The 121,896-nt window shown below is 57.4% G+C and overlaps 13 protein-coding genes across 37 annotated transcripts; 10 read left to right on the top strand and 3 right to left on the bottom strand.

Annotated features, from left to right (window-relative positions):
* Window positions 1-125: 125 nt before the first annotated feature.
* Myadml2 (myeloid associated differentiation marker like 2) lies at window positions 126-4,182 on the top strand. Its single transcript, XM_004860992.3, has one exon. It carries the CDS (start codon window positions 435-437, stop codon window positions 1,356-1,358), a length of 924 nt encoding a protein of 307 aa, XP_004861049.1. The 5' UTR covers window positions 126-434; the 3' UTR covers window positions 1,359-4,182.
* A 40-nt stretch (window positions 4,183-4,222) lies between these two features.
* On the top strand, window positions 4,223-8,381 carry Pycr1 (pyrroline-5-carboxylate reductase 1). Of its 5 annotated transcripts, XR_015450164.1 has the most exons (9): window positions 4,223-4,294; window positions 4,608-4,719; window positions 4,962-5,032; window positions 5,659-5,838; window positions 6,004-6,225; window positions 6,444-6,536; window positions 6,679-6,842; window positions 7,560-7,858; window positions 8,103-8,381. XR_015450164.1 is itself a non-coding variant. In XM_004860989.4 (8 exons), the coding sequence occupies exons 2-8, from the start codon at window positions 4,653-4,655 to the stop codon at window positions 7,720-7,722; spliced, it is 960 nt and encodes a 319-aa protein (XP_004861046.2). In that variant the 5' UTR covers window positions 4,223-4,294; window positions 4,608-4,652; the 3' UTR covers window positions 7,723-8,381. The 5 variants fall into 5 exon arrangements, 4 of the variants coding, with proteins under 4 accessions (XP_004861046.2, XP_087064412.1, XP_012933696.2 ...); XM_004860989.4 differs by having other exon boundaries at window positions 7,560-8,381; XM_013078242.3 differs by lacking the exon at window positions 4,223-4,294 and adding an exon at window positions 4,358-4,376 and having other exon boundaries at window positions 7,560-8,381.
* Window positions 8,382-16,201: 7,820 nt separating this feature from the next.
* On the top strand, window positions 16,202-25,194 carry Mafg (MAF bZIP transcription factor G). Of its 2 annotated transcripts, XM_004860985.4 has the most exons (4): window positions 16,233-16,401; window positions 19,948-20,079; window positions 20,244-20,306; window positions 20,399-25,194. In XM_004860985.4, exons 3-4 carry the CDS (start codon window positions 20,271-20,273, stop codon window positions 20,849-20,851), a joined length of 489 nt encoding a protein of 162 aa, XP_004861042.1. In that variant the 5' UTR covers window positions 16,233-16,401; window positions 19,948-20,079; window positions 20,244-20,270; the 3' UTR covers window positions 20,852-25,194. The 2 variants fall into 2 exon arrangements, with proteins under 2 accessions (XP_012933695.1, XP_004861042.1); XM_013078241.3 differs by lacking the exon at window positions 19,948-20,079 and having other exon boundaries at window positions 16,202-16,401.
* A 45-nt stretch (window positions 25,195-25,239) lies between these two features.
* Sirt7 (sirtuin 7) lies at window positions 25,240-32,305 on the top strand. Of its 12 annotated transcripts, none has more exons than XR_002388095.2 (11): window positions 25,240-25,443; window positions 25,514-25,651; window positions 25,725-25,829; window positions 28,621-28,691; window positions 28,782-28,857; window positions 29,454-29,552; window positions 29,624-29,894; window positions 30,005-30,085; window positions 30,287-30,393; window positions 30,877-30,962; window positions 31,554-31,743. XR_002388095.2 is itself a non-coding variant. In XM_087208151.1 (10 exons), exons 1-10 carry the CDS (start codon window positions 25,288-25,290, stop codon window positions 30,884-30,886), a joined length of 1,080 nt encoding a protein of 359 aa, XP_087064277.1. In that variant the 5' UTR covers window positions 25,246-25,287; the 3' UTR covers window positions 30,887-31,066.
* A 266-nt stretch (window positions 32,306-32,571) lies between these two features.
* Pcyt2 (phosphate cytidylyltransferase 2, ethanolamine) lies at window positions 32,572-39,238 on the top strand. 3 transcript variants are annotated; one of them, XM_013078210.3, is made up of 14 exons: window positions 32,572-32,729; window positions 34,342-34,430; window positions 34,970-35,131; window positions 35,338-35,404; window positions 36,141-36,228; window positions 36,359-36,403; window positions 36,664-36,717; window positions 36,880-37,018; window positions 37,196-37,278; window positions 37,554-37,631; window positions 37,843-37,908; window positions 38,070-38,135; window positions 38,287-38,375; window positions 38,573-39,238. In XM_013078210.3, the coding sequence occupies exons 1-14, from the start codon at window positions 32,641-32,643 to the stop codon at window positions 38,673-38,675; spliced, it is 1,218 nt and encodes a 405-aa protein (XP_012933664.1). In that variant the 5' UTR covers window positions 32,572-32,640; the 3' UTR covers window positions 38,676-39,238. The 3 variants fall into 3 exon arrangements, with proteins under 3 accessions (XP_012933664.1, XP_087064410.1, XP_012933662.1); XM_087208284.1 differs by having other exon boundaries at window positions 34,970-35,102; window positions 35,327-35,404; XM_013078208.3 differs by lacking the exon at window positions 36,664-36,717.
* Window positions 39,239-40,807: 1,569 nt separating this feature from the next.
* Window positions 40,808-41,459, bottom strand: Npb (neuropeptide B). The gene has a single exon (XM_087208287.1). It carries the CDS (start codon window positions 41,372-41,374, stop codon window positions 40,976-40,978), a length of 399 nt encoding a protein of 132 aa, XP_087064413.1. The 5' UTR covers window positions 41,375-41,459; the 3' UTR covers window positions 40,808-40,975.
* Window positions 41,460-43,376: 1,917 nt separating this feature from the next.
* Window positions 43,377-47,593, bottom strand: Anapc11 (anaphase promoting complex subunit 11). Its single transcript, XM_004860965.4, has 3 exons — window positions 47,239-47,593; window positions 46,350-46,476; window positions 43,377-43,796 (listed from the first exon to the last, which is right to left on the bottom strand). The coding sequence occupies exons 2-3, from the start codon at window positions 46,456-46,458 to the stop codon at window positions 43,651-43,653; spliced, it is 255 nt and encodes an 84-aa protein (XP_004861022.1). The 5' UTR covers window positions 46,459-46,476; window positions 47,239-47,593; the 3' UTR covers window positions 43,377-43,650.
* Window positions 47,594-47,651: 58 nt separating this feature from the next.
* Alyref (Aly/REF export factor) lies at window positions 47,652-51,396 on the top strand. The gene is made up of 6 exons (XM_004860967.3): window positions 47,652-47,977; window positions 48,322-48,453; window positions 49,906-50,053; window positions 50,646-50,709; window positions 50,823-51,000; window positions 51,087-51,396. Exons 1-6 carry the CDS (start codon window positions 47,744-47,746, stop codon window positions 51,099-51,101), a joined length of 771 nt encoding a protein of 256 aa, XP_004861024.1. The 5' UTR covers window positions 47,652-47,743; the 3' UTR covers window positions 51,102-51,396.
* Window positions 51,397-62,304: 10,908 nt separating this feature from the next.
* On the top strand, window positions 62,305-66,873 carry Arhgdia (Rho GDP dissociation inhibitor alpha). 2 transcript variants are annotated; one of them, XM_004860964.4, is made up of 6 exons: window positions 62,305-62,868; window positions 64,630-64,847; window positions 64,972-65,055; window positions 65,265-65,341; window positions 65,413-65,476; window positions 65,564-66,873. In XM_004860964.4, exons 2-6 carry the CDS (start codon window positions 64,658-64,660, stop codon window positions 65,761-65,763), a joined length of 615 nt encoding a protein of 204 aa, XP_004861021.1. In that variant the 5' UTR covers window positions 62,305-62,868; window positions 64,630-64,657; the 3' UTR covers window positions 65,764-66,873. The 2 variants fall into 2 exon arrangements, with proteins under 2 accessions (XP_004861021.1, XP_004861020.3); XM_004860963.4 differs by lacking the exon at window positions 62,305-62,868 and adding an exon at window positions 63,333-63,481.
* Window positions 66,874-72,591: 5,718 nt separating this feature from the next.
* Window positions 72,592-85,618, top strand: P4hb (prolyl 4-hydroxylase subunit beta). The gene is made up of 11 exons (XM_004860962.4): window positions 72,592-73,296; window positions 74,254-74,460; window positions 76,775-76,908; window positions 77,054-77,191; window positions 81,823-81,927; window positions 82,051-82,176; window positions 82,350-82,550; window positions 82,932-83,052; window positions 83,170-83,351; window positions 83,507-83,593; window positions 84,730-85,618. Exons 1-11 carry the CDS (start codon window positions 73,146-73,148, stop codon window positions 84,805-84,807), a joined length of 1,530 nt encoding a protein of 509 aa, XP_004861019.1. The 5' UTR covers window positions 72,592-73,145; the 3' UTR covers window positions 84,808-85,618.
* A 4,395-nt stretch (window positions 85,619-90,013) lies between these two features.
* Ppp1r27 (protein phosphatase 1 regulatory subunit 27) lies at window positions 90,014-91,119 on the top strand. Its single transcript, XM_004860959.3, has 3 exons — window positions 90,014-90,315; window positions 90,402-90,552; window positions 90,857-91,119. Exons 1-3 carry the CDS (start codon window positions 90,126-90,128, stop codon window positions 90,978-90,980), a joined length of 465 nt encoding a protein of 154 aa, XP_004861016.1. The 5' UTR covers window positions 90,014-90,125; the 3' UTR covers window positions 90,981-91,119.
* A 599-nt stretch (window positions 91,120-91,718) lies between these two features.
* Mcrip1 (MAPK regulated corepressor interacting protein 1) lies at window positions 91,719-98,589 on the top strand. 2 transcript variants are annotated; one of them, XM_004860958.4, is made up of 5 exons: window positions 91,719-91,791; window positions 96,717-96,772; window positions 96,866-96,984; window positions 97,459-97,560; window positions 97,694-98,589. In XM_004860958.4, exons 2-5 carry the CDS (start codon window positions 96,765-96,767, stop codon window positions 97,756-97,758), a joined length of 294 nt encoding a protein of 97 aa, XP_004861015.1. In that variant the 5' UTR covers window positions 91,719-91,791; window positions 96,717-96,764; the 3' UTR covers window positions 97,759-98,589. The 2 variants fall into 2 exon arrangements, with proteins under 2 accessions (XP_004861015.1, XP_021096843.1); XM_021241184.2 differs by lacking the exon at window positions 91,719-91,791 and adding an exon at window positions 92,022-92,318.
* A 4,644-nt stretch (window positions 98,590-103,233) lies between these two features.
* Window positions 103,234-110,610, bottom strand: Gcgr (glucagon receptor). Of its 5 annotated transcripts, none has more exons than XM_013078199.3 (14): window positions 110,472-110,610; window positions 106,854-107,049; window positions 106,655-106,757; window positions 105,939-106,046; window positions 105,744-105,865; window positions 105,561-105,667; window positions 105,327-105,483; window positions 105,095-105,254; window positions 104,961-105,021; window positions 104,647-104,716; window positions 104,250-104,338; window positions 103,985-104,123; window positions 103,877-103,918; window positions 103,234-103,723 (listed from the first exon to the last, which is right to left on the bottom strand). In XM_013078199.3, exons 2-14 carry the CDS (start codon window positions 106,911-106,913, stop codon window positions 103,499-103,501), a joined length of 1,443 nt encoding a protein of 480 aa, XP_012933653.1. In that variant the 5' UTR covers window positions 106,914-107,049; window positions 110,472-110,610; the 3' UTR covers window positions 103,234-103,498. The 5 variants fall into 5 exon arrangements, with proteins under 5 accessions (XP_012933653.1, XP_012933654.1, XP_004861006.1 ...); XM_013078200.3 differs by having other exon boundaries at window positions 106,854-107,079; window positions 110,472-110,607; XM_004860949.4 differs by lacking the exon at window positions 110,472-110,610 and adding an exon at window positions 107,147-110,067.
* Between the last annotated feature and the right edge of the window lie 11,286 nt (window positions 110,611-121,896).

Genomic DNA, 121,896 nt, shown 5'->3' on the forward strand with positions numbered 1-121,896 from the left:
AAGAGGCTAGCCCTGCCAGCTGTGGTAGCTGGGGTACCAGCGGGACCCCGTGCTATCTGCTCGCTTCCACCCCTCCCCCACACTGACGGGACTGAAAGACGCAGGTGTTTAGGAGGCCCGGGCGGTGGGCGGAGCCAGCAGCCATGGGCCCTGGCAGGGGTTCTTCTTGGGACGCCGGGGGTCAGATGTCCCTCCAGGATGGGCACAGGCACGTGGGGTGCTATTCCCAGGCTCTGATGGAGGCTGTCTATTTATAGTGCTGGGGGAGGGGGCTCCCCACACAGGCAGCGGAAAGACTGCCTTGCTGCACTGTCACCATCGGCGCCGCTGCTGCAGGCTGCGGGCCCCTGCAGCCACCGCAGAGGACAAAGGGCCCTCAGCGGGGCAGACCCAGGGCCGCCGGGCACTGTGGAGGACAGGAGGTGGCCAGCCAGATGGGCAGCACCGTGGAGCCCCCCGGGGGTGCGTACCTGCACCTGGGTGCCGTGACGTCCCCAGTGGGTACAGCCCGCATGCTGCAGCTGGTCTTTGGCTGCACCACCCTCAGCCTGGTTGCCCACCGGGGCGGGTTCGCTGGCGTCCAAGGTACCTTCTGCATGGCTGCCTGGGGCTTCTGCTTCGCCCTCTCCGTCCTGGTGCTGACCTGTGAGTTTACAAAGCTCCACGGCTGCCTGCGCCTCTCCTGGGGCAACTTCACAGCAGCCTTCGCCATGCTGGCCACGCTGCTGTGCGCCACGGCCGCCGTCATCTACCCGCTCTACTTCACCCAGCTCCAGTGCCTGCCCAAGCCGGCTGGCTGCATGGCCAGGGACTTCCGCCTGGCAGCCAGCATCTTTGCCGGGCTCCTTTTCCTGGCCTACGCCTCTGAAGTGGCCCTGACACGGGCACGGCCTGGCCAGGTAGCTAGCTACATGGCCACAGTGTCGGGGCTTCTCAAAATTGTCCAGGCCTTCGTGGCCTGCATCATATTTGGAGCACTTGTTCATGACAGCCGCTATGGGCGCTATGTGGCCACACAATGGTGCGTAGCTGTCTACAGTCTGTGCTTCCTGGCCACAGTGGCTGTGGTGGCCCTGAGTGTGATGGGCCACACAGGGGGCCTGGGCTGCCCCTTCGACCGCCTGGTGGTCGTGTACACCTTTCTGGCTGTGCTCCTCTACCTCAGCGCTGCCGTGATCTGGCCTGTCTTCTGCTTCGACCCCAAATACGGGGAGCCCAGGCGGCCCCCTGACTGCCCCCAGGGCAGCTGCTCCTGGGACAGCCAGCTGGTGATAGCCATTTTCACGTATGTCAACCTACTCCTCTACGTCGTCGACCTGGCCTACTCGCAGAGGATCCGCTTTGTGCCCACCCTGTAGCCTGGCAGGCGGCTGCCTGCACACCCGCAATCACCAGTGGTGGCTCCAGGCACAGGAAGGTGACCAAGGTCAACTGGGACATCAGGGGCGAGCAGCAGGGAGGCTGAGGGCTCAGGGCAGGCATGGCAGAGGACGCTCCTGGACTTCTGGCAGTGCTCAGAGGCTGGCGTTGGGGAGGGAGGTGGGACAGAGGGTCAGGAGGCGCTCAGCGGCGAAGCTCATGGGCTCTCATTCTTCCCATCTGTGTCCATCTCCATCTCAATCTTTATCTCCCATTTCCAGCCCTCCCTGGGCTCAGTGCTGGTCACTGCAGCACCTGCTGTTGTGACCCATTTTGCAGCAGGGGACACTGAGACTAAATAGTCACTGGTGGTGGCCCAGTATGCCCACCAGTGTCTGGGGATGGAGCACAGGCTGGGTAATATAAGTTGGAAAGGGGAGGTTTCCCGGAGGTGTTGGAAATGAGCCAGGGAGAGCCCCAGAGCCAACCAAGGGAGGGGAGGAGGGGGGCTGGAAGTGCCTCCTCATCTGAAGGGGCAGTCCTGGAACCTGGAGGGGGACTGTGCAAGCTCACAGAGAAGAAGCCAGGAAATCAGGACCAGCCTTACCAGCCCCCACAGGGCCTCCCAATGGCCACACCAAGAACTGGGTTATAGCTCACAGGCTGGAGGTGGTGCTAGGAGCCTGCAATGGCCCACTGAAGCCGGCAGTACTACCAGGAGCAGTGTGGAGAGCAGATGGGTCCCCACCCAGCGATGGAGCCTCACCTGGACACTCACAATGGGCCGTAACCCAGCAGCTGGGGTAGTGCCTGCCGGGCTCCCAGAGGCTGGCTAGTAGGCAGTGTGAACAGATGGTGAGGGCCCAGCCTGGGGCAGACCCTGGGACTTAGCTTCCAGGCTCTCAGCTCCTCCAAGCATCCAGTTGTCCAGCTGCTCTTAACTGCCAAGGCCTGCTGGTACCATCATCCTCCATGTTCCAGCCAGCTTCTTCTGCATGTGAGCCCAGACTGGACCAGCCTCGGGTGGCCCACTAGCCAGCCAGAGCCCAAGCACCACTCACTGGCTCCCAAGGTCCATGAGCAGCAAATAAACGCAGATGTTCACTTGCACCCTGGCTCTGGCCAAGTGGTCTCTGCTGAGGGGCTGTGGCAATTGTGCCTCCTGTGGTACCCTCTCCTGGCATGCTCTGGGAGCAGGGCCTAGCCTGGGGCCTGGCTGAGGGAAGACATGGCCCTGGGGACACCTGGTGTTCTAGGGTGGAGGAAAAACTGGGCCTTGTCCCCTGAGGATCCTCCTGAGGAAGGGACAGACAGGTTCTCCCCTCAGTGGGTGACAGGCCAGGATGGCTCAGATGGGCCAGTGGGAAAAAGGAAGATCAAGTTCAAGCTCACCCTCCTCCTTCCTAGAGGCCCCTGAAACTCACCAGCTCCCCACATCCTGCAGAGGGTCCCCAGAGGCTTCAGGCATGGGGAGACAGGTTGGACCTTCTGGGCAGTGGAACCCAAGCAGTTTTAGGCTGTAAAGACCCAAAGCCAGGTCCTGTGTGAGCCCTCTGACCTTTGCTGGCCAGCTGGAGAGGGGTCTGGATCAATGTCTTTTTTTTTTTGGTACCGGGGATCAAACTCAGGACCTTGCGTTTGCGAAACAGGCGTGGGGCCACTGAGCTAAATCCCCGACCCTGGATCAATGTCTTTTATTAGGAAAGGTGGGTAGTTGGGCTGAACAGCAGATTTCCAAGGGGTCTGGGGCTCATGTTACCAGGTAATAAAGGAGCATGTGGGCCGTGCCATTCCCAACTCACAAGGGAGGCTTGGACACTGGCGGAACCTACTTTCCTCCTTCCTTCTTGTGCTAGCCCAAACTCTAAAACAAATTGTCACCAGCCCCCTATTTTCCACTGTCCAGTGGCCTTCTGCCCACAGGACCCCATCCAGTCTAAATTTCAGAGGTCCCAAGAGAGGGCCAAGGAGGGGAGGGGTCAAGGTACAAGAAGACCATGCTGGAGGGATATGGAAGGGGTGGTTCTGCTGATGTTTACTCCCTGGGCCAGGGCTGTCTTGTTCTGTGTTTAGGAGGAGTATTATTTGTCATTCTCACCAGAAAAAAGCAATCTTTAAAAAAGGGAGCTGTTATTGAAATGTAATGAACTCCTAGGTTTTGTGTCATGAGTTTGAGCTGTCACCGTGGGACACATACTTACTCCAGCAGCTCCCTTGTAGGCTAGGGACCCAACTCCTCCCTCAGTGTGCACGCACCTCCTACTGCTGGTAGTTATCATGGGAAGCTGGTGGATAGAACAACAAACCTAGCAGCCAGCCTGGGAGTAGAAATGTCCTCATTGTTCTGAAATTACGTTCTGAAACTATTTGTCCTCATCTAAGACCCAGAGCGTTAAAAATAAAGCAGGCCCTTGTGGGGGTGGACTGTGGTGGTCATCACTTCTATCCTGCCCCAGTCCTGTTCCTGGGGATCCCCAACTGCCCTGGGGCCTCAAAGCAGGCAGACACACCCTGCGCACGTCCTGGGGACGGAGAGGAGATGACTAGAATCTTATTCTGCCTGACCCAGGACCAAAAAACCCCTAGGGCTCCCTATTTACTAGGTGACCACCACTTGTTTGGAGAAGATTCGGGCCCAGGGGCCAGAGGTCACAGAGGGTCCCCACCTGTGAAAGGGGTGCCCACGGAGTGGAGCGACACAAAGGAGAGACCCATCTCTTTATGGAGGAGCCTCGCTCTCGGGAACCATCCCCGCGAGCAGGTCCTCCAGTCACGCCACCCCCGGTGGGTGATGCAACACCCGGGATGCAGCTGCGGCTCCTGATTGGCCGGTGCGCGGCGGCTGAGGCGTGGATTGGCTGGAGCGGCGGGGGCGGGGCCGGAGGGTGCCGCGTGGCGGGCGCTGCTGCCCGGAGAGCTGCACCTGGCTAGCGAGGTTGGGGTCATGACGACTGGAGGCTCCGGGGTGGAAGTTCTGAGGCTGCGGGGATTCGGACGTGGGGGACTGTGGGCCCTGGGTCTGAGCTAGCTCCTCTCCCATGCCTCGTCGGTTCTACTGCGGGTCCCACCCTGGTCTTTTTCCGAGGGGCGGGACCCTCGGAGCCGGCCAGAGACCCGCTCTTGGCGGGGAACTGGGACGGCTACCAGGCGGGGCGCCCCGGACAGGCAGCAGCGGGGAGGGTTGGGCTGGCTGGGACGGAGGCGCCCACCTAACTTCCTGCTCGCCATCTTGCTGGACTTGCCCGCAGCTGCCCCTTGCCGAGCCGTGCCAGCTGTGAGGGCCTGCAGACATCATGAGCGTGGGCTTCATCGGGGCTGGCCAGCTAGCCTATGCCCTGGCCAAGGGCTTCACCGCGGCAGGTAGACCGTGGGCCGGGAAGGAGGCCAAGTGTGGGAGGCTGGGCCCCTTTACCCTCATGGGGCGCTGCCTCCCGGGTCGGGGTGGGGGTTACATGGACCCCGGAGTGGGAAAAAGCCGTGTCCCTATGTTTGGGGTTGCTGTCTCCCCCCCGGGGGGGGGGCGGTTCCTTTCAGTGACCTTCTTGGGAATATGGGGGAGGGAGGCCAGGCATGGCCTTGAAGGAGGAACTCTATACCCCCAGGTGTCCTGGCTGCTCACAAGGTAATGGCCAGCTCCCCAGACATGGAACTGGCCACAGTTTCTGCCCTCAGGGTAGGTACTGGATGGAGGGTGGACAGGGAGACTGGGACCCTACAGCATGTGTTTGGAGCTAGGGTTGTGACAGCCCTGACAGTGACGGGTCATAAGTGGAGGAGGCTGCGACCCTACCTCTTCACCCTGTCGATGGCTCCCAGTACTGGCCTTGTGTACAGCTGGTGAGAGAGGGTGCTCGAGGGGCATAGGGTTTTCCGGATGGGGTTAAAGATTGAACGGCGTCAGGCCGAGGGGCCGCAGCACCGGGCCAGATAAGACATGCCTGGAGGCTGAGTACATTTAGTTTGCCCTGACTGAGTTAGGGTTTCAGATCCAAGGGTGGGGGGATGCTCTCCACTGGAGGCCACCGGAGCTGGAGGGCTATAGCCTGATGTAAGCTGGGCCAGGGCCGAGGCCTGGACAAAACGTCTCCCTTTCTGTCTGCAAAAGGTACACACTGCAGAGCAGACTGCTTCCTCCATTTCTGTATGGGAAGGGTGGCTGCGGGCCCGCCAAGCCCCATGCCCTTAGCCCACAGTCTAGCAGGCTCTGGCTGTTCTACCTGTGGGACTTGCAGGGGGAAGGCAGGCTCTGTGGGGCAAGCCAGCCCCTGGGGCAGGCTGAGCTGCCTTGCTCCCCTGTAGAAAATAGGGGTGAACCTGACACCCCACAACAAGGAGACGGTGCGGCACAGCGATGTGCTTTTCCTGGCTGTGAAGCCACACATCATCCCCTTCGTCCTGGATGAGGTTGGCGCCGACCTCGAGGACAGGCACCTTGTGGTGTCCTGTGCAGCTGGTGTCACCATCAACTCCATTGAGAAGGTGGGGGCTCCCAGGTGGCTGCAGGAGGGCAGGGCCAGAGCTCTGCTCCCCATCACTGGGTTTTCCACCGAAGGGGATGCAGCAGCCTGGCCCATGGCGGGAACCCTAGATGCTCTGCTGGGGTGTGGTCCACTTCCACACCCACACAGTTGGTTTCTTCTCCAGAAGCTGAGGACATACCGGCCAGGCCCCAAGGTCATCCGCTGCATGACCAACACCCCAGTTGTGGTGCGGGAGGGGGTCACCGTGTATGCCACGGGCACCCATGCCCAGGTGGAGGATGGCAGGCTCCTGGAACAGCTGCTGGGCAGTGTGGGCTTCTGCACAGAGGTTGAGGAGGACCTGATCGATGCTGTCACAGGGCTCAGCGGCAGTGGCCCTGCCTACGTGAGGCTGGGAATGGTGGGCAGCGGGGGGGGGGGGGGGGGGCGGGGCAGGGTCCTGGGACAACTCTGTCCCTGGTCCCCTTCCAGGGCTGGGGTGGGGTCTCTGAGGCTCTAGAAAGTGGTACTTTACCCTGCCCCACTGTACTCCCTGCTCTGGACCCCGGAGGAGAAGGAGGATGAGAAGCCAGGATGGTTGGTCAGGGGGCCTTCTTTTGGCAGGCGTTCACAGCCCTGGATGCCCTGGCTGATGGCGGCGTGAAGATGGGGCTTCCAAGGCGCCTGGCAGTGCGCCTGGGGGCTCAGGCTCTCCTGGTCAGTGCCTCTTGACCCTCTGGTGGGGGCTGCTCCTTGCTGATTGTGGGCTGGGGACTGAAGCCAGCGGTAGGGAGTCAGCAGGAGCATCTACAGAGCCAGCCGGTGCCCCACTGCCCTCAGCCCCTCTCTCTGGTTGCAGGGGGCCGCCAAGATGTTACTGGACTCAGAGCAGCACCCAAGCCAGCTCAAAGACAATGTCTGCTCTCCTGGTGGGGCCACCATCCATGCCTTGCATGTGCTGGAGAGTGGGGGGTTCCGCTCCCTGCTCATCAATGCTGTGGAGGCCTCCTGCACCCGTACACGGTGGGCCCTGCTGCTGCTTCCCTCTATGCTGCACGCCACAGAGTCTGGGCCCCACAGGTGGCAACTCAGATATTCACTGAGCTCTAGCCTGGCCTTGGGCAAGACACAAGGAACCCCAAGCTTCCTGAGGTCACAGTTTCCAACACTCCTCCCGCCTTTCTGTTGCCTTGTGAGGAGGTGGGGTCATGTGTGGCTGGAGGCAATCTCCAGGCCTACACTGCCGCCCGCCATTGTGTCTGGGGACATGGCTGGTCTCTGGCTTCCTCGTGGCCTTGCTAGGGATAAGGGAGTTATTGGCTGGGATCCTGCAGCAGCTCAAAGCCAGACTGGGCCTGGGAGTCGCTTTCCCAAGTGTCAGCCTACAGGGTGCCACCGTGCCTACCCTCTAGTGCAAATACCCACAGACTTCTGAGTGCCACACATGACAGCAAGGCACTGCTGGTAGGGTAACAGAGAGGCAGAGACACCCCTAGTTGGAATAAGAGCTCAGGGTCTGGGGGTGCTGTCGATAGACAGAGTGACCCTGACCCTCTTTGAATGGGGTGAGTGGGAGCCATGCAGCTGTGTGGGGCAGGGTGTGGCTAGCAGAGTGGACTGCAGGTGCAAAGGCCCAGAGGTAGGGGTGACAGCACTGCCCCAGGCTGCCAGGTGTGAGCTCGCACTGTGGGCTCTGGGAGGAGGCAGAGCCCTGGGCCCAACTCCTCGGTGCCTTGGCAGGGAGCTGCAGACCATGGCTGACCAGGAGACGGTCTCACCCGCTGCCATCAAGAAGACTGTCCTGGACAAAGTGAAGCTGGACTCCTCTGCGAGAGCCTCCCTGTCCTCTTCGGACCGTGCCAAGCCATTGGCCCACAGCCTGGCCCCAGCGGGCCAGGACTGACCATCCTGGCCACCTGCCCCCTACCTTTCCTTCTTTTTGTCTTTGTTTTTGGGAGATGGTGTCTTCACCATGTGGCCCACCTTCTGGGCTCAGCGGTCTTCCTGCTCAGCTTCCCAAGTGCTCGCTAGGACTGCAGGTGGGTGCCACCACACCTGACTGTGCTCTGCTTTCTCCTCTCCTGGCTCAAGGCATCTGCCCTGGGGTCTCTAGTCCAAGGCCACACAGTGTGTCCACAGTGGTCAGTTGCCCGTCATGGCCTGGCTCAGCCAGGGCCAGCTGGGGTCACAGTCAGCCAGGGGCTTGTCACTTCCCGGGAAACTTTGTGGTCCCTGAGTGAAAGCCCAATCCAGGGATGGCTTCCCTGGGCTCCTTTCCTCCAGGTTCCTCTGGAGCTGAGGCCTGCAGGCACCTTCCCCACCCCAGCTGGCTTGGGGTCAGTGCCCTCTCGAGAACAAATGTCAAGGGACCCTGCTGCTCCTCCAGAGGCACCAGAGACACCTGCCTGTGTGAGGGCCAATGGGCCCCAGGGAGCCCAGGCCCCATGATCCAGGGCACATTGGGAGAAGGGCTCATGTCCACCACCCGAGTACTCAGGCCAATGCTCCTGTTCCTCTCACTTCTCTCTGGACACTTTAGGTTGAATAAATTGCTCTCTGAAACTCCCAGTGCCCTGACTTCTCACTGGTGGCCTCCAGCTGTTTCAGGGTTAACATGGAAGGAGGGCCTGAGAGAAGGCAGTCTGGCAGTCCTGCAGCAGCTGGGTGGAGCCAGGCACCTTCCTGGCTGTCAACACAGCCCTGGCCAGAAGCTGGGACTGTAGGCAAGGCTGGGCACACCCCACAGGTGCCACCTCTGTGCTCTCCAGGCCTCCTGACTCACCAGGGCTGATGTGTCACCAGCTGCCCAGGACAGGCACAGCCACGGTCCCGAGGAGGAAGGGACCCTTGACTGTTCTCCAGAAAACAGAGGAAGGGAGATGAGGAAGAATGGCCACATGATGATACCAGCTGGCAGGTCCCACTGTGGGCTGGGCCAGCAGGCTGGGGACACTGACCCAAGAGGCAGGGAAAACTAATGCTCCAGCTCAAAGGCCAGAAAGCAGTAAAGTCAATACTGTAGCCAAGGTCTGAAGGTCATGTGTTGAAGAATACACCCCTACTTAGGGGAGGGTTGGATTCTGGGTTCTAGTCTACCCTGTAGCTGATTTGATGAGGCCCAATCATATTAGAGAGGGAAAACTGCTCTACTGATTAAAATGCTGCTTTTAGCAGAGCATGGTGGCGCACACCTATACTCCTAGCACTCTGGGAGGCTGAGGCAAGAGGATCACAAGTTTGAGTCCAGCCTGGGCAACTTAGTGAAACTCTATCTCAAAAAATTTAAAAAGGAGATGTTTTATTGATTGTGTGATTGGTTTTTTGAGGCAGGCTCTCATTATGTTTTATTTTTTTTTTTGGTACCAGGGATCGAACTTGTGACCTTGTACTTGAGAGTCAGGTGCCAGAACCACTGCGCTAAACCCCCAGCCCAGAGTCTCATTATGTAATCCAAGCTGGCCTTGGATTCACTATGTAGCCCAGGCTGGCCTGGAACTCCTGGCAATCCTCCTGCCTCAGCCTCCCAGAGTGCTGGGATTGTGGGGGTATATGCTTCTTGTCTAGCTAGTTGCTTGGAGATGTAACTTAGTGGAAACACCCTCCATTCAATGCTCAGTACCCCCGAAAGTTTTTTTTTAAGTTACTTGTATCTAATCAAGTTTACTGACTTAAGGATTTCTTCCATGCAAAAACACCCTCACAGGTCTGTCTAGACCAGCGCTGGATATCTGGCATCCTTGTAGCCCAGTCAGAGTGACACAAAGACAGCCCTCGCAGGAGGCCCTCACGATCTGGTGGAGAGGCCTCCGTACGAAGGCCAGGAGTGCTCTTGTTTGTCAATCAATAGCGTGGAAACAGGAAGATGGGATCCCTCCCTCTGGAGGTGACATGAGCAGGGGAGCCAGCAAGGCTGCAGGTTGTGTTGGGGAGCACGGTGAGGCAGGCAGACCAGTGGGGCAGGGAGAGGGAGCGACCCCGAGAGCGGAGAGGAGACCACTCAGAATCAAGGCTGGTGAGGCAGGTGGAGGACACTTTAGGGACAAGGGTCCCATCTATGGAATCTAAGGGAAGTCGAAGCAGAAGGAACATGTGGGGAGTAGAGCAGAGCACAGGAGGCTTGGCCACAGTGACCACCAGAGTCCTGGTCCTCCCGTCTACGAGTGTCCCCAGGCCTAAGCCCAGAGTGGTGGTGGTGGAGGACCCTGCTGCTGGGTTGGGATCTTGCATGCCTGCATCCCCTCCGGAGGCCTGGGTCTTGCCACAGGTCCCTCCTGTGTGGGTAGCAGTGAACACCCAGAGCTCCTCCCTTCCCTGACACAAACCCCAGAAAACCGTCCCAGAAGCCACATTCCTGAGATCCCAGGGGTCCTGGAGGAAGGTGGGGGTCCCAGATCCAGACAGGCTTTGCGAAGGCCATGAAGGCACTAGATTGTAGCAGGGAGAGCCTGCAATGCTTCCTACTGTGGGTCCCCGTTAGGGCAAAGGCCATTGCTTCTCGGCCTTTTGGCTAAAATTAAGTGTAGGAAAAGGCCAGAAGTGTGGGCAGAGGTGGGAGTGGAGCCACAGAGAGTCCTCAGTGGGGCAGGCAGAGGGGAGATGGATGCTGGAAGCCACCAAGAGGGTGAGAATCAAGTGGGGACATGTATTTACGTGCATCTGGGTTGAAAGAGGGCTCTGGGGCAAGGGACCCCAGTACTGCCATGCAGAGGACCCATGAAAGGGCCCCTGACCAAGGGTTGACTGGATGGGACCTTCCCAGCTGCCACTGCTGCCAGCTCTGTTACCCCCAGTCCTGGACAGCCCCCATCAGAATGAGGCAGACCTCGGAGTCTCTGCTCCTGGCCCAAAGGCTCGGGGAACTGATGGATGAATCGGCCCCCACTGCTTGGTCCAACTTCTGCCTCAGTTTCCTTATTGGAATTGCCCTGACTCCCATCTGCAGGGTGGGGGATCTTTCTTTTTTTCTTTTTTTTGTACCGGGGATCGAACTTGGGACCTTGTGCTTGTGAGGCAGGCGGCAGAACCACTGAGCTAAATCCCTGGCCCTTCTTTCTTTGTTCTTTCTTGTGCCAGGCTGACCCCTGTGCAGACCAGGCTTCAGAGCAACAGGACAGGCAGGGAAGGGGGACAGCCACCATTCCAGAGAGGGCCTGGAATGACCCAGGAAGCAGGAGGGCCCGTCAGAGGTTGACACCAGCCAAGTCCCACACATCCTGAGCCTCCCAGCAGCACAAAGGGCCTGCTGATTCCAGGAGGTGGCAATGGGGTCCTGAGAGCAGATAGCCCAGGGAGGCCATAGCCTGACCCGAACAGAGACAGGGGCCAGGAGACATTGGGAGGTGTGTGCAGGAGGGCACTGTGCAGTGGCCCATTGCAGCAGGAAACAGTGCTGGAGGAATAAAGAAGGCCTGGGCATCAATTCTTTACTTTTTAATTTTTTTTTTAAGGACTAAAGCCAGTGGCATTCCACCACTGAGCTATATCATCCTCAGCCCTTTATTATTATTATTATTTATTATTATTATTTTTTGTACCAGGGATCGAACTTGGGACCTTGCGCTTGGAAAGCAGGTGGCAGAACCACGGAGCTAAATCCCCAGCCCCTATTATTATTATTTTTTTGAGACAGGGTTTCACTATGTAGTTCAGGCTCTCCTTGAACTATGTAGCCCACGCTGGGGTCAGACTCACAGTGATCCTCCTGCCTCAGCCTCCTGAGTGCTGGAATTACAGATGTGTGCCACTACACCCAGCTTTATTTTGACACAAGGTCATGATAAATTGCCCAGGCAGAACATGAACTTTCAACCCCCCTGCCTCAGCCTCCCTGAGTGCCTAAATTACAAATGTGTGCCACTGTGTCTGGCTAGGTATCAGCTCCTAAGGCTAATCATGCAGATGCCTGCATGGACTGACAGGGAGGCCCTGAAACCTCTCTTCTTGCGGTATCACTTTCATTTATTTTTTTAGTGCTGGAGATTGAACCCAAGATCTTCCCATAGAGGTGTATTTTTATTTCAAGACAAGGTCTCACTAAGTCACAAAATTGCCCCGGGAGACTCAAATTTGTGATCTTTCTATCTTAGCCACCTCTAGAGGCATGCACCACCATGCCCAGCATCCAAATCACTCAATGGAATAGTCCTATAGCTGCCCTGGTGGCCCTACCTGACTGGGCCCAGGTAAAAATGTACCACTCTTTCCAGTGACAGGTATTCTAAACCCTTCATGGGGAGCTGTCCTGGTGCTCAGGGCTGGATTCGATCTGAGGCCTTTAGCTGTTCAGTATACCAACTGCAGACCATCTTGGGCTCTCTGGCTGGACCAGACAGGCTCCTAGGGCATTCGCTGCTTCAGTGCCATCCTCTGCTCCCTCAGTGTCCCCACACACAAACGGACTCCCTAGTGCTGCTGTACAGGTCGTCTGGACCAAGTTCAGCTGAGAAAGATTCTGGAGCTTAGGGTGCCTCCTGGAGTCTTCTGCACAGATCCTGGAGGACAGGGTGGGCAGCACACCTCCCATTACTGACCTCAGGGCCTAGGGCTGTCTCCCTGCAGGGAGCAACCTGCACCCAACCCCCACTGTCTTCCAGGTGAGCTTGGCCTCGAGGATTTCTTGTGGACCTCTCTCTCATGGGTGGGTATACCCCCAAACCTACTTGCCTTTCCCCAGAGACGGAAGAGGTTCCTGTGCCTGTGCCATGCAAGAAGGAGGAGCATGAGTCCTTCCAAATGAAGAAGAGAGCACAGCAGTAAAGATGATTCTTAGCTGGACATGGTAGTACAAACCTGTAATCCAAGCACCGGGAGGCTGAGTCAGGAGCATCATAAGTTTGAGCCCAGTCTGGACAACTTAGTAAGATGATGTCAAATAAAAAACAAAACAAAACATTTTTTTAAAGGACTGGAAGCCGGGCATGATTGTACACACTTGTAATCCCAGCACCTGGGAGGCTAAGGCAGTAGGATCCCAAGTTTGAGGCCAGCCTAGATTTTGAATGGAATTGACCTCCAGATCCTCTGAAATGTCCCTAATAGTCAACTGTCTGTTTGATCCAATCTATTCACTCATTCTTTCAATCTTTTTTGGGGTTTTTGATGTTGAAGGACATTCTTTTTGTCTTCAACTGATTCACAGCCATTATGAAATTGCTCAAACCACTCGAAAATTGTCTCCATGGTCACTGCACCATCACCATACACTAATTTTTTTTTTTGGTACCGGGGATCAAACTCGGGTCCTTGTGCTTTCGAGGCAGCTGGCTGAACCACTGAGCTAAATCCCTGGCCCACCATAAACTAATTTTAACATTTCATCTGTTACTTTAGCAGTTTTTTTGCAGTTTGAAACAAAATTCCATGTTAATGCGTTGTGATCCATTATTTGCAGCAGAGTTGAAAACACACTCCACCATAGTTCACAACCTACTGACACCAAACAAGTTAAAAACTTGTCACACTGTTTCTAAGTTTCCACAATACTTCTTGTATTGAGGATCCCTCCCTTTCCCTTGGCTGGCATTCAGCAGCAGCTTTCACTCTACTTTTGAACATGTCTCCCAGGGGACTGGCCAAATCCAGTGTGGTTCCTCTTTCCTGCCTAAAAAAGTTATCTGGAATCTTCAGTGAATTCAAAGTGAGGAAGAAATGTGAGATAGCCTTTGTCTAAAAGATGGAGCAAGCCCGAAGCAGCCATATTTATACCTTACGAAGGGTCCAGATGTCAAGGCAGCCTGGATTTTGAGAGACTGTCTCAAAAAAAACAACAGAAAAGATGATTCAGACATCAGCTTCACAGTGTCCTCCCATGTGTGAATGAAAGAAAACCAGGCTCCATGCTGTGAGCAGAGATGCGTGAGAGGAACATGTCTGGGGACCAGCCCAGTGACTGTTCACCCCACAGCAGCTGTCTAGCCAAGAACCATTGGTCCATGTTTCCTGATGGCACTGAAGGATGGGAGGAGCAAATGGGTCCTGACGTGACTGTGTGGCCTGCCAGGTCCCTGCTGCACGGACCCAGCCCTCACAGCAGAATGAAGCTCAAACTGCATGGCCCCTCTGAGCAGGATGAGAATGTCTTCAGAGCTCAGGAGATGTAGAACACAGAACTGCACTTGGACTGGGGATCAAACTCGGTTCCTTGCGCTTGCACAGCAGGCAGTGAAACCAGAGCTAAATCCCTGGCCCTTGGCTATTTTTTTTAATCTTTGCTATTTTTTTTTTTTTTTTTGATACCAGGGATGGAACTTGGGACCTTGCACTTGTGGGGCAAGTGGCAGAACCACTGAGTTAGATCCCCGGCCAGCATAATGGCACACTCCTTGATCTTTTGATTCTCCTGCCTCAGCCTCCCAAGTGTTGGGGATTACAGGTGCATGGCAATGTGCTGAGCTTCCCAGATACTCTTGAATCCTGGAGTTGGAGGGCAGCCTGGGCAACTTGGTCAGACTCCATTTCATTGAGAGAGAGAGAGAGAGAGAGAGAGAGAGAGAGAGAGAGAGAGAGAGAGAGAGAAAAGCTGAAATCTTTTTTTTTTTGCCACTGGGGATCGAAGTCGGGAACTTGTGCTTATGAGGCAGGCACCAGAACCAATGAGCTAAATCCCCAGCCCAAAGCTGAAATCTTTAGAAGTCATGCAATGAGCATATTAAACATATTCTGTGAGATCTGGGCTATGGCCAATGTGGGGAACAAAGATAAAGGTTTCTTTCCCTCCCTTAAGAAGAGAACAAGAACCACCCAGTGCCCTTTGTGGCAGCTGGAGACAATGTGCTTAGGGACTCAAAGAGAACTCCCTGGAAGCTGGGCAGACCGATGGATTGGGGACTCCTGGGTTGGGCCCTGTCATACTCTTATTCTTCATTCAGTGGCACCGAATGCCTGCCTCCTCTCTCCTTTGTCACCTTCTTGCCCACTGGCAGAGTGAGTCACCCTTCCTGGCTTTACACCCGGGAAGAGAAGAGGACTGAGTAGAAAGTCCAGAAACTGGGTGGATGTGGTGGTGCCTATTTGTAATCCCAGCACTCTGGGAGGCTAAAGCAGGAAGATTGAAAAGTCACGCCCAGGGCTGGGGATTTAGCTCAGTGGTTTCAACGCCTGCTGCGCAAGCGCAAGGACCCGAGTTCAATCTCCGGTACCCCCAAAAAAAACAAAACAAAAAAACGTCACGCCCAGCTCAGGCAATTTAGTAACTTTGTGAGGCCTGTCTCAAAATAAAAAATAAGAAAAGGACTGGGGATGTACTCAGGCTCAATTCCAAGTGCTGGGGTTTTAAAAAAGCAGGGCTGGGCCGGGGATTTAACTCAGTGGTTTCACTGCCTGCTGCGCAAGCACAAGGACCCGAGTTCGATCCCCAGTACCAAAAAAAAAGGGCTGGGCGTACTGGCACACACTTGTAATCCAGCACTCCAGAGGCTGAGGCAGGAAGATCACTGCGGGTCTGAGGTCAGCCTGGGCTATATAGTGAGTTCAAGGCCAGCCTGAACTACATAGGGAGACCCTGTCTCAAAAAGAGTTTAAAAACTAAAAAGTATTAAATTAATTTTATAGTAATTTTTATAATAAAAAGTGCAGAAACTGGAAGAAATTAGGGTCTCCCAATTTCTCTCTGTTACTTCCTCCTCTGGGAATTTTCAACAGTGCTGGGGTCTGTTTCTGGGGAGAAACAGACAAAGAGTCAAAGCAACGTTCTGGTCAGATGATAGTGTCTCAGGAAAGAAAACATACAATTCGTTGCAGACCGGGGTGTACCTCAGTGGTGGAGTGCCTGCCTAGAAAGCGCGAGGCCATTGGTTCAACTCCCGGGTCGGGGTGGGGCGTTTAATTCTTGTGAGTACTACATACCAGACTCCGTCCGGAACTACCTGAGGCGTCTCTAGCTTGAGGTTTGGGGACCATTGGTGTGTCGAGGCCTGGTGCACCTTATGTAGCTCCGGGGTCTCGGGTGTGCCCCGAAAAGCCGAGTCCCCTCCAGCCTGCTTATTATCTGGGATGCAAAAAGCATCGCAGCCATATGGGGTAACATGGGGTACCAGTGCAAGAGCAGGAAAGCCCCTCTGGGTTCTCCCCGTTAGACCTCGGGCCTAGATCAGCCTAACTGTGGAGGTACGGCCACTGGGACCTGCGGGCGTAAAGGCTGATACCCACTCCAATACAGTTCCAGCCGGGTTTAGGAGCACAGCGCTGGGGCCGTGGTGGAGGCGTGGCCGCCGCGGCGCGCGCCTGGGCCAGTCCCGCGAGACCCCGCCGGGGCGCGGCGCGTGTTGCTCGGGGCGACGGCGCGGGATTACGCAGGCGCAGTGGCATGCGCCCGCCCCGCCGGGCCTTCCCCTTTAAACAGAGCCCGGCCGCGTCGCCGCTTCATGAATGGAGCCCACGTGACCAAACATCATGTGACGTCTGAGGAGCGGCGGCGGCGGCGGCGGCGGCTGCGGCGGTTCCCGAGCCCGGTCCGGCCCGGCCTTCCCAGAGCGCTCGGCGCGGCCCGCGTAGGCGGCCAGCCCCTCACCCCAACCCCGGGCCCGGACCCTTCGCGCCGGTCCCCGCCCCGTGGCCTGCCCCGGCCTGCTGGGCCCGCAGTGTGGTGAGTGCGCGGGGCCGGGCCCCGGGCCGGGCGGGCCGGCGGGCGAGCGATGGGGCCTGGGAAGGGGTCTGTGGCGAACCCTTTCGGCGCCCCGGGCCTCGATTTCTCCACTGGTCAGGAGCTGGTTCTTGACCCTGGCGCCTGGGCGCAGCTGTGCCGGGCAACAGAGAGGACAGGCGCCGGCTCGCGCGCGGCGGACACCGGGCGCCCCGCGGGGGGCGCGGGGACAGGGCGGGGTCGAGTGGGGCGCGCGGGGTCCCGGGGTGCGGGCCCGGCGGGCCACTGACTCATCAGGTGTCGGTCCGCATCTCCCAGCGCGGGGTCCCGGCTGGCAGGGGCGGCGGCGGCGCGGCTCCAGCTCGCCACGCGCGTGCGAGCCCAGCGGAGACGTGCTGAGTCATCAGCATGAGGTCACTCGGTGCTCCTGCAGACGCCGGGCCGGGGCGGGCAAGCGGGTAGCCCCGGGGCGGAAGGCAAGATGCCGGGCGGCGAGGTCGCTGGGCCGCGTCTTAAGTTTGGCCGAGCTGCGAGTTAGAGGCAGGGGCGAGGAGGAGCACGAGGCACGCTTCTAACTTTCTCCCGGGTGGAAGGTGAAGCCTAGGCCTTCGCATCCCTTCCAGGCAGCTGGCCTTGGTCCCACGTCTGGGCCAGTTCCCCAAACTGGGAAACAGTTCTTCGAGTGAGAAGAGGGGAGGAGCTTAGGTGGGCAGAACCAGCCGGGCTGGGAAGCAGGCTTTCCCTGTGGCTGGGCTGGCCGGCCAGGCTGAGCAGAGGGGACCGAGGGGCAGTGGTAGACAGAGGGGTGTGTGGCACGGAGGAAGCAGGAGCAGCCGTACTGGGAAATGGCAGATGGGAAGCAGACCACCGACACAGCAGATGGGAGCTTCGGGTGCAGGCACAGGGTGAAAGGATGCAGTTGCCAGTCACTCCAGTGTTGTCTCCACCTGCGGTGTGCGGTTTCAGTGTTGCAAGAAGTTTGTTGACTTCAGAAGTGTGCCCTGCTGGGTGACCAGGCACGAGGCTCTTGGGAAGTGACAGCCTGCAGGTCCTGCAACCCGAATTAGCTTTCCTTAGAGTGTACAGAGTGTACGGGTGGTTGCTGATCTATTCGGGTTTTAGAGGTAGATAGGTGCTCACCTTCTGTACTGTGGCCCTTGCCCAGCTCCTGTCTACCTTAAACTGACCTTGTGGTTTTGCCCTCAGGATGCCTTCCAAACGTATAACACCCTGTTACTTTCTCCATCTCCTCCCACACAGCCCCACCAAAGTCTCGGGTTTGTAAGTGCCAGATGCTTTCACATTTCAGCTCATCTTTGAGGTGGAATTGTATGGCCTAGAACCATGGTGGTGAACCTGTGGCACTCGTGGTGTAGCCGGCTGTTTGTTATTGAAAGCTCTAAGTTTCTTTTAGACTGACCTAGCGTTCCATGCCAGGTTCCCAGGGGGGTGTTTCTTTAAGTCTTCCAGTTACATATGCGTTGGTGGAAATGACGTTTTAGATTTTTTTGAAGAATGTCTATGGATCACAGAGAGCTTGTAGAGGAAGTGCACCTGGAAGTTTAGGTGCCAGATCATCTGAGCCATACCTCTCTGGGATTTTGGCCACTGAGGTTTTCAGACCAGGGTGGAGTGAGAGCCTCTATCTCACCTGCCTCAGCTTGGGCTGTGTGGGAGGAAATGGAGCTGCCCCTGGTTCTTAGCCTGAGCGGGTGGCCTATAGTCCCTTGGTGGCTTGGGGCCCTTGTGACCATCTGTTCCTACTCTTGTGAGGTAGGCTCAGGCATGGGGGAGTGGAGTGGGAAGGATGCAGCCTTCAGGACCTGGAGGAGGGCTGAGATGGAGCCAGCTTCTTCCTGATCGCCTGGGGTCCCCCTCTGCTGCCCAGTCTTTGTGTTTCCCTGTTGGCAGAGGCTAAGCATGTGGAGCGTGGGATTTGCTGAGGCCTATCTCCCCCTCCACACACAGGAAAGCACACATGTGCACACCTTTGATTAAAGGCGATTGGCTGCACTTGTGCTGAGTTCAGGCCTTCTGCAGAGGGTGAAATCTGTTGAGGAGGCACTTTTTGGCTCCCAGCCGCCACACTTGGCACTTTTCCGTATGATCTCAGGAAGTCACCCTTGTCACTGTGCTCAGCAGTCAGGGTGGGGGAAGAAGGGGGTGGGAAAAGCCCGAACCAGAGCAGTGTCTCTGCACCCTAGTCTGTACTTAGGTCCTGGAGCTCCTCCAGGCTGTATTGAGAGAGGGCTTACCTCCTAGGGTGGGCCTGGGGCCAGCTTATAGGACAGATCCACTGAGGACCTTTGGCTTCCACCTCTGGTTTCCTGTCCCTTGATCTGGAAGGGTTCTTTCCTCTGAGATGCTCTTGTTGGCCTGACTTCTGAGGAGGTATCTCTGGCTTCCCCTGCTTGCTTTTTGCATGCAGCCTCATGTCCTGGTTTAAGCATAGATAAAGGTGGCGTCTCTGCTCTCCTAGGAACATATCCTTCTACCTTCCATGCCTATATTTTAGCTCCCCGGATGAGGGCCAGAAACACCCCCCACATACACACACATACACACTGTCCCCACAGCTCACAGTTGCTTGAGTCTGTGAGGCCTTCTGAGGAGACTCCAGGTTGCCTTATCCTCCAGCCACTTAAAGCTGACCTGCAAGGGGATGGAGTAGGGGGGTGTCCCTGCCCAAAGGTCTGGTGGGGCTGGACTGAATGGAGAGTCTGTGGACTAGGTGTACAACGAAGTCCGTGGCAGGGCTTCAGAGAGCCAAAAGTGAGGTTGGGATATCATGGGCAGCTGAGTTGGGACATCATGGGGAAGGTGGCCCTTTGGCTTTTGTTTCCTGACCTTCTGAGTACCTCAGGCCCCAGGCAGGAGCCAGAGAACATTAGTGTGATCCAGAGAGGCTTACTCCAGGTTGCCTCAAGCTGAGCACCACCCCCAGTGGATAATTGCAGGGGCCCTTGTGAAACAGCCAGGGTGGAGTGGGGCAGGGGCACAGGATGCTGCAACCCAAAGCCACAGAATGGTTACTCCATCGCAGAGGAGGTGGACAGGGAGGTCTGGAGGAGCCTCAGGTCAGCTCCTCGCTGGAATCCCTTCACCTGGAAGGTGGGAACTCCGGACCAGAGTGCAGATGGAGCCAGAGCTTGCTGGATCACCCATTTCGGACCTCAGGAGTCTGGGAAATCAGAACTCCCCAGATCTCCAGGGGACCGGCCCTTAAACCCTAAAACCCTTAAACCCTAGAGGAAGCAGGGGCTTTGTACCAGCCTCTTCGGGAAGGGAGCTATAGGAGGTAGGACTCTGGATACACAGCACAGGGTCATCGGCTGGCCCTCACCTGCAGCTGGCCCACCTCCTGAGGCAGTCGGCTGGCCTCAGGAATGGCTGGGGTGGGAGGGGGGAGGGAGGCGATGTGCTGAGTCAGCGTGACTCGCCAGAACGGTGCGCTCTGGGGCAGCACTGGGGTTATTTTTAAAGCGCGGCTTCCTTCCAAGCTTGCCCCTCCCACGTCTGCTCTAATCGCTTCCCTCCCCCTTTGTCTAGCCCCTGCCTCCCTCACAGCCTTCAGTCCCCCTTCCCCCATCACATCTCCCTGACCTCGAACCTGGCTGTCTAGGGTCAGGGTTGTGGAGGAGCCCGGAGGAGAGGCAAGGCCCAAAGGCTGTCCTCAGTCAGGTATCAGGGGCATGGGCGGGTGATGGCCAAGGCTCTGGGGGGTGGGCAGCTGGGCAGCAGGGTCCCTGGTAGGGTGAGAAGGGAGTGTGTAGGTCCCCACATGACCTGGGGAGGGCAGGGCTGGGACAGTTGCTAGGTCTTGACCACGGCTCTGTGTCTTACAGAGTGCCTGCTCACTGTGCCCCCGGGTTATGACGACCCCCAATAAAGGAAACAAGGCCTTGAAGGTGAGCGGGCAGGGATGGGGAAGCTGGGGCTAGGACAGTGTGGGGATGGGCACCCCAGCTCTCCCATGACCCTGTGCATTATGCCGCCCCAGGTGAAGCGGGAGCCTGGCGAGAATGGCACCAGCTTGACAGATGAGGAGCTGGTGACCATGTCAGTGCGTGAGCTAAATCAGCACCTGCGGGGCCTGTCGAAGGAGGAGATCATCCAGCTGAAGCAGCGCCGGCGCACTCTCAAGAACCGAGGTTACGCAGCCAGCTGCCGTGTTAAGCGGGTGACACAGAAGGAGGAGCTGGAGAAGCAGAAGGCGGAGCTGCAGCAGGAGGTGGAGAAGCTGGCCTCTGAGAATGCCAGCATGAAGCTGGAGCTCGATGCCCTGCGTTCTAAGTATGAGGCCCTGCAGAACTTCGCCAGGACCGTGGCCCGCAGCCCTGTGGCTCCGGCTCGGGGCCCCCTTGCTGCCGGCCTGGGGCCCTTGGTCCCTGGCAAGGTGGCCGCCACGAGTGTCATCACAATAGTAAAGTCCAAGACGGATGCCCGGTCGTAGGGTTGTGTACGATTGCTGGGCAGTTCTTCGAGGGGCCACTGGGCGCATGGCAAAATTGACAGCCCTGTCTCTCTTCCTCTTTTCTTCCTTTCCTCCTCTCTTCCTCTCCCCCATCCTCCCTTCCCTGCAAAGCACAACCTGCACCCCAGGGGCACTGGGCTGAGCCCCTTTGATCTCATCGTTGTTGTGCGTGTGTTTTGTACATTGGGATTGGTCGGTTTGGCAGTGATGTTGGGTTGCCCCAACCCCTTTTGTACCAAGGCCATGCGGGGTTAGGAGTCCAGAGTGGGCACTCTAGGAATGGACAAGGAACAGACCGAGAGAGCAAGTGAGCAAGCTCACTAGGCCTCAGGTCTGCCCTCCTTGCGTGTGTGCCCACAGGCCCCACAGGCTGCTGGGCTGGGATGCGACTGGAGGGGTTCTCTTCAGACCCAGCCAGGCAGCTCAGCTCAGCCCAGCAGGAAGAGATGGGCTCTACTCTGAGAGTGGGATACCCTTGAGGGCCCTGGACAGGTGAGCCACCATCCTGGGCCCTGTGGGTGCTGGGCCAGGGGCCACAGCACTTGGGTCTGATGCGGTGCACTGAACAAGACCAAATCACTGGTTGTGAGTGTGTGTGGAGAGTGTGTCAGTGTGTCCTGCGATGGGTCCTGTGTCACTGTTTACATGACCTATTTGTGTGGTTATATAGCCCTTTATTTAAAAGAGAAGTTCCTTTTACGAAGTTATTAAATTATATGTTTAAGAGCTAAAGAGAAAAAAGCTGCAGAGTATTTATAAAATTGTCTTTAAAAAAAAAACATTTGACCATATAAATGGAAAAGGGAAGAAAGTATAATAGAAACTTTGCTAGTTTAAAAAATGAAAAAAAAAATCTCTTTCTTGTAAACTTATGGACAACTCTTTGTGGCTGTTGGAGTTTAGTTTTTATATACACAGAGTTATCAGACATTATTTATAAAACTTAGTTTAAAAAAGACAAAAAAAAAAAGCCAAGCCGCGAGCCGACCGACCGGAGGCACCCTCTTTGATATCTTTTGCAACTGTACCGAAAGTGACTTACTCTTCTGCCCTTCCTGCTTCCGTCTCTTGCCGGTGCCGTGGTGGTGCCGTGGTGTCGTCCGTGCCTGGTGAGGTTTTGTGCAGCCGTAAAGTGCTGGTGCTTCTGGTGACCTTTGACCTGTGGCTGTCCCTTCTTGTGTGTTCTCCTGTGTTTGTTTTTTGGATTTGGTTGTATTTCTTCTGCTGCTGGCTTGTCAGACCTGAGCTAGGCTGGGGTCTTAGGTAGCACCTGCTCCATCAGACGTGGCGGGGGGTCTCTGCCCAGCAGCCCAGGTTCTTCTGCTTTCAGCACCTGCCCTGTTCCTAGCTGATCTGCTGTGGGTCTCTGCCACTCCCACCCCTGCCTTGCTTTCCCGTGTTTCTGAAGCTTGGGCTGGTCCTGTGCTAGGGTATGGTGAAATTGAGAATCCATTTGGGGTCCCTGCACTGCTTCCACATCCACCACCCCTGGCCCTGGGTGGTGGTGATGCAGGGACCAAGGATTCACTGTGGGTGCCCGCAGGGTCATGGCCTAACTGTCCCTGGCTGTCTTCCTTCTGCCTTGGCTGTGTTTATATTGGCTTCATGAGGCGCCACAGGCAGGACCCCTAGGGCCCATCTTGTGGGTTTCACGTCCTACCATTTTCTTATCCTAAACTGTTTCCATGCTAAAAGGCGTGATGCTTCCCAGGCAGATTGGTCAGGGGCTCTGTTAAGGGCAGCCCCTTCCTCCTCCTCTGCCTCACTGTGAGGCCCCGGGTGGCTTCACCAGTGCCAGACAAGGGCTGTGACTCTAAACCTGGGTCTGTCTCTTCCCCTCTGGTCCATGCTGGCAGCTCTTTGCTCTGGGACCTCTTTCTGCCTCCCTTTGGAATCTGTCTTCCAGGGACCTGCTACTCAACTTGGAGGTGCTTCCTGTGGAATCCCAGCCCACCTCTCCGTTCCAGCTCCCTGGCAAACCCTCCTGGCTTCCAGGCTTGGCACAAGAAGCTCCTCATGGGTGTGTGGCCTGGGTGGGTGTTCATGTGCCCACCTGAAAGAGGCTACAACCTGGTCTCTAGCCACATGGGTCTTGGCCTCTTGCCAGAGTTGCTGGCATCTTCTCTGGGGCCCCTGGAGCCTGAAAAGCACAGAAATATAGGCTGGTGAGAGAAAAGACTATGGCCTGACAGGCCTTTACCTCATAGACAGCGGGATTTTCACTGAGTTTGATCTGCATGCCATGTGGTGGGAGCTGAGCACCTGTTGGCCCTGGTGCCTTGACAGGCACCTTTGGCTCAAGGTGGTCAGACCCTCCCATTGGTACCTGAGGCCGCTGCAAAGGGACAAGTGTCTATTGGCATCATCCCCTCCCTCCATGGGGTTAGCTAACTGGAATGCATACGTGAGTTGCTGGTGTTGGCTGTGTAGCAGTAGAGTGTGGCGCGCTGGATCATGCTAATCCCTAAAGAAGGGAGGGACAGGCACCTCATGTCCTTTGGTCCTGGCCGGGTGGTGGTGCCTCAGTGAGTGTGCCTTCCAGGTGCAGACCAGGGTGTACAGGAGTATGCTAATGACAAAGAGGAGGCTGGGGCTGAGTGGATGTTGACAGAAGTTGCAGGTTTTTGTTAAGTTTATAGAAGCTTCTAGAATTGGTAAGGCCATGCTTCCTTTGATGGTTTTTTGGATTTGGAACAATTGTTCCTTGGGTCGGGGCGTATTCTGGTTCCTTGTCAAGCCAGCCCTGCAGGATCACTCCACACCTTTGCTGCCATCTTGATTTATTGACAGTAGATCCTGTGTCCACTTGTGACTATTAGCTGTCTTTCTGATCCCTGTTAGTTCCGTTTTCCTGCTGTGAGGATGTTGTGGTTTATTTTCATCTCTCACCTTTTCTGACACAGCGAATTGAGAACTTTGGCCAAGGCCAGGTCTCCCAAACTTGTCCGCTAAGTAAATCATAATGTGCGTCTTCCCTGCCACTTTGACTTTGCCCCTTATCCTCCTCTCCTGTCTTGAAATGTATACTCAGATTTCAGAGGAAAAACCAAGCGTGAACAGGTCAGCTCTTGCCAAAGAGTATGGCCCCAGGGCGCACCCTTCCTGTGGTCCCTGGCTGCTGCTCCAGGGTGGCGCTGCCCTCAGTTCAGGTGCTCTGTGGCCACTCTGCGCTGTGTGCAGGGTTTTCTCCTGGCACCAGGCCTCTCTGTAGGCTGCCCTTGGTCCACACTTGAGGTCCGTGTGCCTGCCTATGACTGTCAGCAGCAGCCTCAGTGGTCAGTGCTTGGGCTTAACAGCTTTGATAGGCCACAGCAGGCCACATCCCTGCTGCCTTCCTCTCTGGAGTGGCCACTTGGCCAGAGCTCCCAGCCACAGCTGGGAAGCCTGAGCCACAGCCTGCTGCACCACTTCCGCTCTGGGATCTTGTGAGTTACTTTTTTAGGCTGTGGTTTGGTGAAAGGAACCAACACATTAACGACTTTTTCTCCCCAGAAGCCACGAATAATTCTTGGCATGTTTTTGCTTTCCTGTTGGCTCTTCGGTTTTGGAGCAGTTGTGGAAAGCAGAGGGCATAATCAGTGGCACACAGAGGCGGGGTGTGCCCAAGCTTCCCATGGCCTGCCCTGCTTCTGGCCTGCATGACCTGGGTGTGTACTGTACCTGTTGGGTCAGCCACGTACACTTCTACCCCACCCCTGGAACATCCACGTTGGTATTATGGTTGTGGCCCCAGTCTGAGATGGAGTATAAGTGTTCCCAATGAGCTGTGAGACCTCCCTGTTTTTGGTGACCCTAGTTGGGCTCTCGACCCCACCAGCAGCCTCATGTCCCAGCCCTGCCCTTCCTCCTGTTCCCTCCATCTGCTAGTCCCTGAAGCCTTTAACCAAACGGGAGTGGGTACAGAAAGCCTTCTCCTGGCAACTTAGGGCAACAGGACAAGGGCTATTGTGTCCCACTCTGTTGGTCTCCTTTGAGGTGTGTCCAAGCAGAGTTCAGCTGAGGGCTGAAGCCAGGGAAACCTGGGATCTGCTGGGGGTGGGGGTGGGGATCTCTGAATATCTGAGTGAGGTGTGGTGGGCTCCGGCTGTGAGGGGTGAGGCCTGGAAGCCTGCACCAGTGTAGGGCGGCCAAGGGCCTGGCCTTGGTAGGCAGTCACCTCTGCCCACCTGTGCCCTGCGCAGTATTTATTGCTAAATTATTGTCCAGGAGGGTCGGCGGTCGGCCTGACCCCCCCGGGTATTTATTGCTGTATATAGTGTATGTTTGTGATATATAAGGTTTTCTTTATTTTGTATATGATCAATAAACGCCTTTTAAACAGACCAGCGAGTGCTTCTTTGGAGCAATGCGCGGGGTGAGGGGCCGGAAGCAGCGGAGCTAGGAGCCGGAAGGGGCAGGGTGGCTCTGACACGCGCATGCGCCCACGTTCTTGCCAGGCGAGGCGAGGCGGAAGCCGGAAGCGCGCGGTCCCGGGAGCGATGGCAGCCGGCGGTCTGAGCCGCTCCGAGCGCAAGGCTGCGGAGAGAGTCCGAAGGCTGCGGGAGGAACAACAGCGGGAGCGTCTCCGCCAGGTAGGCTGCCGCTGCCCCCACGCCCACTCGTATCTACACCGTCGCTCACCACCTGCCTGCCCTCCTGCAGGTGTCGCGCATCCTGAGAAAAGCGGCGGCGGAGCGCAGTGCTGAGGAGGGACGGCTGCTGGCCGAGAGTGAGGACCTAGTGACGGAGCTGCAGGGCCGAAGTCGGCGGCGCGAGGGCCTGAAGCGACGGCAGGAAGAGGTAAGTCCTGTCTGGCAGCTCTGGTGGGGCGGAGGGAGGGTTGGACAGGATGACCAGCCCCAGCTCCCTGCAGGTATGTGATGACCCCGAGGAGCTGCGGAAAAAGGTCCAGGAGCTGGCCAGCGCTGTCCGGAATGCCAGATACTTAGTGGTTTACACAGGTGCCGGCATCAGTACGGTAGGTAGGGCGTAGAGCTTCGGACAAGTTGGGGCGGTTGGGGCGGCCGGGCCAGGCCAGGTAGGTGTGGGGCGCCCCCTTCTGGCAGACTGACCTGGGACAGAATTTAGACTCATTCATCTTTTAAAGCAATTCTTCCTCAGTGCTACGCGAAAAGACTCACTTTAAAACTTAGCTAAGGCAAAGACTTTAAAAATGTGTGACCTATATGTGTCAAACAGGTGGAAACAGTGTAGTAACTGCTTGCTGGCCCCTCCTCTTAAAGTTGAGGACAGTTGATTGACCAGGATATGTGGACAGAGCTGACCTTCAGAATTTTCATTTCTCGATTCCCCACTTATTGCGCTTTCCCCACGTTGAAGGAAGGTAAGTAGAAAACAGGACAGAAAGAATCAGGGACGGGGATTTTTAGCTCAGTGGTGCCACGCCAGTCTCCCAAGCACAAAGTCCTGAATTGGATCCCCGGTACCAGAAAAAAAAAAAAAAAAAGAATCAGAATACACCTGGTAAAGAAGAGAAATGCTCTGGGTTTTTCTCTTAAGAAGCTACCGGGCCAGGGATTTAGCTCAGTGGTTTCGCCGCCTGCTGCGCAAGCTCAAGGACCCGAGTTCGATCCCGGGTACCAAAAAAAAAAAAAGAAGCTACCCTGCGTCTGTGGAACATGATTAGCTTTGAAAGTGTGTCTGGTACCTTATCCGTATAATCTGATGGGTGAGTATGGAGTGTTAGGCAGATGTAGGCCCAACAGAGGTAAATACTAAGTGATTTCTGGTCTCAAGAAAGAAGCCCTTGGGGCTGGGGATTTAGCTCAGTGGTTCTGCCGCCTGCTAGGACCTGAGTTCGATCCCCGGTACAAAAAAAAAGAAAAGAAAAGAAAAGAAAGAAGACCTTAGGTAACTGGGCATGATGGTGCACACCTATAATCCCAGCTACTTGGGAAACTGAGGCAAGAGAATCAAAAGGTGGAGGCCTGCCCAGGCAATTTAGCAAGACCCTGTCTCAAATTTTAAAATGTCTAGGGGTGGTATGCATCAGGTCCTGGGTTTGATCCCTGGTACTTGAAAAAAAAAAGCTCTTAGGTGAAAGTAATCTCACATGTAAGCGTAATACAAAGATAACTTTGGGGTTACTGTCACACAAATCCAGATAGACTCTGAAAGGTGGGCATGGTGACTCGTGCCTGTATTCCCAGCTGTTCCAGAGGCTAAAGTGGGAAGATCTCAAATTCAGGCCAGCCTTTGCAATGTGGCAAGACCCTTCTCAAAGCAACCCCAAAACAAAGATGAAAATGACAGACACTGTATTCAAAGCTGGGAAGCCTTTTCCTGTGAGCTTGCTGAGGGAGGTGGCATTGAGTCAGAGCCTCAAGGGGTAAGATTTACAGGTGAAGGTGGGCATGAGGCACTACAAACAACAGAAGCCCAATAGCAAGAATGTGAAAGGTGCCTTCACTGTTCTAACTCAGATACCTGGAGCTGGACATCTCAGGCCCCTCTCTCCACAGCCACATGTAAAATCCAGTCATGTGATTGTTTAATGATAGTAGCTGGGCATGTTGGCACACACCTGTGATCCTGGCACTCTGGAAGGCTGAGGCAGGACGATTGCTGTGAGTTCCAGGCCAGCCTGGGCTGCATAGTGAGTTCAAGGCCAGGATGAACTACATAAAGAGACTCTGTCTCACACACACAAAAAGAGAAAACAAACAGTAACATGGCCTTTTGCAAAGCCTGCAGTGACAACTAAATGCAGAGAGTGGCTAGTCAGTTTGATCTGAGCTTTACTGTTTTGAGGTTCCTCTCTTGAATATGACAGTCTAATTACTGGTAAGGGCGGGTATTTTTCTTTTTCCTTTTTTTTTTTTCATACCAGGGATCCAACTCAGGTCCTTGCATTTTCGAGGCAGGCAGCAGAACCACTGAGCTAAATCCCTGGCCCTCTTTTTCCTTTTTTTGATACCGGAGATTGAACTTTGGTTCTTGCACTTTCGAGGCAGGCAGTGGAACCACTGAGCTAAATCCCTGGCCTGCAGCAGGTATTTTTCTGAGCTTAAGCAACAGTAAGGAGCCAGAAGGGAATGTAGAATGCCTGGGTCCTGGAGACTTTCTGCTTCCTTCTCTTGGGGATTAGTTTGTTTTGCTGGATTAAAAAGTTGGTAAATTAGATAATGTTTACCTTATCTAGAGAGGCTGTCTTATGTGTATTAAGGTAGAACAGGAGCTATGTAGAGCTTCAGGATATAAGAATTTTTGGAGATGGCCTGGTGGCACATACCTGTGATCCTAGCACTTGGGAGTAGAGGCAGGAGGATCACTGAGTTCAAGGCCAGCCTGGGCTACATAGTGAGTTCACGGTCAGTCTGAACTACATAGTGAGACCCTGTCTCAAAAAACAGAACAAACAAAATTTGGACAGAGGAGTACTCCTACCCAGGGGCCCACCATTAGCTAAACATTTTTTGAATGCTGAGCCTGCCCAGTCCACCTCAGTGTGGGGAACAAATGTGGCTGCAGAGCCCAGATCTGTACTAATTGCTAGAGTGGCTGGGCAAGGGGGTGTCGGGGCTCCATGGCACCTGGAATGGTGAGGTGGGCCATGTGGGAGGGAGTTAGGTAGAAAGAAGGGGCCATACTGGGGCACTCTCCGTTTTGGGTCAAGGTAGGTCAGCTGTCGGAGGAATAGGCCAGTTTGTGGGCCAGTGTGGAATGTAGCATGCCCAATTTTAGGGGATTTTTCCAGTCCTTACAGAGATGCCCTTTGACTGGACTTATCTTTTTTTCTGAATGTGCAGGCAGCTTCTATTCCAGATTACCGAGGCCCAAATGGAGTGTGGACACTGCTTCAGAAAGGGAGAAGTGTGAGGTGAGCAGCCCAGCGGCCTTCCCACGTGGTAGAACAGGGTTCGTGTGGGCCTGACTAGCGCTCCCTCACCCTGCTTTCCCGTCTGCCCAGCAGAGCTGCTGACTTGAGTGAGGCCGAGCCCACCCTCACCCACATGAGCATCACGCGCTTGCATGAGCAAAAGCTGGTAAGAACACCGTGGTTGGCATGTCCGCCAGGCCTGGGCCCAGAGCTGCCTCAGTGCTACTCACCTCTGCCACATGACTGCGCTCACTGGGTCAGACTCCTGTTTGATCCTGTGCCTCCCCAAGAAGAAAGGGCAACCCAATCCAGAACCCTTTTCTTTTGAGCCAGCCTCCAGCTCCTCTTGCATTATCCCAGGGGCCTTGGAAACAGCCCTAGCCGCAGGGGAGGCCTCTCAGAAACCTCCAGAGACCTGCTGAGCACCAGGTGGGGAAGGAGTAGACGTGCCTGGCCCCTTGGCAACCTGAAATCCAATGATGCAAGAGGGCATGAATCTGGGGCAGAGTGGCCCTGTCTGCCCACTTCTAAGTGCACAGCTGCTCCCCAGCCTGCTAGGGACAGTGCACACATTTGTTGTCCTGGTCACTCAAAGAGGAAGAACATGGTGCCCATCTGCTCACCACAGGGCTCTCCTGCTTCCCGGGGGATACACCTGCATGTGCTTTACTTTCTGAGGCTCTTTTTGGGGTTATGGTGACCTCTGGGTCTTGGGAGCTCTTGGCCACCCCCCTCCTGACTGCTACCATGTCTGCCTTCCAGGTGCAACACGTGGTATCTCAGAACTGTGACGGGCTCCACCTGCGAAGTGGGCTGCCTCGTACAGCCATCTCGGAGCTCCACGGGAACATGTACATTGAAGTGAGCAGTCCTGAGGGGACAAAGGGTCTGCGCGGCAGGTGGGTCTCACTCACTGTGCCCTTTGTCCTCAGGTCTGCACCTCCTGCATCCCCAACAGGGAGTATGTGCGTGTGTTTGATGTGACAGAACGCACCGCTCTCCACCGACACCAGACAGGCCGGACCTGCCACAAGTGTGGGGCTCAGCTCCGAGACACCATTGTGCACTTTGGGGAGAGGGGGACATTGGGGCAGCCTCTGAACTGGGAGGCAGCGACGGAGGCTGCCAGCAAAGCAGATACGATCCTGTGTTTAGGGTCCAGCTTGAAGGTACGCGCCGATGACACCATGAGCTCCCCAGGAAGTAAGATTGTTACCACCCTGTCTACCCAAACCCATCCAGTTGGCATTTGATTCACTTCTCCAGCCTTGTTTTCTGTGTGTGCTGTGTCTGTCTGTCCATCCATCCTCCAGGTTCTAAAGAAGTATCCTCGACTCTGGTGCATGACCAAGCCCCCCAACCGGCGGCCCAAGCTCTACATTGTGAACTTACAGGTAACTTGGGTGCTGAGATCTGCACACTCATACCCAGGCCTCAGATCAGAAGAATCAGAGAGAGATGTGCGCATTCATGAACCCTGGAAGTCTAGCAGAGGCCTGAGTGGGCCAAGGGGAATGCCGACTGAGCCAGAGACTCAAGGTTTACAGGCCTCTGTAAGGACTAAGGTTGCCCTCACTCACCTTTCCTGTCCTTAGTGGACTCCAAAGGACGACTGGGCTGCCCTGAAGCTTCATGGGAAGTGTGATGATGTCATGCAGCTCCTTATGAATGAACTGGGCTTGGAGATCCCCCTCTACAACAAGTGAGTGGATGTAGCCACATCACCACCACATCCCTGCCCCTCTGTGTGGTGGGCCGTGTCTGTCTGCTCCTGTGAGCCAAGTGTGAGGAAGGCCTTGAGTTGTGAGTGCTGACTGAGGTGTGACTGAAGTGTGATGGCAGCCAGAGGGACTGGCCTCCATGGCTCACTGAGGCGAGACTCCACACACACATACTTCTGCCTGGCTGTGTGCCCAAAGCCCTGCAGCCCTGGAGCGGGGATGGCCACTGTGTTCCTACACGACATTCCCGTTGGCCTGTCAGACAAACCTGGATGGAAAAGGGCCTTGAGGGGACGAGAACTCGGCAACTCTGGTCAGACAGAATCTCAGTGTCCTTGGTTTTGGGAGTTGGCATATTTGGGGGAAGCTTAAACAAAATGTCTTAATTCAGAATTTGTGATAATTTAGACTTGGTTTATGTATTGAGTAAAAAGTTTACACTTTCTTTCTCTGTGAATTTTCAGGGTCTTATAGGGGAAATCAATAACTTCTTTTAATCAAAGGGTTCAAGAAATTAAGGATCCCTTCACCTCTGGGCCTGGCAATTCTTGTATGTTATGTTTGTGGTGTTCTGTGACGTGGGCCTATCGTGTCCTGTATTTTTTTTTTACATTAACTTAGTTCATTTTCTTTATCAGTGCTTATCTGTATCTTACGTTTATAATCTGTGGTTCTACATCTCAGACACATGATTCCTTCACGGTGTAGTCTGTAGGCCACAGCTCCCTAGTCAGCTGGCCTTCCCTCCCTCCATTGCGGCGTCTGGGAAGGGGGAGAGGGTCTGGTTTACCTGCCCCTGGCCATGAGTGAAAGGTGGGGCCCAGGGTTGCTAGTGATTCACCCCTGGAGACGGAGGTGCCCTGGACTGCTGCCACCCTACCCTATGCGTGCACGGCCCACTGACTGGACGAGACACTGAGTTCTGAGGAGGCCAGCGAGGGCGAGTACTGCCCTGTGAGTTGCCACCCAAGGAGGTTAGCTCTCCTGCAGCTCTTCTGTAGCTCGGTAACAGGCACAGCTAAGACACGGGGAGGGGAGGGGAGGGAAGGCAGGTGACCTCCTCAGACAGCTTTCCCGTGCCGGGGTGGGTTGTGACTGAGCCCTCCCAGGCGCGCCTGACGCTGCTTTCCCTCTTTGGTAGGTGGCAGGACCCCATCTTCTCCATGGCAACTCCCTTGCGAGCTGGTGAAGAAGGCAGCCACAGTCGCAAGTCCCTCTGCAGAAGCAGAGAGGAGCCCCCACCTGACGACCGGAGCACCCCACTTAGCACAGCCCCCATCCTAGGGGGCTGGTTTGGCAGGGGCTGCGCCAAACGTGCAAAGAGGAAGAAAGCAACATGACCTGGTGTTGACAAAGAACAACTGGCACTTTGAAAATGGCTGGAAATTTTATTCTGGGGCAAGTGACACTGCAAAGCCAGCTTGTCCTCGTGAAGTCTAGTGTGAACTCCTGGGTGACATTTCACGTGACATTTTTAGCCATCTGCCCCGCGGGAAGCCCCCTTGCACTGCTGTGGTCCCCTCAATGTGGGCTTGACCTGAGGGCACCTTCTCTACCCAAAGGGGTGGCTGCTGGCCTTCCTGTGAGAACAGCGCGGGTTCCGGGCCTGGCTGCAGAGCAGCCCGCAGCTGCCTTACCTCACTCACCCAACTACTCTCAGGGCCTCCTCTATTTCTACTTTTTTTTTTTTTGGTACCTGGGATCGAACTCGGCTTCTTGCGCTTGCGAGGCAGGCGGCGGAACCACTGAGCTACATCCCCGGCCCTATTTCTACTACTTCTTACTAAATGTTAACTTTATAGAACCTGTCTGTGGTGGGTGTGCAGCAGGGCGGCGATTCTGAGCCTCCCCTCCGCTCTGGACAGACCTTCCTTATTAAACATCTGCACTGTCTTCCTGTCGGGTGGCTGCTCCCCTGCTCATCTGGGCGCCCCTTTGGTTGAGGGCCCCTAAGCGGGCGGCGGGAGACACCCCGGCGCGGTCCTCCCCGCCCAGCCAGCAATTCGGACTGGGGGCGGGGCGCGCCCTTGGCTCCCGGGGGTGGTGGGGCGGACCTGGGCTGGCGGCCCTCCGTATTGGCGGCGGGGGGCGGGGCGAGGGGCGGGCGGCGCACGCCATTGGTCGCGCATGGCGGGTGAGGCCCGCGTGACAGTTCGCGCGGAGAGCTGGGCGGGGCCGCGGCGTTCGGAGTTTCCGGAGCTCCGGGACCGCACCGCCACCCCAGGACTATGATCCGGAACGGGCACAGGACAGCGCCCGGCGCCGAGCGGCGGGGTCCGGGGAGTAGGAGCGCCGTGCGCGTGTGGTGCGATGGCTGGTGAGCGGGGCAGCGGGCGGCCTCCTCCCGGAGTCACGCGCTGGCCGTTGTCCTGGGCCCGGCCCCGTGCCGCGGTCGACCCTGGCTGGGACCGAGAGGGACCTGGCCCTACGGCTCTCTGGGAGGCACCCCCGCGGCCCCGCAGTGGCGTCCGCCGGCCTGGGACCTTCCGGGCCTGGGGTTTGGCGCTGGGGGCCGCAGTCCAGCTAGTCCTTTGGTCGCAGAGATGGGGAGGGAAGCGTGCAGTTGCCGAAGCCACCGTCAGTGTCCTCCAGGGAGGGTGAGGTGCTTCCCACGGGCGGACAGCAAGGGGCTCTGGGGGTGGTGGAGCGCACAGGCCTCCGGGCTGCGGCGCTGCTGGGATTCGGCAGGCTTCTCTGGCAAGTTGAACCAGGGCATTGGTGTCAGAGAAGCTGAGGGCTGTCAACAAGTAGAAGGACAGGTAAGCTCTTCTAGAAACTTGCTGCCTTCAATTCCTTCACGTGCAGTGACTGACAGAAGTGGGGAAGGAACTGGACGGTCAGCCGGTGGCTCCTGGAGGCTTGGAGGGGAGGAGGCACGCGCTTCATTTGCATCTGAGTCGCCTTGGGGGTGGGAACGTGGCTGCCAGTCGGTGGACCCTGACCTTGGCCCTGGCCGGGGCCACAGCCCCTGGACTTCCCACACCCTCCCTCCCTGCTGTGTTCCCTCCCCCGCCCGTCCAGCCGGCGTGGGTTGGCCACACTTCAGTCTTGTCTCCTGGGCCCCTGCACTGCGGTAGTGGGAGTGAGAGGGAGGGGGCAGAGCACGCAGGGCAGGACCGGCCCACAGAGAAGTGCTCTGGCGGTCACCAGTGCACACGAGAGCCCCATGAAGAGGGCTTGTGGCCAGGCCCGGATTTGAGGATAAAGAGCTCTAGAACTAGGCGACACAGGCAGTTCTGCACCAGAAAGCTGCGCTAGGCCGTGAGGGACAAAAACAGGAATTTCAAAGCCAGTGTCCTAGACCCTTGCCTTCTGATTGGGTTTTTTTGTTTTGTGTTGGCCTCGGGGACTGAACCGCCCGCTTGTGTCAGAGTTAATGTTGGTTTATTTTAAAGTTTAAAATGACTGACCTAGCCAGGCATGGTGGTGCATGCCTGTAATCCCAACACCGGGGAGGCTGAGGCAGGAGGATCATCATTTGTTCCAGGCCAGCCTGGGCTACACAGTGAGACCCTGTCTCAAATAAATAAAGCGACTGACCAGAGCACTTTGTATTTGGTGATGGGAGGGAACAAGGACAGAAGATCCAAGGCATTGGAAATGGCCATGCAGCTCCCAGTGGGAGAGTTGGTCCTGGGATCTTGACAGCCCTGGAGACCTCATTAGCCTTCCCCTTGCATGCTGTACCCTTGCCAGACCTGGCACTGATAGCAGACTGCTCGGAGGCTGGGGATCTGGGGGTGTGCACAGCTGAGTACCCACCTCCCCTCTGAAAGGCCAAGGCGGGCTGGGGCATAGGAGCAGTTCCAAGTGGTGGTTCTCCAAGGACTTCCTAAAGAGGTCTTGAAGGAGAAAAGCCTGCTCTATCACAGGCCTCCTAGTCCCTGCTTCCTCACTACAGTACTTGACTGGACTATCTGTTCCCACAGCTATGACATGGTGCATTATGGCCACTCCAACCAGCTGCGCCAGGCTCGGGCTATGGGCGACTACCTCATTGTGGGTGTGCACACTGACGGTAAGGTGTGGGCTGCTGGGCCTACCTGTCACCCTGCAGCCCTCTTGGGGCCACCCCAGCTGACCAAAAGCCTGCAGGATCTGGGGTTGGGCAGGGCAGGCCCAGGTAACCCTCCCCAGAGCACACTGTGAGTGAGAAAGGTTAGCAAGCTAGGCCCAGCCAGACCCCAGCTGAAGATGGCCCAAGGTATAGAGAATAGGCTGGTAGAGTCCATGTGCAATGCTGTCACTGGACCAAGTCTCTCTGGCTGTGCTGCCCATTCCCCTCCAGCCCTGACCTGGCTCCCAAGGCCTACAGGGACTGGCACCTATCCTGGGTCGAGGGGCCATCCTGTTACCCAGCAGAGGCTCTGAGCATCTCTGCTGGCCAGAGAACAAGCACGTGGTCCTGACCTGTGGGACCCTCAGCGCCAAGAGTGACTGGCTGCCCACCATATGCCCACCTGTGTGGTCACAGGTCTGGTCAGTATAGGGAAGCAGGTTCCTAAGGAAGCCAGCTAAAGGCCATTTGTCTGTCCTTGTCCTTTTCTCTGGCCCTAGAGGAGATCGCCAAGCACAAAGGGCCTCCGGTGTTTACCCAGGAGGAGAGATACAAGATGGTGCAGGCCATCAAGTGGGTAGATGAGGTGGTACCTGCAGCTCCCTATGTCACCACACTGGAGACACTGGACAAGTACAACTGCGACTTCTGTGTTCATGGCAGTGAGTGGGCGGGACTTGGGGACAAGGGCTGGGCCCAGGCCCAGACCTCCTGGTGTGGCATCTGGAAATGGTGGGGATCTGAAAAGGATCTGGATCCCTTCCCAGAAACAAGCACACTGTTTCGGGGTGGGGGGTGGGGGGGTGTCCTGGACCTTTGGCGGGCTCTGGGTTAAGAATCCTTATTTCTGTGTGCATGTCACCCCGAGATGACATCACGCTGACTGTAGATGGCCGTGATACCTATGAGGAAGTGAAGGAGGCAGGGAGATACAGGTAAGTCCCAGGCAGCCCCATGCAGACAGCAGGGCACAGGGTTCTCTCCCAGCTCGAGCGTGGCTGCTCTGCAGTCGCCTATGAGAGGAGCATCTGGGCCTGTGGCCAGGGCTGGCAGCTGTGGCAAGGAAGGTGCCTGTTGTGGGTGTGGGTCTGGCAGCCCGGCTCCATAGCAAAGATGATAGCATTTTTTTTTGGTGGGGGGTACTGGGGATCAAACTCAGGACCTGGTGCTTATGAGGCCGGTGACAGGACCACTGAGCTAAATCCCGGGCCCAGTGGTAGCATTCTTAGTAGGCACTGTGTTAGGGGCAGCCTCAGACTTCATGCAGCTATTGAGCACTGCAGCACAGCTGGTGCCTCTGAGGAGCTGGCTTTTAATTAACTTTAAAGACCCAGCTGTTTTCAGCGGCTCCACACTGCAACCTGGAGTCCCTTTGGCAGAGAACGTGCGCTGGAGCAGGACCTGGGGACAAGGGGGCCCCAGTCTGGCCTGTCACTCCTAGGCACTGCGGAGTGCCTTCATGTTGCTTTAGTCCTGTGGTTTCCTTTAAAGGAAGAAAGCACAGTGCTTTCTCCTGCTTCTCATCTGGGTTTTCCCTTGTAGCCGAGTACAAGGAGGAGACACCAGTGTCGGGTCGGGTGAGGGTCATGTCCCTCAGGTGGGGCCTGCTGTAAGCAGAGCCTGGGTAGTGTGTCCAGGATGCAAAGCCCCTGACCCCGCCTTGCCCCTCAGAGAATGCAAGCGCACCCAGGGTGTGTCTACCACAGACCTCGTGGGCCGCATGCTGCTGGTGACCAAGGCCCATCACAGCAGCCTGCAGGTGAGTCTGCAGGGACTACAAAGGGTCTGTGGGTTCCTAGTGGAGGACACTACAGCCCGGGCAGGAGCTCCACTCATCATCACCCCAGGGCTTCCTGCCCTGCCTCTCAGTGCCCTCTCCCCACGTACAGGAGATGTCTTCTGAGTACCGCGAATATGCAGACAGCTTTGGCAAGGTAAGTGGCCGCCCAGGGAGTGGAGTGATGCCTGCTGCCACACTGCCACGGGGCTTGCTTGGACCCACCTCCCTGGCCTCCCTGCTTTGGGGACGGGTCAGCTCAGAGCTTCACTGTCAGCCCTCCTCCTCCCTTCTCAGCACTGACCAGGCACTGACCACCAGGCACTGACCACCAGGCCTGGCCAGTTGGTGGATGCTGGGCAGGAAGACATGCAGGCAGCCTCTAACCAAGTGGCCTGGCCCTCTCTCCCTTTGTAGCCCCCTCACCCAACACCTGCCGGGGATGCACTTTCCTCAGAAGGCTCCTCCCAGGTGACCAAATGGTGGCCTTGAGGTGCTGGGTCCCGCAGAGGGCTGTGCCCTCCAGCCTTCATTGAACTTCTTTCGGTGGTGGGGCGCCATGCTGACCTGGGGCAGTCACAGTGGTGGTGGCCAGGCCTCTGCTGTTGACCAGCTCCCTCTCTCGGCTGACAGTGCCCTGGGGGACGGAACCCCTGGACAGGGGTGTCCCAGTTCCTACAGACGTCTCAGAAGATCATCCAGTTTGCTTCTGGAAAGGAGCCCCAGCCGGGGGAGACTGTCATCTACGTGGCTGGGGCCTTTGATCTGTTCCGTATCCTCTGCAGGCCTCCGCTGTGCCATACCCACGTGTGGGTCGGGGTGGGGCTGCCTGGGTACAGAGGGACGCCCATCACCAGGGAGAATGGTGGTGGGGCCAGTGGGCATGAGCTTTTGGGGGCTCAGAGCTACTTATCCTCCCTGCCTGTTCTTGCCTCTTAACTTGTCACAGACATCGGGCACGTGGACTTCCTGGAGAAGGCACACAAGCTGGCAGACAGGCCCTATGTCATCGCTGGCCTGCACTTTGACCAGGTCTCTGCTTGCCCGCTGGCTCTCCAGCACCCAGGCTGCTGAGAGTCTTAGAAGCCCTTGAGAGAAACCTGGGGTCAGTGTGGGCTCAGGTGGCCTGTGGAGGCAAAATGGACCCCTGGGGCAGAGTCTGATTCTCTGGAGTTAAGGACTGTTGTGTCTGGGTGTTCCTGTGAGGGGCCACCTTTCCCAATTACTGCTCGCCAGGGACAGCAGGGAGGGAGGGCAGTTTGCCCGCCTGAGGTTCTCGAGCTGAGCCAACCTCACTCTGCCCATAGGAGGTCAACCGGTACAAGGGGAAGAACTACCCTATCATGAACCTGCATGAGCGGACGCTGAGTGTGCTGGCCTGCCGGGTGAGAGGGGCCCCTTCCACACTGAGGCGCCCAAGGGATCCCGGGGGGTGCAGAAGCCTTGAGCTCCCCTGGCCTGCAGGCCAGGCATGCTGCCCTGTCGTTGGCTTGCTTAGAGCCTTGGCCCTGTGCTGGGGCCGTCCCCCGCCAGCCCCAAGCCCTGGCTTTCCTGAAGCAGGGACTCATCGAGCCCCTCTGCTCACTGTCCCCACAGTACGTGTCCGAAGTGGTGATTGGGGCGCCATACCCAGTCACAGCAGAGCTCCTGGGTCACTTCAAGGTGAGGCTCCCTGTGGGCAGGCACATGGTGCTGCCATGGCTCCAGGGAGGCGTCGGGGATGAGGGCTGGGCAGAGCTGGCACACTCAGGCCCAGGCCCTGCCTGGGAGGTGTGGGTGGTATGGCCTCCCTGGGGAGGCCTCCTGACCCCTTCCCTCCCCAGGTGGACCTGGTGTGTCACGGGAAGACAGAGATTGTGCCCGACAGGGATGGCGCTGATCCCTACCAGGTGGGTTGCACTGACCGTCCTTGGGTCAGGGCTGGCAGGCGCCTAAGCCTCACCTCCCTCTGGGAAGAGCACGGCCGTCCTTGCCTGCAGCTCGAGGCAGCAGGCTGCAGTCAGGAGGAGCCTCACTCCTCCCTCTTCTTGAGGCTTCTAGGAACCCAAGAGAAGAGGCATCTTCCGTCAGATCGACAGCGGCAGCAACCTCACCACAGACCTCATTGTGCAGAGGATCATCAAGAACAGGTAGGGCTGGGGATTTAGCTCGGTGGTTATGCCACCTGCTTTGCAAGCATAAGGTCCCCGAGTTCAATCTCAAATACCAAAACAAAAAAAAGAAACAAGAACAGGTACCCCATCGAGGGGGGTCCAGTTGGGGGGCAGTGTGTACCTGCCAGTGACCACAGGTCCCCTGGCCTCGTTCACCCCTGCCCCTCCCCCAGGTTAGAATATGAGGCTCGAAACCAGAAGAAAGAAGCCAAGGAGCTGGCCTTCCTGGAGGCCATGAGGCAGCAGGAGGTACAGCCCACAGGGGAGGATGAATAGACTGCCAGCCCGGAGGACTGTCTCGGAGAGCCTGGGCACCGAGTCCCTGCTGCACTCCGCTTCTGCATCTTAGCACCCATGATTCTGAAGGAAGCAGGCCCTGGCTGGCCACTGAGGACCAGCATGGGGAGCACTCCTTCTGCCTGCAAGGGGCCTGTTCTGCAGCAGGCTCTCAGTTCTTCGAACACCGGAGCAGGCCAGCCTGCACGACAGCAGAGGGCACCTGTGACCCAAGTGTGCTGCTCCTGTCTGCTTCTGCTGAATGGGTTCCGGCTGCAGCTCCCCTATCCTGGACGGGCATGCCCTTCCTCCTGGCTGGAGGCTGCACTGACTGTCCATCCAGCTTCCATGGGGGCACAGAGAGGACAGCCTTAGGGAGCTATGGCCCTGGGGCTGGCTGTCCTCAAGTGGGCACACTGCCCTGCAGCATGTCCCAGCACCCCTTCCCTGGCCCTGCCCACCTGGGCAACCTCATCACCCTCCCACAGACCTTTGGCCCTCCATTCTGTACCTCAATGGCTGGTGTAACTCACTGCAACTGAATAAAGCTTGGTGGGACATGTTGTCTGGCTCCCAGCCTGGAGAAGGAACAGGGAACTGTCCCACCCTGCCTGTGGTGAAAGTCAGCTCCAGGTGCCTCAGGGTGCTTCCAACTGCCCCCTCCAGGGGCTCCTACAGGAGGCCAGGAAGCCTAGCAGTTCAGCCCCAACCCTAGGCTCCTCCACACAGCTATAGGGTCTCAGTCTGTCACCTTTGCTGGTGAGCAGCCCTGTCACTGCAAGGGGAACCTCTTGATGGTGGCTATGAAGGAGACAATTTAGTTGTTTTTGTACCATTCTAAAAAGGATGAGTCGGGATGGGGCCCAGTGGTGCAGCATTTGCCTAGCACGTGGGAGGAAGGCCCTGGGTTCCAACCCTGGCTCTACCTGTGGATGCCCAGTCAGTTTGCCTCTGGGCCACTTGGGGGAGCTGGTGGGCTCCTGCTGAGGAAGGTGGGCCTGTCCTCTTCCATAGCTCTAGCTATTGAACCTGAGGTGAGGTCTACTAGGGCACATCCCAGCTGGGCAGTCACTCCTTCCCCTTTGGGCCCTCAAGTTCAGGAGCAGAGGGGTCACCAATCCCCACAGACTCCAATGGCAGGGGTGCAGGGCTGCCTGGCTGAAGGCTGGCGAGGGGGCAGACCCAGCCCTGGCACAGCTGGCCCTCAAGTGTGCTGCCTCCTGAACCCAGGCACTGGGTGCTACAGGAGCAAGAATCATGCCACATCCAGCCATGGCCCTTGGTAGAGGACCAGGACACCCTGCAGGCAGGCTCTGGACCTCTGGGACCAGAGGGGGGGGGGCATTCAGAGGCCCCAAATCCTGCTTCTGCTGATTGGCTCTAAGACCCAGACTCCAGAGCCCTTAAATGGGGATGGCTACAGGCAGGCCCTCAAGGCCTTAGGGGCTGCTTCTGCATGGGTGCAGAGAGGGTGGGCCCAGAGCTCCCAGGCATGGGAGGGGGCTGAGCCAAGCTTGTGCCCACTGGGCAGCCCAGGCCACCATGGTAGGTCGTGCCCTCGACCCTCACCCCAGTCTGAGCACCTAGTTGCCCCTGTGCCTGGCCCAGCCTGGAAGCCCTGGTCCTGTTCATGCATTCACTACTCGCAATGGCTCTGCACTCAGTGCTTAAAGATGTCTGGGGGATTCTAAGGGGTGAAACCCAGGGATGGGACCGGAAGCTAGTGTCACTAGGGGCAGGGTAAAACACAGGGCCTGCAGAAGGGACCCAGGAGCTTTGGCTGTTAGGCGGCTCTGAGAGCCAAGTAAGGCAGGGGCCCACGGGAAGTTCCACAGGAAGGGTGATAAGAGTCACAGTGGCGGGGTGTTTTAGGAGAATGGCACAGCAGAAATCGTGCGGGGGGTGGGGGGGTGGCTCTGGAGGCAGTTACCCAGGTTCCTGGCCCCTTCTGGCTTTGTGGAGGGAGGCGAAAGCCCCAGCCAGCCACCTGGCCAGAGGAAGGGTGCTCCTGCCTGACAGGTCCCGAGCAGAGGGCCTGGGTTGCGAGTCCAGGCACCCACTGGGGGTTGCATTTGTCCAGGCCCCCAACCCCCACCAAGCCCCATGACCCCGTTCAGCAACTCTCAACTGGAGACCAGCTCTGCTTCTCCTTTATCCATTTAACCATTACTGAGGGCTGGGTGGGGTAGGAGGGTTCGGGGTGCCATCCCCGCGGCGGGGCTGGGGGTCCGGGCTTGGGCCAGTGGGCGTCGGGGGGGGACCCACCGGGGCCAGGCGGGGTCAGGCTTCAGGTCCGAGGCTCAGGCGGGGCGGCAGTCGGTGGCGCGCAGCGACAGGAAGACATCCGCGGTGCACTGCAGGGTCCCGCGGTCGTCAGGCAGCCGCTCGCAGTTCTGCAGGTGCGGGGCGACGCCCTGGATGCATATGGTCGTGGGGGGCCACCCGCGTGCGCTGGCAAGGGTTCGCAAGCCGGGACGCATCTCCCCGGAGGCACCAGCTCCGCGTGGGGATCCCGAACCAACAACGGGCTCTGAGCGCCGCGCAGACGGTACCCCGCGGAAGCCTGACAGCAGCCCTGCAGCACGGCCCACCGAGTAGTGGCGGGGGCCGGCCGACGGCTTGTACCACGCGAGGCCGGGAGGCCCCAGCAGCAGGCAAAGAAGCAGGGCGCCGGCCACCAGCTTCGCGCGCCTGGCCATCTGGACGCAGACGGCGGCGGTGGCGGCAGCAGCGGCGTCGAGGTTGAGCCGTGAGCCTCCTCGCTTTATATCCGTGCTGGAACCGGCGCCCGGCGAGGGCGGGGCCACGCGGGGCGGGGCAGTGAGTGCGCATGGAACGGGTCAGCGCCACGAGCGCAGGGAGCGCAGAGGCCCGCGCAGGGTGGGCCCGCACCGCTTCGTGCTCAGATGCAGACCTTCCCAGACCCGCAGCCAAGCCGATCCAGCCGGGGTGGCGTGGCAGTACTAAATGGTCACTGACCCTAAGTGGCATCACGCGCGTCTCCAGTTCTCCTGCAGCTGTAGAGCAAGCTACAGGCTATACGGTGCTCAGGAGGCGCAAGGGGAAGCTTTCCCACCCTATGGCCAGAAGCATCAGAAAGTCCATGGGTGGGCACGGGAGCCATCTGCTGATTTGTCCCTATGGGGAAAGGTTTTACTACTGGCCTGGTCGTAGGAGAGCTGCAAAGCCAGGCCTCAAGGCGGGGAGAACCAGACCAAGGTACCGCAGGTCAGAGACATGAGTGGCCCGGGAGTGTCTCCCACCCGTGTGCCTCTGGAGCCTTCTCCGTACCCATTCAGACACTCCACGTGGACGGAGACGTTGCCCAGGGTCTAAGTAGGACCAGTGGCAGGGGCGATGAAGGGTGTGCCCAGGGAGACAAAGCCAGCCTGCAGAGGTCGCTGGGGTGACCCTCCCCCAGGAGCTTCTGTCTGCCTGCTGAAGGAGGGGGAAGTTACCGGGTGTGATGAGAACCTTGCAGGGGTCCCAGCTTCCTGGGAGGAGGCAGAGAGCAGAGGGCAGGAGTCAAGAAAGATGTGCACGTGACTACAAAGTCCCGAGTGTGGGGTCTGGCAGGTGAAGAGGGAGCAGGGCTGGCCCTGAGAAAGAGTGGGCTGGAGCCCAGGGACAGCAGATGGGAGGGACTCAGGTGGCAGAGAAGCGAGGCGGCTGTGTGGCTGGGTGGGTTAAGAAGTGAGCCTGAGGCTGAGCTGGTGTCACACATGTGATTCCAGCACTCAGGAGGCTGAGGCAGGAGGACTGCTTTGAGTTCAAGGCCAGCCTGGGATACACAGCAAGACCCTGTCTCAAAAAACAAACAAAAAACCCAAAACAACAACAACAAAAAAAAGTGAGCCTGAGAAAGCTGGATCGATGGGAGCATTTCCTGTCCCGTGGGAAGACACTTCTGAGAGGATGAAGATACAGAAGGCCAAATTCCCTAAAGAAGGTTCCCAGGAGTGCGGAGGGCAGGCCGGAGGGAGACAGGCTGGAGTCGGGCCTGGACCTTGGGAAGCCCGGGAAAATCCAAAGCCACAAATCTCTCTGCAGGCCCCAGAAGTCCCAAACTCAAGTTAGGTCCCTCTCTTCTAAGCCGTGGCCCTTCCTGACTGCCAAGGGCTGGTGCCAGTCCCTAAGTGTCCTAGGGAGAGATAATCCTTAGGAGGCTCCTCTTTCTGCCACAACTGGGGGCTGGCAGCCCCAGGGGAGCAGCAAGGCAGCCTGAAGCATGCTCAGCTGCCAGGTACACGAACGGCTGTCCCAAGAGCCCTTCCCAAAGTCTGTTCTCTGACCCCGGTGCTGTGCTGGTGTGAGGCCCTCTGCACTCTCACCTGTCCTGCAGTCCTGACGACAGAACAGGCAGGTGCAGGGGCGGGGCCTGCAGGTCACCTGTCAGCATGTGTGTTGGCTGGGAGCCACACTGCAGCCAGCCAGCAGCCTAAGACCGGCCCAGCTGCCTCTGCAGCCCATGTGGGGACGAGGGGAGCCTGCTCAGCAGCATTGCCTTCTCCCTGGAGGCCTATGAAGAACAGTGGTCAGCTGCATTCTGCCAGGGTCTGAGGGAGGGTTCCAGCCTGGCCTCCCCATTCCTCCTCCACTGGCACAAACATACCCCAAGGCCTGTGCCCAGCCGGGCCCTGCCCTAGGCTCTTCCATCTAATCCTGGCCCCCTCTGCCCAAGTGATGAATCAGGCTCTGACATGGGCCTCATCAGGATGTTTATTCATGAGTGTTTTCATATATCAGTGTGTCAAGACAGACACCCAGAGGCCTCCAGCAAGGTTTGGGTGCTTTAATGAGCCTTACTTATTGGATAAAAGTGTCAGCATTGTGATGGAAAAAAACAAAGGAGGCTCCAGTCCTCGTTTCAACTCTGTCACAGCCCAAGGGGGACTGTCGCTGGTAGAGGCCACAGCCATCATGTCCCAGGGTAAGGAAGAGCTCTGAGGAGGCCATCTGGAGGAGGGGATGGATTTCACTCCTTGAACTTCCACTCCTGGCGGCACATTGGGCAGTGCTGCTGCACCTGCTGCGCATTGAGCCACTTGAGGATGCAGTGCATGTGGAAGCAGTGTGAGCACTGGCCCCACACCAGGGGGCAGTCATCACCAGGCACCTTACCTGTGGGTGGACAGGGTTGAGTGTTTGACAAGGCAGGCAGGGCCCCAGGGCATCAGGCAGTGGCTCCACCCTGGCCAGAACCTCTTGGCTGCCAGAGACACACAGAGGTGGGGCTCTGGCTTGCCCAATGGGTCACGCTGTGCCCTAGAGGCTGGCTCATCTGTGGACACTTAACTTGTGATGGCAAGAGGTCCACGTACCCGGCAGATACCATCTGAGCAGCGAGGTATCTGTCCTGGTCAAGGGTGGTGGGGGGACCTAGAAGATTCCTTCCCTGGGTTTCACATATCCAATCCACTACACAGGCTTCAGGGACACCGTGGGGTCTGCGGCCAGCTCCCAGTGGGCCCCAGCAGCAGCACAATGCTGCTGTCTTCCACCTTCCTGGTGCTCCACATCAAGGCTGGGTCACAGGCTGCAGTCATCCACCCACAGGTCTGGCCACACTTCCTCCACAGAAGAAGGCTTGGTGCAGAGGGGGAAACTATATCATGATCAAAAGAGACAGCTGCCTCTGTGTCCACATCAGGGTCAGTCTGGCACTGGGTATTCAATCTTGCTACTCCCCAGCCGTCCTGTGGCACCTGCCCTGCATTGTATGGGCTCCCAACCCCTCTGAGATCCCCCTCCCCAGGGCCCTGGAAAGCACTCTGTGCCTGCCCACCCTGGGAGGGCTGCTGCGGAGGAAGAGCTGCCCTCTTAGGCAGTGCTGCAAGCAGCCTGCCCAGGGCATCTGATGAGCATGAATGTGCAGGGTGACTCACACAAGGACTTGCCAGTGGCTTAATGCGATTATTATTTTTTAATTAAAACACCTCTCAATCAGATTGCTTTATCCTGAAGCCCCTGGGACATGGGATTTATTACAGTCTGAGTCACTCTGGATTGTTCACAGGAGTTCAATTTTAGTAAGAAAAACCCAGAGCTGCTTAACTAACCTATCCAGAAAGTACATCAGACCATCAAACCCATGGTATATGAAAACTGGCTCGCTCTAACTTGGCCATGGAGTCCAAGAATTGGTCTAAGTTCCCTTTTCTCTGAAGCCTGCAGGCCCCGTTTTCACACAATCTGAGCACACTGCTCAGGTGAGATGCTGAGTGCTCAGCCCACCTAAGATCCTATCTAAACAGCCCAGACACAGACCCAGGAGGCATGGTCAGGCTGGGCTCTGAGGGCCCTGTGGGCCTGTCACCCCTTTGGTCAAGCAGGGGCAGGCCGCCTGGGACCACAGAGCTGTTTCTGGTCTGCATGCTCAGCAGCAGATGCCCGGCCTGTGGGCAAGGCCAGAAGAGGCCGGGAGTTGCTAAAATGCTTTTGAGGACTTTTACAAAGTTAACAGCCTGGAAGCTTCTGGAAGCTGAAGTGCTTACCTTGAGGCTCCCCCAGTCTACCTGGCACTTTTAAGAGTGATTTAAGGAGGGGCCCGGGGATTTAGCTCAGTGGTGCTGCACCTGCCTGGCAAGTGCCGGTCCTGAGTTCAATCCCCAGTACCTTGGGGGAAAAAAAGAAAAAGTGATTTAAAAGGGGTTAAATTGGGGCCAGGGATTTAGCTCAGTGATTCCGCAGCCTGCCTCACAAGCGCAAGGGCAAGCCCAAGGTCTCAAGTTCAATCCCTGGTACCAAAAAAAAAAAAAAAGGACTGGGGATATAGTTCAGTGTGAAGGCCTTGGGTTCAATTCCCAGTACCACAAAACAAAACAATAAGCAAACAAAAAGGGTGGTACATTGTGGTACAATCCTGTAATCCTAGCACTTGGGAGCCTGAGGCAGCAGGATCACAGCAAGTTCGAGACCAGCGTGGGCTACATAGTGACACCCTGTTCCAAAAAAAAAAACCAGGCAAAAAAACAGCAGCAAGAGGCGGGAATGTAGCTAAGCAGTGCTGTGCCTGCCTGGCAATCGGAAGGTCCTGAGTTCATTTTCTCCAATACTGAAAAAAAAAAATAGCAGCAAATATTCTTCAATGAGCTGAGCAAGGGCGTCCTTATTTATTCCATTTTGAGATTTTTTTTTTTTTTTTTTGGTACTGGGGATTGAACTTGGGTCCTTGCGCTTTCAAGACAGGCGGCATAACCACTAAGCTAAATCCCTGGCCCTTTACTTGTTTATTTTATTTCTCAGGACCTCGTGCTTGCCAGGCAGGCAAGGGACCACTGAGCTAAATCCCCAGCCCTGTTTATTTATTTTGAGACAGGATCTCACTGTATAGTTCAGGCTGGACTTGAACTCAGTATGTAGCCCAGGCTGGCCTCAAACTCTCAGCAATCCTCCTGCCTCAGGCTTCTGAGTGATGGGATTATAGGCGTGTGTCACCACACCCAGCTGAAAAATACTGGCAGGCCTCCAATTTATGGTCTTCCTGCCTCAGCCTTCCAAGTAGCTGGGATTACAGTCACATGCCACCATGAATGAGATTTAGTAGGGTCTTTATATAAAGTGGGTAAGAATGCCTGGCATTTTTTGGTCAAGTGCTCTTCAGGAAAAAGAAACCAGGGACTTCAAAGCTGGACAAGCAGGAGGAGATAGGAGCACAGGGAGGGCCACACTTACAGTCAGGACAGCAGCCGTTGAACGCCATCCTGCAGATGCCGCAGTTTTCATCATTGGCCACCCAGAGCCAAGTGGCCACACCATTCCAGCATTTAATCTTCACCTTCATGGCAGCAGAGCCTGTGGGCTGAAGCAAGAGAATTCCCCAGCTGAAGTCATGCTGCACGACTACAACATCCGGGCACCAAAGAAGGAATGCAGGCTGGGGATTTAGCTCAGTGGTTCTGCCGCCTCCCTTAAGAGTGCAAGGACCTGAGTTCGATCCTTAGTACCAATAAATAAATAAATCACACAGACTGCATTTGGGGCTGGGGATTTAGCTCAGTGGTTTTGCCGCCTGCTGCGCAAGCGCAAGGACCTGAGTTCGACCCCTGGTACCCAAAAAAACAAACAAAAAACCAAAGTAGGAATGCGCTCTGTGCCTATGGCCCGGGCTTCACCGCAGCTACTAGAGGGGCAGATTTGCTTGTCAAGAGCTATCTATCTACCAGCAATCCTGGGTCACCAAGAGAAAGATACACCGTTGTTTCCCAGGGAAGTGCCTTAACTCTTCAGTGCTGGGGAGATACTGCTGGGGGCACAGGACAATTTCGGGTTTGGTTCTGCCACACATCTGGGGTATCTTGGTTTTCATTTAAAAAATGTTGCCCAAATCGACCTTAGGGCCATACAGGAGTATGCAAGGCAAGTGCTCTATCACTGAGCTGCACTCCGCCCTTTCCCCTCTTATTTTTTCAGACAGGGTCTCGTTAAATTGCCCAGGCTGGGGTCAAATTTGAGATCTTCCTGCCTCGGCCTCCCGAATAGCTGGCAGTACAAGCATAAACCACCGCGCCGGGTCACAGGGTGATTTTGAAAAGATACAACTAGCAAAGTGTCGGTCACTAACTTGGAAGGTTATTGACGGAAACCAGACTCAAGCTCGCTAGGAGCCGCCGCCTCAGGAGAAACACGAAACGAGACTCAGATCCACAGCTCAAGGGAACCCAGGCAGCGAGCCGCGGGCAGAAGGTGACGCGGAAGCAACCGTCCGGCTCCGGGCCCCCAGCCTGACCCCCCCCCACCCAACCAGCGGGCAGGGCGTAGCTCTCAAGCCACGCCCACCCGACGCCTAGCACCTGCGCCACCTAATCACGCCCTGACCCGCCCTTGCGTCGGCTGCACCGCCCTACGCGCGGGAAGGTACAAAAACGACCGCTCCGCGGCTGGCCCTTCCAGAGCTGCGCCCGCCGAGCTCCTTGTCTAGTGCGCACGCGTGCCCTTGCTCTACGTGCGCCGCAGCCAATCGACTGTAGCTCGAGACCCTCGAGGCCGGAAAGCCGCGACAGCGCCGGAAGTGACGTTTCGGCGTGCTGACGCGCGGGCTCGATCCGAGGCCCGATTCCGCGCCCGCCATGGCCGACAAAATGGATATGTCCCTGGACGACATCATTAAACTGAACCGGAGCCAGCGGGGCGGCCGCGGCGGGGGTCGTGGCCGCGGCAGGGCCGGCTCCCAGGGTGGCCGCGGCGGTGGGGCTCAGGCCACCGCTCGGGTGAATCGAGGCGGCGGGCCCATGAGGAATCGGCCGGCCCTCGCCCGCGGCGCGGCGGGCGGCGGCAGGAACCGGCCGGCGCCTTACAGCAGGGTGAGTGCGGGGACACGGGGGCGGGCGGCCCGGCGCTGCGGCCGAGGAGACCGGGAGGTACCGCGGCTCGGGGTGGGCGGAGGCGAGGTGGCGCGTCGAGGCCCGGCTCGCGGTGGGGACCATTCCTGGCGCTTTGTCCAGACTGCTGGGGCCCATGGCGGCGGGAACTTGGGTGAGGGAAGCATGGACGGTGTGCGGCCGCGGTGGGACCCCAGGCCTTAGGCAGGAACCGGTCTCCTCTCGGCGCCCAAATGGGGCGTGCACAAGGGAGGATCTGGGCGTCCGTGAGGGCGAGCAGCAGTCAGCAGGCGCGGCTCACGGGGCTGTTTCTGCTTTTCTTTCAGCCGAAGCAACTTCCCGACAAGTGGCAGCACGACCTTTTCGACAGCGGCTTTGGAGGCGGTGCCGGCGTGGAGACAGGGGGAAAGCTGTTAGTGTCAAACCTGGACTTCGGAGTGTCAGACGCAGATATTCAGGTAGGAGCCGAAGGCTTCCCAGCGAGCTTTGCATCTTGCACGGAGGGGACCATCCTTGGGACGTGGTCCTCAGTCCCACCCTCGGCAGAGCCGGAGCTTCCCAGTGCCCACAGTTGAGTTTCCCGAGGGCCTGCGTGCAGATGGGAGCCCAGTGTCGAGCAGGGTGTGCTAGGGTGGAGACTGACAGTAGGTCTTGGCTGGAGAACAGACCCTGGGGAGGCCCCCTTTTTTTTTTTTTTTTACTGAAATTGGTGTAAGTCTTCTGCTAGGACTTCCAGTTTCTATCAGGCACAGGGATTGGGTGAATGTGAGGAAGGGTTCTTGAGGCTCCTGGCTTTCTAAATTTTGTGCCTGTTTCAGTGAGCTTTCTAAGGCCGCGACATAGCACAGACGGGGTCATAGATGTGTGTTTTGTAGCCCTGTTTACAGTGTTTTCTAGCACTGTTGAGCAGTGCATCTTAACTATGTTCTCTCAGTCTTATTGGCATGATTTTTCAAATTTGTCTTTGGTTGCAGTCTTTTTATTTACTTTTTTTGGTTGGGTCCCAAAGGCATTTAAAGTTTTTTGGTCAAAAAAGTAACTTCTGGGGAGTGTGTTTTGGAGATGGCTGGGTCAGGATGCTGGGCCTCCTTGGGTTCCATTTCCCAGAGTCCAGCCATTTGGCCTTGCCATGGGAGGACAGAGCAAGACCAGTGAGCACTCACAGTGTCTCAACACTTTTTTTAAGGTGGTTTCTGGCATCCACTGGAAACCGCTTTTGGTGAACTCCACTTCCGCTGTGTGCCTGCGGCCGGAGTAGCCTCACACTCTGGGTTCCCTCTCCAACTCCCAGCCTGCCTGAGGTCAGGGCAGTTTCCATGGCGTGCTTGACAGGCTTGAGTAGGAGGAGAGGGAAAGGTGAGCCAGAATCTGCCTTTGGGGGAGGGGCTGGGGTCAGGGCTCCTGAAGCAGTGGGCCCTTTGAGCTAGTACAGTCTTCTGGGCAGTCCCTCTCACTCTTGCTTTTGGTCTGTTTTGTGAAATAGTCCTTAGGTGTGTTAAGTTTTTTTTCATTGAAAAACATAGTGATTTGCCGGGGATTTAGCTCAGTGGTTCCTTGCAGGTGCAAGGTCCTGAGTTCGATCCCCAGTACAAAAAAAAAAAAACCCAAAAACATAGTGATTTGATTTTGTGCCTGTAGTGGGGGTGTTACAACTTCATTCACTTGCGTCATCATACAGAAAGATGTCAGGTCCCCAAATAGGCAGGAGCTGTCCAACCCAGGTGCTCTTGGAAGTTGCTTTTCCTCCTGCCCCACCTCTTCCCTCAGTTTCTGTTACCACTGCCCTCCTTGCCTTGTAGAGGGCTGCCATGGAAGACCCCCAAAGCACTTATATTTCTCAGGGACTGATCCTGGGCCACTGGAGGGAAAATGGCTTAGTTGCTTTAACAGCTGCTCTTTCTGGCTCTCAGGAACTCTTTGCTGAATTTGGAACACTGAAGAAGGCGGCTGTGCACTATGATCGCTCTGGACGAAGTTTAGGAACAGCAGATGTGCACTTTGAACGGAAGGCAGATGCCCTGAAGGCTATGAAGCAGTACAACGGGGTCCCTCTGGATGGTTAGTCTGGAGCTGGGCCCAGGACACCTGTGGGGCTTGTGGAGTTTGGGGCTGGCACCTGTCCCTCTAGGAGTATGGGTGGCCCCTCTGGCTGAGGACACTTTGCATTTGCCCCTTTGTCTCTCTCTTCCATTCTGCCACCTCTCATGCTGCCCCACACATCTGGACCAACCTCTTGTGAACCCCCATCCAGCAAGCTACATCCCTCCCCTCCTTCAGCTCCTTCCGGAAGATTCACTTCTGTGAAGCCTTCTCGGAACCGCCATAGTACACCTGAGTGCGGGGCTGTAGTCGTAAAGACAAAGGTACCTGTTCTTCTTCCATCAGGTCACCCACACCTGTCCACCCATGAGCACCCCAGACACCTGACCAAACAGCCCACTTAACCGGTGTGAGAAGGAGTGAGGAGGTGTTGGTGGGGTTTTTTTATTGCCATTCTGTTCTCCCACCAACTCTCCAGATAGTTTCCCTTGTTGGGGGAGCTGGAGACCTACTGAGGCCCTTTCCAGAGCTTGCATGGAGACCAGGGTATGGTGCCTCTGGGTCAGCTTCAGAATCTCGGGAACGAGCCCTCCTGTGTTCTTTGCTACAGGCCGCCCCATGAACATCCAGCTCGTCACGTCACAGATAGAGACACAGCGGAGACCTGCACCGAGGTGAGTTCCGGGGCCTTGGTGCCTAGGGCTGGGTCCGCCTGTGGTGTGCGCTCATGCCGTTCAGCAGTCCTTCGAGAGCCGCGTGGGTTACTGAGTTCTGTTTTCCTTGTCAGCATCAACAGAGGTGGCATGACCAGAAACCGCGGCTCTGGAGGCTTTGGCGGCGGCGGTGGTGCCCGGAGAGGAACCCGCGGAGGCAGCCGGGGACGAGGCAGAGGCACTGGCAGGAGCTCAAAGCAGCAGCTTTCGGCCGAGGAGCTGGACGCACAGCTGGACGCTTACAATGCGAGGGTGAGTCCCACGGGGACTGGCAGGCTGGGGGGCTGACTGCACGAGGGGCCGGGAGGCGAGTGATCTGCCGCCCTCCTCTGTTTCAGATGGACACCAGCTAAACTGCCGAGCCGAGAGAAGAGAGCCCAGGGCTTCGCCTGCTCTTCGGGCGGGAGGAGGGGCCGGGAACTGGGCTGTGTGGCCAATGACAGATTGGTTTCTTTTCTGTTTGAAGATAGGATTTAAAAACTCATGTAAAGTTTTTTTTCTCTTTTTTCTTTTTTTCTTTTTTTTTTTTTAATTCTGAAACAGACCTGTTTTGTACCGAGTTATTTTTGGGATAAATTTTACTGGTTGCTGTTGTGGAAAAGGTGGCATTTTCACCTTCGCCATAATAAAATAGAGATGTGTGTAGAATTGTGACTGCCTGGTGCGTCCTGGGCTCTGCCCTGCGGGGGGCAGTGGGCTGGCTGGAGCCTGGCACGGGGCTGAGGTCAGTGCTCTGGAGGCTGAGCTGCCGCTTCCCCATCTTCCCTGCTGTCCTCACTCCTTCCTCTAACTCGGTAGGCGGGAGAGCACCAGGGCAGCAGTGGCCCTTTGCCTGGAGCTGCCTCTTCACTGCCTTTGCCATGAGGTGAGGGGGTCGTGGGCCACGCTCCGCCCCTGGGAGTCCTTCCACCACCTGGACGTCTCTGGGCTGTTCCTATTCCTCTTACACTGTCTCAGACACCTGACCCCATGGTTTGTCCTCACTCTTCCCTGTCATGTTATACTAAAGGGAATGAGGCCTGAAGGTGCTCCCTTAATTGTGTGTGAGAGTCCCTCGGTGTCACTGGGTAATTCTGGTTGCAGGTCCCCCGCAGGTCCCAGGATGTCCACCTCCTGGGAAATGTCATAGTGCCTCAGTAGAACCACTGTGTGTCTCCCCGTGTACTTCGAGTCATCTGTTGGTTACATACAATATCTAAGACAAAGTAAATGCTGTGAAAATAGTGTGGATATAGTGACGAGGGGAAAGGGTCTATGTGGTCAGACATGTAGCAGCACACATGCAGTCTTTTTGAATATTTTTAATTCTGGGCTGGTTGAGTCTGGATGTGAGGAGTTCGCCATGTTTGGCAGAATAGCTAATGGGGGCTGAGGCAGACTTACATCCATTTGAGAGCAGGGTGAGGCGGGAAAGCCTTGTACCACCTGCAGATGCTGGCAGTGAGTTTGGAGACTGGGGTGGGACAGAGGTGGCTCCTGACCTCAGTCTCCCCTCCTACTGCTAGGAAGCCAGGAGGACCGGGGGTGGGTGAGGCCTGGGAAGCGGCCCCTGGGCTGAGAACTGGGCACACACCCCAAACTAGGTCAGCTCCTATTTGGATGGGGCAGACCGAGTCGTCTGTAGGGAGAATGACCAGTGGCCTTTAAACAGATCAGCAGCTGCCACTGAACCCCAGCCCTGTGCCCAGCAGGGCCACCACTGGGAGCAGGGTACTAATTGTGGCCCTCCAGCAGGGAGGGGCTACTGAGTGTCTGGCTGTGGAGTTGCCGTGGAAGGAGTGGGCATGAGCAAGAACCTGGTCATCCCATGGGGGGCGAGGCTGTCCTTGAGGCGGCCCTGCAGGTGTGAGCATGGAGCAGACCAGAGCACGTACTCACTTCTTGGCACCACTGCCTGGGCTGGACAGTAAGTGCCTGATGGACAAAGGAGCAGGGGTTAGGAGCCTTGGGCAAAACCAGGAAAGTGGCTCGGGAATGAAGCATTGTGAGATGCGGCCTCTGGTCTTGGGAAGGACCAGGTTTAAGGTGATAGCCAGTGACTGCTCCTTAGTGGTCATGGGAGCTGGGCAGACAGCTGCGTGTCCTGCAGGAGGGGAAAGCCATGATGCCTGCTGGCACCTGGACCCCGCCTGAAGTATGTGGCCTGGGGTGGACTGGCGGCAATGGAGATGGGAAATAACATCGCAGGGACACAAGCCCGAGTCTGCTGTGGGGACGGTCATGGTCGAGAAGGCAGGCCTGTGCTGGCCATTGTGACTAACGTGATGGGACCAGGCCCTGGGCTCCCGTGGGCCACCCTCTTGGTGGCGATGAGCTTGTGCTCCCTCGTCTACAAAGCAGGGAAGCTACCTTGGATTCTGGGCGGAAGGCCACATCTGTGGCCAAGCTGGGGTTGAGAGGCTCAAGCTGGGGACTTTTTGAGGAAAGAAAAGGGGACTTCTGTTGACTGCACAGAGGAAGTGGCAGCCAGGGGCTGGGTGGACCAGCCAGGCATCTGGAGGGCTGAGCAGGGAGCGCCCACGAGGGCTCTGGTGAGTGAAAGGATGAAGTGAACTTGGTGTTTTGCAAGTTTTTCTCCAGGCTTTTTGCTCCCAGAAACATGCCCAGGAAGGTCAGGCGGATCAGAACCCCAGCATGGCTGAGACAGGGCCCATGACGTGGGACGTTGGTGTGGAGCTTTTGCTGGAGCCCTGTGAGGACATGCGGCCAGGGAAGAGCTGGTGACGGGGAGTGCGGCTGCTGGCTGCTGTGCCATGAGCCCAGTGAGTGAGGAGCCCATGGAGCCGGCTCTGTTTCCTTGGATTGTCCTCTCTCTCCTGCCCGGGACTGGGGTTGAACCTGAGGGCCTTGCTCTGAGACCTATATCCCCAGCTTTGTGCTTTATTTGAGACGGTCTCGCTAAATTAGCTGGGCTAGGCTCAAACTTAGACAACTCCTGCCTCAGCCTCCCTGAGCACTGGAATTGCAGATGTGTGCTACTGTGCTTTGGTCACAGAGGCTTTATCAAAGGTGATTGACAGCCCCGAAATTCACCCTCTGAAAGTAGGTGCACAGTCCAGTGGCCCAGTGTAACACCACCACCACCTCCACAGGTCTGTCCAGCTCCGGGCCTCGGGCAGCCTGGACAGCGAGTAGCACAGCCCTGAGGACTGCAAACTTTCCGCTTCATTATGTGATTTCCGGTGATAGTGTTCATGACTCGGCTGTGCTGTGCTGGGGCACAGAGTTGACGGGCAGTGCAGTGCTGACACCTCCTCCTGTGTCCGCCATACAATCAGTTAAAACCGCACACAGGGCCCGGGGATTCAGCTCAGTGGTTTCGCCTCCTGCTATGCAAGTGCAAAGACCTGAGTTTGATCCCCGGTACCAAAAAAGCCAAAAAAAAACCCCACACCCAACAGACTACCACATGCGTGTGCTCCTTGGTGAGCAATTGATTACCAGTGATAGTGCCTTGAATCTGGATGTGGTGGTGGACACCCCCGATCCCAGCACATGGGAGGCTGCATTTCGAGGCCAGCCTGGGCTAGTGAGTTCATGTCTGTCTTAAAAAGAAACACAAAATGGGGCCAGGGATTTAGCTCAGTGGTTCCACCACCTGCTTTGCAAGTCCAAGGTCCCAAGTTCGATCCCGGTACCCCAAAAAAAGAAACCCTAAAAAATAGTATTTCAACCTGCCTACCTGTACACGTGCCCATAGGCATTTCTGTTTCTCTAGTTAGCTGTGAATGTGAGGCTGGGGTGTAGCTCAGTGGAAAAGCACTGCTTTCCATCCCCAAGGTGTCGAGGGCGGGGGGCAGGGGCTGGGTACTGTTCAGGGTTATGTGTAGTTTTGATATTCAAGTTCCTAGAAAATAAGTGAGAATAGTAGAAAGATTTTCTCTATACCTAGAGCTCCTAGGTTATGGTCTACTATTTTTTTGTTCTTAGTTTTTTCTGAACTCATTGAAAGTAAGTTGGATTTAAGTTCTGTTTTACCCCTAAGTTCTGTATTTTTTTTTTTTACAAGGACATTCTCTTACATAGTCAGATATTACCATCGATACAGTGCTGTTATCTAAACTATTCACATTTAGCTGGTGTCCTAATAGACTGAAATGTTTTACCTAGTCTACACCATGACATTTAACTGTCCTGTTTTGTGTGTGTTGTTGAACCTAGGGCCTGCACACAGCAATATCCCCAGCCTGTTTTTCTTTTCTATTATGAGAGAGGATATTGCTGTGCTCCTCAGGCATTGGAGATACTCAAAGTACAATCCTGCCTCAGCCTCCCAGAGTGCTGGGATTATAGACATGTACTACCACACCCATTGCACTCTGCAACCAGCCCATATGTCCAGCCTTTTGTTTCTTTCTGGTTTTTGCTTTATGTAGTTCAGGGTACCCTTGAACTCACTATGTATATAGCCCCAGCTGGCCTTGAACTCAAAGCTATCCTCCTGCCTCAGCCTCCTGGGTGCTGGGATTACAAGTATGGACCCGTATGCCTGGTTCCCAGACCTTTTTAAAATTTTACTTTGAAAGAAAAAAATATTTACTTTGAGACAACATCTTGCCAGGTTGTCCAGGCTGGCCTTGAACTTGGAATCCTGTTGCCAGCTCTGCCTTCCAAGTAGACTAGAAATCTTAAACTGCTCCCTTGTGTGGGCTCCAAAGGCACTCTCTGCCCCTTCACCCATCATGCCATCCTCTCCCTTGGCGATGCCTCCAGCCACCAACCCTAAGGTGCTCTAAGGGTTCCAGAGTAAGACTGACCTCCTCTGAGACCTCTGGGCCCCTTGGACTCATCTCATTTTACAGCTGTGCATCATCATGCCCAACCCTAAGCAACTCTTGAAACCAAAACTGCTGGTTCCATAATACTAAACAAAAAATAAAACAAGAACATGACAGACGTGGTGGTGCATGCCTGTAATCCCAGGAATCTGGGAGGCTGAAAATTACAGGTTCAAGCCCAGCCGGGGCAATTTAGCAAAACCTTGTCTCAAAATAGAAAAGGGCTGGGGGTGTACCTCAAATTGAAGGCCCGGAGTTCAAAACCCAATGCTAAAAATGCATAAATAAATTTTAGATAGATAGATAGATATAGATGCAAAATAGAGTGCCATCAGAGTAATGTGGCTGTCAGATCATGTTATGGCTTATATCTAGATGTCCCCCAAAAGCCTCATGTGGTCGCAGGTGGGGCTCGGGGGGTACCTGGATCACGGGTGTGTGGAACTGGACTCATCCACTGAGGGGTTCATGGCTGGGTGGACACTGGGAGGTGGGAGTCTGGTGGGAAGAGGTGGTTACTGGGCATGGCCAGGAAATGTGTGTGTGTATGATGGAGATCCCTCCTCCCTCTGTCCCCTGCCCTTCCTGCCTGCTCTGCCCTCTGCCTGGGAGCCAGCCTACTCTGGACTGAGACTTCTACGAACTGAGCCACATAAACCTTCCTTTAACTTACTCTGGCTGGCTTGAGCCACTGGTGGTGCTTGCACGACTCACATTGGGTGGTTTGTGTCACTGGTGGTACATACGTAACATCAGACAATCAAATTCAAATCAGACCTGCCCGGGAGCAAGAGTAGGAATTGCAGCCCCTTCGTGAATGTGTTAAATTGCAGGTGACAGGCATTATGTCTCAGCCAAGAGACAGTAACTGAGACAGATTTTGGTATCAGAGAAGTGGGGTTGTTGCTGTGATGCTACCAGGCCATGTGTTTCAGAAGCCTTTGAAACTGGCTTGTGAGAGTAGTTTAGAAAAGTTTGAAGATGCCAGCTGAAAAAGTAGCCCTAAAATGCTGTGAGTTGAGCACAATTGGAGATTTTTTTTTTTTTTTTTTTGACAGAGTCTCACTATGTAGTTCAAGCTGTCTTATTCATGTATCTCAGTCTGGCCTTGAACTCCTGGCAATCTTCCTACCTCAGCATGCCGAGTGCTAGGACTGGAGATTCTGATCAGAGCTCAGAAGACCAGACTGCTGATAGAAATGCAGCCGGAAAAGACCAGGCTCAGCTTTCTGTTGGGACCAAGGACCAGGACTGCAGGCCATGTGTGTTATGCTCTGACAGAAAATTAGTCTCAGTTTTGGTTCTGTCCTGAGACATTGCAGGAGACTTAAGATTAAGGGGAGGGGCTAATTAATATGGAGGGAGAAATTTCAAGGCAGTCTAATGTTGAGGCTGTGGCCCTGGCTATTGTTGGGGGCTTTTAGCCAGCTATACTTTGAGAATCAAGAAGAAATGCCCCAGCAGAATGATTTTAAAAGTTTTGAGCATTTGGCCAGAAAGTAAGCTCCAGTAAAGCTGGCCTGCAGAGATGGAGCAGAGGAGAACTTGGTTGCTGCAAAGATACCATTAGGAAGCCACATATTTCAGAAGAGGACAATAGAAAAGACGGCCTGAGGGCATGACAAGACCTGCGGTACTCTAACCCGTGTAGGCTTTGCTTTGAGAAGAGCCCCAGGGCACCACCTTCCAGGATTACAGCAGCCTAGAGAATCTGTTCCCCAGGACTGGGGTCACAGTGCTCAGCAATGCGCCCTCTACCCCTACAACTGAGCGAGAAGGGACAGTGGCTACGGCTCCAGCTGGCCACAGACCTTGGTGTCATCCACATGCTGTGGGCCCAAGAGCGAAGCCATAGGAGCTTCAACCACCGAAGTGCTATGCCACAGACTGCCCCAGGTGCTGGACGTGGGACTACAGGATTTAATGTTTGGCCTGCTGAATTTTGGTCTTCCTTTGAGTCCATTCCTTTTCTTTTATTGTGGTACCAGGGATTGAACTCAGGACCTTGCTCTTACAAGGCAGGCGCGGCACCACTGAGCTAAATGCCTGCCCTGCCTTTTCATTTTTACAGGAACTCACAGCAGAGTTGCTTTAAGTCTCAGGAGAATTTAAACTTGGACTTTCCAGTAATGTTGAAACTTAGTAGTATTTTGGCAACTCTTAGAGATGGACTAAATGCATTTCACATAAAAGGATATTTATGAGTCTTCTGGGACCTCGGTGCTTACACCTGGATGTCCCCATATGTAGGGCTTTTCAGAGGCCAGTGGATCATGGGGGTGTGAATGTGGACCAGTCCACCAATGGGTTTATGGCTGTGACGTAGGGCAATGAAGCCTGTGGCCATTGCCTGAGAGCTAGAATGTCCCTCCTCCTTCCTCATCCCCTGTTGCTTCCTGCCTGCCGTGCTGTGGAGCCAGGCAACCATGGACCTCTACCCACTGAGCCAGGATAAACTCCTTTAAATTGTGGGTATCAGATGCTGTGTCTCAGCAAGGAGAAAGTAACTGAGACATTACCAGATTGTAAATCTCTTTTCAATACATGTTTGTGATTATGTGGTCTGAACAGGCCAGAGTTTGTTTTTATGTTATCCGAGTTGTAGAAATAAATTATAAAATACTGTAGTGTGTTAATTACTTTAAAATTAGCATCTTAATTCTACTTATATTTGATATTAATAATCATTACATTAATACACTGTAAAGTTTAACGTGAACACACTACTTTTTTTTTTTTGGTACCGGAGATTGAACTCGGGACCTTGGACTTGCCAGGCAGGCAGCAGAACCACTGAACTAAATCCCCAGTAGCACATTACTTTTTAAAAAATGTCTAAATTCTCCATAAACAAGTCATTCAATCCAATCCCCCGGTACCAAAAAAAACAAAAAAACCCAAGTCATTCAAGTTCCCATTAATGGCCAGGAATGGTGGTGCATATCTGTAATCCGAGGATTTGGAAGGCTGAGGCAGGATTGCCATGAGTTCAAGGCCAGCCTGGGCTTCACTGTGTTCAAGGTCAGCCTAAACTACACAGCAAGACCCTATCTCCAAAAAAAAAAAATTACTATTAATGGTTGAACAGATTTAGTATTTTTTTGTTAAGTCCTTGGGAAATGTATAAACACCCAAGTTCTTACTATTGCTTAAGAAACAATATCTAATGTTCACCTTTGGAGGTTGAAAACTGGCAAATAAAAAGAACCACACATTTGTCTTTTAAACAAGCCTAAAGTGAGACCACTGACCAGAGAAAAGTAAACCATTGATGGCAGGGTTCTTCTATAAATCACAGCTAGCCGGGCATGGTGGCTCACGCCTGTAATCCCAGCACTTGGGAGGCTGAGGCAGGAGGACTGCTGCAAATTCGAGGCCAGCCTGGGCTACAAAGGGAGACCCTGCCTCAAAAAAACAAAAAGAAACAGCTAAAGGACTGGGGGTTGCATCTGTGGGGAGCAGGCGCACAGCACACACAGGCCCAGGGGCCACCCCAGCACCACACGCAGACACTTTCCAGCTGGGAAATGCAGAGTTAGTAGAGACCAGCATTTCAAAATACTTAGGAGAGTGTGGAGCGGGGCTGAGAGTGGAGGGCGGACTGATCCAGGCTGGGTGGCCTGGCTTCCAGGAACTGACTACACGGTGTGATCAGAAGACCCCAGCTGGCCAGAAGTGGAAACCCAGCAGTCACAGCGCCAGCTGGGGCCTGTCCTACCTACAGATGAGGTGGGAGGAGATGTCAGAGGACACCTGGGAACTCAATCCCCAGATCTGGAGCCTGGGGGCTCTCGCCCACACATCCTGGCTTCCTTAGCTAGTGGCTCAGGCCAAACCATGGATCGTCCAAGGGTGCAGGGTGGACTCTTCCCACCCTGGGGCTGACAGATGGTGTAAGGAGCAGCTCTGAGTCCTAGAGAACTCAGTCTGCTGGGTATTTCTCAGGAAGCACCTTCAGTATGGATAGACAGTACTCGGGCTAAAAATAGAGTTTCTAGCTGGACCCCAGGCGGGAGGATTCCAAGTTCCAGCCCAGCCTGAGCAACTTACTGAATTAGTGAGACTACAAGGTCCTGTCTCAGAGTTTTAAAAAGGGGCAGGGAGGTGACTGGGTATAAGATATAGTTGAGTGCTGAAAGCCCTGGGTTCATTTCTCGGTACCAAAAAAGTTGCTAGGCAGGAATAGTGGTGCACATCGGGAGGCTGAGGCAGGAAGAGGCCTCCTGACAACCCAGCAAAACCTCTCAAACAATCAAAAAGGCCGGGAGTGTGGTTCAATGGCAGAGCACCCCTGGTTTCAGTCCCCAGGACCATAAAACAGTTTCCATCTTTCCAGGGTGAGGGGACTGAAAAACTGCAAGTCAGTACCAAAAAATCAGAACTAACCAAACATTGAGAACAGAAGAAACAATTCTTTTTTTTTTTCCATGGTATAGAATTTTTTTTTGGTACCAGGGATCAAACTCAGGTCCTTCTGCTTGTGAGGCAGGTGGCAGAACCACTGAGCTAAATCCCTGACCCTTTTTTTTTTTTTTTTGAAAAGTGCATGTAGGCAAATTTCTAGGCCAAGGATTCTTTTTTTTTTTCGTACCAGGGATCAAACTCCGGTCCTTGCGCTTGCGCGGCAGGCAGCGAAACCACTGAGCTAAATCCCCAGCCCCGGCCCCTTTTTTTTTTTTTGAGACAGGGTTTCACTATGTAGTTCAGACTGGCCTTGAACTCACTGTTGCCCAGGCTGGCCTGGAACTCATGGCAATCCTCCTGCCTCAGTCTCCTTGGTGCTGGGATTACAAGGGTGTATCAGCATACCCAGCTCAAAAGACATTTCTAGGGCTAGGGATTTAGCTCAGTGGTTTCGCTGCCTGCTGCACAAGCACAAGGGCCCGAGTTCGATCCCTGGTACCAAAAAAAAAAAAAAGACATTTCTAATACACACTTTTCCTTTGTTTTTTTGTACCGGGTATTGAACTGAAGACCTTGTAGTTGTAGAAGCAGGTGCGGTGCCACTGGGCTACATCCCCAGCCCTTTAATACACCCTTTTAAAATGAGAGAAAAGTAAGTTAAAAAGATACACTTTTAGGACATTACATTGGGAAAGATTACCATCCTGGGCTGGGGATGTAGCTCAGTAGTGCCACGCCTGCCTCACAGACACAAGGTCCTGAGTTCAATCCCAGATACAAAAAAATGACCATCCTAAACTGGACGTGGTGGCACACACCTGTAATCCCAGCACTCAGGAGGCTGAGGCAGGAGGACTGCCATGAGTTCCAGGCCAGCCTGGGCGACATAGTGAGTTCAAGGCCAGCCTGAACTACATGTCCAGACCCTGTTTCAAAAAGAAAAGAAAAGAAAAAGATTATCATCCTAGAAAAAGAAAAAAAAAGATCATCACCCTCTCTTTTTTCTTCTTCAAGACAGGGTCTTGCTATACCATCCAGGCTAGTTTCAAACTTGCCATTCTCCTGTCTCAGCCTCCTGAGTGCTGGTGGCTCATTTTAAGTGGATTCAATCCATGGTTAGGTGGCTCCAAGGCAGAAATATAATGGGGGTGGGGGGGATGCTGCTTAGCTCTTGGAAGCTAAGAAAAGAAGCAAAACAGGACAGCACCAGAGAGGAAGGGCCACTGGGGGGGGGGGGGCGCTGTTCTACCAGGCGAGTCACTCCGCCAGGTACCTGCTACAATGTAAGATCTCCAAGCTGTGTAAAATGCTTGCTTTGTCCACTTTATTTTGCAGGCACATGCTGTTGGTCAGATGAGCAGGGTGGTTACGAACCTGTGTACGTTGGGTGTGTCTGAAGCCACGCATCTGTATCTTCAGCCTCAGGTTTTCACACAGCCCTAACGGGGTTAGAGGTGAGAGGGGAGGGTCTTGCTGTCCTTCATTTCTAGAAGGGCAGGCCTGCCTTGAGTGTAGGCTGGCTCAGATGGGCAGCGGAACTGTGGAGCGCAGGGACTGGTCTGGGGCCTCCAAGGTCTGGACGGAGCAAGTTGGGAGAAGGTTTTGCGCTTTGCTCGGAGCCTGTGTGGGGAGGAGCCCAGCTGGGTGCAGGGCCGTAAGCTTCCTGAAGGGGGCCGAGAGGCTCAGGGCGGCCGTCCCCACAGGGCTTGGTAGGGTTCCCGCCCACGGTACGGGACAGGGAGGAGCTGCTGTCTGGGTCAGTTTTGGAAACCCTTTTCACAGAAATGTAGCTACTTGAAGCAAGTGGTGGTGTTGCCAAGTGTTGTTGACCAAAAAAGGGCCCTTTTCCTCAGGAATACAAATACATGCTGAGGCAGGCATGGTGGTGCACGCCTGTGATCCTAGTGATCCTAGCACTCAGGAGGCAGAGGCAGGAGGATCGCCAGGAGATCAAAGACCAGCCTGGGCCACAGAGTGAGTTCCCAGCCAGCCTAAACTACATTAAACTACATAGGGAGACCCTGTCGGGGGGGGGGGGGAGAAGGAAGGAAGGAAGGAAGGAAAGATGGAAAGTAAGGAAGGAAAGGAAAGAAAGAAAAAGAAAAGACAAGACAAGAAAAGACGGGGCCGGGGATTTAGCTCAGTAGTTCTGTCGCCTGCCTTGCAAGAACAAGGACCCGAGTTCGATCCCTGGTACCAAAAAAAGAAAGAAAGAAAAGGGCCGGGGACTTAGCTCAGCGGCACGTGCCTGCCTGGCAAGCGCAAGGTCCTGAGCTCAATCTTCGCAAGAAAGAAAAGAAAGATTGCCCGGGCTGGATTCCAATTTGGGCTCCTCCTCCTGCCTCCAGCTCCCCAGAGCTGAATGACAGGGCGCACTGCCAAGCCCGGCTCCCACTGGGTTTGGAACGCCATCCTTGTACCTCAGTGTCAGGGCAAGGGCCCACGGCCCCCAACTCGCAGCGGACCTGTGTGGCCAGCGGAGCAGGCAGAAGCCGGCCCTTCTGTGGACTAAGTTCCCTCTCGGGCTGGCCTGCTTTCTGCCGGAGGCCTCCGTGGGGGCAGCCGGGGCTGAGCTTCAGCAGACCCCGCGAGCTGCTCCCTGATCGGACCCTGCAGTGCTGCACTGCCGGCGTCTGGAGCTGCGAAGTTTCACAGTTCACTTTAACACAGGCATAGATTACTAACGAAGTGCGTTTGAAATTTTCTGACAGGTTTCAGGTTTTCTAAAAGCACTTGGCTTATCCAAGAGTAGACTTCCGTAAGCCCCAAAGCCTGGGGACAGCTGCACATTCACTAAGAGCCGAAAGAAGTGCCTCGGGCCAGGGAAACTTTCCAGCCACGACCCGAGGACAAGGCGACTCTTACACAGCCCTCCCACACTGGGAGACCTCCAGAAAGCGCCTCGCCGTGTCCACCTCCAAACCACCAGTCACGTGCGGTGAGCCGCGGCCGGCGGGACCGGAGGGACTTTCAGCAGGCCCGGGTGGGGTGTGGACGTCCGGCCTGCACGCCTTGGGGTCTGCAGTGACCGTGTTCTCCGTCCAGGGGGCAGCGCGGTGCCCTGCGACGCGGCTTATTGCAAGTGGCCGCGTGGCCCAGGGTCTGAAACAGGCTTGAGGGAAGGCCACGGTCAGGGGTGCGACGCCACGGCCGCGCGCCTGAGGGGAACGGATGGGAGTGCGCGGGCGGGGACCTGGGGCGCCACGGGACCACGGCCGCCGGACGGCCCACGCAAGGGACGCCACCCCACTAGGAGGACTGCCGACCCAGAGAACAAGCCCCGGTCGGGCCACTTCCAACCCCAGGGGGCCCCGGCACTGGGTCCCCGCACAGCCGCAGTTGGCCACAAACCACTGCTCCCGAGGCCGCCCTCCCACGCCACTGGCTGCAAGATGGCGGAGGAGCTCGCCGCCCCACCCACTGCGCATGCGCGGACTGCCCCCCGCCCGCCGGAGCGGAAGTCGTGTGACCCCGGAAGTGGCCGTCCGGGCGGCGGGCGACGTTCGTCACTTGGTGCGGGAGGGAGCGCGAGCGCGGCGATCGAGCCCCCGGTGAGTACCCGGGCGGCACGCGGCTGAGGGTCCGCCTTTGTGCCGCTGGCCTAGGCCCCGCGGGGTCTTCGAGACCGCGGGGGCGGTGGCGGGCGGGCCAGGCCCTGGGCGCAGCGCAGGCCCCGCCCGAGCGGCCCCCTAGGTCTGGGCCGCGGCGTCGCACTGTGGGCACGGCCGGACACCGCGGGCCGTGCGGGCGGCTCCCAGGTGGGACCCGGTCCTGAGCTCCAGCCGCGCGCCCCGCCCCGCCCAGTTGCAGCCCTTGCGGAAGTGCGGGCCGCGCCCGGAATCCTGTCGCCGGCGGCCACGCTCTGGCGACCGCGGGCTCGCTGAAAGCGGGGCCCTGGCCTGCCCCGGGGCCCCCCGGCCTGCCCCGGGCCCCCCCCCGCGCCGTCCTGCGTCCCCAGAGTTGGGGCCTTGGGCGGCCTGGAGGGAAGGGCGAGTCCTCGCCTATCGCGCCGCCCGCGGTGATCCGAAAGGGTTTCGGGCGCCCCTCGGGAACCTGGCGCGCTGATGCAGCAACCGAGGCCCTAGGAAGCTGGGGATGACCGCGCCTGTCCCTGCGGGGTCGACGCCTCCCCGGGCGCTCCCGAGCCAGGGTCCAGAAAGGGTCCTGCGTACCGCTGGAGCAGCAAAAGTTGTAGCCACAAACCCTCCTAAGTGGGCACAATCTAAGGATGCTCAGGGGCTGCGCGCCTCTCTGTGCCCCGTAGGGTGCAGAAGGCCCCGAGATCTGAGTTCATAGCACGAGCTGGGATAGACCATGTCCTGCACGTGGCTGGGACAGAAGCATACTTCCTCAAGCACACCCAGTCTGAACCAACCCTAGGGGTTCCTTGGGGCAAGGGGCTGTTTGGCTCAGAAGCCAGCAGTACTCAAGGATTTTAGTTTGGCCCGGCCAGCTGGGTCTGGGGGCTACCACATCAGGGGGAGGAGATGTGCCCTCCCTCCTTGAGGAACAGGTCGCATTTGCTACTTAGTTCTTGGTCACTGTACGGGGTGGGCAAGGGCCTTCCTCTGGTGCCTGGTGCCACCAATGCCCCTCCCCTGGACCCACCCCCTTCGGCACAGAGCAAGCACCCTAACCGAGGCTGGGGGTGGGAGGGTGTCCCAGATTGACCAGCATCATGGCCCTCCCCCACCCACAGGTGTCCCAGACCCAGGCTAGAGGTGAGCATGGCCGAGCAGGAGCCCACAGCTGAGCAGCTGGCCCAGATCGCAGCTGAGAATGAGGAGGATGAACATTCAGTCAACTACAAGCCCCCGGCCCAGAAGAGCATCCAGGAGATCCAGGAGCTGGACAAGGACGATGAGAGCCTTCGCAAGTACAAGGAGGCCCTATTGGGCCGCGTGGCCGTCTCCGCTGGTGAGTGGCTGTGGCGGGACACCTGTCTCCCTGAGCTCCTGCCCTGCTCCCTGCCCCTCCCTTGGCCACCTGCTTCCAGGAGTGAGCATGGACCAGGGTGAGCCCTAACTTACTGTCTCCCCAGACCCCAGCTGCCCCAACGTCATCGTGACTCGTCTCACCCTAGTGTGCAGCACCGCCCCAGGCCCGCTGGAGCTGGACCTCACAGGTGAGTGGCACCCGTCGCCCAGGGTGGGGCCGCTGGCCTCCGCCTCCAGCCCTAAAAATAATTTCCCGGGCACTTGCGCCCTCTGGTGTGGCGGATGGGAACTGCGCCCTGGGGCCCTGGGAGGCTGCTTGTGCGGGAGGAGGCTGGGAGGCTGGGGGGCTGGGGGGCTGGCCGGGCCCTCCCGGACAGCTGAGCCGCCTCCCCGGCAGGTGACCTGGAGAGCTTCCGGAAACAGTCCTTCGTGCTCAAGGAGGGTGTGGAGTACCGGATAAAAATCTCCTTCCGGGTAAGGCCTAGCTGCGGGGGGACGCGGGGGGCAAGGGGGAGCCTGGCTGACCCCGCCCTGGGTCCTTGCAGGTGAACAGGGAGATCGTGTCGGGCATGAAGTACATCCAGCACACCTACCGGAAGGGCGTCAAGAGTGAGTGAGGGCCGGGGCAGCCGGGGCTGGGGCGTCCCAGGAGTAGCCGGCAGCGCTGGTGGCCATGCCCTTCCTCCTGTCCCACAGTTGACAAGACCGACTACATGGTGGGGAGCTACGGGCCCCGGGCAGAGGAGTACGAGTTCCTGACGCCCATGGAGGAGGCCCCCAAGGGCATGCTGGCGCGGGGCAGCTACAACATCAAGTCCCGCTTCACAGATGACGACAAGACGGATCATCTGTCCTGGGAGTGGAATCTCACCATCAAGAAGGAGTGGAAGGACTGAGGCCTGGCCGGGAGGCGGGCAGGGTAGATGGACAGACGGATGGACGGACGAACATGCCCCTCCCCATTTCCCTCCCCACCCCAGACCAAAGTGCTGACAGGGCCTCTCCTACCGCCGTCCCGGTCCATCTCGGGAAGCTCCTCCACACACCTTCCCCTGCTCTCTGCCCACAGGCCCCTGTGGTCTCTAGTGTCACGTTGCTGCTTTTGCCTCTGCCTGTCGGGGGAGGGGCTCCAGCCCAGCCTCCACCCCCTCTGTGTCCCTCCGGGTTCCCTGTGCCCATCCTCCCCAGGCCCAGACTGGACGCTGGCTTTCAGAGGGAGTGGAGCACTTTGGGGCTCCCCAGCCCCATGGTCTCCGCCTGGCTGAGCTGGGGTGCGCACTGCCGGGCCCTGGCCAGTCCACCCTCCTCTGCCCTGGCCAGTCCATTTGTTGCTGTCAGTCACCGTCTAACCATGATGCCTTAACATGTGGAACGTGTGCTGGGGGCTGTCGCTAACCCTTAACTCCCCCTGTCTGCATGAGCATGTGGTCCCCATCCCTGCCCTGTCTGTGATCCCGACGACCCTCGAGGCCTGGGGTGTGCTGCTGTTGCTCCTGCCCAGCCTGCCAGGGCCTGGCCAGCCCTCTCCCTACTCCAGCCAGGGCTCGGGGAGGGGCAGATTGCCAAAACCAACTGCCTCCAGCCCCACCTGGGAGGCCGGTGTCCTCTGCCTTCTCTGCCCCTGGGCAGTGCTCACACCCCTCCCCACAGAGCCCTTGAGGGTGAAGCCAGCTGCTGAGCCTTACCTGTCCCACCAGGGCCTCACAGCCCCAAAGCCTTGGGCCTGGCCTGCCAGTATTTATTGCCTCCATTTGTGCCGTCCTCCGGGCCGGCTGGCCTGCTGCCTCTGCCCTGGCTTTCAGTGCCACCATCCCCAGGCAGGCCCTCCCCGGACCCAGCCAGGACAAACATGGGACCAAGTGCACACAGTTGGGAGCTGTCTCCTGCGCCTCCCGTCCCCTCCCTTCCCCGGTCCCCAAGTGGTGTTTGTCAGGCCCAGGCCTTGACAGGCAGCAGAGCCAGTCCCTGCTTCTATTCTGACCGGGAAATAAACACCCCTGAAGGATTGGGGGGTCTGCTGCTTCTCTTGGAGGTTTGGAAAGGGTGCAGGACCTCTTCAGGGGTGAGGTGTCACCAGAGGACCCTTCACTGGAGCTTGGGGTCTGCTACTCCCGACCCTGAGGTGCCTTAACTGGTGCCTCCCAGGTGCTATTTAATGAGGAATGAATGAAGTCTGCCCTTCTCAGGTGGCCTGGTAGCATTGTAATCCTAATCCTCTGGGAGGCTGAGGCAAGGTAATTGCAAGTTTGGGCCTGATTGATTTACTGAGACCCTGTCAAAATTAAGAGGCTGGGATGGGCCAGGGATTTAGCTCAGTGGTTTTGCCACCTGCTGTGCAAGCGCAAGGACCCAAGTTCAATCCCCGGTACCAAAAAAAAGAGGCTGGGGATTTAGCTCAGTGGTTCTACCACTTGCCTCCCAAGCACAAGGTCCAGAGTTTGATCCCTGGTGGAAAAAAAAAAAAAGGACTGCCAGGCAGGGTGGTGCACACCTATGATCCCAGTACTTAGAGGCTGAGCCAGGAGAATCACTTGAGTTTGAGGCCAGTCTTGGCTATATAGTGAGTTCAAGGCTAGCCTGAACTACATAGTGAGACCCTGTCTCAGTGAAAAAAACCAGAACCTTAAAAACAGGGCTGGGGATTTAGCTCAGTGGCTCTGTGGCCTGCCCCGCAAGTGCAAGGACCTGAGTTCGATTCCCAGTACCAAAAAAAAACACAGGGCTGGGAATGCAGTACAGTGCCCCTGGGTTTTTATGCTCCGATGCAAACAAATTAGTTGGAGCTGGGACTCAATTCAAGGCTCTGGATTCAACTTCCAGTACTTCAGAAATCAAACTAGCAGGGCCAGGGATATAGCTCAGAGGCACAGTGTTTGGCAAGTGCAAAGCCCAGATTCTTGGTACCGAAAAAAAAGGAGAGGGCAGGGATTTAGCTCAGTGGAGCTGCACCTGCCTCACAAGTACAAGGTCTTGAGTTCAATTCCCGGCATTGGAAAATTCCCTCTCTGTCATTCCCCTTGAGGCCCCCCCAGTGGCTCCTGGGGCCTGAATGGTGTAGATGTGGCCCATCACGGAGTTGGAAGGTGATGGTCTGGGCCTTTGGGACTGACAGAGAACCCTTTCTCTCAGGCGCCTGTCTCCTACCTGCATCCCCGGGGGCCCTGCACACCCCTCCCACATGGGGACAAGGCATTCCCAGCCCCGCAGAGGAACCTGGGGAGGGCTGTCAGCTGTGGGGGGAGTATGTGCACTGACAGGAAAGGCTGATTGCACGGAAACGCAAGACCCTTGGGTGTGCTCGCCTGGTCACGGCTGGAGCAGGAAGCTGGTGGCCTCTGGGGCAGGCGGGCCAGGGTGAGGGTGGAAGGGAGATGAGTGGAGGGAGAGGCCTGTGTTACCACGTGGGGGCGCAAGAGAGCTGACAGGTGAGCACTGTCGTCCAATCCAGCCCAACACTTACCGTTTCTCAGGGGCAGGATGGCACAGTCTCCTCTTTAAGGACCCCAAAAGTGGCCAGTAACATTGAACCCACACCCTGTCCACCTGCCCCAGATGAGGAGGACTGACAGCCCAAGCACCATACGGAGGGACTGGTCCAGGAATCTTTCCCCTTCTGGCCTGGTGCAAGCTTCAAAGCCTGCCCTCTGCAGTCTGGTCTGCTTAGGAAAGGTTGCAGACCATGGTTAGGCAGCTGGGACCTGCTGCGGTGCCCCAGTGCCACACCTGGCCATGCCCACGTGAACCCACTGTGGTCCTGGTAGTGAATGGCTGGGCCAAGAGCTCACTGTTAGCTGATCCCAGAGACATCCTCTTCCTCTGCCTGAACCCAGCCAGACCAGGGCAGCTCCCCAGGGCCAGCACGCTCCAGCCATCCTTACCCAGGCCCCGTGGGGGCCACAGAGGAGCCGATCCCTCTGAGAATGTCCTGACAGAATGGCAGCTATTGTCTGGAGACCCTGCCCTGTCTCTCCCACAACCGCCCCAGCCAAGTAGGGCAGGTGCCCCAAGACCTCCCACACCCCTCTGCTAGGAGGACGGCTCCTCACAGCAGGCCCGGGACCACACAGCCACCACGACACCCGCAGCACATTCTCTGCTGTCAGCAGTTCTGCTCACTGGGCCTGGGCTTCTCAGGCTCACATTGGGCCGAGAGGTTTGATCTTTTCACCCTGGGATTTTCCTAGCCTGTCACACATGTGAACTCGGACCCTGAGTGCCAGGTTGTGCAGGCCCATGGCCAACAGCGGGGACTTCGCCCTGGCTCCACCCAGTGCGGGCTGACATGAGGTGGCACCTGCAGAAGGCTCATGATGTGTCCCTCAGGTCCCAAGTCTAATCTGGCCCTACCAGGCCCACTCCGACCAGCACTGGGCCTCTCCGCCCACATCCCTTGGTCCATGGCTCCCAGGTGTCCCCAAGCTTCCATTTCCTCATCCATCCCTAGCCGAGACCTTTTTCTACCCAGGAGGGTAAGGGGGGAAGCTAGTGCCACTTAATTAGAAGTCAGGATCTGTGATGTGACAAGTGATCCCCAGCTGTCATGACACAAGAACCTTCTCCATGGCCAACAACAGCCCGCACTACAACCACTGCCCTGCCTCTCCCCTGTGCGCCACTCAGCTCCCTGGCACAGTGGGACCTGGGGCAGCACCAGTGGCCTCCAATAGCCCAGAACCAGCTGGCCCCACCCTCTGCCCTCTCTCTCCACCTCCATTGAGATCCCAGGCTGAAAGGGAGTCCTTTTGTTCTGATTTTTTTTTTTGAAAACATTTTTTTTGTACTGGGATTTGGGGGGGGCAGGTACCAGGGATTAAACTCAGGACCTTGTGCTCGAGAGGCAGGCGCCAGAACCACTGAGCTAAATCCCCGGCCTGTTTTTTGACACAGGGTTCCGCTATGTAGTTTAGGCTGGCCTTGAACACACTATTTAGGCCATGTGGGGTTCACACTCATGGCAATCCTCTCGCCTCAGCCTCCAGAATGGGGGGGTCACAGGCTGTGTCACCACGCCCAGAGAGAGTAGTATTAATTAAAGCACTTGGCTTACACAGCAGTTCGACCCATCTGTAATGGAAATGGACACTTGTTTCTGACCCCAGCAGATCCCAAAGCAACGATTTTCCCTGGACTGTTGCTGGTCTGTGGCCACAGACCAGGAGACTGTGGTAGGGAAGTGAGTGGACCTTTGCCCTTGTTGACAGTTGCTCCCCAGCCCTGGCTCTACCAGCCTGAGCTCCACCTCCTGACAGATGCAGAGGCATTAGATTTTCACAGAAGCAACAGCCCCATTGTGAAATGCACATTCCAGGGACCTATGTCATGTGATCCTCTGAATCATCCCAGAACCACCCCAAATCTGTGGAAAAATTGTCTTACACAAAGCTGGAACCTGTTGCTAAAAAGGTTGGGGACTGTTGTCCTAAAGCATCTGTGATAGTCAGAGAGACATTCATCACAGCCACAGGGAGGGCCTTGACCCTCAAGGCTCCTCCATAGCCTGGGAAGGAAGGCAGGTAACCAGCTCCTCTCCCTCAGGCTGGTCAGGCCCGGGCCTTCCTCTCAGGCCTGAGGCCCACAGGAGTTCGGTGTTCGCCTGTTCCAGCCAGCATTCCTAGGGGTAGGAAGTATCCTCCAGGTCTTCTCCAAGGGACCTCTCAGTCCATAAATGAGGCCTCCTTCCAGCTTCTGAGGGCTGACTGCACTATGTCTGCTCAGGCAGGATTAGGAACCTCATTCAGGAAGAGCAGAGGTACCAGGGGCCACTCTGAGCTCCTTCAGGCTGGAGTGCTGGTTGCATGTCCTCATTTTCACAGAAAATCACTTTGACTGCAGCCACCTGCATCACAGAACTGCAGCCCTCCCCTTGGCACCCTGGCAGGGCAGGTGCCTGCATGCTGTTCTAGCTGCCTTCAGCGTCTCTCACTGGCAGCCAGAGCCAACCTGAGGTCACAGTTGCTTGGATCCTTGGGTGCTCTGTGCAACTGGAATGTTCTCTGCTTGGTCCTGATATCACAAGATCTGTGAATACTTTTCACATACTGATCAATACTAAGGTATCTCAAATCCTTTTGTTCTTTACCATTAGTGGCCATAACCCAGGTCTCAATATTTTGTAATCTAAACTTTTTATTTACCCTTTTGGTTTGTTTTTTCCCTTTTGGTTTTTCTGAGTCTTGCTATGCAGTCCAGGCTGCCTTCAAACTTGTGGCAGTCCTTCTGCCTCAGCCTCCTGAATGCTGGGATTACAGGTGTTCGCCACCTCATCCAGCTTTGTCAGCTAAACTCTTAAAACACCTCCTATACCTAGATGTGGTTCAAAAGTCTTGTCTTGGGCAACAGGTTGTCATTTGTAAAACAGGTCAAGACAACCGCAAAAACGTTGGGAGATAGTGCAGCAGACCTGAAGCAATCTCCACTCAACCCAAGGGCAGGACCCTGCAATCCAACAGCTGCCTGTTTAGTGGGCAGGCACCCACCAAGGGTCCCGCTGAGCTAAGGCCAGTGACCTGGGGGAGCAGAGTGTCACTTGTTCATAGCCCTTCCAAGCCTAGTAAAGTCACTCATGGAAAGCTGGCAGGTCTCCTAGCAGGCAGGAGCCACATTATCTGACCCTGTCTACCAGCAAGGGGGCAGGCACAGAGCTGCCAGCCTTGGAAACAAGGTCATACTCTAAAAATGAGGGAGTTCCGTGTAGGAAAAGTGAGATGCCTGCTTTCAAGAACAGTATCTCAACAAATACTCTCAAAAGTACAAAAGAAGCCTGGCATGGTGGAGCAAGTCTGTAATCCCAGCACTAAGGAGGCTGAGGCAGAACGATCTCCGAGAATTTGAGGCCCGCCTGGGCTGCATAGTGCGGTCAAGGCCAGCCTGCTCTACAGAGCGAGACCCTATCTCTAAAAAAAACAAAACAAAAACAAAAGAATCTTTCTAGGGGTAGGGAAAGTGGGAGGGGCAGGGGAAAGTAAAGAAGGAAAAGGAAAAAATGAAGAAAAAAATTTTTCTGTATTTTACTATTTCTGAGGTCAGGATGTTAAGAGTCAAAGTGTATTTTAACAGAGGCGCTTCTGTTTTCCAGACAGCTTTAAAGATCTTATGTGCTTTTGCAAAAGGAGAACGGGAGAAATGAGGAAGGAGCCAGGAGGACTGGTGGTGGGAAAGCAGGGGAGGCAGAGGTAGCGGCGGCGCTGGGCAGTGAGGAAGCGGGCAGCCTAACAGAAAACGTGAGCCTCGCGTGTGGCTTTAAAGTTTCTAGGAGCCACGTAAAATAATAAAAGAAACGGACTTCACCCAAAGCACAGAAACAATCATTTCAACAGGCGGCCAGCCTGGCCGCTGGCGCTGCGGTAGTGCGCCTCGCTTCCTCTCTGCGCGGTGCCCAGCGAGGCGTGCAACCCGCCCCGCAGCCGCATCGGGCCGCAGGGCGCGGGATCTGCTGGGGCGGCCCGTCAACCGCGAAGCGCGCGTGCGGGCCGTGGCCGACTCGCTGGCGTTGTCCGAGGGGATGCTCGCCTGCGCGCCCCCTGACAGGCCCAGTGGTCACAGCAAAGCCGCACCTTCGGCGGACACCCGAGCAAGTGCCTCGCGATGGCCTGGAGGGACCTGTGCAAGCCCACCCACTGGCCACCGCGCCCAGCGAAGGCTCACGGGCCGCACGCGCTCCGGAAGTTACGTCACCCTGGCTTCCGGCCTGCTGACCGAGAAGGCGGTGCCAATTGCGGATACGCGGTCCAGTAAGAAAGCAACACGAGGGGATACCGAGGCGCAGGCGTACACCCGCCCCTCGGCTGAGGACTCCGTCCCACTGCCACGTTCGACGAAGGAACACACAGAGTGCGCGCATCTCGGAACCAATCAGGGGTTTCGGAGTCCGGGCAGCCGAAAGCAGCAGCCATTCCAGACCCATGGAAGGTGTGGGAGGAAACCACCAGTCAGAAGTCGAGGGACAGAAAGTTCTCCTCCAGGCACCAATTAGAGGATAGAGAAGAGACCGGGCGCGAGCGTCTCCACCAATCCTGGGCGAGGGCGAGAGGCGTACCGTGGGTGTCCAATCCGGGCGTGGCGGGGGCGGGACCCACAACCCACTGACCAATCAGAGGGCCCCAGAGGGTGCGTGCGCGCGTCCAGCGGTGTGCGCAGCGGGGGGCGCCCCCCCGCCCGGGTCTAGCGTTTATAAAGGCGAGGCCGTGGTCGGCGCGCGCTCTCGTCGCCTCTGCTGTCCCGGGGGCACCGACGGGAGTGCCCCGCCCGCTCGCGCTGCCCCTCGCCGCCGACGTCCGACATGCTGAGCCGCGCTCTGCTGTGCCTCGCCCTGGCGGCGGCCGCCCGAGTGGGCGCCGATGCCCCGGAGGAGGAGGACCACGTCCTCGTGCTCAAGAAGAGCAACTTCGAAGAGGCGCTGGCGACGCACAAGTACCTGCTGGTGGAGTTCTGTGAGTGTCTCGCGGGCCGGGCGGGCGGATGGACGCCGCCCGGCAGACCCCTCCCCGCCGCCCAGAGCTGCCCGCGCACGCCCCGGGCTCCTCCTGGACGCCCCGGGTGGCCCCGACAGAACGGCCTGGCTCGGCCCGAGGCCTGAGCTTCGTCTCGCCAGTACACCGACTGTCAGCTCAGGGGCATCTTGCCTGCGTAGACGAGAAGCTCTGCGTGCCTGCCGGGCTGCGAGCCAGGAAGGTGCCTTTGTGCCCGCCGTCCACATGGCAAGAGCCTTGTGTTAGCAAAGGAGAAACAGGATGGACTTGCGTGAGCCACGGCAGATAGAAGAACAAGCCCGAGTCCAGCCCTGCTAGTTACTCACGGGGGCTGACCCAGAAACCCCCTCCCCTTGATCACCATCTTTAACCTGCCATCGCTTTTCCGGCCGGTAGCAAGGCAGAACCAGAAGCCTTTGATTATGTTTACAAGTATTTGAGCTCCGACTCCTTTTGGGGTGGGAGTCGTGCCCAACACAGCTAGCTGCTAGCCGTGGTTGACAGATTTTGTCTTTTTCTGCACATAAAAGAACAGTGTTGGATGTGTGTCCGGGCACGTGTGCACGATGCACAGAACGTACTTGCCGTGAATAGAGCTGGGGCACCAACCTCAACTTAGCCTGGTTCCTTAAAGGGAAATCCTAGGGACACACTATCCCTGCTTACTTTCAGGTGATAGAAAGTTACAGTTGTTTAGAAAATTTGTCTCCTATGTTGGTGGTGACAGCAGAGAAGCGGTTGGTTTGTCACTCGTGGCCTCTGTCCTGATACTGCCCGAGGTGCCAGCTATTAGCCTAGCTTAGTTCCTTGAAAGGGGTTATCTTGTGCACAGATGAGGTTTTTATGAAAGAAAAAGAAGGGGAGGGCATGGAACTGAACAAGGGCTGCTCTTAAGTGCCCCATTGCTTTCTTTTCTAGATGCCCCCTGGTGTGGCCACTGCAAAGCGTTGGCCCCAGAGTATGCCAAAGCCGCTGGGAAGCTGAAGGCGGAAGGTTCCGAGATCCGACTGGCAAAGGTGGATGCCACTGAAGAGTCTGATCTGGCCCAGCAGTATGGCGTCCGTGGCTACCCCACGATCAAGTTCTTCAAGAATGGAGACACTGCGTCCCCCAAGGAATATACAGGTGTGACTGCAGTACTGCCCTTTAATTGTCTTTGCAGAAGGATTTGCTTGCAGGCTTCTGAAGCTAACCCAACTGAAAGCTCAACCAGTAATGTATCCAACAGGTAGGGGCTGCTTTAAGAGGCCTGGGGGAGACCTCCTTCTCAGGTAGATTTTCTGTCTACTTTTCTTTCTTTCTTTCTTTTTTTTTTGGTACCAGGGATTGAACTTGGGTCCTTGCGCTTGCGCAGCAGGCAGTGAAACCACTGAGCACCATCCCAGGCCCCAACAGGGTCTTGCTATATAGTTCAGAGGCTGGCCTTGAACTCACTATGTAGCTCAGGCTGGCGAACTCATGGTGATCCTCCCGTCTCAGCCTCCTAAGTGCTAGGATTACTGGTGTGCACTATCACATCCACCCCAGCTGTCTCCTTCTACACTCAGGGGTCCTGTCAGGAAGGTCCTCTGCCTGGAAGACCCCCTGAGTGGAGAGTGCTCTGTCCACAATAACATCCTGGGGGGCTGCTGGCCGGCCTGTCCTGGGCTGTCGCTGCTTTTAGAAGCTCAAATATATATTTATTTATTTTTTGAGACAGAGTCTCTGTAATCTAGGCTGCCTTGAACTCACTGTGTGGCCCATGCTGGCCTCAAACTCATGACAATCCTCCTGCCTCAGCCTTCTGAGTACTGGGATTATAGGTGTTCACCACCAGGATCTGTCACTGAGCTATCCTAAGGTTTCTTTTTTTGTTGTTTTGTTGTGTTTTTTGAGACAGGGTCTTCTGTATAGTCCAGGCTGGCCTCGAACTTGTGGGAATCCTCCTGCTTTGGCCTCCTGAGGGGTGGGGTTGCAGGCGTGGCATTGCCATGTCCGGGTTGGTGTTCTTTGGTTTTTTTGGTACTGGGGCTTGAACTCTGGTCCTTGCGCTCACGCAGCAGGTGGCGAAACCACTGAGCTAAATCCCTGGCCCATGGAAACTTTTTTTTAGGCAGGGTCCCCACTCTGCAGCCCAGGCTGGCTTCAAAATTCACAGCGATCCTCCTGCCTCAGCCTCCCAGTTGCTGAGGCAACAGGTGTTCACCACCACACCTTCCCGGCTTGGTTTTAATTTTGAGACAGCCTTAAGTTTCCTAGGCTGGCCTCAAATTCATAATCCTTTTCCTCAGCCTCCCAAGTATCAGGGATTACAGATGTGCGCCACGCACTCAGTATCGGTATTGTGATTTCTCATTGGACTGCTCTGTAGGGAGAGCCCTTCGCGGGCAGGGACAGCATTGCAGCCGTCAGTGGCAGACCCTAAATCCACCTCTAAAGCTGTTTCCATGGAAGTTGGGGGCCCTAACATGACCAAATCAGTTACTGGTGCCAAGAGGACTTTTCCGTTTCTAAGCCAGTTCCCTAGAATATCCACCAGCCCAGCCCAGGGCTAGCAGATTCGTCCCCTTGAGCATCTGTGTCCTGATCTGGTGGCCTCCCTAGGCATTTCCTCAAATGTTCGTGTAGGGTGGGAAGTGCCTTGGCAGTGGCTGGTTCTCCACACTAGTCACGTTGTAGGGGACTCTCTTGCTCCTACATGACTTGTAACAGCTTCTTGTGAGTCCTGCTGCAGATTCCGGTGAATTGGGTTGGGCCATCCCTTCTGCAGTTCACCAGGTAGTCATGCCCCAGGAGGGACGGGGAGGATGGTTTCGCTGGCCTCTGCCTCCTGGAGGAAGCTGGCTTCTTTCTCCTCCCTGTGGGTAGTGTGCATGTGCACCGTAGTTCCTTGCTTCCTGCCGGTCTGGGAGAGGGTAGAGTAGGGCAGGCCTTGGACAGAAGCTTCTGGGGGCTCAGGCAGGGTCCGGGTGGGAGAACTGGCATGAGAACACTGCAGAGAGTAAGTGTGAGTTTACTGGATTTAAAGACCCATGAAACCTAAGACACGGCAGAGGGATTAAAGAAGAGATGGTTTGTGATCTCATCTCTCAGGTGACAGTCCCCCCACCTTGTCCTGGGGTTTGAAATCAGGGCTTCATGCATGCTAGGCAAGCTCTCTATCACTGACCCAGAGCCCTAGTCCTTTTGTAGATTTTATTTTGAAGTAGGGTCTTGCTAAGTTGCCCAGGCTGATTTGGAACTGGAGCTCCGCCTCCTGAGCCTCCCAGAGAGTGTGGCTGGGATCACAGGCATGTGCCACCACACCCAGCTCTTCTACCCTAAGCTCAGCTGCAGCTTCCTGTGCTGGAGCGGGAGCAGATGGCCAGGCTCCCTCTGGCCTCCCTCATCTGTGGGGAGAATGTGGGCAGGGTATGCAGCACACTATCTGACTGGAACTTGGGTCTGTCTGGGGTTGCAGCTGGCAGAGAAGCTGATGACATTGTGAATTGGCTGAAGAAGCGCACTGGCCCCGCTGCCAGCACCCTGTCGGATGGTGCAGCCGCAGAGTCCCTGGTGGAGTCCAGTGAGGTGGCTGTCATCGGTTTCTTCAAGGTAGAACATTAGAACATCATTGCTTTATTGTCATCGTTCAGGCAGGGCTCCCTGCAGCCAGGCACTGCAGTGTCTGCTCTGCTGCCCGTTGCAGGGACTCCTCTGTGTTGGGATGTGCAGCTACTTCTGGTGTCCCTTCTTCTAGGATGTGGAGTCAGACTTCGCCAAGCAGTTCCTGCTGGCAGCCGAGGCCATCGATGACATACCTTTTGGGATCACATCCAACAGTGATGTGTTCTCCAGATACCAGCTTGACCAAGATGGGGTGGTCCTCTTTAAGAAGGTGAGTGGCCAGGTGGTTCAGCTGCTGGTCTGCAGGTCTGCCGGGGGTGGTGTTGCTTTCCTTATCGGCAAGAGGACCTTGCCCTGGGCTCTGGGCTGTTGGGCTGGTTAGATGGTTATCAGGGTCCCTTTGGCTTCAGAGTCCTACTGTGGAAGTCACGTTCACACAGTGGATTTCTGAACTTGGAGCCCACAGGATTTTTGTTTGTTTTGTTTCTTAAGGCTCTTTATTTTGCTACAGGGTCTTGCTAAATTGCCAGGCTGGGCTTGAACCTGCAGTTCTCCTGCCTTATCCTCCTAGAGTGCTAGGATCACAGGTGTGCATCATTGCTGCCAGCTCTTAGATTAGGTGCTTTTTTTTTAATTAAAAAAAAATTTTTTTCCTGTACTGGGGATCAAATTCAGAACCTTGTGCTTGCCAGGCATGGCACCACTGAGCTACATCCCCGACCCTTGGATTAGCTTTTTGTTTTCAGTTGTGGCAGGACACACAGAAAAGTGTTGGTGATTTAATCCTTGGGGAGGGGGTAAGACAGGGTCTCGCCATGTGATTCAGGATGGCCTCGACCTCATGGTGAAGTGTCCGGTTTGGTGGCATTGCTTACTTTCCTGGGCCCATGGGACCATCACTTCTATCTGTTCCCAGAGCTTTTGCCTCGCTCCAGACAGCAGCTGTATAGTGTTAGCCCTCAGGGTGGTGTCCCAAACCACAGAGCCACGCCTCCCTTGCCTCCCACCTTGAAAACTGCTGCGCTGCCTCTTCATAGGTCCTGCCTCTTCATAGGTCCGGTGTCTTACCACTTCCCTGTTAAGGGGACACCATGGGCTCCGTGGTTGTGCAGTCCTGCTGCCAGGGCATCCTGGGGTTTCTTGGCTTTTATGTGGATTGGCCAGGCTGGGACTGGGGCCCATGGTCCTGGGGCACCACTGCACCTGGACTAGGTGCTCAGGGACTCTTGCCATCCGGGTGGCAAGGCATACAAAGAGGAAGGACCTGGAATCGGGAGCTAGGGGGTGTCCGTGGCCTGGGGGTAGGGCCTTGGGACACTGTCCTGGTGCATCCCAGAGGCAGGAAGGTTCAGAGAAAGCACCCCATTTCGGAGCAGCTCTCTCCTCAGGCCAGTTGTGTAGTGCCGCACCTCGGAGGTAGCTGCGTAGTCTGGGCCCAGCAGCGCTGAGGTGAGGGACAACTGGTGCTGGGAGCCCAGGGAGGAGAGGTGGGCTCTGTGGCTGTGCTGTGTCCTGGTCTGGCCATTTCTCTGATTCCTCCCTCAGAAGGGCTGCAGCCACCTGGCCTTCTTCCTCAGCAGCAGTTCTCATGGGGTTCCTGAAGGGACAGGGTCACGGAGCTGCTTTGGGAACTGTACCTGCACTCCAACTAGAAAACGGTGGCGCTGCTTGCAGTTGAGCGAGCAGACTCTTCAGGGTGTTAGAAAGTCCCCAGTCTCCTGAAACTGTGGTTCTCAGAGAGGTTTTCTGTGGAAACCTGCAAAGCCCACTCCAGTCCAATCCAGTCTACCCCTCCCCCTGTGCTTCGCTGGTTGTTGTAATACTGGAGGGCTGGTTTTGGCCATCACCTGTCCTAAGAGGTTAGAAGGATTGTTTCTGGGCCAGGGATTTAGCTCAGTGGTTTTGCCACTTGCCTTGCAAGCGCAAGGACCCAAGTTCAATCCCTAGTACCAAAAAAAAAAAAGGATTATTTCTTGTTCTCGCATTCAAAGAACGGAGTATGTAGTAGGTCATCTGTTCAGTCTGTTCGTACTTGGCTGGTCTCCTCTTCTGGATGCAAGCAATCCTCCTGCCTCAGCCTCCCAAGTAGCTGGGACAGTAGGCGTGCACTACCAATCAGGGCTTCTGTGTGGTTTTTTTGGGGGGGTACCGGGGATTGAACTCAGGACCTTGCGCTTGCAGGCCAGACGGCAGAACCGCTGAGCTAAATCCCCGGCCCATGTGTGCTTTCTTTTTTTCCTGTCTCACTTCTCTGGTGTCCACTCTGGGCTGGGCACTCCCCTTGTGTCTGTGCTGGTTAGTGTGTGGCACTGTCCCTGGCTTAGGGAAGCTAGCGCATCCATGATGACAGAGATGAGGCTGCTGTGGGGTATGTAGGGCAGCCTGAAGCCAGAGACCATGGTGCCATGTCGAGCTGTCCACCGAGTCACTCTGCCTTGTTCCCCTTCCTTTAGGCCGTTAAGCCCACTTCTGCCAAGTGACCTGGGCTTCCTGTGTGCCGAGGAGCACCGCATGCTTCCCCAGTGGGGCTGGGCAGGCCAGGCGCGGCTGCTTCTGCCTTCTTCCCTGGAGGAGGGTGGGTGGCCCGGTGAGGGCACAGCAAGGCCACTGTCACGTGGCGGGGCCGTGGGTCTCAGAGCTAGCATCTGGTGTCTTCATTCTCACACTGATTTCGGGGACTTAGGAGTCAGCACGGGGCAGGGCCCTCTCCACCTGCAGCCAGGTCAGGCCTGTTCACGACTTCTGTCACCATGGCCTGGCAGGGCTGCCGTCCAGGGGCAGAGCCACAGTGGTCACACCAGCCACTGCCCCCACTAAATGGGAGCTGAATTTACCACGGTCGATAGCGAGGCCGCATGGCCGAGTCACGGGGTTAGAGCCCGACTTGGGCAGCCGATGCCAGGGCCACAGTGCCATGGGGGGCAGCAACTCACTTCCCAGGGCAAGGGCCGAGATGCCTCGGTTTGGAATCACATCCAGGGAGCGTGGGCAGCAGGGCCTGTGCTAGCATTTCCAAATGATTTTCTCAGAACCTTTCTTGCCCTTATCTTACCACTTCATTTTTTGCTCCACATTTGCTTGTTTGGGAAGATGGAATGGTTCTGGAAGCCTCTGGCCCTGGGCTTGGGTGGGAAGTGGACCGAATGGGAAACAGCTCACAGGCCAGGGTTCAGCCCAGCTATAGCAGCACAGTTCCATGGCTAGCACTGGCCTCCCCGGATGTACCCTGCTGTGGGAGTTGGAAGTGACCACCACTGAGGTATAATCTCAGCCCGAGACAACTGCCCTTCTCATTACTTTAGGGGACCCTAAAGGGACACAGCTGATAAGAGTGCAGTCAGCCCCCCACACCCTCAGATCCAGCCAGCCAACCTGTAGCAGGCAGTCAGGAGCTAGGTGTGGTACACACCTGTGGTCCGAACACTCAGGAGGCCAAGGCCGGAGGATCTCAAGTTCAAGCCCAGCCTGCGCAGTTTATTTTGTCTCAAAATAAAAAAGGACTGGGAGGCTCAGTGGTGCCACATTTGCCTGGCAATCAAAAGGTCTTGAGTTCAATTCCTGGTACCAGGAAAAAAAAATAGAGGGCTGGGGGTGTAGCTCAGTACAAAGGTCCCAGTAATGAAGAAAGAAAGTTTTAGGAATGAACAGCTGTGTCTACACTTAGCACATAGGTACAGGCATTTCTTTCCTGTTGTTATTCCCTAAACCATACAGTGTAACAACTACTTGTGTACCCTTTACTCTGCCTCAGGTGTCACGCATTACCTAGAGGTGACTTGTAGTGAAGGCGAGTAGGTGGTAGACGTGTGCAAACAATGCATCCCTTGTCTGCCTTGCATTTCTTTTCTTTCTTTTCTCCTTTTCTTTCTTCCTTCCTTTTTCCTTCCTTCTTTTCTTTCTTTCGGAATTGAACCCAGGGGCACTATACTTCCAGGCTACATCCCCAGTCTTTTTTTTGAGAATACGTCTTGTCTTGAACTTAAAATCCTTTTGGCTCAGCATCCTGAGTGCTAGGATTACAGGTGAGTGCCACCGTGCCCGGCTGTGACTTTTTTCTTAGTCCCTTTTTAGAAGTTCCAAGAGGGCAATGAGCACTTACCTGAGAAGTCTGAGGCACAGGAACCGCCTTTCTGTGTCAGGCCCTCCTGAGCTGAGGCCTTCAGTTCTGGCCCTGTTCAGCCTCTCTTGCTGCCATCCCCAGGTAGCCGCTCTCCACCTTGTGACCTCAAGGGATGCTGTTAATTGCAGGTGTGGTTCCAGATCTCAGCGTGTGTGTGTGTGTGTGTGTGTCTGTGTGTCTGTGTGTGTGTGTCTGTGTCTGTGTCTGTGTCTGTGTCTCTGTCTGTGTCTCTGTCTGAGTGTCTTAGGGACAGCAGGAATAAGGCCAGAGGGCAGACCCCAGCAGGGGGTGGTTGTCAGAGCAGCTCCCCCTTGCACTTGGGTGTGCCCAGAAAGGGTCAGGGCCCCAGGTGTGAGTTGTGTGTTGCAAGCTGCCGTTTAGGAGCTAGGAGCTTGGGCGTGAGGAAGGTGACATATACAGGCCTGACGAGGCTCTCAGGCATGTGAGCAGAGTCACTGTCGCCTGTGATGGATGCCTCGGTCTGTGCTGGCCTCCACTCTGCATACTTCTGTAGAGCAGGGGGTCCGTATGGTGCCCCCGCCGCCTCTGGCTGTGGGGTTCTGTGGAGAGGTGGGCAGGAACAGGAGCCACTGGCGTTGCGCTGTGGACCTGAAACCTCCTGGATTTGGGGGCGGCCGTAGGGTGACGGCTAGAGCCAGTCCAGACTGTCAGGGAACAAGTGTGGGCACCTGCCTGCCCCCCCCCCCCCAGCAGGACAAGGAGCCTGGCTGGCCTGGCCGCCTGCCCTGCAGGGGTGTCTCACAGCCCCTTTCGGCCCACAGTTTGATGAAGGCCGGAACAACTTTGAGGGGGAGATCACCAAAGAGAAATTGCTGGACTTCATCAAGCACAACCAGCTACCCCTGGTCATCGAGTTCACCGAACAGGTATGGCTCTCCTGAGCCCAGCCACACTGTCTCACAGGAATCCGGTGGTCTTCAGGCCACCGAGACATTGTTCTGTCAGGGCTTAGCTTGTGGCTCTGACATAGGAACTTCTGTTTAATGCAGACAGCCCCGAAGATTTTTGGGGGTGAAATCAAGACTCATATCCTGCTCTTCCTGCCCAAGAGCGAGTCTGACTACGACAGCAAACTGAGCAACTTCAAGAAAGCAGCAGAGGGCTTCAAGGGCAAGGTGAGCACCCGCTGTGTGGGCCTGAGCTGCTCTCTTCCTGCCCCTCGGGGTCTCAGCACTACCGCATCCACCAGGCCAACCTCTGCCCTGGCTGGGCTACTCTGGGGGCCCAGGCCTGCTTTGGAGTGGGAGCCTGTCCTGGCCCTGTCTTAGTGTGCCTTTTCTCCCCCAAGATCCTGTTTATCTTCATCGACAGCGACCATGCCGACAACCAGCGCATCCTGGAGTTCTTTGGGCTCAAGAAGGAGGAGTGCCCAGCTGTGCGGCTCATCACCCTGGAGGAGGAAATGACCAAGTACAAACCAGAGTCGGACGAGCTGACGGCGCAGAAGATCACAGAGTTTTGCCAGCACTTCCTGGAGGGCAAGATCAAGGTGCGTGGCTAGGCCTGGCTGGGCCCAGTGGCTCACGTTGCAGAGCAGGTCAGTACCCCTGCATCTCTGGGCTTCAGTGTCTGGCTTCCTGTGGCTCCCTCCTCGGTCTCAAGCCCAGAGCACGGAGGCCCCAGTCAGCATGACGTCTGTTCCCAGCACTTACCTTTGGGCACCTCAGAGAGCCTCGTGCTGCTAGCCCAGCTGTGCACCAAGGTGGCCTCAGGGCTACGAGGCAGCATCTGCTCTCTCCTTGGGCCGACCTCGCCGGGTTCCTGGCACTGTCAGCTCTGGCTGCTTCCAGAGAACAACGTGTGCCTCAGCTGGGCCAGGGCTGGGGAGCGTGAACGGCCCTCACCAGGTCTGTCTGTGTCCGCCCTCCAGCCCCACCTGATGAGCCAGGAGCTCCCCGAAGACTGGGACAAGCAGCCTGTTAAAGTGCTGGTGGGGAAGAACTTTGAAGAGGTTGCTTTTGATGAGAAAAAAAATGTCTTTGTGGAATTCTGTGAGTAGAGTGTCCCCAGCTTCCAAGGTGACCGGTACACTGGGCACTGGGGCGGCAGCAGAGCGAGGCGCTCACGCGGGCCCCCAGGAGGGACCCTCAGCACTGCTTCCTTCCCAGATGCACCATGGTGTGGTCACTGCAAGCAGCTGGCCCCCATCTGGGATAAGCTGGGAGAGACATACAAGGACCACGAGGACATCATCATCGCCAAGATGGACTCGACAGCCAACGAGGTGGAGGCCGTGAAAGTGCACAGCTTCCCCACCCTGAGGTTCTTCCCAGCCAGCACAGACAGAACGGTGCGCTTCCCGCTGTGCTCTGCAGGGCTCGCTCATCCCGGAGCCTGGGGCGGGCGGGGCGGGGGAGAGCAGGAGGGCCGAGGACGCACTGCCACTGCCGGGAGGGGGCTGCTGCCCCAAGGCCCACTTCCCTGCCTCCCCCTTGTTTCCCACAGGTCATCGATTACAGTGGGGAGCGGACACTGGAAGGCTTTAGGAAGTTCTTGGACAGCGGCGGCCAGGAGGGGGCAGGGGAGGACGACGTGAGTGTGGGCACAGCCTGGGCCGTCGTGGGAGGCTCTGACTTGGGCTTTGCCGTGGAAGCGTGGGCCCAGGGCAGGTGCGTCAGGGCCCTGTGAGCCCCGAAGGAAGTGCTCAGGATGCCCCAGCCCTTCCCCTTCCCTGGCAGCGCTTCTCCAGGGAGGGGTTTTGGTTGTTTTTCTGGGGTTTTTGGGGGGGGGTTGAGGCAGGGTCTCCCTCTGTAATCCAGGCCGGCCCTGAACCCACTGTGTAGCCCAGGCTGGGCTCGAACTCGCAGCGATCTTCCTGCGTCATCCTCCTGAGTACTGGGATTACAGGCGTGTGCCACCATGCCCGGCTGTCAGGGGAGGGATTTTGAAGACATCTTTTTAGGGGTTGAACCCAGGCCCTTTGCACTGAAGTACATCCCATCCCTTTTTTTGAGACAGGGTCTTGCTAAATTGCCAGGTCTGGGCTCAAATTTGTGGTCGTCCTGCCTCAGCCTCCCAGAGTGTGGGATTACAGGCGTGTGCCGTCACATACAATTTAAGGCATCTTTAAAAGCCAGACCTTGCTTTGGAAGTCTCAGACGTGTCCCAGAGTCCTCATGTCCCTGCAGACATGGAACCCAGGGTCTAGCCTGCTGCTGAGACTCCTTGCTTTCACTGTCCAGGCTGGGCCACAGTACTCAGGCCTGCCCGAGTCAGCACAGCCGTGACACATGGTAGTGGTCACTCTAGGGCAGCTTGGCGAACCTTTCATGGCTTTCGGTCATAACAAACAGCTGGCTGCGCCCCGTGTGCCATAGGTTCACCGCCATTGGCCCAGGGGACTAGAGGGCAGGTCAGGAGAATGTGGCGGGAGTGGCAGTTGGTGTTGGTGACCCTGAGGTGGGGAGTGGAGGAAGTGCCCCTGTGGGGAGAAGCAGGGGGCATGAGGGGCTGCGCTGGGCTGAGGGAGGGTTCTCAGGAGGATCCGCTAAGGATGAAGCGAGTCGCACCCTGCGGTCCTGTGCCTGACGTCCCTGCCAAGCAGGGGCTGCTGGGAGGGACTGAGGGCCACACTGGGCTTCCCAGGGCCTCCCTCCATTCAGGGACCCCGCATCTCCTCTCCACGAGCATCAGAGGTCCCCTGATTGCCCCTTTCTTCCCACGCCCAGGACCTGGACCTGGAAGAAGCCGAAGAACCAGACATGGAGGAAGATGACGATCAGAAAGCTGTGAAAGATGAACTGTGATGTGGGACAGACCTGGGCACCCAGCCCGACACCTCAGGCGACCTCACCTGAGGAGGGCGCCCTGGGGAGCAGGGGCCCCTCCGCAGTCCCAACACATGGAAACGCAAACCCGTCTCCCTTTTGCTTTTCAACTTTTGGAAAGGGATTTATCTCCAGGCCAGTCCATCTTGCTGGGCTACTTTTTAAAAATTGTGATGTACTTTTTTGTACATGGTTTTTGTCCCAAGTGCTTGCTAAAATGTTTGGGATCTCACACTGGTAATCTCTCTCCTGTTAGAGAGATTTGTACTATCACTTTAAAACAATTGCATCTGTGGGACTTTGAGATATTTTTCGATGTCAGGGTATTTGTTCTGCCGTGGCCAGGCCTCCCTGGAGCCTCCTGTCTCCTGTCTGGGGAGGGGTGGATCCAGGCGGGACACGGCCACTCTCCCATCCACCTCGTGCCAGTGTGGCCAGGGCGAGCATGGCTCTTGCAGTTTTTGATCAAATGGAGACTTCTGGTTAAGGTCAGGGTAGCTCTGTGCATTTGGAGGGAGGGGTAGTGGTACTGCCCAGGCCAGGGCCAAGGCCCTGCACAGCTCTGGCCCTTGTCCAGACCGCTGACCTGCCTGCTGTGGGCCTGCTCTGGGACCCCCGGATCCTCTTTCAGTATGGCCAGAGCCCTGCGCTGGGGGTCTAGGACCCACATCCTCAGGCTAGGATACGGCCAAGGATGTGATGTTGACCAGATGTTGACCATTCTTCAGCCATTTCCAGCACAACCTTGAAATTGAACACATCGGCCAAATAAAGCTGAAATTTTACTACCCTTTGCCTCTGCTTACAATTTCTTCAGGCCACAGAACTGGGAGAGAATTCTGATGCTGAAAAGTGCAACAGGCTTTGGTGGAGTTCCTGCTGTCAGGGGGACTCTGGAAGTGTGTTACACATGCAGAAGCAGCCACCTGTCAGGTCCTGGATGGCACAGGGCCGGCACCGGGCATGGCCCTGCATGCAGCTACTGGGGGCAAGTGAGGGCTGCCTTCCTCTGCCCCCACTGCAGTGGTCCAGAGAACTGGGGTGACTCCAGTCTTAAGGATTTAAATGAGCAATTGTCCATGCATGTTACCAAACTGTGTAAGTCCCTTGGGCTGGATTATGTGGCATGTGCCTGTTTTCCCAGCATTTGGGAGGCTGAGGCAGGAGGATTGCTGCAAGTTCCAGCCTAGCCTGAGTTACAGACAGAGACCCTGTCTCAACTGAAAAAAAAAAACAGGGCTGGGAATTTAGCTCTGGCTCTGCCGCCTGCCTTGCAAGCACAAGGACCTGAGTTTGATCCCTGGTACCAAAAGAAAAACAGCCTTGGGCTGGCAGTATAGAATGCCCAGCCCCTGGGTTCAATCCTAGCACTACAAGAAGAAAGTTCTGGTGTTAAATTGGGACATTTACTGATTTTTTGTTTGTTTTGAGGTCCTGGGGATGGAACCCAAGGTCTCATGCATGCTAACCAAGTGCTCCACCTCAACTTCACCCTAGCCCTGTGTCCTGGTTTTAGAAATGTAGTCTGACTTGAAGAGCCTCAGCCTGCTCACAGCTGACCAAAGTATGACTGCAGTCAGTTTCCCCAACCTTAAGCTTTGCCACTGTGCTGCCAGGTTTCCAAGCCTGGCCTTCCCCTGTTCCTCATGGCGTGGACACCTGCAGGCGCTCTGCTCTGCCCAAGATGGCTGAGGCAAGGCTCAAGGTGGTGACACCATCAGCACCAAGGCCCCGGGTTCCTGCCTCCTTCCGGTGGCGCTGGAGCATCAGTGCTGCTCCTGTCTGATCCAGGGCGTGCAGCCCTGGCCAGTAGGCAATGGGTACCTGTTATCCCCTTGGGCAGCTCCAACTGGGCCCGACTGGCCCAGGCACCCAGCATCCACCCGTGCCTGCCTTCACTCACTGTGTGCCCGGGCTGGGCCTGGCTTCCAGCTCATTCGGCTGCAAGGGCCTCAGTGTGTGCGTGTGTGAGGTGTCACCCCGCCAACACAACGGGGCAGGAGCACTTTGAAGTCAGGTGTGAGGGTGTTCCCTCTGTCCCCAAAATGTGAACTGAGGCTCAGGGCTGTGGCTCTTGAGGAGGGAGCCAGAGGAAGGCACGGGGCCGGGCTGGAGGTGCGAGTGACCCCGCTGACCAGCTGTTCCGGGACCAAGCCACTGTCACGCGCTCCGGGGTGGGGTGAGAGTCAGCGACACCTTTCCTTTCCCAGAGGGAACCGAGGAGCGCATTCCTGGGAGGGCTATGACCGGAAGCAAACGGAGATGGCCAAAACCTCTCTGGCCAGCCCAGTGGATTACCAGGGCCACGGTGAAGGCTCTGGAGGAGACAGTGACAGCTTAGCAGCCAGGGCTTTGCAATCTCTCTCTCTATAGGCGGCAGGAAGCCCCTAGCTGGATCCTAAAACACCAGATCCAGGCCTCAGCACCGCCTCAGGGGTCACCCAACCTTGGAGCCTGCCTGACTCTTCACAGCCCCTGGGCTTTGTGCTTTCACTGGGCTTTTCAATGGTCAGAAAGTAACCCTTTTAAATAAAATGTTTTGGTTTGTCCTCGAAAGAGTAGCAATTTAAAAAATCACGCTGGGCCGGGGATTTAGCTCAGCCGTTCCGCCGCCTTCCTCGAAAGTGCAAGGTCCGTTCAATCCCCGTATCAAAAAGAAAAAAAAAAACAATCATGCAGACCAAACATGTCTGTAATCCTAGCACTTTGGGAGGCATAGGCAGGACTGAAAGCTCAAGCTCAGACTGGGCAATTTAGCAACTTAGGCCCTGTCTCAAAGTAAATTAGAACAGGGCTGGGGATGTAGTTCAGTGTGAAGGCCTTGCGTTCACTCCCCAGTAGCGCGTGCTCGCGCGCGCACACACACACACACACACACACACACAAATCACACAGACCAGGTAACTTCAAAAGTTGATCCTAAGCGCCAGGCATTGTGTGCATGCTTGTAATCAAAGCACTCAGGGAGGCTGAGGCAGGAGGATTATCATGAGTTCAAGGCCAGCCAGGGCTACATATCGACACCTTGTCTCAAAAAAAATCTTACCCTGAGAAGAATCACAGATAAACCTGTGGAAATATACATTTTCTCCTCAGGTTTAGCAGTGTAGGCTGCTCACAGCTGGCTCCTGTGAGGATGCTCCAGGAAGTGCCCCCGTCCTGCACCACAAGAGTCAAGGGAATCCCTCTCGGTGGGTCTGGCAGCTTTCATCGAACAGAAAGCCCACAGCCGCAAACCTCCACTCTCTGCTCTCCATCAGCCGGGTGGGCCAGGGATCCTGCTTGGCCTCCCCACACAGACTGGCCCGAGGGGCTTGCCCAGCCCTGAGTGGCTGAGGCCTGGTCACTGCTGGAAAGGGCTGTCCTGTTGGTCCCAGCCGGGGCACTGGGGGTGGTTTCATCCAGCAAGACTTTCTTTTTCTTCTTTGCAGTGCTGGGTATTGAACCCAAGCCCTGGAGCATGCCAGGCTAGCGCGCTCCTACTGAGCCCCACCCCTAGCACTCGGAGGCTTTCATCCAATCCTGAGTGGATAAGGGGACAAAAGGCAATCTTCCCCTCAAAGAAGGCTCCTGTCTGATTACAGCATAGAACCTTTCATCTCCTGGCTTCATGTACACAGAAGAAACTATACTTGACTCTGCCCGAGGACACGGGAAAGAGCCCCAGCAGGCTCTCTGTGGGCCAGGGCCTGGGCACAGAGTGGCAGAGGCAACAGCCCTGGGCTGTGGTGGGGTGTACCTGGGCATGGAGGCCTTGGTCAGTGCCATTTCCCCTTAGCCTGCGGCCCATGCCTCTGCACCCACCTGGAGGGCTCCTGATACTCTTGTTGATTTGGTCTTATTGGCCAGAGACCAGCCTGCTGCCTGCCACTGACCTTAAGGTCTCCTCTCCAGCTCTGGAAAAGCAGCTGGTCACTCTGACCTCTGGGCTCATTTGGGTCTCCAACAGCCACCTGGAGCATCCCATCAGTGCAGTGAGTCAAGTTTTGTCCCCCCAAATTCATGTCCTATCCCCCCAATACCTCCAGATGTGACCTTACTTCGAAATAGGGGCATTGCTCTATCGCTGGTTAAGACAAAGTGATACTGGTACAGGACAAGTCCTGTTATGATTGGTGTCCTCATAAACAGGGAGATTTGGAAAGACACAGGACAACCCATGCAAAGATGGAGCCCTGAGGACAGCAGAGATCTCCAGGAGCTGGGAGAGCTAGAATGAATTTTTTCCCTGGAGCCTAGGACACCTGCTCTGGCCACATCTGGGCCCTGGTCGGTGATGAACTCAGGTCTCAAGCCTGTGGTGCTCTGCCAGGGTAGCTCACCAGGGGTCTCAGCACCACTGGGCAGCTCTCAGCACTGCACGGACCCACAGGACTGTGCCTCCCCCCCCCCACTACTCTGTTCCTGGTTCCCCTGGCCCAGGCTGCTCCTGTGTCCTTGGCCCTCCCATCAGCTCTTCCCAGGCCCCCAGTGTGAGCGACCTCAGTTTGGCTGCTGCAAAAGGGGGGGGAGCCGGCATGGGAGCCTGCTGGGGCGGGGGGGACACTGCCAGTACAACCCCCATCTTTTTGGTGCAGAATGGCTACCACTGTCAGTGTGAGCATGTGTCCTTGGCATTGTGTCTGGAGAGCCTGGAACCAGCAGGAAGAGGTGGGCAGACATGTGTATGGGGAGGGGGGGCCACACAAGACTGCCCCAAGCCCCCTGCCTGGGCAGCAATGGTGGATGTTCTGGGAAAGCTCCCTAGGGGGCTAGGAGCCCAATGGAAGGGGACAAAAAAGGGTAGGAAGGTGGATGGGGCTGGGGCCTCCAGTACTCCTTGGAGGGGAAAGGCAGTGCCTTGCCTCTACAGGCAGGTAGAGGCACGTACACTTGAGGTGCTCAGGCCCTCTCAGGGGCCTTGTCCTTGAGCCATGCTTGTGGCCTTCCTCAGGGGGCTCCAGCCTAGTGCTCCTCCTGCCCTCTGTGGGCCACCTTCTAGGTCCAGCTGTGGGACAGAGGCTGGGAGTGGTGGCAAGAAGGATCTGACCCCTTTGGCCGGACATGGCAACAGGTGGGCTGAAAGATGAGCCACCAAACACGATCCTGTGCGCAGGGAGGAGGGAGCAGCTCAGTTTCAGCCCCTTGCCTCGGCAAGCATGAGTGCACAGCTTTATATAGCTCACGAGCCCTATATAAGCTAGGACCGAGGTCTCAGACAGAAGAGCCTGCACGCTGACCCAGCCTGGCCTTGCTGCCTCACTCCTCAGCCTGGTGCAGCAGGGTCCCCAAAGGGGCAGCCCACCCTCACCCCCAGGATGCCCAGCAGAACTGTGCGCTACTCCCGATACAGCCCCCGGCAGCGGCGCCAGCGGCTGATGGCCTATCGCAGTGTCCGTTTCCCCAATGATGTTCTCTTCTTGGACCACATCCGCCAGGGCGACCTGGAGCAGGTGGGCCGCTTCATCAGGACTCGGAAGGTCTCCCTGGACACTATCCACCCCTCAGGTGAGAGGACTGGAGCAACTGGCCACGGGTGTGTGGGGTGGCAGGGGAAGGCCAGTTCAAGGACTCCAGCCTTGACCCCTGCCCAGGCCTGGCTGCTCTGCACGAAGCTGTGCTCTCTGGAAACCTGGAGTGCGTGAAGCTGCTGGTCAAATACGGAGCTGACATTCACCAGCGTGATGAGACAGGGTGGACACCCCTGCACATTGCCTGCAGCGATGGGTACCCTGACATAGCCAGGTGAGCCAGAAGGGCAGGGAAGCTGCAAAGGGTGCATCCCAAGCCCTCTAAGCCTCATCTGTCTCCAGGGTGTGGCCCCCCAAAAGCTGGCCCTGCCAGTGCAGGGAACAGCCCCAAGGGCTCTAGCACCACTGCCACCCTTTGCTGCGCTAGAGCAAACTGGAAACACTGACACAGCTGCCAAGGGGTCTAGTTTCTTCCTCCTCACCTTGCCAGGAAAAACTAACAAGTGACCTCAGGACGCTCACCCTCTGCCCTGGGGCAGGGCCCAGCATGCCTTAAGCAGGCTGCCCTTTGCACCTAGGTACCTCATTTCCCTGGGGGCAGACCGAGAAGCAGCCAATGATGACGGTGACCTGCCCTCCGACCTCATCGACCCAGACTTCAAGGACCTGGTGGAGCTCTTCAAGGGAGCCAGTGTGGACTAGACTGCCCAGCCCTGGGCTCCAGCCTCCCATCCTCGGGCACGATCCTGGCCCTATACCTATGTCTCTGGCCTGGCTTTTTCTCTAGGTCAATTTTTTATTGTGTGACACTTTTTACTTTTTCAATAAATGTTATCCCCCAGCCTGTGGTGGTTGCCTGATTATTGGGCTCCGCGGGAGCACAGGGCTGGGGGTCAGAGCCTCCTGGGAACCCGTTCATCCCCAAACACCCCTCCTGTCCTCTGCTCTCCCTGGTCTCGGTGTCCCCGCCCCACCCCACCTCGGGCCCTCCCCTCCGTCCGCCTGCCATCTCCCTGCCTCCCCGTGTGCCCCGTCCCCAAGCCCTCTCTCCCCAAGTTCCTGTCTCCCAGTCCCTGTGCCCTTCATCCCCCTATGTGCCTGTCCCACGGCCCCCACCCCTCCTCACCTCCCCCGTGTCCCGTCCCTGCAGTCCCCAGCTCTCCCCATTCCTATATCTCCCCCTATGCCCCACCTCGACCCTGCCCCATGTGCCCTTTCCCAGGTCTCCCCATGCACGCCCTCTTGCTGAGTTCCCTGTGCCCGTGTCCCCCTCTAGCCCCCGCAATCCCCTGCCCAGGTCTCGGCTCCCCCTGTGCTTCCCATCCCAGGTCTCCGGTCTCCAATACCCCGGACTCCCTCCGCCTTCGGCCCTCCTGTGACCCCGTCCTTCCCACCAGCGGTCCCCGCACCCCAGCTCCCCCACCCACTCACGCCGGGGTCACGTGGCGGCGCCGTCTGCGCCTGCGCGGGCGTCACTTCCGGCGGCGGTGGCGGCGGCGGCCGGGCGGGCGAGGTGAGGCAGGCGCGGCGCCGGCTGCAGGCGGGGCGGGGCGGGCGCGGGCCCCAAAGGACCATGGCCGCTCCGCCCCGCCCCGCCCCTCCCTGGTGTCGCCTTGTCGCCGGGCGGGTGGGCGGGGAGGGCCGGGCAGGTCCCGCGTGAGCCCGGGAGGGTGGCCGCCGTGGACAGGGCCCTTCCGCCCGGGCACCGAGGTGGACCGATGTCCGCTGTCCCCGCGGCCCAGGGGGTGTTAAGAGGATGTCTCCGGATTCTTGGACCGCGCTGGCCCTTCTGAGCTTCCTTCCCCTTCCCTCTGCCTTGCTCTTCGGGGTCGTGGCACCGTCCAGGCCCGCTGGGCAGAGTAACCGGACAGGACCGCAGGGACGCCCACAAATGTCATGGCAGTGGCCACAGGGGCCAGAACGCGCCCATACTCCCCAGGATAGGCTTCCCAGAAATGGTGGTCTTTCCGCCGCTCCCGAGACTGCGTGGGCTGAGTTTTGGGCGGAGGGCAGGTTCAAGCAAAGGCCCCTGAGATGCAGGTGAGGGTTGGTGAGTGGACTTCCAGGCAGGGATTGTTGAGGGCATTTAGAGGGTGAGAGTTGGGGTAGGAGGGAAGGCAACCCCCCACCTGGGGGCGTCGGCGGTGGCCTGGACCTCCGGGTGTGGAGTGATGGAAGAGGCCAGCAAGCGATGGGCAGGGCAGAGAGGGCTTTAGGGGAGCACCTGGTCTATCTGGCCTCTGCCACAACAGCGTCCCTCTGGCACCTGCTTGGCTGGTAGGGCACTTTCTGGTAGTCTCATTGACTGAAAAGGACACAGCATGGAAATGAGACCTAGGGAAGTTTCAATACCAGAAACTCCAAAGGAACACAGAAGGACCAGCCATTGTGCCGTCGGACTGCTTGGGAGACAGGAGTGTCACCTACGTATGCAGTTTCCCTGGGGTGGGTGGCATCCAGGGAGACCCTCCGAGTCCTGAGAAGACTTGCTGTTGTCCCTCCATGCCCAGCGCCCCCCCGCCCCCGAAGTCTCTGAAGCCCTTGGGTCCCACAGAGAGGAACTTTCACAATGACCCACTTGAGACCCTCGCCTTGTCTGGAGTGGAGGGCCAGTCTCTGAGCAGAGCCACACGGATGTCATTGGCAGGGGGCCATCTTGGGGCATCCAAGAGCCCACCATGGGGTGCAGGCAGGAGTTAAGGCGGGGGATAGGGTATAGCTCCGTGGTGGAATGCACGCCTAGTGTGTGAGAGGCCTTGACGCCACAGGAGATAGAGTTGAGGGGGGCTCAGGAGCCTAAGCATTTGGGTCTTGCCCAGCTGCTATGGCTCTAGAGGCCCTGGTGGGACAGTACTGGGGTCACTGTAGAGTCCACCAGTGCTGGGTGGCTTTACCCTCTGAAGTGGGGGTTGTCAGGAGCCTTATTCCTGGCCGACTCTGGGCACCTGAGCAGTGAAGCACCCAGCACAGGGGGTGCCCTGTGGCCAGCCCCTGGCAGGTGTCTGCTGTGGGCAGTATGGTCTCTTCAGGCTGAGTCTCTGCCTCCCTAGGAGTTGGTTGGTCCTACATTCCAATTTGCCCAGAACTCTCCTATCTCATGCTTAGTAACCAGCAGTGTCCCCAGGGCCATAGGTATGATCACCCTGCCAGGGAGGAGGAGCCAGAGAGCTTTTATTTGAGGTAGAGGCTTCGTGTGGCTATGCTTCTATCCATGTTGGAGCAAGAGGGCCTGGCAAGCACACTGTGGGCTGCTTTGCCTCAGATGAGGATGCCGGGGCAGAGAGGGATGGATGACCAGGTTTATTCTGCTTCTGTGGCTCCGCAGTTATAGCAGTCAAGTCCTCTGGGGTGCCAGGTGGAAAGTGGTTCTGTGGCAGAGATTACATTTGGGGTTAGGGAGTAGAGCAGCAGATGAGACCTGAGAAAATATGAAACATCTGGTCCTTGGGCTTGATTTTGGCAGAGGGGTTGGACGGTGGCCCACTGGTGAGTGACGTCGGGAGAGGTTGGGAACATGGTTCTGGCGTCTGTGCGCTCACTCTCAATCCGGAGAGACTGGTACCGTCAAGGGGTGCACATCGGTGGTGGGCGCAGTGGATGGAAAGAAGGGTGTGGGGGGTGGTTAGGAAAGGTCCCTGGACCAGGAGACCACCCCTCAGGCTCATCTGGTCTGAAACACTTCCGTTGGGAGTTGCACCTTATTTTGTGGTCCACCAAGGAGAGAACATGGCCAGACTTTGACATGAGAGTAATCGCCAGGCGTGGGCCAATTTCAAGGTTTGCGGGGGGAAGCATCTTAGAGTAGATGAATGTGGTATGATGACTGTGACTGAGAGGACACAAGGGCTGGAGGTGTTGGGTGTGGAGCTGGAGGAGGCTCCCCTCGCGCCCCCGCTCCTGCTGTCCTGCTGGTGGGGCTGCAGAGCAGTGTGCTGTGTGGGTTCTCAAGACCTCTCAGTTGGGGTCCTCTCAGTCTGAAGGGAGTCCACCCCTCCCACCCTACTCCGTCCCTGGGCTGCTGAGCAACAGGCGGCACCCTCCAGTGACCCCTTGGGTTGGCGGATCAGTAGGCATCCCTGGCACTTCTGCAGGCCCAGGTCCTCTCCTGCCTGGCCCGCTTTGCCAGCGGTGGTCCTGGGACCCTCATGCCAGCCTCTAGGCACGCCTGCTTCCTCAGCCTGCTCAGTAAACATGCTCAGGTTTCACTCTGCTTAGCCAGACACAAACTGCTGCCAGCTGGAGTGATGCCAGAAGGGGACCCAGGCGAAGGGCATGGCATATGTGAAAGCCTCGCAGCCTGGAAGCTGCCCCTGAGGCTGTGTGGAGGACCGGTGCCAGAGGAGGCCCGCTAGGGCCAGGGATTTAGCTCAGTGGTTCTGCTGCCTGCTTCTCAAGCATAAGGTCCCGAGTTCGATCCCCCGTACCGAAAAACCCACAAAAAAACAGAGGAGGCAGGCTGGGTGGCAGAAGCCACGCAAGGAGCAGTCAGTCCCAGCAGAAAAGGGCAGACTGTAGGGGACAGAAGGCGCTCTGGGCCCTCGGCCATGAGGCAGGTGCTGGCAATCCACTCGCCCGAGCACTGACCTTGGGAGGGTCTTCAACTGGGGCTGCAGAGCTTCCCCGACTTGTCCCTCTGTCATTGTCAGGCCCCAGGGCTGTCCCTGTGCCATGGTGTTCTTGGGCTGTCAGCTCCTGGTAGGACCGGGCAGAGAGACCCTGGAGTCTCAGAAAGCACCAGTTCCTGGATGCAGGAGCTGTGCACCTCCTGTGGCTGGGAGCAACCAAGTCTGGTGCCCTTGTGGGAGCTGGCTTTGCTCTATTTTGTTTTTCTTGCCCTTGGCTGCGGGCTCATGTTCACCAGTGCTGTGTTTAAACCTAGGATAGCAGTGTGTTGCCCCCGTGGCCTTCCTGGCCTCCGGGAGAGCTGCAGCTGTGCCCTCCGGGCTGTGTGGCAATTCTGGGCCTAGGGCACTTGTGCTGGTGAGGCCAGGCCTAAGCCCTGTGTGGCTGCTTCCTTGCTCTGGAGCTAGGTACCTCAGGCAGCCAAGGTGAGAGCTTGACCCTAAATTCGACCCCGCCCCCAGGGCTGTGGGATCCTGGTCACTGGGTCTTGCGGCCCCTCCCCCAGGGCCCCTCCCCTGGCCTAGCTTGAGCCCATCTGGGGATGCCAACTCTGCACACCCCTGCCTTAGGGGCCAGGGAGCTGACCTCATGCCCTGTCTACTGGGCTCCTCACCAGCAGGAAGCTCATCCCCATTTTACAGTCAGGAAGCCAAGGCTCAGCAGAAACAACACACCCAGCCCTGCAGCCAGTGCAGGCTGAGCTGGGAACCCGGCCCTGCTCACTGGCTAAAACAGGAGCTGGGCAGGGATGCAGGCCGGGCTCGTGACTCACTACTCCGGGCACGCCCCTGTCTGGCCGGCTGGTGTCCCGTCCCCATCTGCTGGGGCTCCCATGTCTGTAGCCTGCCTGGGATCGCTTAGAGTCTCCTGATAACGAGGGTGGGAGCCCAGCCAGGGTGGGCAGCAGAACCTCATGGTTTGATCACAGAGGGAGGCCGTGGATGTACTCACCGCCCCCCCCCCCAACCAGTGGGGATGACGCTCCTTTTCTTTTGTTTTTCCGTACTGGGATCGAACTCGAGACCTTGCGCTTGCTTGTGAGCCAGGCAGCAGAACCACTGAGCTAAATCCCTGGCCCCTCCTGGCCCCCTTTTTTTTTTTGGTACGGGTGATTGAACTCAGGTCCTTGGGCTTGGGAGGCAGACACCAGAACCACTGAGCTAAATCCCCAGCCCAAAGGTATAGTATGATGGGCTGCTTTTGTTTTTGTTTTTGTTTTGTTTTTTTGGTACCAGGGATCGAACTCATGTCCTTGCGCTTACACAGCAGGCAGGCAGCAAAACCACTGAGCTAAATCCCCGGCCCCCGGCCCCTTTTTAAAATAAATTTTGTTTCATTTTATTTTATCCTATTCCCCCCTCAATCCCCCTCCCCTCTCTGTGTACAAAAGTGTTGCTTCCACTTTTTCCTTCTATCTTCACTTTTTTCCTTGTCCCTTCCTTTCTCTTTTTTTTCTCTGCACAGGGCTGCAGAGCTGCCTGGCCTGCTTTACACACACACTGGCTCCCTCCCCTCGATGCATGGCAGCGTGTCACATCCCTCTCCTGTCCACGAGGCTCCTCTCCACCTCCTCATGGGAATACCCCTGCCAAATCCCACCGTCTCCCCCACCACCCTAAAAAATTATCCCATCATGCCCCCTCGCACATGCGCATGCCCTTTTAATCATAGGGTCTCACTATGTAGTTCAAGGTGGTTTCAAACTTGTGATTCTCCTGCCTCAGCCTCTTGAGTGCTGGGATTAGGAGTGTATGCCACCATGCCCGGCCGAGTGCCGCTCCGTCTCACTCCTGTGTTCTGGGGCTTCGCTTTCAGAGCCTGAGGGGATTCAGCAGCAAAGCGCTGGGACCAGACATCTCAGCGATGACCAGGTGGGTCTTTGGCAGGTGGGGGCCTCCTCCTGGGTGGGGTATGGCCAGCTGCCCTATGGCCCAGTCCCATGCTCATGTGCCAGGCTTCCCCAGTTCTCCTGTCTCCAGAGTTGTCTACAACGGCAAGAGGAACAGCAGCCCCCGGTCTCCCACCAACAGCAGTGAGATCTTCACACCGGCCCACGAGGAGAATGTGCGCTTCATTTATGAAGGTCAGGAACTTCCTCGAGCCCTTTCCTGTCTGCTGTCCCCAGCAAGGTGTGGACACCTCCGTCACGCCTACACCCTTGCGGGGGCAGGCAGTTTAGGGTGACAGCCGAAGAGGACGGCATGGGGAGTGGGCAGCAGCCAGCGTCTGAGGCCTGCTCTCCGCACTGGGGTGTTGGCTGGGGCACTGAGGGAGCTGGTGAGGATGGGGCGCACCCAGCTGCACACCCAGCAGAGGCGGGAAATCAGCCAAGGTCCACGTGCTGTCTGCAGCTCAGCTCGTGGAAGCCCGGGAAGGCTCAGGCGGGCCATCGCACAGAGGAGTCAGGCCTGCGGAGGGGTGGGGTGGGGAGGCCGGGCGCTGGAGGGCACTGTCGGCTGGCAGGAGATGGGTAGGGGCAAGGGATGCTTCCAGGGCAGTGGAGGGTCCGGGGCCTGGACTCTGGGGACCCTGACCCGCTGCCCTCTGCTTGCCACAGCCTGGCAGGGTGTGGAGCGAGACCTACGCAGCCAGCTGTCGGGCGGCGAGCGGGGCCTGGTGGAGGAGTACGTGGAGAAGGTCCCCAACCCCGGCCTGAAGAGTGAGTGGGTGGGAGGGTGGCACGGCCACCCGCTTCCTCCTCGGTCGCCCGTCCCGTCCCCAGACATCTGAGCCGAGGGCCTCGGGGTAGGGCTGCAGGGCCCTGCCCGGTGCTGACTGCACTGTCCTCACAGCCTTCAAGCCCATCGACCTGAGCGACCTGAAGCGCCGGACCACGCAGGACACCAAGAAGTCCTAAAGTGCCCAGTGCCCCTCCCCGGGCTCTGCGAGAGCGGGGTCACCGGATGTTGGTTCCCCTATGCTACGGGCCCCGTTCCTGGGAGGGGAGGCACTGTGCTCCCGTGGGCGCACACCTCAGGGCCGGCAGGATGGATGGCCGAGGCCTGGCCCTGCCCCCTGGTCCCTCCTTCCCTGGCCCTGGAGGGGCTGTGGCCTGCCCACCCTGCCCTTCGTCCTCCCCCGGCTGCTCCATGGGTGCCGTCTGGCTCTGCCTGCCCCACAGCTGACCCCAGCCCCTCTCATCCCCTGCCCCGCCCCCATCTTGCTGTCCCCGCCAGCACTGGGTCGGTCGGTCGGTCGGGATCAGGAGGGGAGGGGCCTCTGCTTCGCAGCTGGTGGGACTGACTGGTTTGTCCTGGAGGTGACCAGGAAGTAGGACACGTGCAGCCCCACCTGCATCCAGCTTGGGTGCCCCAGCCCCTTGCTGCTCCTCTGGCCTGAAGACTTGGGGAGGTTCTTCCTTCATCCTCACCATCCAGCCTGCCCCTTCCCTGCCTCAGCTTCAGGATGGCACCAGCTCTCTGGGCCTGGGACAGTGCTGGCATCCCTAAAGGGCCCCAGCAACCAAGCCTGGCCGCCTGGCGCCTGCAGCCTTGTGGCTGCAACCCCGCTGCCCTTGGGGAGGGGCTCTGTGGCTGACCCTGAGGTGGTGGTGCTGCCAGGCCCGTCCTGGCTCTCTGGAGTGTGCTGGGAGGTCACCAGGGCCCTTCTCTTCCTGTGCCCTCTGGAAGCCAAGTGTCTGTGGCTCTGGAGCCTGAGGGTCCGTGAATAAAGGTGGGTGGCACTGGGATCGGCCTCGTGGCGGTCTGTCAGGCCCCTGCCCCACAGCACACAGCATGCTGGAATTCCCAGGCCTGGTGCTGACTCTGAATCCAGCACTTCCGAGTGGACCCCTGGACCTGCAGTGTGGGATGTGTCCTGGGGGGCGCCAGAGGTGCTCAGGGTAATCGCTGTCCTTGCAGGGCTGCAGGGACCCCCGCAAGCCCATTCCCTTCACCCACTTTCTGTGGCACAAGCAGTGCACCCCTGGGGGAGTTAGCTCCTCTACCGTCCAAGTAAAGGGGTGGCTTCTGGGCCCCAGGAGAAACCCAGTTGTACTTGACCTTCAGACATGGAAACAGCCTTGGAAGTCTCCTGCTTCTGAGACAAAGCCAAACTGGAATTTATTTCAGGAACACCCTTTCCCAGAAAAGTATTCCGGGGCTTGAGTGGCCCATGGACTCCTGAGGGGGGGTCAGGTGTCTCCAGGGAGGGAGGCACAGGAAGGGGCAGTGGCTGTGGTAAACAGCTGCTGCTTGCTGCCAGCGGTCGCTGCAGCCAGGTGCCAGGCCACCCCCTGGAAACACGTGGCCTTGTTAGGGCCTGGGGATCTGTGAGGCCTTTGGCAGAGGCTGTGGAGTCTCAGGCTGCGTGACCCAAGTTGTCTCCCAGTCTGGGACCAGAAGGGGGTGGGTGTAGCCTAGAGATGAAGGCCAGCCGGGTGGGCACACAGCTCTCGTGGGTTCCTTGCCAGCAGCACACACGCAGCGTCCTGCTGCATGGAGGGTGGGGAAGAAACGAGACCCCAACCTGTGTGCCCTCTGCCCTGGGGTCGGCAGGGGAACGGGGTGAGACCGCTGCAGTCACGCTGTTGGGGCTGGCCGCCTTCCCAAGCACCCCCGACCGGGAGCAAGCTGCCAAGTCTCCGAGCCTCCTTTTCTTTGAAGTAGCACTTAGTACCCACTTTCTGGGTGGCCACCTGGGGCTGAGTGCTTGGTGTTCCTGGCCCTTGATGTGCTCGGCTTCCTGCAGGAAACCTGGCCTACTCTGTGCCATGGCGCTGTGGCTCAAGCCTAGGTCCTCTCACTAAGCTACATCCCCAGCCCTTTTTAAAATTTTATTTTGAGGTAGGTTTTGGTTAATTGCCCAGCCTGTCTTTGAATTTGCAATCCTATCTCAGCCTCGCGAGTAGTTGGTTGTGCAGGTGTGTACCACCACCCCCAACTTCAACCCACCATCCTTCAGGCTTGGAATCGGGGCTCCAGCCATGCATTTGCTGTGAGCCCTGGACACATCACTGCCAGCCTCCCTGTTCCGCTGTGTGAAGTGGGGTGTGGCTCATAGTCCAGAGCCCCTCCCTGGAATTGCTGCTGGGCCCGAAGCGCTTGGGCATACCTAGACAGCTTGCTGGGGAGGGGGCAGTCAGCTCGTCTTTGGTCTAAGTCCATCGTTCTGTGGTGCCCTGCTGCCCAGCTGTCCGTGCGATGCCCCAGATGCCTCCAGCATCTGTGGCCTTCACACTTGAGGGCTCTTCCCTGGCTCTCCCCGTGAGCCCCTTGGCACAGAGTCTGCTAGGACACCCGGAGTGGGTATGAGAAGTTGCTGATTCCTGCCCTCCTGCCCATGGTGCCTGGGCCACAGAACGACCTGGTGCAGTGGCCATGGCTGCCCAGGCTGGGGGTGGGCAGGTATGGGAGGCAGGCTCAGGCCCGCCCACCAGCTGCCCAGGAGTTTACCCAGAAGAACAGTGCTGGGTGTCCCAGGGAAGGGGTCTGCATCCAGGCCGCAGTGTAGATTTGGGGTTGGAGTGGGGTGACGCCCCCAGTGTCCACGCAGACCTGACCGCAGGGCGCCCCGAGGGTGCAGCCCCACTCTGAGCCAGTCCTAACACCACCTCTTGTCTGTCAAAGGTGCAGGTGACCCTCACGGGGTGGGGCAGAGGGGTCACTGCTCAGGGGGCAGGGTCTGTCCCCTCACCCAGTGCTGCTTGCACAGAGAAACCACGCAAACACATCCGATTTTGTTTTCATCCAGTGTCGGCGATAACCTCCGTTTATAGATGAGGGGGGACAGTGCTCTCCTGTAAGGACATTTTAGCTCCCCACCACACCCCATTCTAAACCCAGGGTCTGGAGCATACTAGGAAAGCACATGATCACTGAGCTGCTCCCCCGCCCTTAGCTTTTATTTTTATACAAGAAAGTAATGAATACTAACCATATCCATGCTTTCTGAATATAATATCAATCATAGGCCCCAGGGCCAGGGATGTAGCTCAGTGGCTCTGCCGCCTGTCTCACAAGTGCAAGGACCCCAGTTCAATCCCCAGTACCAAAAAAAAAAAATCATAGGTCCCGGCCGCCTTCTCTGGTGTTCAAGCCCATCCAGGTGTCACTGACCTGGGATGCAAAGGCCGAGTGGCATGGTCCCTGAGTCCCTCTTAGCCTCTTCTTCCACTGCAGGACCTTCAAAGATGGTTGCCCACATTCTGCGTTTGGCAGGTCCATTCTTGAGTGGCAGGCCTGTCCCTTTTTTTTTTTTTTTTTTGGTACCGGGGATCGAACTCAGGTCCTTGCACTTTCAAGGCAGGTGGCGGAACCACTGAGCTAAATCCCCAGGCCCCTTTTGTTTTTTGAGAGAGGATCTTGCTGTATAGCCCAGGCTGGCCTCAAACTCATGGTCATGATCCTTCTGCCTCAGCCTCCTGAATACTGGGATTGCAGTTGTGCACCACTGTACAAAGGCCTGGTTCTGTCCCCCATATTTCTGTCATCTGAGGTGGGGTGGTAATTCCTCCAGTTGCAGGGGCTGGGGAAGACAGGGCAGGAGACCTATTAGGACCCTGCTTCGGTGGCAGTGGGAAGGGGCTGGGTTGAGGTGAGAGACCCCATGGACGGTGGAACATGAAATTCCGTGGGGGCCCCCAGGAGGAGCTGGGTGGGCAGCTGGGCCTGAAGTGTGGGTGTAGGAGGCCATGGGAGGAGGAGTCTGAATACTGCTCCTGAACTGTTCCCCTGGTGCTCTGAGTCCCTGCTCTGTGTGTTGGTCTGGGCCAGCCTCCTGTGCCCCTCCTGAGCCCTCTGCTGGACTTGAGGTCCCTCCCCAGCTGCCCACGGCCTGCATCCCCAGATCTGACCCTTGGTTATCCTACTGCATACCTTTTCTTAGTCTCTACCCTCATCTTGGTGGCATCCATGTCCCCGCACAGCAGCCTCCGACCTCCGTGGGGTGGCACCCAGCACCCATGGGTTTCTCTAGGGGCGCAGGGCTGAGTGAGGTGGGGGAGAAGGGGGGAGATGAGGAAGCAGCATGGGGTCTCCCAGAGTGGTTGATGCTGGTGGGTGCTGGGCTGAGTGGGAAATCAGTTCTTCCACCTGTCCACCTGCAGCCACCTGGGCAGGGTCAGTGTTTGCTGGCCAAGTGAGTCCGGTCCTGCCAGGTCCCCGACTGTACCAGCCTACTCCAGTTCCCTTGGGAACAGGAGAGGGATGGGGCGAAGGAGGACAAGGGCAGAGGGACTGGGGATGGGGAGGGCTGTCAGCAGGCCCCAGGTGAGTGGCACACTCCCCAGGGCAGTCCTCAACCTCGAGCTCAGCTGGCGTGAAGGAGAATTTACACCCTCCTGTGCTAGTGCGGAGCACACCTGTGCCCACGTGGGCACCCCGGGCTGGGGTGTCAGGCTGAGGCAGGACCTGGGCTGGGCTGGGAGCTGGCCCAAAGCCCCAAAGTCAGGCCTCCAGCAGGCGCAGCCTCTGTGCCACCCCTGGCCTCGAATCCCACCTGGGCCCTCGAAGGTACCACTCCCAACCAGCCTGTGCCTGGCCCTCCCTCCTTGCTTCCCCCACCCTGCAGTGGGTAGCTGGGTGAGGGCCCCCCTCGGAGAGCCCCAGCGCCCGACGGGTAATTCTGTTTACCTTTCCTAAGAGGCCTCCTGTCCTTCCATTTGCTCCAATTAGCCCAGCTCTGACTGAAGGGCACCCCTCACCCAGGGCCCAGCCTCTCCTTGCAGGGGCACCTGGCAAGATCCTCCGCACCCCACCCCGGAGCTCCCTCTGGGCTTGTATCCCTGGGCCCCATGGTCTTGGGGACAGAATGAGGAACATTACACACCCTGTGCCTCTGCAGCAATGGATCGGGATGTGCCTAGATATGGGGGCTCCACCCCAAAGCATCTCCTGGCTTTTCCTGTGCCCAGCACATGCGGCAGCTCATTCTCTAATGAGTGATGGGCTATGGAGGGGTTGGGCAACCCCACTGCCCCTTCACCTGGACTTAGGGTGATCTGGGGGCCCGTTTCTCCATTTCAACCTGCTGGTCCTCTCACTGCCTCCAGGGCTGTCTGGAAAACACCTTCTCCGTAAATTCGGTGCTCAATTGGGACTGGCAGGAGGACTGTGATGCCAGGGGCCTCCTTCAGCCACCATCCCCCTTCACATCCCTCTGCTGCTAAAAGGGTCTTTGGGGATCTGGGGACAAAGAAGGCCCCAGAGCATGGAATGGCGGCCAGAAGCTGCTCGGGGATGGGGATGCTCCAGCTGTCTGTGGGACGGGGGTGCTGGAGGAGCCCTCTGGAAGGAGTGAGCAGGCTGGGCCATTGCTGCTACTCCTGCATGGGCCTGGCCCAGTTGCCCACGCTCCTCTGCCCAGGGCATTTCCAACCCAGCTCTCCAGGACCTTTGTGTGGGCACCACTTGAGCTGTTTATTGGAGGACACACATTTTCACACACAGAGGACACCAACACACAGGGGAAGCCATGCCTGCAGTCATGGCACAGCTCCCCTGCCACACTAAGTCATCTTGCCGTGGGCCCCAGGGTCAGGGAAGGTGTGGGGAGGAGGGCCCGGGGACGGTGGAGCCAGGCGTCCAGCTCAGGGCTGTTCTGGGATAGCTCTCTGGTGCCTGGGTCCAGCCCCAGCCTGGGCTCCAGCAGAGCCTCCCTCATAAGGGGCTCTCGGCCAATCCAGGGAGGCCATTGGCCAAGGGGGTCTCTGCAGAGGGGTCCTGGCTGGCCCCATTGCTGTCCCCCTTCAGCAGCTGAAGGTTCTTGCAGAGGGGGCTGTGGCTGGGCCCTGTTGGTGCTGAGTGGCTGCCTGTGATGCGCTCATCCAGCAGTGCTTTGCCCTCGTGCCAGCGCCGCCAGCGCCGCCACAGCTCTGCCTGCACCTGTGGGTCCAGGGGCTCAGACCTGTCCCAGAGCCTGCCACCCACCTCCCGAGAGCCAGCTTCAGCCCCAGGGGCCCCACAGCCAGGCAAGCCCCATGCAGTGCATAAATGGGGGCGAGAGGGAAGACCGCAGGGCCCTGAGCCCCAACCTACCTCCTTGTTGAGGAAGCAGTAGAGAACAGCCACTAGCAGGCCCTGGAGAAAGAGGGTGGTCAGGGGCAGCACCTGTCCCCAGGGGCTCAGGGGCAGGCGGGTGGTCACCTGGAAGGAGCTCAGGAAGAGGTCGAAGAAGAGCTTGGCGGAACGAAGGGTGCCCTGGGCCTGCTCGTCCGTCACGAAGGCAAAGACTACTTCATGGACACCCAGCAGAGGGATGAGGGTCAGGGTGGACCTGGCCAGCCTGTTGGGGGAGCACCCTGAGCACTTCACTCTGCACGCCTGGGCCACACACTGCCCACGCGGGCCGAAGAGCCCCATTCCCAAGCCCACTCTAGCTCTCAGGTCTGGCCACCCCAGCCCCACCCACCGGAACTTGTAGTCAGTGTAATGCATCTGGCGGGCCCGCAGCTTGGCCACCAGCAGGTGAATGATGCGGACAAAGATGCAGAAGTTGATCTGTGAGGGGAACACAGGTCAGAGAAACCCTGGACCGTTCCACGGCCGGAGGCCCCCCCGGCCCCCCTGCAGGTGGGGCTGTGGCCAGCTGGGCCCTGGGCCATGTGGCCTTGGGGCGGGCGGGCACCCAGCCAAGGGAGAGCAGCCTGGCCAGCAGCCGAGGGTGCTTGGCATCCTGGACAACACCGGCTCTGGCCTGCCTGCCTGCCCCTTCCTTCCGTCCTAGCAGATGCTGCCTCTCTGTGGGCTCCAGATCCCAGGAAGGAGGGCGTGGGGAGCCCCACCAGTGCCCCCTCCTACTTCCTCACCAGGATGGCCAGGAAGACAGGAACTCGAAGGATCCACCAGAAGCCCATGTTGTCATTGCTGGTCCAACACCTGCGGGGCGGCTGCTTACACCCTGGAGGTGCACCCGTCCCCCGCCCCTCCCTGGATTCTGCAGGGATCTAATGAGTGTCCCACAAAAGGAAAGGAGGTCACGCATGACCCCATCCCCAGGCACTGGGCCTGCACATACCCTGTACCACCTCTGGCCAGAGTGTGCCCTGCCTCCCCAGATGCTCCACAAGCCCAGTGCCAAGCCCCGGCCACCCAGGCCAGCCTCGGATCTGCTCATACTCACTGGATGTTCTCGAACAGACACTTGACCACCACCCAGGGGATGACAAACAGCAGGGGCGCACCTGTAGGGGGCAGCGGCTGAAGTCCTGAGCCTTGGCCGCCCTGTCTCCCCTCTCCTGGCACCAGCCCACTCACCCCAGCCGATGCCCAGGTACAGCGAGAAGAAGCTCCGCTCGGGGAAGGTGGCGAGGCTCAGCAGGCTGTGCAGGTACACACCCTCCACCAGCAGCCAGCAGTAGTTGGCCACGACGCCGTATTGCATGATCACTGCGGCCACACGGCAGCCGGCCACTGCCTTCGCAGGGGAGGATACAGTGTGAGCAGGGTTCCCAGGCCCCACTCACCCTGCTCAGACACCAGCGCTCACCCCATTGCTCAGCCAGACGCTGACACTGAGGTCATCTCCGATCTTCTGGCTGTATCGGGTCTTGAGCAGCTGGTCGATGACCAGCACAGAGCCCGCCTTGAGCACGAAGGATGCAAACAGGTTCAGGTGGATGTAGTTGCGCGTGCAGTGCAGCTTGCTGCGGGGACAGCGAGTCGGTGCTGGCTGCCCCGTCCCCCGGGGCTGCCCATGCTGGCCTCGAGCCACGTGTAGTACCTGAGGCCCAGCAGGATGGCCAGGGCGAGGAGCAGGGCCCCCAGGGACAGGCTGTAGCCCACCGTGTACATCACTTGGAAGCTGCTGTACATCTTGGCCACCTCCTTCTACAAACCCCAGCAGCTGGTCAGGGGGGGCGGGGGCCACGCCCACTGCCCCCTCCCTTGGCCCACCAGGGCTGACCTGGGCCTCGATCTCCTGGTCATCCATCTGGCACTGTGAGGCGTTGCGCCATGGCTGCCCCCTGGGCCCCCGCACCCACTGTCCGTTGGGCCCGCACTCCTTGAACACCAGGCGGTGCTGCACTGGGGTGTGGGGCAGGCTCCGGTTAGCCCTCCCCCGGCTCACCCCTCAGCACCCCAGGTGCTCCAGGGTTACCTTTGTGATACCAGGGCAGGTACCAGGGGCAAGAGATGTTGGCTGTGGTGTTGGGTGGGGTGTCTGGCCAGCAGGAGTACTTGTCAAAGGTTCTGTTACAGACCAGCTCTGCGGAGGTGGGGCAGGGCCAGGGGCTCCTCAGCAGGGCCTGGCCAGTAAGGAGCCTCTCTCCCTCTCCTGCGAGCCCCCTGAACGTGGCCACCTCTTCTGCAAGCCTGCAGCTCTGAGCTGCTACCTCCTGACCTGGGCCAGGCCCAGGGCCCCAGCCACCTGGCTCTCCTGGACCCGGCGTGCCCCCCTTGGCCTCCGCCCACCCTTGTCCTGACGTGCCCAGGCACCTTCCCTAGGGGACCTCCGTCTTGGGTCCCCATGCCGGGGTCTCCCTTGCCCTGCCCTCTTGAGCAACTTCCTCTCGGGGAGCTGCACCCCAATGCTGTTGGCATCCACCCGGGTCCAGTGCCAACCCCAGAGCTGTCCACCTGCTCTCCCTGTGCCTACGCGGATCAGCCCCTGCCTCTGGACAGGGCCCCCACCCTGGCTCCCCTGCTCCAGTCTCTCCTCAGCCCTGGGTGACCAGCTCCCGCTAAGCATTGTGGCCAGCCCCAGCCCCAGCCTGTGTGAGCTGCTGGGTCACCTTCCTGTGAGTGCAGCGGGGGCTGGGTGACAGGAGCACCAGGAAGCTCCCCACAAGGTGGGCTGGGGCGGCTGGGACTCACCGGTGGGGGTAGGCAGCAGGCTCAGGTTGTGGTGACACTGGTCACTGTACAGCTTCCACTTCTCGAACAAGAAGTCCATCACCTGAGCGGAGGGAGCCTGTGGCTGGGCAGGTGAGGGGCAACTGGAATAACAGGCTGGCCGGCAGCATAGAGGCAGGTGGTGCCCTGGGCTGGGTGGGGTCAGGGACACGGCACTCACCCAGCAGGCCAGCAGGAGTAGCACCAGGAGGTGGGGATGGCAGGGCTGGGCAGGGGGCATGCCTCTGGGCTGCTGCCCCTACATCTGCCAGGGGCCTTACACCTGGGTCCTTGGGGTGTGCACGCCCCTCCTCAGGGAGCAGAGGGTCTGAGCAGCAGCATCCAGTGAGAGTCACAGCCAGGTGCGTCCTGGTCCCCTAAAACCAGCCCTATTGATGATTTGGGGTCTGGGAGGGAGGGGACACAAGGGTGGTCACCCGTTCCAGGACTTCGTGGTTCTGTCGGTGGCTTTACCTGGGGGTTTCCGTCTGGTGGCTCTGACGGTCCCAGAACCCCCCATGCTGGTGGCTAGGCCCAAAGCACAGCGGGACACCAGCCTCCTCAGCTGCACACCTCAGCCTGCCAGCACCTCAGGGTCCAGCCAGCCCCACGCTCCTCGCCACACTCCATGAGAAAGTGGGTCGGCCAGGCAACCCGCCTGGGGTGTCACTTGGCCCCCACGGGCAGGTCAGCTCCCGGCCATGCAGGGGCCAGGTGTGTGGAACACACTCCAGCCTGCCCACATGGCCCCACAGCCTCAGGCGAGGCTCAGGCAGGGCTTCTGGGTGCCTGAAACACCACAGGCTGGCTGGCAGCACATTCCATTGAGATCGGCACTATCAGAGGCTGGAGCCCAGAAAAGGGACCCCTCCGTACAAGGGACTGGGGGGTGCCACCGTGCCCGGTCCTGGGAGCTTGAGGTTGCAGCAGAGCCCTCTTTTGCTCCGACTGAGTCCCTTGGGAGAAGCAGCACTCCCCGGGCCTGTCTGCGAGGCCCCAGGGCTGTGATGGGCAAAGGGAGGGAGACATGTGGACAGACGGACAGACAGCACAGAAGACAGTGCAGGGAGGAGAGGGGTGCACCACGGCTGAGGGTGAGCACTGGGGCTGTACGGGACCGAGCCTGGCCCTTGGTTACACAGGCACAGATGGGAGGCAGGGCCAGGTCCTGGTGAGCCAGGCACCATGGGCTGGGGCCGGGGAGGAGCCCACAGCAGGTAGTCGGGGAAGGGTCACCAGGGAGTCGTCTTCTGATCTGATGGGATAGTCCACTGCTGCTGCTGCTGCTGCGGCCCTCAGCTCCAGGTCTCCCAGGGGGCCTGGGGGGGCAGGCGTTGGGGACAGAGGGGACAGGAGGTGGCCAGGGTTCGTGGACTGAAGAGGTAGGCGGGGCCCTGCACAGGAAGATGCAGCCCTGGATCGTGCAAGGGGTAGCAGCCCCACGGGGGAGGACAGCCCAGCGAGGAGGCCCTGTGCCCCTGGGGCCAGCTCTGTCCAGTGTCCCTGTGGGAAATGGGAGCAGCCAAGGCCCTCCTTGCTGCTGCCAGACTATCAGGACCCACAGAGCTGACTGTGCAGAAGGGACGGGGCTGCTGGCGCCACGTGGAAGCCACCCACCGGGGTCCCTTAGTCCGGAAGCACCTGGAGAAAAGCAGGGTCCAGAGGCGGCGGTGAAGGGCGACGGGCTGCTCCCTGACCTTTCCTCATGGCAGCTGGCCAAGGATGGGCATTCTGCATGTCTCCCCCCCCCGCCCCAGAAGGTGGGGAAGGGTGGGGCAGGGAGCCACACGCCTGGGATCCCATCCCGGCACCGCACTCAGGAGGCTGAGTCAGGAGGATCGCTGTGCGTTCAAGGCCAGCTTGGGCTACACAGTGAGTTCGAGGCCAGCCTGAACTACAGAGCGAGAGCCTGTCTCAAAAAAACAAAAAGGAAACAGCCCCTCCTAGAAGAAAGAAGGTGGGGAAGGTAGGGTTGGGATCCCCTGGGTAGGGTGAGGGGAGGAAGGACTGCAGAGACTCACGCCTCTACCCTGAAACAGAGGCCCGGCCCCTCCCACTGGTCAGAAGTGGGTGATGCCCCCCCGGGGGTGGGGAAGTGCGGGTAACATTTCCGGACACGCCTGATGGGGAGGGGACTCGGCCAGTGGGTTTTCAGCTGTGGAGGCTGAGCTCCAGGGTCCCCACCAGGAGCACCAGACGCCAGCTGGCCTAGGGAACAGCCTGGGACCGAGGGCAGGCAGTGTCACCTCCCAGGTGGGTGCCTCTGCCCCTCCTCAGGGCGCATGAGCAAACGCCGGCTGCCAGAGGGCAAAGGGCTCTGTCCCCTGCTGGGAAGGACGGCCATCTGCGTGTGTCCAGCCCCCCCGCTGTGGGATAAACACCGACACCCAGACAGCCAGCAGCCGCATGACAAATGTTTGTCCAACGAGTGAGTGGACTGGAGCCCCAGGATGACCAGGAGCCAGATGTGGAGGTGCTATCCAGGGCTCCCATTGGCCAGAGCGCTGGGCCTGGCCCCTTTCCACCTTAACACCCTCCCGGGCAAGGAGCATGTACGGGTGGGAAGCGCAGACCTGGACCCTACCCTTCCGCCTTCTTGGACCGCACAGCTCCCCCTAAGGCTGCAGACCCAGGGCTGGAGATGCAGGCTGCCAGCGACTCCCCCAGCCCTACTGCTGCACATCCCCTCCTCCGTACACGCCCGTGGAGCCACACGGGCCACCTGGACCGACCCTGCTGCCCCTGCTGCTTGCTGGGCTGGCACTGCCCCACACCAGCTTCAGCAGGGCACGTGACTCGGGTGCTGGTGGCTCAGCCAGTGTCCCACCGATTTCCAGTGGGAGTGGCTGAGCGACACTAAGTGGCTTCTATCAGCCAAGGAAGGCACTGATCGGAGGGCCAGGGAGGGTACCCCAGACAATCCAGAGCCCTGAGGTCAGAAGTAGAAGGGGAGATGGGCTTTTGTTTGTTTTTTGGTACCTGGGATCAAACTCGGGTCCTTGCTCTTGCGCAGCGGGTGGCGAAACCATTGAGCTAACTCCCCGGCTGGCCCGAAGGGGGGATGTTTTTGTGAAACCAAAGAAGGTCCCAACCTGGGGCGCTAGGGCTGTTGGCAAAGCCTCCCTCCTCCCCAGCCCCTTTGGGGCGGGCAGGCCTGGGATGCTGGCCAGCGAGCTCCCCCACACACCATGTCCCCAACACGGAGGACGGGAAAACAGCCCTGGCAGGCCCTCGGAGGAGGAGGAGGCGGGCGCCAGGAGGTGAGGGGTCAGTCGGTCTGGGGTCGGGGCAGGAACCCCGAGGCCAGAAGAGAGGGACGGGGCCCCCGGAGAGACTGGAGAGGAGGCAGGGAAGTGGCCGGCGCCTGCCCGGGTCAAAGACACAAGTGCGGGCCGCGAGAAGAGCCGGCCAGGCGGATGCCAGCGCCCCTCACCCGTCGGGGCAAGTCGGGTACCCCCGGGCCGTGCTGAGCAGGGGCGCGCTGGACAGGGGAGCACGCGTCCCCGAGGACCGGGCCGGGTGCGGCCGCGGAGCTGGGTGCGCGCCCGGGGTAGGGGCGCAGAAAGGGCGAATCCGAAGCCCAGGGTCGGGAGAGGAACTGGGACCCCAACCCTGCCCGACGGTGCGGGAACCCGGAGGGTGCCCCTCTGCGGTGGAACGGAGCGGTCCCTCCCCGAGCGAGGATGGCGACACCCAGGACCCAGAGACCGCCGGCCCAGGAGCCCCCCGCCAGCTCCCGCCCCCCGTTCCGCGCTCCCGCCTGCGGGGTCGGCTCGGGACTGTCCGGCCAGGTGCTCACCTCGCCCTCGGGCTGGGTCCCCGGGTCCTCGGGCGCAGGGTAGGCGCTCGCTCTGCGCCCGCTCCAGACGCGCGAACTTCCCGGCGGCGACGCTGGGCGGCGGGGGCGGGGCCGGGGGTCTCCGCCCGCGCCCAGCTGCCGCGTGGCCCGCGGACCCTCGCACGCGATGGGCAGGCTCCTCCGCGACTCCGGGTGCCTGGCCCCTCGCCCCGGGGACCGCGGCCCGCAGACCAGGGACAGGGGCCCAGCTCCACGCGGCGACACCTGTGGGTGTGTGGCTCGGCGCCCCTTCCTCCCGACGCGTCCCGGTCAGCTTCCTGATTGCCCGGAAAAACCGACTCCTCTTCTCTCCCCACCCGGCTCCGGCTCCGGGTGACTGCACTGCAGGTGGAGGCGGGAGGGGGTCGGGCGTGTGGCTGCTCCGGAGGTCTCGGAACAGGGGAGCCCCTTTGGCCCTTTCTGGGTCACCCCCAGGTCTCAGACCTTGTCCTGTCCCTGGCCTTCCTGCACTGCCACCCCCGCCCTGCCTCTGTCTCTTCCTGCCCCGCCCCCAGCGCCTCCTCCACTGAGGACTCCAGAAGCCCTGCGCCTCTGCGCCACAGCCTGGTCCAGGCAGGGGTCCTCCTCCCACTGCCCCCTAAACCCAGCCGCCCTCCGCGCCCTTCTCCAGCCCCTCCGCTCACGAGGCAGTCCCGATCGTCCAGACCCCAAGGGAGCATCTAGGCCTCGGCTTTCCTGGCTTCGCTATCCAGACACTGATGGTAGTGCCTCCTTCTAGAAAGTTCTCTAGGCAGCTCGGGTTCCAGAAGGAACTCTCCTTCGGCTTCCTCTCTGTCTCCCTGAAGAAGTCTGCCTCCCTCCTACAACTCCCAGCCTCTCCTCAGCATCTTCCAGGCTCCCGGGAGCCCTCCCGTGCCCTACTCCTCTGAGGTCGCTGTCCCCACCTGCAGGACACCTGCCAGTGGGCCTGCTGCGTTTTCCTGTTTCTCTGAAGTCCACCTGGTCTCTCCGCTGCCACCCCGTGCTCTTGCCACCAGCTCCCCAGCCCTGGCTCAGCTCCTTGGGCAGATGTGGTTCTTTGTCTTGGGTCCCTTCCCTGGGGGGTCTACTTCTGTTTGGGGTCTGCGGTCATTGGAACCTTCGCCCTAGTCTCAGGGCCCCAAGAGATGCCCACAGGTGTTGGTCCTTGCACACCTCCACGATGTCCCCTTTGCCTGCTGCCTGCTCTTCATCCAGTGCAGCCCGTCTCCGGACCTGGAAGACAGATACCCCACAGCAGTCACCGGACCTCTTTCCTAATTCCCATCTGAAACTCTGGCCCCAGGCTGCCCTTTCTGTTTTGGTGTAGGCAGAGGTCAGAAGGCAAAGGCCCTAAAAGTCTGTCTCCACCCTACTGGGGGCTGCCTGAACAAGGCTGCCCCAGGACCCCCTTCCTGCCCCCAGCTCCTAGGACTCCCTGGCCACAGACTGAGCCCCTCAGTCCAGATCACCCCCTCTGTGAACTGGTAATGGGGCCAACCTAAGGCTGAGGATGGGGCTTCGGGGTTCGGGAGCTCTGCCCAGATACATGGTAAGGGCGTGGGGACCCTAGAACCACAGCAGTTGAGGATGGAAGCAGAGTGGGGGCTCCGGGACCCCAACTGGGCCTCCTGCCCTCCTGCACCTGGAGTTCCGGGTGAGGCATCCTCCTTGCTGTGGGAACCTGACAGCGGGGGGCACCCCCAGGAAGAGAGGTGCAGACTGTGTTAGACCGGTGAGGGGTGCAGGGGAGGAGGGGCGAGCACAGTGGGGCACACCTCCCAGGTCCAGTCTCTGCTCACGGGATCTGCTCCTAGGAAATCCGGTTCCAGCAAGAGCCTCCTGGGCCCTGGGGCCACTCCCCCGGCTGGCGTCTCCGGCCCAGCTGGTTTCAGCAGTCCTGGGGGTCGATTCTGCCGAACCCCTCACTCCCCTGTGTGTCCTGGCAGGAATTGTCCATCCCCTGACCCACAGTGGTCCCTTGGTTGTGGTCCCCAGTGGCCAGGCTGTGCTCGGGGCCTGCTTCACACTGGGGTCTCCGTGCCTTCTGGACAGCCCTGAGTAAAGCCTCTTTCTGCAGGCGCGGACAGGGTGCTGTGGTGGGCACTGGCTCTGTGGGAGCGAGGCCCTGGGTTCCATCCCCAGGATCAGAAACAAAATGTTTTTGCCAGTTCAAGTATTGTCCAGCTCTGGGCTTCTCTGACATTCAAGAGATGTAAACAGAGCCAGGGCTGGGAACCAGGGGGCTGGGCCTTCCCACGTTGCCATCTGGGGGCCTAGTAGCCCGGGGACCGGGATGGCGCCTGCTGCCTTGGATCACTTGAGCCCGGGGGTCCCAGGGCAGCCTGGGCAACATGGAAAGACCTCGTTTGAAAAAAAAGATGAACCCAGGCAAGGTGGCACAGCTGTAATCCAGCACTCTGGGAGGATGAGACAGGAGGGTCCCAAGTTTGAGCCCAGGATGGGATGGGCAACTCAGAATTTAGGCTCAAAATAAAAAATAAAGGACAGGGGATGTAGCTCAGTGCTAAGGCCCTGGATTCAATCCATACTACTGAAAAAAAAAAAAAGGGTGAGTTAGGTAGAGTATGAGATTAACAACTCAGAACAATTGTACCAATATACTATAATTAAATATACTTTTTTGGAGACAGGGTCTCACTATATAAATCAGGCTAGCCTTGAACTTACCATGGAGAGGGGCCAGCCTTGAACTCCTGGAGGTCCTCCTGCCTCAGCCTCTGGAGTGCTGGAATTATAGGTATCTACTACCACGCCCAGCCCCTTTTCTTTCTTTCTTTCTTATTTATTTAATTTTTCCCATTAAATTATTATTATTATTATTTTCCCATTAAGTTATTGGCACATTTTCGGTATAAAATACAGTTACATTCATCACTGAGATCTTGTACCATTACATGAGCATCTTGGTTCTTATTTTTTTTCCCTTCCCCTGCTGTCCCTTCACCCCCTCCACCCTTCCCTATTTGCAAAGACCTTGTTTCCATTTTTTTCCTTTTCTCATATTTTTTCTTTTCCCTTTTTTCCTTTCCCCTACCTCTCCCACTTCCCCTGCACCTTTGGACCTTTTCTTCCTGTTACACAACATCAGTTATACATTTTTAAAATTACAATATCAGGATCTAGGAGACGTTACCACAGATTTTACAGAATTTAAAAGGATATAGAAAGCATATTTCAAAAATCTGTTTTGAAATAAATTTGACAACTTCTAAGAAGTGTTCGGGCCTTGAATTCACTATGTAGCCTGGCTGGCCTCTAACTTGGAGCAATCCTCCTGTCTCAGGCTCCCAAGTGGTGGGATTACAGGTATGCACCCCTATACTCAGTTTATTAGTTAATTTTTGTGGAAAAAAAGGGAAGCATTTAATAAGTGAGGACAGAAAATGATTGAGAACACACAGATTAATGGTGTGGCTTGGCAGATCCCTGCAGGCAATTACATGCTGTGGTCACTCTGTCTCTGTGGCCCTCTTGCCTGGCCGCCCGCCCCAGTTCCTCGCTCTGTGGGAGGTTCTGTGTTCTCCTCACTCCCATCCCGCACTGCCCACCCTTGCCCTCCTTCCCTTCCTCCCCTCTCCTTTGTCCACACCCTCTTTGGATTCCAGTTTAGGGAGAACACGCCATGTGTGTCGGATTTCTGCATCGGTTTATTTCACTCAGCAGGGTGCTCTCTAACCGACTGTCCACTTTCTTGCAAATGACAGGGTTTAGTTCCCTGTGGCTGGGTCATGCTCCACTGTCCTCCACACCCCATCGCCTGCTGATGGGCACCTGGGTGGTTTCTGTATCTCAGCCTGGGTGAATTGTGCCACAGTAACGTGGGCCCTAGGCAGCGCTTACAGGAGCGGACTTTACTTGCTTCCAGGGCCCACCTGGGAGCGTAGGGCCGAACCCCGTGGCAGCTGCTCTTAGTTCTCTGAGGAGCCTCCATACTGATTCCACAGTGGCTGTTCCACTTACATTCCCCAGCAGCAGAGGATTGCTCCCCTGCACCCCAAGCCTTGCCCGCATTTATTGTGTTCCTGTTCTTGATGGGAGCCATTTGGAGTGGGGTAAAATAAAATCACAGTGAAGTGTGGGTTTGCCTTTCCCTATTAGTGCATGTTTGCAGCCCAGAATAATGATGCTCATTTTGGAGACATGGATATAACATATTTTGACTATTTTAAATTCCCGAACCCTACCTTTTTCATTTTTTCGAGACCAGGGTCTTGGTTAGTTGACCAGGTTGTTCTAGACCTTGCCATCCTCCTTCCTCATTCTACTGAGTAGCTAGGATTACAGATGTGCACCAGTATACCCAACGGCTCTGTTTTATTTTTTAATTTTACTATTTATTTATTTATTTGTTGTTGTTGTTGTTCTTTTTTTTGGCATTGGGGATCGAACTTGGGACTTTGTGCTTGTGAGGCAGGCGCCAGAACCACTGAGCTAAATCCCTGGCCCTATTTTGGTACCGGGGATTGAACTCAGGACCTTGCACTTGTGAGGCAGGCAGCGGCACCACTAAGCTAAATCCCTGGCCCCGGCCCTATTTTTTAATTTTAAAAGTTTTCTTTGTTTGCTTATTTTTTTTGGTATTGGGGCTTGAACTCGGGTCCTTGTGCTTGCGAGGGAGGTGGTGGAACCACTGAGCTAAATCCTCGGTCACTTTGTTTTATTTTTTTAGAACAGAGTCTCCCTGTGTAGTTCAGCCTGGACTTGAACTCATTGTGCAGCCCAGGCTGGCCTCAAATTCACAGTGATCCTCCTGCATCAGCCTTCTGAGACCTGGGATCACAGGTGGGCATCACCACACCCAGCTCAGGACCTGATTTTGAGGCTAGCCTGGGCTACGTAACAGGAACAAAACAAAAATCCCTCAACTAAATAATAAAAAAAGAATATCCCATAAATGGAAGGTGTTGGCTTTGTTGGCTTCCGTGTCTGACTTCCTTCATTTATCACAATGGTCTTAAGAGCCGCCCTACGGGCCAGGTAGGAGCTCCGTGGAGGATTGTCTACTATAGGAATGGGAGAGTGCATTTATCAGTTTGGTGTTTGTTTTGGTATTTTCTTCTTTTCCGGTACTGGGGATCAAACTCAGGACCTGGTGCTTGCGAGACAGGAGCAGAGCCACTGCGCTAAAGCCCTGGGCCTTGTTTTGGTTTTTTGAGGGTCTCACTGTGCAGTTCACCCTGGTCTTGAACTCACTGGGCAGCCCAGGCTGGCCTCGAACTCACAGTGCTGCGAGTACAGGCTTGGGCCACAAGCTTCATCTCTCCGTGTTTCCCTGTTGTTCTTATTTTCATTTCTCTAATGGCCGGCAGTGTTGAACATCTTTTCATATATTTACTGACCATTTGTACTTCCCTTTCTGAGACTCCTCTGTTTATTTCAGTTGCCCGTTTTTTGAGTGGGTCTTTCATTGGGGGTCTAATTTTTTGAGTTCTTTATATGTTGTAGACGTTAGTCCTCCAATGAATAGCTGGCAAAATTTTTTTTTCCAGTCTGTAGGTTGTCTGTTCACTCTGTTGGTTGTTTCTTTTTTCTAATGAAAAAATAAAGTTTTTCATACCAAAATAATAAGAGACTAACACTGTGTCATTGTCTTCAAAGTAGTTCCTCAGAGTACCAGACCAAAAAGATTTTCTTTTTTTGAGACAAGATCTCACTATGTACCCCAGGCTGGTCTTGAACTCACAGCAGTCACCCTGCCTCAGCCTCCTGAGTGCTGGGATCATAGACATGCGCTGCCTTGCCTGGCCTTGGCTTCCGTCGCTTATCCTCAGCACCCGATTCCACGGAGACCCCTCCCTTGGCTGCAGTTCCACTGGACAGGAGGGAGGGACGGGGCCTCCTCATCCATCCTGGGCATCCCTGACTAGGTGAGGCAGCACGGCTGCTCCCAAGTTCACTGCCGCTTCATTGCATTTCCTCACTTTGACGTTCAGAGCACTGAGAAAAAAACCAACTTGCGTCTCCATCCCCTCAAGGCCTCCGTGATGATGTGTATTTGTCTTTTAATTTTCATTTTCAGCTCTTCACCGGTAATACAGAGACACACGTCATACTCTTTTTCTAGGAAGATCCCTGCGTAGGGCTGGGGGGTAGCACAGAGGTAGAGCACTTGTCCAGCACAACTCAGCCCTGGGTTTCGGTCCGTAAATAATGACTTCGACCCCACCCGACGCCTCCCCCCAACGGGCTTCCTCCACCTCAGCCAGTCCTGAGGCCAGAGCCTCCTGGGGGCCACAACCCTCTTGCCACTGGCACAGTATACAGGCTGAGGAGACAGCACTGCCACCCGCCCTGGGCCTGGCTATCCCTGAAGAGGAGTCGAGCTGCCCAGAGGCCTGGGGATTCCTGCTGGTTGTGCTATCTGTGCTTGTCTGTGTGTCTCATGACGGATGGAGGGTCCTGGGCTGGCTTTTGTGAGGCCATCTTCCCATGGGGCTGTGGGGCCGGAGTGGTCCACTGAGGCTTGGGGATCCTTCCTGGAAGGGCCAGTGCGACCCTGGGTGGCCAAGAGCTGCTGCTGAGCCCGGGATTCTAGTGGGCCCAGCACTGGAACTGGCAGAGGACCCAGCCTGGGGGCAGATGAGGGCATCGTGGACCTTCACTCCGTCCTTGCCCGTCACCCCATCCATTAGGCACCACAGCTGCTCCCCTCCGGGGCCATGGGGCACACACGCCCCTGCGCCCCGTGAGCCTCCATCTGCAGCCACACGGTGAACTGAGGCCCTGGTGCACGCTGGATGCTCAGACCACCCCATACCCCGGCCCTGGAGTTCAAGTGGTGAGCCAGGCCTCAGGCTGCCCCAGTCCCAGCCTCCCGATCACTCCCAGCAGTGGGTGGCAAGAGGCGAATCAGGCCCGCATCCAAAGGTAAACTGAGGCATGGGGGGGTTGAATGACTTGATCTTGCCCAAGATGTTTCGCCACTAACTCTTATGGGTTTTTTTTTTGGTACTGGGGATAGAACTCCAGTCCTTGTGCTTGCACAGCAAGCAGCAAAACCATTGAGCTAAATCCCCGGCCCTCGACAGTAACTCTTACCCTGGTGGCAGGGGGTAATGACAGCCAGGACAAAGGTACTGGGGCGCCCCAGCCTCACCATGTCTCCAGCACTTGGGAGACAGGTGACAACGTCCTGGAGGGTGGACTGAGAGCCGGGGAAGGCACAGGTGGACAGTGGATGGGCAGCAGGGCTGGTCTGCAGTGAGACCGGAAGGTCCTTCGGGGGGCTGGACAGTGCTCCCTCACTATTTCTTTTTTTTTTTTTTTTTTTGGTACCGGGGATTGAACTCAGGAACTTTCGATTTCTATCCTGAAGTCAGCGGGGCACGGGGCTCACGCCTATAATCTCGGCACTTGGGAAGGCCGAGGCAGGAGGATCACAAGGTCAAGCTCAGCCCAGGTGACTCAGAGACTTAGGGAGACCCAGACTCAGTATCAAGATAAAAAATTTTAAAAAGTGAGGGCTGGGGATTTAGCTCAGTGGTTTCACTGCCTGCCTTGCAAGCGCAAGGTCCTGAGTTCGATCCCCGGTACCAGAATAAAAAAAAGGGTGGGGGGAGGGATGCAGCTCAGTGTGAAGGCCATGGGTTCAATTCTCAGTATAGAAAAAAAGTCACTAGGCTGGGCACTGAGCCACTCTGTCCCTGTGGGAAGAGGTGACTGGGGCACAGACAAGCACAGCAGTGGCCTGAGGACACAGGGCGGAGGAGACAGGGGTCCTCTAGGGCCGAGGAGGGAAGACCTCCTGGCCTCCAGGCTGAGTGGATTCAGGCGGCCCAGGCGAGGGCCACAGACACCAGCTCAGGCAGCGTCCCCGGCCAGGGCAGCAGAGGTCAGTGGGACAGCACAGGATCCAGGTCCATGTTAACCCCCTCACCACTGTGTCGCACTCAGAGGGCCTCAGCAAAAGGCAAAAGTTGCTCCAGAGTCAGGCCAAGGGCTGGCTCGCTGGGCGGAGTCCCGGAACGATCGGATGGGCCCATCTTAGCCTGTTTTCTCTGCCAGGCTCCCGCCAGGGCTTGGTGGCAGTAACGGCCTTGGCACAGGGTCCATGTTTGGGCAGAAGATGAGCCACCCACAGCCCCCGCCAGAGACCCCGGTCTCTGCTTCCCCCTCCTCCCTGAGCCTGCCCTGGCCAGGAGCGAGGGGAAACTGATGTGTTTTGCTTTGCTTTTTCAGTGCTGGGGGGATTCAAAGCCAGGGCTTCCCGAATGCTGGCAAATGTTCTGCCACTGTGCTGTGCCCAGCCCAGGGAAATTCGATTTCTACTTGGAGACTCAGGTTATCGCCCAGGGACTGGAGAGCGGCAGAGTGGGTGGGGAGGGTGCCCTGCTGGGAGGGCAAGGCTGAATAGGGCAGATTTTCCAAATCCTGAAGAGGAGGATGCCCAAACGCCACAGCCAGAATAGCACAGTGGCTCAGGGTCCTGGGCTGCTCTGGTGAAGTGAGCAGGAAGGGCCAGAGCTTGAGGGCAGCCAGGCTGGCAAAGTCTACTTGCAAGATCAGGGAACCTGCTGCTGACAGGTTTCCCTGGGAGGCCCTAAAGCCGCTCTGTCACCAAGCAACAAGGAATTCCCTGAGGTGGGGAGGGGCCTCGGCCTCTGTGAGAAGCTCAGCATCTTCCCTGTGCAGGGCCTGTGGGTGACAGGACCCAGGACGGCGGTGCGAGGCGGGCATGGCCTGAGCCTGCCCGGGAGGTCAGGACCCACTCTCCCAGAGGCGCGTCAGCTGCCCGCTGCTGCATCACGAGCCAGCCCAACCGAGGGCTCTAACCCAGCAGATGGGTGCTAGCTTCCAGCTCCTCTGGCACAGGACTCTGGTGTGGGCCTCGGCTGTGGGCACTCAAGGTACAGCCGTGGGGTCCCCCTCCGAATTCCCAGCTTGTCTCCGGCTGGCTGTGGTCTTCAGCCCTTGCCGGCTGCTGGCTGGAGGCTCCCTCCCCGGGCCTCTCCTTCCAGCTCTGCTCAGTGCCAGTGAGCCGGAAGCCTCGGCCCTTCTGCAGCCCCACTTGGACTGGGGGTCCCTGGCGTTTTCCACATCCTGGTCATTAGAGCAAGGCCAGCCCACCCTCAGTTCACAGGGGACCAGGGGACCACCCAGACCTTGACCCTGACCCCAACCCATGCTGATAGTCCAGACCCCACCCCACACTGAGGCAGTGCACACTGGACAGGCCACCTGGATCCCTGTAGATCTTTCTAGATCCTTCCAGAGCTGCAGCAACAGGTCTGAGCTGACCTCGCTGCCCAGTCACTCAAACAGCAGCAAGTGTCCCTGCAGGTGGGCACTGGCTACAGAGTGGTGTCACCCTTGAGTTAGGAAGCAGGCTGGGTGTGGTGTCAAACACCTGTAATCCTCGGGAGGCTGAAGGAGGATCCCAAGAATTGAGACCAGCCTGAGCTACACACCGAGTTCAAGGTCAGCCTGAGTGACGTAGGAAGACCCTGTCTCAACAACACAGAATTCTATTTGAGTGTGTGCTGTATCACTTAAGATATTTTGATTGTAAGTCACTGGGAACTCAGCTCAAACTGGCTTGAAGGAGGATGGATCACAGCACTAAATGAGTTCAGCTTCAGGACGGGCTGGATCAGGGTCTGGGTCCCCCTGACTGGGGTTCTCAGTGCTCTCCTCACCTGTAGTGGCCTCGTCCTCAGGCTGCTGCAGCAGGCCTGCCAAACACTCTCGGGGTGGAACAGGAGTTCTGATTGCCTGGGCAGAGGGCTGATTCAGGCTCGGGTGGGGAAGTACCGGGCGGGGCCAGGCAGCAGGAGAAAGGGGAATTGGGTCACAGGGGAGCCCCGGCTGCAGGGCTGGACGTGTGCATGCTTTGCCAGGGAACAGGGCAGATCCGGGCTGTCCGCTGCCTCTGTCCCTAAGCCTGCAGTGGTGGCAGGTGCTGTTCTATGGTGACCATTCTGGGGCCACTTGGACGGGGCCAGCCTGACCTCATTTCTGTGCTGGGCTGGGCTGGTCTTCGAGGGTCATGGGTGTGCAGGAAAGGACTGGAGGCCTGGAGGCCCGAGTATGTCCCTCGGGGCCTGGCCCACCCTCCTGTCAGGACCGGTGTGTTTCCCAGGCCAAGAATGTCTCCACCAAACCCAGAAACCATTTCAGCCAACTCTGCTCTGCTGGTAGGAACAGGCTGCCCGCGGGGGGCTTAGGCTCCAGTCTGCACCCCGGGAGGGGCCCCGATTCCCTCCCGTCAGCCTTGTATGTGCCCAGGGCCAGCCTGGCACCAGGAGGTGCAGCCCACCTGGCCTCCATCCTCCCAGCCACTCCCTTCTCCTTCTCAAGCAGTCCCTGGCCCGCCCTGCCCAGACCAAGTCCTCTCAGCCGGCCATGCCACGCGGCTGCCACCCAGAGGCCACTCAGGGAGTGACAGGCTGTCCTCGCGCTGACGCGGGCTAACCCCGCACCTCAGGGCCTGGCCTCTTCCTTCACTGCTGCCCCACTCACTCACCACCCACTTGGTATCGGATAGCTGGGCTCCAAGCCCACACAGGCACGGATGGGAGGAGGACCGGGCCCAGGACTCAAAAGAGACACAGCCAGGCCTCACGCGCATCATTAAAAATACCAGAAGCTTGGTGGGGGCCAGGGATTTAGCTCAATGGTTTTGCCGCCTGCTGCGCAAGAGTAAGAACCCAAGTTCAATCCCCGGTACCTAAAAAAAAAAAAAAAAACAGAAGCTTGGGGCCAGGGATTTAGCCCAGTGGTTTCGCTGCCTGCTGCGCAAGCACAAGAACCCGAGTTTGATCCCCGGTACCAAAAAAAAAAAACCCAGAAGCCGTCGCTTCTCAGCCTTCTGGCTAAGATCAAGTGTAAAAATACCAGAAGCGGGGCGCAGTGGTGCATGCCTAATATCCCAGCACTCAGGAAGCTGAGGCAGGGGGATCACTGTGAGGATGAGGTCAGCCTGGCTACTACTGAGTTCAGGGCGAGCCTGGAATGCATAGCATTGTCTCAAAAGGAAATGAATAGTTTGAGGGTGAGGTGGCTCACACCTTAACACTGGGAGACTGAAGCAGGGGGATCTCAATTTCGGATCCAGCCTGGACAACTGAATGACTGGGCAGACCTCGTCCCAAAAAGGTCACACAGGGCCAGGGATTTAGCTCAGTGGCGCCCGCCTGCCTTGCAAGCACAAGGTCCTGAGTTCGATCCCAGGTGCCGGGTGGAGGGGGGGGGGTGTCACACAGTGGGAAAAGCCAAGACAGTAAGGAAGCTGCCACAGGATCTGGGGCCTGGCTGCCAGGGGGCCCTCTCCAGGCCCAGGGCGTCGGGCGCAGGTGGGGAGGAAGAGCAGGCGCTTGGGGTAGCGAGAAGGGTCCGAGGAGGGACTGGGCTGCAGGGAGGAGCAGCCTCCCGGCGAGGAATCCCA

Source organism: Heterocephalus glaber, unplaced genomic scaffold (assembly GCF_053883595.1).
Source record: "Heterocephalus glaber isolate CG9 unplaced genomic scaffold, H.glaber_assembly_v1.0 deba00000937, whole genome shotgun sequence".
NCBI classification, from domain to species: domain Eukaryota; kingdom Metazoa; phylum Chordata; class Mammalia; order Rodentia; family Bathyergidae; genus Heterocephalus; species Heterocephalus glaber.

Bases quoted from the DNA above. Each gene is read 5' to 3' on its own strand.
- Myadml2 (XM_004860992.3), top strand. From the start codon at position 435: ATGGGCAGCACCGTGGAGCCCCCCGGGGGTGCGTACCTGCACCTGGGT.
- Pycr1 (XM_004860989.4), top strand. From the start codon at position 4,653: ATGAGCGTGGGCTTCATCGGGGCTGGCCAGCTAGCCTATGCCCTGGCC. The intron at 4,720-4,961 runs GTAGACCGTGGG...CTATACCCCCAG, and splicing joins CAAGGGCTTCACCGCGGCAG to GTGTCCTGGCTGCTCACAAG. The intron at 6,537-6,678 runs GTCAGTGCCTCT...CTCTGGTTGCAG, and splicing joins TGGGGGCTCAGGCTCTCCTG to GGGGCCGCCAAGATGTTACT.
- Mafg (XM_013078241.3), top strand. From the start codon at position 20,271: ATGACGACCCCCAATAAAGGAAACAAGGCCTTGAAG. The intron at 20,307-20,398 runs GTGAGCGGGCAG...ATGCCGCCCCAG, and splicing joins AAGGAAACAAGGCCTTGAAG to GTGAAGCGGGAGCCTGGCGA.
- Sirt7 (XM_004860974.3), top strand. From the start codon at position 25,288: ATGCGCCCACGTTCTTGCCAGGCGAGGCGAGGCGGAAGCCGGAAGCGC. The intron at 25,652-25,724 runs GTAAGTCCTGTC...AGCTCCCTGCAG, and splicing joins TGAAGCGACGGCAGGAAGAG to GTATGTGATGACCCCGAGGA. The intron at 30,394-31,553 runs GTGAGTGGATGT...CCTCTTTGGTAG, and splicing joins GAGATCCCCCTCTACAACAA to GTGGCAGGACCCCATCTTCT.
- Pcyt2 (XM_013078210.3), top strand. From the start codon at position 32,641: ATGATCCGGAACGGGCACAGGACAGCGCCCGGCGCCGAGCGGCGGGGT. The intron at 35,132-35,337 runs GTGAGTGGGCGG...TGTCACCCCGAG, and splicing joins CGACTTCTGTGTTCATGGCA to ATGACATCACGCTGACTGTA. The intron at 37,279-37,553 runs GTCTCTGCTTGC...CTCTGCCCATAG, and splicing joins CTGGCCTGCACTTTGACCAG to GAGGTCAACCGGTACAAGGG.
- Npb (XM_087208287.1), bottom strand. From the start codon at position 41,374: ATGGCCAGGCGCGCGAAGCTGGTGGCCGGCGCCCTGCTTCTTTGCCTG.
- Anapc11 (XM_004860965.4), bottom strand. From the start codon at position 46,458: ATGAAGGTGAAGATTAAATGCTGGAATGGTGTGGCCACTTGGCTCTGG. The intron at 43,797-46,349 runs GTAAGTGTGGCC...GTCCACCCACAG, and splicing joins CAACGGCTGCTGTCCTGACT to GTAAGGTGCCTGGTGATGAC.
- Alyref (XM_004860967.3), top strand. From the start codon at position 47,744: ATGGCCGACAAAATGGATATGTCCCTGGACGACATCATTAAACTGAAC. The intron at 47,978-48,321 runs GTGAGTGCGGGG...CTTTTCTTTCAG, and splicing joins GGCCGGCGCCTTACAGCAGG to CCGAAGCAACTTCCCGACAA. The intron at 48,454-49,905 runs GTAGGAGCCGAA...TCTGGCTCTCAG, and splicing joins TGTCAGACGCAGATATTCAG to GAACTCTTTGCTGAATTTGG.
- Arhgdia (XM_004860963.4), top strand. From the start codon at position 63,357: ATGCGCGGACTGCCCCCCGCCCGCCGGAGCGGAAGTCGTGTGACCCCG. The intron at 63,482-64,629 runs GTGAGTACCCGG...CCCCACCCACAG, and splicing joins GCGCGGCGATCGAGCCCCCG to GTGTCCCAGACCCAGGCTAG. The intron at 65,342-65,412 runs GTAAGGCCTAGC...GGGTCCTTGCAG, and splicing joins GGATAAAAATCTCCTTCCGG to GTGAACAGGGAGATCGTGTC.
- P4hb (XM_004860962.4), top strand. From the start codon at position 73,146: ATGCTGAGCCGCGCTCTGCTGTGCCTCGCCCTGGCGGCGGCCGCCCGA. The intron at 73,297-74,253 runs GTGAGTGTCTCG...TTTCTTTTCTAG, and splicing joins GTACCTGCTGGTGGAGTTCT to ATGCCCCCTGGTGTGGCCAC. The intron at 82,551-82,931 runs GTGCGTGGCTAG...TCCGCCCTCCAG, and splicing joins TCCTGGAGGGCAAGATCAAG to CCCCACCTGATGAGCCAGGA.
- Ppp1r27 (XM_004860959.3), top strand. From the start codon at position 90,126: ATGCCCAGCAGAACTGTGCGCTACTCCCGATACAGCCCCCGGCAGCGG. The intron at 90,316-90,401 runs GTGAGAGGACTG...ACCCCTGCCCAG, and splicing joins GGACACTATCCACCCCTCAG to GCCTGGCTGCTCTGCACGAA. The intron at 90,553-90,856 runs GTGAGCCAGAAG...CTTTGCACCTAG, and splicing joins GGGTACCCTGACATAGCCAG to GTACCTCATTTCCCTGGGGG.
- Mcrip1 (XM_021241184.2), top strand. The intron at 96,985-97,458 runs GTCAGGAACTTC...TGCTTGCCACAG, and splicing joins TGTGCGCTTCATTTATGAAG to CCTGGCAGGGTGTGGAGCGA. The intron at 97,561-97,693 runs GTGAGTGGGTGG...CTGTCCTCACAG, and splicing joins CCCCAACCCCGGCCTGAAGA to CCTTCAAGCCCATCGACCTG.
- Gcgr (XM_013078199.3), bottom strand. From the start codon at position 106,913: ATGCCCCCTGCCCAGCCCTGCCATCCCCACCTCCTGGTGCTACTCCTG. The intron at 105,866-105,938 runs GTAACCCTGGAG...CCCACACCCCAG, and splicing joins CCTGCCCTGGTATCACAAAG to TGCAGCACCGCCTGGTGTTC. The intron at 104,717-104,960 runs GTGAGTATGAGC...GCCGCCCCGCAG, and splicing joins TGTCTGTTCGAGAACATCCA to GTGTTGGACCAGCAATGACA.